At 49.8% G+C, this 140849-nt stretch overlaps 4 protein-coding genes, 1 long non-coding RNA gene, 3 other non-coding genes and 2 pseudogenes across 11 annotated transcripts in view; 4 read left to right on the top strand and 6 right to left on the bottom strand.

The window, feature by feature from the left end:
* Window positions 1-33955, bottom strand: part of AACS (acetoacetyl-CoA synthetase) — a 52168-nt gene extending 18213 nt beyond the window's left edge. For all 3 annotated transcript variants that reach the window (XM_061169201.1, XM_061169203.1, XM_061169202.1), the window contains exons 1-9: window positions 33678-33955; window positions 29063-29166; window positions 27041-27161; window positions 25964-26077; window positions 21348-21445; window positions 13044-13158; window positions 12779-12860; window positions 8659-8806; window positions 3793-3873 (exon numbers count right to left, since the gene is read on the bottom strand). In XM_061169201.1, coding sequence (XP_061025184.1) covers window positions 3793-3873; window positions 8659-8806; window positions 12779-12860; window positions 13044-13158; window positions 21348-21445; window positions 25964-26077; window positions 27041-27161; window positions 29063-29166; window positions 33678-33810 — 996 coding nt within the window. In that variant the 5' untranslated portion in view covers window positions 33811-33955. The remainder of the gene's footprint in view (window positions 1-3792; window positions 3874-8658; window positions 8807-12778; window positions 12861-13043; window positions 13159-21347; window positions 21446-25963; window positions 26078-27040; window positions 27162-29062; window positions 29167-33677) is intronic.
* A 24036-nt stretch (window positions 33956-57991) lies between these two features.
* On the bottom strand, window positions 57992-79765 carry BRI3BP (BRI3 binding protein). Its single transcript, XM_061169937.1, has 3 exons — window positions 79415-79765; window positions 67576-67678; window positions 57992-63027 (listed from the first exon to the last, which is right to left on the bottom strand). Exons 1-3 carry the CDS (start codon window positions 79622-79624, stop codon window positions 62606-62608), a joined length of 735 nt encoding a protein of 244 aa, XP_061025920.1. The 5' UTR covers window positions 79625-79765; the 3' UTR covers window positions 57992-62605.
* A 2709-nt stretch (window positions 79766-82474) lies between these two features.
* On the top strand, window positions 82475-111535 carry DHX37 (DEAH-box helicase 37). Of its 2 annotated transcripts, none has more exons than XM_061169536.1 (27): window positions 82475-82660; window positions 86418-86587; window positions 89144-89256; window positions 90847-91192; window positions 93295-93443; window positions 94617-94709; window positions 96462-96558; window positions 97451-97564; window positions 99498-99599; window positions 99823-99937; window positions 100560-100655; window positions 100860-100942; window positions 101657-101813; window positions 102273-102349; window positions 102671-102903; window positions 104743-104854; window positions 106218-106324; window positions 106478-106666; window positions 107085-107209; window positions 107304-107420; window positions 108693-108865; window positions 109216-109330; window positions 109456-109593; window positions 109793-109887; window positions 109980-110053; window positions 110706-110803; window positions 110957-111535. In XM_061169536.1, exons 1-27 carry the CDS (start codon window positions 82555-82557, stop codon window positions 111040-111042), a joined length of 3480 nt encoding a protein of 1159 aa, XP_061025519.1. In that variant the 5' UTR covers window positions 82475-82554; the 3' UTR covers window positions 111043-111535. The 2 variants fall into 2 exon arrangements, with proteins under 2 accessions (XP_061025519.1, XP_061025518.1); XM_061169535.1 differs by having other exon boundaries at window positions 90844-91192.
* A 1871-nt stretch (window positions 111536-113406) lies between these two features.
* Window positions 113407-113478, bottom strand: TRNAA-UGC (transfer RNA alanine (anticodon UGC)). Its single transcript has one exon. It is a non-coding gene; the product is annotated as a tRNA-Ala (tRNA).
* A 2313-nt stretch (window positions 113479-115791) lies between these two features.
* On the top strand, window positions 115792-115864 carry TRNAF-GAA (transfer RNA phenylalanine (anticodon GAA)). The gene has a single exon. It is a non-coding gene; the product is annotated as a tRNA-Phe (tRNA).
* Window positions 115865-119118: 3254 nt separating this feature from the next.
* Window positions 119119-121995, bottom strand: LOC133075852 (uncharacterized). The gene is made up of 3 exons (XR_009697412.1): window positions 121782-121995; window positions 120325-120392; window positions 119119-119284 (listed from the first exon to the last, which is right to left on the bottom strand). It is a non-coding gene; the product is annotated as an uncharacterized LOC133075852 (long non-coding RNA).
* On the top strand, window positions 119428-119499 carry TRNAA-UGC (transfer RNA alanine (anticodon UGC)). The gene has a single exon. It is a non-coding gene; the product is annotated as a tRNA-Ala (tRNA).
* A 3864-nt stretch (window positions 121996-125859) lies between the features above and the next one.
* Window positions 125860-128265, top strand: UBC (ubiquitin C). Its single transcript, XM_061169503.1, has 2 exons — window positions 125860-125968; window positions 126819-128265. The coding sequence occupies exon 2, from the start codon at window positions 126822-126824 to the stop codon at window positions 128193-128195; it is 1374 nt and encodes a 457-aa protein (XP_061025486.1). The 5' UTR covers window positions 125860-125968; window positions 126819-126821; the 3' UTR covers window positions 128196-128265.
* Window positions 128266-133220: 4955 nt separating this feature from the next.
* Window positions 133221-134210, bottom strand: LOC133075197 (large ribosomal subunit protein uL11-like; annotated as a pseudogene).
* Window positions 133689-133799, bottom strand: LOC133076022 (U6atac minor spliceosomal RNA; annotated as a pseudogene).
* Window positions 134211-140849: the final 6639 nt, after the last annotated feature.

Genomic DNA, 140849 nt, shown 5'->3' with positions numbered 1-140849 from the left:
CAACAGTTTACGGCAAAAGGGGCGTCCCTGGTGGCGCAGAGGCTGAGAACCCGCCTGCCAGTGCAGGGGACACGGGTTCGAGCCCTGGTCCGGGAGGATCCCACGTGCCGCGGAGCAGCTAAGCCCGTGCGCCACCACTACTGAGCCCGCGCGCCACAACTACTGAGCCCGCGTGCCACAACTACTGAAGCCCGCGCGCCTAGAGCCCGTGCTCCGCAACGAGAAGCCACCGCAATGAGAAGCCCGCGCACCGCAGCAAAGAGCAGCCCCCGCTCGCCGCAACTAGAGAAAGCCCACGCGCAGCCACAAAGACCCAATGAAGCCAAAATCAAAATAAAAATTAAAAGAGTTTATGGCAGGGATCAACGCACACGTGTGCACTACGACATGTCGGAGAATGTTTCCTGCAGCCTCACTGGTGACAACAAGGGACCGAAGGCAACAGAGATGCCCGTTGCGTGGTGCACACATGCAGGGAACCCTGGGCGCTGGAGCAGGCAACCCAGGTCGGACGTGGGAAACAGCGCCTGGCACCCAGCAAGCACTCAGGAGTCGGCCACTGTGCAGCCGTCAAAAAGAATGAGGCCTGGCTTCGTGCGGAACAGTCTCGCAGACAGACCGTAAAGTGGCAGAGCCAGCCCGGCAGAGGGTGTGCAGCGCCCCATTCGTATACAGAACCCCCAGCCCCACCCCTGGGCCTGCAAAGGGGCCCGAGGGGCAGGGGAGTGAGCGGGGCGGATGTCTGGGCCCTGGAAGACGCCAACCTCTCACCAAGTTCCCATGTGCTGCGTGAAATGCTTACCACGTGCAAGTAGAGCATTTTTTTTTTAATTAAAAAAAATTTCACATTCTGTTTTACTTGGTGTGTTTAGCCTTTTGCTCTTATTACATACTGAATCCTTCCTCAGTTTCCATATCCCTCCAGTAGGTACTTGTTTTTAAAAATTACATACTTTTTTGTTTTTTTGTAAACTTAAGATAACTTTATGCTTGTTTGACTTTGGTTTTACTTTATTTTGATTAAAATGGCATTATTTCATTAAAAAAAAAAAAAATTTCACAGCCAAAGAGTGCTCATAGCCCCACTGACAATGGCACCCCCATCCACGCTGGGAGAATTTGTAGGCGATTCCAGCCTAAAGCAATATAGCGACAGAACAAGGGAGCAGGAATCTCTGTCCAGAGGGCAAAACAACCCAATTCCACCCCGTAAGAGGGCAGCAGGATGCCCACCCATGAGCCTGGAGCAGATGCGGCCCAGTGTCCCGGGTCACCCGGTGTCCCCAAGTCAGAATCCCACCACCAGGGACCAGGCAGCCACGTGAGGTGGCACCCAAGTGGCAGTTAAGAATCCCCAGACAGGTCACAACAGTGTGAGTGACGCGGGTAAGAGCGCGATGACCAACCTATGCTCCCCCTTTGGCACCACGGAAACGGCAAAGGGAACCAGGGGTCACACAAAAACCTCCATTTAGTTGAGTTGCGTTTTTTTTTTTTAAGGGTTTTAACATCCTAAGTTGAGTTTCTTCTAACAAGGAATCTTTTTTACTTTTCTTGTTTTTTTGGCCTCACAGCACGGCTTGCGGGATCTTAGTTCCCCAACCAGGGATTGAACCCGGGCCCTCGGCAGTGAAGGTGTGGAGTCCTAACCACTGGACCGCCAGGGAGTTCCCAAGGAATTATTGTAATAGGCAGCACTGAATCCTGGCCACCTCAGGGTCCAGCTGTTAAAGTGAGCCAGTAAGTGACAGCACAGGCCTGGCTGGGGCCGGCTGGGGGCACCCGAGGCTGCTGCTGGCGCCTGGCATCCTCCACCGAAAAACGCAACAGCCCCGTCCTTCGTGGGCAGGATGCTTCCCAGAAAAGTGAACTGCCTTTGAGAGAATTGCTCTGGATCCTTGAGTCCTTCCATTGTGCCCTCGGTGCAAAACCCTGTGTTTTGGAATCCCCGTGTCCCAGGGAGGCAGCTAAGTTGGACGTCAGCGGAGCTGTAGCTGCCCCGGGGGTGGGGTTCTGCAATTCAAAACGCTGCTCCATTAACGGCCCAGGGCTGGGCTTCCTGTGTGAAAGGGCCGGAGCCTGGCGGGGGCCCAGCACCACTCACTGTTCCACGATGGGGGAGGGGGATGGAAGGAAAGCCTGCAGCTGAAAGAAACCCAAATCATTTGGCCCAAAGCCCTGGATTTGCGACTGGGCACACGGGGAGACGGGGCGACAGGGCGACCTGCCCCTGGTCGCACGTCAGCGCTCCCTCCCGTGTCCGCGTCGGGTCCTGGGGCTCCGGCACCAGGGAAGCAGCAGGGCCTGGGCCTCGGCCTCCCAGGTTAGGAATGCCTCAGCATTCTGCTTCCATGGAGACGCAGAGCGGAACTGTCATCCAGGAAAGGGAGCTAAATCACTCTGGAGCCTCTTGATATTTGCGGCCTTGGAAAAAGCTGATTTTGAGTTTTCTTCCCTTGGGATAAACAGCACTTCCTTCCGCTTGTTAACCTCTCACCTTCCAGGGTTCAGCAGGGTCAGGAACACCCCCAGCGCCTTGAGCTCAAGCTTTGGTTTGATGACGCCCGCCCCACGCTAAACCACGTGAAGGGCTGGAAGCAGGGCCACCTCCTTCCTGGGGGCAGGACAGCGGGCCTCCCGCCGGCGCTGCAGTACAGCGGCGGCTCTTGTCTGGCCGCGCAGCCGCCGGCAGGCCCCGCCTGGTCTCGCGCCTGGATCCCCAGCCATGGAAGTAACTGGCCAAGCCACCCTGCACGCCCTTCCTCTCGCTGCTGTAAACATCGGCCACAAACCCAGTGGCCTAAATGTACTGTCTGAGAGTTCTGAGGGTCGGGTGTCCAAAATCAGGTGTCAGCGGGGCTGGGAGTTCCTTCTGGAGGCTCCAGGGGAGGGTCTTTCTTTGCCTTTTCCAGCTTCACGGGGCCCCCGCGTTCCTCGGCTCATGGTCCCACCACGCTCCGGCCTCTGCTCTGTCGTCCTCCCCCTCTGGCTCCACCGCTCCTGCCTCCCTCGTGTAAGGACGCTGGTGATCACCCTGGGCCCCGGATAATGCAGGACACTCTCCCGGGCTCCGGAGCCGCCGCAGCCGAATCACATCTGCAGAGCCCCTTTGCCGCATCAGGTGACACGCACAGGCTCCGGGAGTGAGGACATGGCACCTTTGGGGCCATTATTCTGCCTCTCAGCACGCCGCCCCACGGCCTTCCAGTAAATTCCTTTTCCGCCTCAACTGGTCAGAGCCCCTTTACTATTGCACACGACCAAGAACTGACCGTCCTCGTGGCATCTCTGGTAAGTTCCTGTCGCCCTGGTTGAGCCGCAGATTTCCGTCATGTGACACTCATCCCCACCTCTACAGGCTCAAGAGACTGAATTAACAGTCTCCTTGGTTTCTCTAGATTTCCCCAGGGTTCCAGGGCTCCCAGCGGCAACCGAGGTCAACACAGCGGGACGGGCCAAGCTGGTGCTCGACCTTGGTGCCGAGATTCAAGTGGGCAGCCGCCGGGAGGGAGAGAAAGAGAGCAAGAGAGAAGGATCCCGCAGAAGGGGCTGCTCGTGCACGCAGCCCGGGGTCTGGCGCACGCTGCCCGGGGTCTCGCGCACGCGGCCTGGGGTCTGGCGCACGCTGCCTGCGGCTCGAGCTGCGCTTCTGGCTACTGACATGTGCAAAGGTGGAGAGGCAAAAAGAAGAGTAAAGATGAAGGCCTCCCTACCTGAATGAACCAAAGCCCGTCCTGGGAGGGGCGCGGAGGAGGGGGAGGGCACCCATCTCAGCACAGCACCCGCACTCACCGTGGTGTAATACAGGATGATGTCACTGCTGGTCATGTTGCCGTGAAGAATGTGTTCCTTCAGGTGCTGGATGAGGGTTCCCTGGGGAGAAGCGGGGGAATGCCGTGTGAACCGGGCTGCTTCCTCCGAGGGCACAGAGGCATGCGCAGCCCAGACGCTCGGCCCTGGGGCAGGAGAGGTGAAGGAAGAGGCAGAGGTCTGAGCGTCCTCGCCGTGATGAGCAGTGCTCCCGTCCCTCTGCCACCTGACCCCTGAGACTCGCCGGGGACACCAGAGGAAAGCCTGATCCAACCCCGCCGGCCTGCAGGCTCTGGGCGCCAGGTGATCAGGGGCACAGGGGACCCACCAACCTCAGGCAAAGAGGAGTGAAGATCACGGAGCGGAGAGTCACAAAGATGAGGGCAAAAGGCTGGATGCAGGGACACCTGCACCTCCAGACCAGGGCACTAGAGGCCAGCCTTGCTCCCTCGTGGTGGACGGGGAAGGGTGGATGCCTGAGCAAGAATGTCCCCGGGGTGCACAGCCGCTGCTGGGTCTGCAGCTCCGAGAGCCTTGGATCAGAGCTCAGGGACTCCTTGGCCGAGGGGTAGCTCGAGACCCTGCTTTCAGCTCAAACGCCCAGTCAGACCCCTCTCTCCCAACCCCAACATGTGATCTATTATTTTTTATTTTAATGTTTACTGGGCAGTATATTCGCTTGGACCGAAACTCGAAAGCATACACCATGACAAGCCCCCCGCCCCCTTCTGCAACCAGTAACCCTATACGTTTCCCATGTATATTTCCAAGTATGTTTCTTGCCTACCTGCATGTATTTATTTATGCTGGTTTTTTATTTGGACGCACTGTCCTGCAGTTTGCTTTTTCCATTTATCAATACAGGGAGCTCCCCTCATGGTTTTTTGTACAGCTGTATAGTATTCCACTGCCCAGACCCCGCTTGTTCCAAATGACTCTGTGTCGTCTGTGGCTCACAGGGAGGACTGGAAGCTTCCCAGCCCCAAGCACAATGCAGAGAGCAGAGCAAGGGGACCCTGAACCAGCTGTTTCATCTCTCGGTTTTCCCATCCTTTCAATGTATCTCACACAAGATCCTAAGGCTAGATCAGGGACGCGGCCCCTCCGAAGCCCCTGAAAAGACCTGACCACTGCGCTCAGTGTGGCCACAGACGGGAGGTGCTGGCTGACGGCAACGGTGGCCTTGGTTGTTTAGGAACTACCAGGACCCACGTATTACAACCAGCCTTGATGACCCTCACTGTACCCAAGGGGAATAAAAAACAAGCCAGTAGGAGATGATCCCTTTCAAAGCTCAACAGAAACAATCCTACCCAACAAATTCTCTAACTCAAGAGCCAGCACTCCTATTCCCGAGTCTGTCCTGGATGGCACCCCGTCACCAGGCCCGCAGCGGGGACGCCTGCCCTGGGGGCGGAACCACACGGGGGTGGGAGAGACAGCGGTAGAAAGGCTGCTGGGAGGGAGAGCCCCTTCTGAGGGTTCCCCAAGGCCCCCCTGGGTCTGTGCGCGGGAGCCAAGAGCCCGGTGGCTTCACCGTGCGTGCACTGCGGGGTCAGGGACAGCATGCCCGCGCCCACCCAGGACAGTCACGGGCTTCCGCGGGAAGTCCCTCAACGCACACCGCTCTCGCTCAGAGTCGGCGGGCGACCACGTGGGGACAACAAACATGTCAGAAACCCTTTCGATGAACACTAAGTGTTCACGTGGCAAATCCACAGAAAGGACGGGGAGCTCCTGGATTACAGGAACCCGCGGCAAATCCCCCTCCCATTTCCCTTTTCACTTAGATTGGCCTTTACTGCACCTTCGCCTGTACCGTCTGCCTCTGTCAGCCCGGCCTATTCATAACCCGCCACGCACTCACCGGCTCAGTACCCTCACTCTCTCGATGGCACAAAACTCTCCTTTGCTTCTCTCCGTATGAACCTTAACGAGTCGCGTCAACAGCGCGTCCCTTAATTTCTAAATATTTATGGCAAGTCTGAATGCTTTCCCTGAGCGTCAGGAAGTAGAAGCAGCGTGGTTTCTGGATCTCAAGCAAGAAGAGTAATTTAAAAGAAGGAAGAGGGAAGCTGTTTTCTGGGCTCTTTTGTGGGCTTAGAAAACACAAAACAGCAAACAAGGATCACAACCTCCCAACCCAACCCTGCCCCTGCTGCCAGCCCCAGGGGCGCTGTCGGCAGTCCCACCGTGCTGTTTTCAAGTTTCCTCTCAAGATAACTCTTGAAAACAGGCAAGATGCTCAGTCACTTCTCTGGAGATGCAAGAGCCCAGCGAAGCCAGAATTAATATAATTTTTCCTGACTTTTCCATATTCTAAATATACCAAGCACGATGATTTTATGAGCAAACTACATTTTATCTAATACATTTTTATGTTCCACTCCTAAAAAAGGGACATTCACTAGGCAAAGAGCACTAAAAATAAAAGTACAGTTGGGCATTTCAGTTTTTCCTAAAATGTGCTGTTTTCGCACACACACACCCCCAACGCCCTCGCCTGCAAGGTTTCTAAAAACACTCTGCGGCCGGATATCGGGCCTCCGACCAGGCACACCAGGGCTCCCCCTCCAGGCAAAGCACGAGGCCAGCAGGCACACCTTAGGCCCTGAACACGCCCGACTCAGTGTGATAAAGCAGGATGGTGCGCAACAAGAACTCGCTCCTACAGAGAGGCCGCTCGGCTCGGTCAGCGTTGCTTCCAGAAATCAAGCCTTTGGCCCCCGGTGTCCCCTCCCTGCCACTCCGTGGTTCCGGAGAAGTCACCCACTGCTTGTGAACAGGCTCGTGTGTACCTGGCGGTTATAATTCCTAACCTGCCATCGGATCTCCCCTGGATCCAAATCCAGGTAATGACAAAGTTGTGTTAACTCCTTTCCACGTTCTGATGAAAACACTGTGTAAAGAGCTGTATAAGGCGTTAGAGTGATTCTACGGCAGGGGTTCAAACAGCTTCTAGATGTTCTAGCAGAGAACAGCTGTAAAAGCTAAATGAGCTGGAATAAGAGAAATTTTATATTTCACGTTCAAATACCGCCCCGTGGCCAAGCGATAGCTAGAAGGCTGTTTGGCAATGTGAGGTTTCTCCACTCAGATAAGCCTTGGGCCTCCACGAGGGGAGGAGGCTAAAACGAGGCCTTAGGGTGGGCGCGCGTCCACCGCGATGGGTGTCCTTACGAAGAGAGGAAGATTAGACCCCAAAGAGATGCCGCGAATGCGCGTGCCGAGAGGAAAGAGCACGTGAGGACACAGCGAGAAGGCGGCCCCTGCGAGCCGATGACAGAGGCTCCGGGGGAACCAACCCTGCCCACACTCCAGTCTTGGACACCCAGCCTCCAGAGCCGCAAGGAAGTAAATCTTCGTTGTTTAAGACCCCCCAGTCCGTGCTATTTTGCTACAGCAGCCCGAGCTGACTGACACAGCACAGTAAGTCCTCCCTCGGTTAACCGCACTTTATAACATAACCCGGCGGCTTTCAAACTTTTTGACCCCAGCCCACGGTCAGACAGAAGTTTTGCGACGCCGCCCGGCAGGTGCACCGTCCATACCCGCGCTTACATGACAGTTTTGAGAAACCACACCAACACCTCTCATGACCCTTGATGCGCTGATATTTTCTATTCTCACGTAACCTGTTTCCTTCTGTTTAAAATGCCGGCAGATGGCCAAAAAAAAAACATGAAAAGATGTTCACCATCACTAATTAGAGAAATGCAAATCAAAACTACAACGAGGTTATCACCTCACATGGTCATAATGGTGATCACCACAAAATCTACAAACAATAAATGCTGGAGAGGGCGTGGAGAAAAGGGAACCCTTCTGCACTGTTGGTGGGAATGTAAATTAATACAGCCACTGTAGAGAACAGTATGGACGTTCCTTAAAAAACTAAAAATAGAACTACCATACGACCCAGCAATCCCACTACTGGGCATATACCCTGAGAAAACCATAATTCAAAAAGACACATGCACCCCAATGTTCACTGCAGCACTATTTACAATAGCCAGGACATGGAAGCAACCTAAATGCCCATCGATAGACGAACGGATAAAGAAGATGTGGTACATATACACAATAGAATATTACTAGGCCATAAAAAGGAATGATTGGGTCATTTGTAGAGACGTGGATGGACCTAAAGACTGTCATACAGAGTGAAGTAAGGCACAAAGAGAAAAACAAATATCGTATATTAACGCACATATGTGGAATCTAGAAAAATAGTATAGATGATCTTGTTCGCAAAGCAGAAATAGAGACACAGACATAGAGAACAAATGTATGGACACCAAGGGGGAAAGGGGGGGGTGGGAGGAATTGGGAGATTGGGACTGACACACATACACTATTGATACTATGTATAAAATAGATAACTGATGAGAACCTACTGTAAAGCACAGGGAACTCTACTCAGTGCACTGTGGTGACCTAAATGCGAAGGAAATCCAAAAGAGAGGGGATATATGCATAGCTGATTCACATTGCTGTACAGCAGAAACTAACACAACATTGTAAAGCAACTCTACTCCAAGAAAAATTAATTAAAAAATAAATAAATAAAATAAAATGTGGGCAGGGCCCATCTGTTGGACTCACAATACCCTAAGGGGTCATGGCGTGCAGCATGACTGTCACCGGCTCGCCCGGCGCAGGCCTTGCCCTGGTGGCGCTGTGGAGTCCCGGTACCCCGTGGCGACGGGGCCACAGCAGCTGGGGCAGCAGCCCCCCACCGCCCGGCTCGAGGCCGGATCTCGGCGCAGCACCCCACCTGGAGAGCGGGGACGGGGTGCCGCCCTAGCCAGCAGGAAGCCCCCAGGCAGGGACGGGGTGCAGACCTACCCCGGCCGAGTGCACCATGCACTTGGGCGCTCCGGTCGTGCCCGACGAAAACATGATGAAGAGCGGGTGGCTGAAGGGCAGCTGCTCAAACTCCAGCTGGGGGGCTTGCGCACCTTGCCCGGTGGCCAGGAAGTCCTCCAGGAACACGCTGTGGGCAAAAAGGCGCAAGAGACAAACGGTGAAGGTTCTAGAACGCCTGGTGGGGCGGGGGTGTGGAAATCTGTCGAGTCCTCCCGTTCGTCCCCCTCCACGTCTACCTGGGTGATGACCTAGATTCCAGGGACCTGCCTTGTCTGGAAGCTTCCCAAGAGAGAAGGGAGAAGTCGGGGCATGGATTCATGCTAATTGAATAAAAAGTAACTGAGTGAAAATTTCCGGTTGCTTTTTCTTTTTTTTAACATTTATTTATTTATTTTGGCTGCTCCGGGTCTTAGTTGCGGCAGGCATGCGGGATCTAGTTCCCCGACCAGGAATCAAACCCGGGCCCCCTGCATTGGGAGCTCGGAGTCTTACCCACTGGACCACCAGGGAAGTCCCGAAAATTTCCGGTTGCTTTATTAGCACCGCTGATGGGGCCAAGGGCTGTCTCTCCAGAGGATCTAAGCGCTTTAATAAACACTGTGGAGAAGGATCTCTTGCAACTAACACATTGGCTGTTTGTATGCAGACTCTGCGGAGGGGGTCTGAAGTGATGCTCAAGTCCTCGGAGCCCAGGAGCACCTCCTGTTTGCTACTAACTGTCTGATTAGCAGATGCCTGGTTTCCCCAGGTTCCCCAAAGGCAAGCTGGAGTCCAGGGAGCCTGAATCCTTCCCCTTCCCCCCAGGAGAAGGGAGGGGAGGAGGTGCCGGGTTGTAAGCTCTTCTGACACCTGAAGGGCACAGCCAGAAAGTGGTGCCAAGGTCCCAACTCGAGAGTTTCTGTGACAGAAAACCTGCGGGGCAATTGTTCTCACTATTTTCCTGTATCCTGAGGTTTACAATGGCCAGATGCAAATATCTGTCCAGGAACAAATAGAATTAAGCCCAGCTATCGGCTCCAGCCTAAACAGCCTGCCCCTACCCTGCCCCCAAAGCTGCCGTAAAGCGCCACTGCATGTCACCAAGAACCGCCGAAGGGGCTGTTTTCTGAGCAGAAACAGGGTAGCGGTTGCCACAAAGCCACCTTGGGAGAGACGTGGTTTCTCTATTCTGAGATCGGCGGAAACATCGATTCCAAAACCCCGGTCCTGTTCCTCCACTGGTTTAGAAGGGAGAAGAAAGGGAAAAAATCGAAACTACCATTTTGTCAAATGGAACTTTCTTTCAAGGAAGGGGGAGAAGTCAGTTAAACTCGGCCTGCAGCAAATTGCCAAGGAGAATTACTCTGAAATACAAACGGATGCACACGAAAGTGAAGAAGTGTGCTGTCTTGCATGGAAAGGCACCCTTAAAGATGAGGATGTGGGACTTCCCTGGTGGTCCAGTGGGTAAGACTCCGCACTCCCAATGCAGGGGGCCTGCGTTCGATCCCTGGTCGGGGAACTAGATCCCGCATGCATGCCGCAACTGAAAGATCCCAAATGCCTCAACGAAGATCCCACACACTGCATCTAAGACCCAGCACAGCCAAAATAAATAAATAAATACATAAAAAAAAAAAGATGAGGATGTCTCCTGGGGGAGGTGCGGCCATTTGAAACGGGCACCCCAAATAATTCTGAGCGGTAAACAAGCAGACCCTTCCTCTCCAGAGTGTCAGGAAGATTATTCACTATGGAACCTTCCAGCCAATGAAAGCCCCATTCCGCCTCCACCTCCCATCCAAATCCCATTTACACAAAGGGCCCAATCGAATCGGATGCTCCACACAGAGAAAAACGTTTTCTTTCCATCGGTCTATAAATCACAGTAAATAGCGATTACTTCTGTTGCTTCTTCTAAAAAGGAAAAGCCCAAAGGGCAGGCCCCCCACAGAGGCGCAGATGTGCTTTCGGTTTATCTGCGGCACCCAGCAATCAAAGGCTGGAGAGCGCTGGGGGCCTGCTTCCCGGGGGGACGGGGGCTGTGGAGCTCTCCGCACTGCCCGAAGTTAAACAAAGTGATTAATGTTACTTCTGGATGCTCTCATTTTCTATCAATCACCAATAAACACATTCAGAAAAATAAACGCGGGCCACCGCGGGGCCAGCAAACCGTCCTGTTTTCCTCCTGGCCTTTGTGCATACGGCCCCATCAATAAAACCAGGGGAGCTATATTCACGGCGGGGGTGTAATTTATCAAGGTCGGCAGGGTTCCCACAGTCTAGGGGACAGTCCAAGCCCCCGGGCCTGCCTGTAAGGACCTGCACATCCTGACCCGGATGCTCCAGAGGACACAGCCCACTCTGGCCTGCAGCTGTCACCTGCCCATAATGACAGACGACGTTACTGAGAGCTAGCTTCATGCACACTGCTAAGCCTGCGAGGAAGGTAGTTATCCCCGTTCTACAGTCGGGGAAAACAAGGGACAGAGAGGTTGATCACTGGCCCAGGGCCACACAGCTGAGATCTGACCCGAGCAGTGTGGCTCGAGACCATGGCCTTAAGGGAACAGTCACTTTGCTGCAGCTCCCTTCAGCCTCTGGAACCCTGGTACTGCAGCTGTCCCCAGACCCTGCTCACCTCTCAAGGTCCCTCAGGTGTCACCTCCCCCAGGCCCCAAAGAGAAGCAACCACGCCCTTCTCTCACCTCCTGGGCACTTCCTGTCCCCCAACTCAGTGAGCATGGCTGTGTCTGCTGGGCCGAGTGGTCACAGCTCCCCCTTCCTGCAGGTGTGTCTTGTCCCCCCAGCTCGACTGGAAACTTGGGGAACAGCACATGAGCTTTAGCCCTCTCAGTGCCCCCGAGAGGGCACCTGCAGAGAACCGCTCAGCCACGCGTCCACCCCGGCTGCCTGAATAGCAAGGCCTCCTCCCCCCTCCCTCCCCCCAAAGGCACACACAGGATCCCCACCCGCGGCTCTGCCGCTGCTTCTCATGGGGCCTGAGGCCACTCAGAGACTCCTGCCTGCAGCCCAGACGCCAGGCTAAATGGACAGGTTTACCTGCACAGGTAAACACGCCTGATCTCAGAACTCTCTCCTCTATGATGGCTTAAAGAGAGATGAAAGGTGTATAACAACAAGAACTTTGGGAAGAATCTCAACTTGGACCAAATCATAATCCATTTTCTTAACTTCTGTGCAGAATTAAGGTGCTCACCATTCTATTCCACGTCAAGGCCTGTGGTCTATTGGCTTATAAATGTCAGAAAAGCAGAGGAAGATGCCATTAGCAATGGCAACAAAAAATAGGTTTTAGGGCTTCCCTGGTGGCGCAGTGGTTGAGAATCTGCCTGCTAATGCAGAGGACACGGGTTCAAGCCCTCGTCTGGGAAGATCCCACATGCCGCGGAGCAACTGGGCCCGTGAGCCACAATTACTGAGCCCGCGCGTCTGGAGCCTGAGCTCCGCAACGAGAGAGGCCGCGACAGTGAGAGGCCCGCGCACCGCGATGAAGAGTGGCCCCCCACTTGCCACAACTAGAGAAAGCCCTCGCACAGAAATGAAGACCCAACACAGCCAAAAATAAATAAATTAATTAATTAATTTTTTAAAAAAATAGGTTTTAAAATGAAAAAAATAAAAAACCATATTATGTATGTGTATACCTTTGTGTGGATGCATGTGTGTATACATACATGCATACAAAGATACATACATATGAACCACATACACAGAGGTGTACGTGTGTGTGCGCACATACGCACATCCACACACACATGCACCTGTGGATACACATTAGTCGCCGTTCAGCACTGCTGTGGCCAATCCAGGGAGCCAGCCCGGCCCCATCCAAGCCCACCACTTCCAAGGGGCACGAGACAGGATGAGTTAGGATGCCTGGGACAGTCTCTGTTCTGCCACTAAGTTACCACGTGGCCCCAAGGGATTCCCCCTGGGGCCCTCGGGTCCCCAGCTACAGAAGGACGATTTCTAACTAAGACATCTTGCACCTCTAAAACACTCCAACTCCAGGTGCAAAGATCCACAGAACCTGCAGCCCGGTGGGACTCTGAGTGGGTTTCACATGCAACCAGTGACCAGCAGGCGGCTGGCTTACCTATTCGGAATCTTGGAAATGTCTATCTTCTCTCTGGAGGAAACGTAAGGAATCACCACCACTTTTTTCAGGTCTGCGAGTCCTGAAAGCAGCGGGGAGGAGAAAACACAAGCTTACAGGACACAACATCCCTAGTCGCTAATCTTTTTCTTTTTTGCTGAAACGTAACACAACCTAGGACTGAGACTGCTCCGTTGTTGCAGGGCTCTTGGGACCCCGGGGGGCTCTCACCCCCGCCCCCTGCCCCCCACGCCAGCCCACGCACCTTTAACGACCTGCTGCAGCTTGTCTATGTGGTCGTGCTCTTTGCCATTGTACACGACGGCCTCCACGGAGAAGATGAGCTTTGGCTGAATCTGAGAAAACCGGTCCAGAACGCCCTAGAGTGGAAGGAAAGAGTCGTCATTGTTCATCCAAAAGGCAAAATCCTCCAGCAGCCAACGGGACGGCTGCATCTCCAGGGAAAGAAAAAGCAGCGTGCCCAGCGCACTAGCCACGTCCCTGCGTCCCCGTCACCCAGGGGCCAAGAAAGACAGCCAAGCAAACGGGACAGGCACCCGAGCCAGCATCATCACTTCAAAGAAAGCATCGGTACAAAGAAACACCGGACGGACTTACAGACATACACTGAGTCTATCAAATGGGAAAACACAGGGTGAGTATTTGCACGACCACAGAGATCCCCCTTTTTGCAGCAAGAGCCTCCCAACACAGCGCCTCTGGCATATGTAAGTGAAGACTCACCTTCCCAGAAGGCAGCTCTGTATGCAAAGTGGTGCCATATTTAGGCCCTCCTTTAATCTTCAATCAAAGAGGTACCTGAATCCCCCGAATGATACTTCTTGCCAAGCAAATGCACGAACTGACAAATGTGTACACTCGTAAACAAGCCCCATGAGAAAAAGCAGGCTCTCCACGCCCAGCTGTCTGTCTCTCCACACATGGAATCACCGTCCCGCCGAGCACACCCCTCTCCCTGAGAGAAGGCGCACCCCCCCCGCCCCGTGCACATGCGGCACTTGTTTCTGGAACTGCTGCGAACTGCCGCACGCAACCTCACGATGCACTGATACGACCTGCGTGTGACACCGAGGGTGACAGGTACAGGCCCTCTCGGATGGACTCCCCTCCCGCTCCCCTCCCAGCCTGCCAAGTGCAGACCGTGGTGGAGCCATTTCCATCCACAAGAACAGCACCTGGAAGGCATCACCCAGATGGCACTCCTAATCCCTCAGTCCAATGCAGCGGCTCAAGGTCAATGCCTGGGCTACTCCAAGGGCACCAGCAGTGATGCCAGAACCTCCGTGTGAGGACCGGATGGGCAGGGTCTCCACCCTGGCTGCAGGTTAGAGCCACCTGTGGCGTGACGATTAATTAAACTCATTAGGTAACTAATTAACTGGCCTGGAGTGGGCCAGGCACCGCTTCTCAGAGCTCCCAGGAGTCAGCAAAGCACATGCCTAAGACAAGGGGAGGCCAGGGCCCCTCGGAGGGGTCCTGGCGACAACAGCATCACTCGGGGCCCCAGACCTACTGAACTGGAAGGTCTGGAGGTGGCCCAGCAATCTGTGTTTTCACAAGCGCTTCGGGCGATTCTAATGCACAATAAAATTTGAGACTCTCTGGGCTAAAGGTTCAAGGACTGATTCTATTTTCAATGCCGTCGGATTTTCAAGACCAGAAGCTGAATTAACAGAGAAGAGCTGCGGGCGGAGAGGGGGAGGAAGGATTTGTTTATTCCATCTACTGTGCCAGGCAACCAAACAGAGTTCTTTCTCCTTGGAACATATAATCTTTCCGGAGCAGGGGGGGGCCGAGGTGGGGGGGGGGGCGGGGGGGGGTTGAAGCAAAGCAATTATAAATGTTTTTGTTTCCAGTTTCTAATTGTTTTCAGTGAACTATACCCATGGTTTAGGTAGCCAGGAAAATGAAAAGAAGGAAGGCAAGAAGGGAGGGAGGGAGGGAAGGAAGGAGGGAGGGGGGAAAGGAAGGAATTAAAGCCATAAGGGAAAATTAATGATGGACTTGATCAATAAAACCAAAATCTTTCTTCCAAAAAGATCAATAAAATAAGCCTCTTGACAAATCTGACCAAGAAGACAGATATTTCTAGCTAACACTTACATAGTACTTATTACATATCAGGCACTGTCCAAGGCACTTTATTAATATTCACTCACTTAATGCTCTGACATAGAATTATTATTCCCATATTCCAGATGGATAAACTGAGGCATACAACCATACAAAATCGAAAACCACACTTTACTACAGAAAGAGGGAATAATAAATGACAAAGCACTATGTTCAATTTTGTTAATAAATTCATGAAAGCCAGATGAAGTGGATGATTCCCGAAGAAGATATAAATTTATCAAAAATGATTCAAGAAGCAGCAGAACACCTGAAGAGACAATAACCACGGGAGAAAAAGCAGTCAAAAGTCTACCCCCCCTTCTTTTTTCTTTTTTTATTGGCTGCGCTGGGTCTTCATTGCTGCGCGCAGGCTCCCTCTAGTTGTGGCGGGCGGGCTTCTCATCATGGTGGCTTCTCTTGTTGCGGTGCACGGGCTCTAGGTGCTCGGGCTTCAGTAGCTGTGGCTCGCGGGCTCTAGAGCGCAGGCTCAGTAGTTGTGGTGCACGGGCTTAGATGCTCCGCGGCATGTGGGATCTTCCCGGACCAGGGCTCGAACCCGTGTTCCTTGCACTGGCAGGCGGATTCCTAACCACTGTGCCACCAGGGAAGTCCCCAAAGGTCACCTCTTAACACAGACACCAGGGAGGTACAGAACTGCAGGCAAGTGCCACCAAATCCTCACACACTAGGACATTCCTTTTCTATAAACCATTACAGAAGACAGAAAGAGACAGAGAACACACAAACCGAAAAAGAGATTAGACCAATGTAATTTACTACACTAACAGATTAAAGGGGAAAAATCTTTTGATTATCTTAAAAGCTTTCAATAAAATGCAACACGCTTTCCTCCCAAAAAGCTTTAATAAGCTGGAAACTTCCTCACTGACAAATGGTGTCTCGCAGAAATCTATGGCAAACACATCACTCTTGATGGTAAAGATAAGAGTCCTGGTGGGAATTCCCTGGAGGTCCAGCGATTAAGGACTCTGGGTGCTTCCACTGCAGGGGGCACGGATTCGATCCCTGATCAGGAATTAAGATCTCATATGCCACAGTGCAGCCACAAAAAAAAAGAAAGAGTCCTGGTAAAGAACAGACACTAGCTTCCGTGCGCGGACTTCCACGTTCTCCTGGCGCCCCCGTCTAGCAAGGAGCCTGGAGCTGGCAGGAGGGAACCAAACAGCGCACGATAGGAAGGGCTACGAAAAAAGCCGGTGAGAACCGCCAGGAGAACCATTAGAACCGGGTTCGGCAAGGTGGCCATGTACAAACTCGACACAGCAAAATAAACAGTATGCCTGGACCCCAGGATTCTAAGACGGACAGAGAGTCCGCGCTTTAGCTGGGAGGAACGTTTTTGCCAATAAAAACCCCTACATGCACTGAGCGCTCGCTCACGTGCGCCTCTCCAGCTGGTGACGGGCACTCACACATCTGAGGTCAGGCCCCAAGGAGCGGGCGGGGCTGTGATCGCCCCCACATCCTTGGTGAGACAGGACCAGGGTAAGTCATTTGCCCAAAGCTTCACAACCTGCCGGTGGCAGAGCTGGAATTACAGCCTGCTCGGTGTGCCACGGGGGCTGATGCTCTTAACCACAGCGCTGACTCCACAAAGGAAAGACTAGCCCTGGGGACGGGGAACCAAAGGGCGGCAGAAGAGAGCCAGGACTGGGGTCCCCGAACACTGAATCGGGAGGAGGATGCGAGAACCACCGCCAGCGCATCCCAGGAAGACCCCGGAGAGCACCTCTGCTCAGGGGCATCAAGGGGAGCAGCCTCGGCAGCCAGGCGGGAGGGGGAGGCCGTTCCGATCAGAGGGCACCAAGAGAAGAACCCCGGGCAGGGGGAGCTGGCCCAGGGAACGGAAAGAATTTCTAGAAAGCCTGGAGCCAGGGAGGAGCTGGATGAGGCCAGACTGGAGAGCCCTGGAAGGCGGCAGAGATTTCTCCATGACACCCAGCGTCCCTCCTGGTGGGCTAGCCCACACAGGTGGGAGGACCAGAAAGCAGTGACCTGGGGCTCAGACATCACAGAGGTGGCCCTTCCTCACAGGGAGAGAGAACAGACAGCAAAGACGACAAGTGTTTCACAACCAGAGGTCAGAACTTGGCACCATGGAAAGACTCTGGAGACCCCACGACACGGTGGCAATGTTCCTGGCGGGTCAAGAGCCGGTCAGGATCTCTGAGCGTCAGAAACCAGCTGCTGGCCTGCTCTGGTCCAAGAGAGGGCTGCTCAGTCGAGAACCGCTTTCACGTCACGATGAAATGAACACACCTGTGATTGTGCAGCTGACCCAAATACGACGCTTAGCAACCAGTCAGGCCCTGAAACCAAGAGCCCAGCCGATGCGGGATCACGTGGACAGCCACCCAGTGCGAGAACAGCTGTCCTATTTATGTGCACAAACGCACACGTGTGCACGTGTACACACACACACGCGTGCAGCGACCTGAAAGGGCTCTGGGAGGGGGAGGGCTCCAGGCTGCCCTCTGAGATGTGTGGATATCAGAGGTCGGACTCCCCCGATGTCTGTGAAAAAGCCCCCCACTCAAAGGTAAACAGTGAAACACAGAAAAAAACAAACGTCAAAGCACACAGAACCTGGAGGTCTTGGTGAGGCTGGCAGGTTGGGGACCCAAAGAACAAGCAGCCCCGCACCTGGAGATGCCTACGAGCCCAATGCGGGCGGGAAATCCAAGCAAATAGGGTGGGAGACGTGGGAGAGGTGGAGGAAGGGGCACACGGTGAGGAGAGGGGCAGGGGCAGGGCAGACGCAGAGCCAAGGGGCTTCAAGAGAAGTGAGGAATGGTCCCCAGCATCCTGGAGCAAAGGCGGTGTCCCCACCCCTCCCTGGAGCAGCCTGCACAGACAGGCACACGGCCCGCCAACAGACGGGGTCCTTTCATCACCAGCCTGGCAAGGCGAGGGGAGGTCACCACCGCATTTGTGGGCAGGTGAATCCACATGTATGGAGACCCTGCCCCCATACCTGTAAACTGCCTGGTAACCATCCCACACGCGTGTGCCACGGGGCTAGAACTTACTTCACAGTCAGTAATGATGTGACCCCATTGTAAAAGAACCAAATAATTAAAATCAGGATTTGCAAGAGTGGCAATTTTCCCTTTATTATAGAGAAAATTCTTCAGTGATTTGCAGCAAACAATTCAAAGTAGGAAAAACATTCGTGTTTCACCGCAAATTTCAGAAACATACCCTTTACTGAAACCGGGAGACCATCTAAAGTATAAAATGGTGATGTCGGAAATTAAGAACACGAGCCTCTTTCTTTTTTTTTCTTTTTGGCTGCATGGCATGCAGGGTCTCAGTTCCCCGACCTGGCGTCGAATCCCTGCCCCCTGCAGTGGAAGTTCAGAGTCCCAACCACTGGACCGCCAGGGAAGTCCCAGGAGCCTCTTTCTAAAGCAGAGATTTGCAAACCACTGAAGAGGACCGTCCTGGGCCCCCGGGACCCCTCTGTCCCGCCCCAGGCCGCACCTCGTCATTAACTCTAGATGCTTCCCTGCAGGTTTTAGCTACTGGAAAAGAACAGAGAAGACATCTGAGGCTCTGGAGTCATTGCTTTGTCCCAGGTCCTTAGCACACAGGTACCGGTGCCCACGTGAGCAAGCGCTGTGTCTCGTGACCCGGACCAGGGCTTCCTGGCCAGGAGGGCTCACCCTTGGGAGCTGGCAGGTGGTGCCAGCAGCCGGGGGCCCTGCACCAGGCTGATACATTAACTGTCATTCACTGCTCAACAATCACTCCAAAGGACCGTGCACATGGCTACCTGCCTCTGGCTCTACACCAGGGTCCCAGCAAAATGAGGACCGCTTCCCAGAACTCAGGGCAGAGCGAAGCATCTTAGCAGAACGGCGTTTGGCCCTGTCACTTTCTGACCGAATAGAGGGCTCTCCTGCGGCTCAGGCCATCACGCCCACAAAGATCTCCCGCAAGCAACTGTGCTGAAGGTCGTGGCCGGGGCGGAGCCAGGCTGCCGCCTAGTGCGCATGTGCTTCCAGCGAGAGCCGCCACCCCGGAAAACACGAACCAGCCTCAAACCAGGGAAGGAACGCCAGGGATGCCACTCCAGAGCCACCCGCTGGCTGCATCCTCTACACAACAGGACCAGGGACCAGAGTCAGCCAGAGTGGCCTGCGGTGGTGACATTTTGCACAAGACAGACCCACAAGGATGGGCGCAGGGTCAAGGCCAGCTGCTGATGCTACAGGCAAGCAGGAGGTGGCTGGGCTCCAGCCCGTCCCCTGAGCCTCCCGCCCTGCACCAGGTGGCTCAGACCCACCATCCGAGGCCAACCCAGGAGCTCTGCTCTCTGTGAAGCCCTCGGGCAGGGGCTTCGTTCGGGCCGTAGAAGGCCACGCCCACGCCCCCACGCTGCACAATGCTTCTCCAACATCACAACTGCTTACAAGTTCCAATTCACTCGAAAACGCCCACTCCCTACTCATTAGGAACAGCTGACATTCACTGAGCTTGGGGGGTAGGTCGAGCGCTGTCCCAACCCTAGATGGGTGTCAATGGTGCTGTCCTCACAAGCCCTCCTACGGTGTGTCCCCGAGGACACAGAGACAGGAAGCGGCAGAGGCGGATTCAAACCCAGGCAAGAGCCTGCCTGCTGGTAACCTCCACGCCACATGCCTTCTCCAGCCCCGAGGCTCCTTCACCGCTTCCCGGCAGCACAGCTCAAGGTCTGCTGAGGGATCCGAGGGCAACAGTGCCCAGGGAGCGGGTCCCAACCCTCCAGGGCCCCCCGAGGACGGCCTGGCCCCAAGCAGCTCACACGGCCTCACAGAGGGCCTTGGGGACCAAGAGGCCCCCTGGAGCTCTGGGCTCAGGTCAGTCCTGGCTGCCCTGGGTGGTCCGGGGTGGAGGCGATCTGGGAGAGGCCCAGCAAAGCCTCAGGAGGCACAACCACGGCCACCAGCAGTGAGGTCTGGGGTGACCACCCCCTCCCCGAACTCAGCAGGGGCCAGTCCTCATCCCACGGGGCCAGGGCCGGCCTCAGCCAATCGCCTCACTGCTCCAGGCCTCTGTGTCGCAGAAGCACGTCTGTCCCTCCTCTGCACGGTGTGCGGGGAGATGAGAAATACCTTGAGAGACCTCCCTGGTGGTCCAGCAGTTAAGACTTCGCGTTCCCAATGCAGGGGGCCCAGGTTCGATTCCTGGTCAGGGAACTAGATCCCGCATGCCGCAACTAAAAAGATCGCGCGTGCCACAACGAAGATCCCGCGTGCCGCAACTAAGACCCGGTGCAGCCAAATAAATAAATAAATATTTTAAAAAAGCAAAGAAATACTTTGAAAACCTTTTCCAGAAGAGCAAGCCTCAAGGCAGAGGTTGAGTATCAAGCTCACACCCAAAATGCCCAGCCTGTGGACAAGGCACGTGGACTGCAGAGCCCAGAGCTGGAACAGCGCCGTCCCTGCACCTGTGTCCTAAGTGTATCAATCCTCCCGCGTCAATCACAGGCCCACGCAGTCTATGCTCGTATCATGAGACTCTCTCTTCCTGATGCCCCTGCTTTGCACGTGAGGATAAATAACTCACCCAGGGATGCACGGCCAGCAAAGCCAGGCCAGCCCTTAGCCCCTGGGCTGCACTGACCGGTGCCCAGCACAGGGGCCACGCCCAGAGCAGAGGAAGAACGGTCAGGGACGTGGATGCCCGGCATGTCCTCTAACGGGCCTGGCCTCGTGGCTCCTGAGGGTCCCTCATCCCCAAGGTTCTGCAACCAGGAAAGGTCCCTGATCAGGAAGTGGGGGGTCCCAGCAAGTCCTACTCTGCCGCTTCTTCCTTCCCCATGGTGGGGCTCTGTGTGTGCTTCCTGCCCCTACCTGGGCCACTCCGCAGCTGGCGCACCCTGGTCCCTGGTGCCCTTGGGGTCTACGGGGATAAAGAGGCCCGCCACCCTCCCGCACAGAGCACAAAGCTCAGCCCCAAAGTAAGAGATCAGAAATGGCAATTATGGAGCAAATTTTCCGTAAGCCAATCTTCCACGAGCAAATCTGCAGAGGATAAACATCAGAAAACCTCACGTGGTCATGAAGTCACAGGAGCCGTGACCGGGCATCTCCTGCTGGATACTCACAACACCGCCTGTCGCGTGTCACACACACTAACGCAGCCAATACACACGGCTGGGCGAGAGGAATATTGGAAAGGAAGGAAGGATCGTTTACTTTTAGACTTAAAGAGAGATTCAGCTACTTCTGGCTCCTTCTCTCCTGCTGATCTCCAGGCACCAGCCAGGGAGACGGGAGGCCATAGTGACACCGTTTCCTCCCAGCCTTGCCAGTCCTGTCCCGTGGCTGCCCACACCCCGACCCAAGATGTCATGGGGAAATCACACGGAATGTTCCCCTGCGGGGGCCGCACACCCAGGGCACTTGAGGGGACCCCGACTCACGTTCACGCCGAAGTCTGGGGACGTGGAGCTCCAGATGGCGCCAATGCTCGTGGCCGCCAGCATGGCCTCCACGGCGTGCACACTGTTGGGTAAATAACCTGTGGAGGGGATACAGGGAGAAAGCCTGGTTCAGGGTCTGAGGATGCCGCGGACTTCCAAAAGCACCTCCCAGAGTCACGGTGGGAGTGGGGAGAGGGGCTGGCTGTGAGCGGCTCACAGAGCAGGGCCAGGCCCAACCCACCCGCCTTGACATCTCCTGCTCGGATGACCCAATCGCTGCCGCCAGCCTGACCACTTCCCGTCATCACCCCCTCCAACGCATTCTGATCAGGGATCCCTGCACGATGCCGGCCTCTTCTCGCTCCGCTCCGCCTCCCACTCTGGGCTCAGTCACAACAGCCTCCCTTCAGTTCTAAGCTCCCCCTGCCTCAGGGCCTTTGCACAAGCTGCCTGCGTTGCCTGGACACTTCCACCCACGCCAACCTTCCCTACTCATCCTTCAGCTCTGAAGGCAAACGGAACCCCCTCAGGGAAGCCTTCTCCAAGGCCACCCCATGAACTCAGGTCCCCTGGCCAGTCGCCCACAAAGCACACCGTATTTCTCCCTCACCAGATCTAGCATAATAATCACCTAAGTATAATCATCGTAACTGGCAACTGCGTATCTGGTTCTCCCATGAGGGCAGGGACGTTGCCTGTCTTGCTCCCTGCTTTACCAAATGCCTTTTGGTATGCCCTGCCGATCAAGGTCCGCAGATATTGGTCTACTGGCCGGCTGGTGGGTGGATGTTTGGATGGAGGGAGGGAAGGAGAGGCTGCAGGGGAATGAAGACTGAGCAGAGCAGTCAAGACATATACAATCCTGCAAGGGACTCAGCCCTCCATCTAGCAGGAAGCTGAGCTTTTTTTTTTTTTTGGCCACACCACGCGGCCTGCGGGATCCTAGTTCCCCGACCAGGGATCGAACCCGGGCCCCCTGCAGTGGAAGAGCAGAGTCTTAACCACTGGACCTCCAGGGAAGTCCTCTGGGCTTTTATGATAATAGAGGCAGAGACTCTTTATGGACGAGAAGACTACGATCAATTAAACAGATCGTCCTAAATGCTCCAGAGGAAAGGATTTGTGCACGAGGCACCAGGGAGCGGAAGGTCCAGGGCCTCCCCTGAGCACGGCTCCCTGGGTGACACAAAAGCCCTCTGGGCTCCAGCACCCCGTGGTGCCCGGGACGGCTCTCCCGCTGCCCCTCCTCCCATGGTTCTGAACTGCCTACTTGACCACAGCGGTGGGTACTTCGTTTCTTTGGGTTCACTGCATCTCCCCTGCTGGGTGTCCCATGGGGCAGGGGTCGTGCATTGCTCACACGGCCCCCGGGCTCCGCCCAGCCCTGGCACACAGCAGGCCCGCTGACGGACGTCAGCTGCCGAGAAGAGACTTGGCTGTGAGCGTACTAAGGTGTCTCCACGGTGCCATCGCCCCAAGCAGGGCGGGACTCACCACCCAGGGAGGCTGGGTGACCTGCTGGCTGTGGGGCCTGACACGCAGCCGGGAGATGCCCGCTTCACAGACGAGGAACGGCGCCCTGAGCAGCTGTAGCTGCATCTCTGAAGGCCTCCAAGCATCGCCCCATTCAATCCCCCTCTGCACTCTTCCCTAGCGCTCTCATCTGGGAAACACAGTCCCCTGTCCTAGTAACTGTGATCAGGTCAAATTAGAATCCAAGATGTGACACTCAAGAAGGGGGGTGTCACCAAGCACCAGCCTGATTCTGAGGAGTCAAGGGCAACGGAGCAGGCGTCCCTCAAGTAAGCACGGCCAAGCGGGAGCCCCAGCATATCCTGCTCTCCGTTTCTCCTTCTCAAGAAACGTTTGCTTCAAAGGGAGATTTTTAAAAATGAAAATTGGAGGGAAGAAAAATTACTGGATGGTAGACGAACATTTCGAATTCCTTTTCTAGACAAATTAAACTGGACCAAGAAGAACCCAAGATACTGAGGTTTCAACCGCAAAAATGCCTGCTCTGACCCAGCACTCTCATGCAGTCATCCAATAAACACTCATTATACACCTACTATGCGCCAGGTACCCGCGGACTGAGATGCAGCAGTGAACAGAAGACAAAGCCCCATCCTCTGGTACTGGAGGACAGACATGCACACACACACACACACACACACACACACACAAATAATCCTGTGATTTCAAGGAGGCAGTAAGGTGACAAAGGAAAATAAAGCGGGGTGCAGAGAGAGTGGTGATGGATTTTTCCACAGGACAGCACGGACGGCTTCTGAGCAGAGACCTCAATGAACCAGGGTAAACCCTTGGATCTGTAGGAGAACACTGCATCCAGGGCTGAGACAGGCGATAATGTGGCACATCCCTTACACATCCTTTATTATTCATTCCTCTCCAGTCAAGTAACAAAGCGAGAGGTTGCTCCATGCCCAGCTCCATCATCTGAGAAGGAGACTCGGGGTCTGGCCCCTTCACATGGTTTACACAGGGTAAGGCTGCCCTCTTTGCAAACACACGCCAAGCGCCCACTTGCAGTGAGTCCCCCGGGAGAGGCACAGTCACGCCAACAAGCCCGGTGGCTTCTCCTGCTGACGTCCCGGCCTGCAGCCCTGGTCCCATGGCCCCCGGAGGTGGGGAGGGCAGCCCAGCAGCCAGACCCCCAGGCCTCGTGGGTTTTAGAGCCAAACAAAGGAGACTGATGCTCAAATAATCACAAAACCAAACAGATGACTACCAATGATGCATCCTTTGAAGAATGAAAACAAGATGCCGACAGACAGAGGGTCCAACAGGAGGGCCTGGCTCAGGGGCAACCAGGGGGCTTCCCTGAGTGAGGCCATCTGGGGACAGAGCTGGGGGCAGGTGGGGCGGTGGCCGGCTTCCCAACAAAGGCTCTGCCGGACACTCGTAGGACAGGGGCCAGGAGGGGAGCGCGGAGGCGGGAAGGAAGCGAGCGCGCGGGGCCGCCGACCCGGCTCCAGGTTCTCGTTCCCACCCTGGAGGCAGCGGGGGTCAGCGAGCCTCCAAGCACGGGACGGACACCAGCAATGCCACTGGGGTTGGTGCCACGAGTGAAGTCATGTGGCCAGAGGACAGAGAAGCCCTCTTCTTTGGTTTAAGAATAAGATCTGATGCCTGATCCCGGAAGGAGCAATTTAAACTCTGACCCCAGCACTGCAGCAAAAAGCACACAGAACCCCAGCCGGACCCAGACTGGGAACCGCCCCGGACACATCCGTCATTGTCACCAGCCCCTTCCGGGGTGCGTGTGGATGGGCAGGGGCAAGAAAGCCCACCTAATTTCTCTGCCCACGAGAGACTCTGCATAACAAGCCTCTCAGCCTCTCTGCTGCCCAGTTTAAAGATGCAGAAACTCGAGGTCCAGGGAGGAGAAAGTCCTCATCCAAACTCACAGGCCCAAAGGTAGCGCCAGGCACCGAGGGAAGGTCTCCTGACTCCAGGGAGTGGATGCTGCTAAACAAATCCTCACCAGGAAGAACTAAGTGGGAGAAGCCGCACTGAGCGAGGAGGCCCAGGTGGGGATCCCAAGGAACAGTGTGGCCTAGGGCCACCAGCCAGGCACCAGGAAACTCGGGCCCAGGCGCACGCTGCTATATCGCGGCACCAAATAATTACAATCCATCGTTCAACAGATGTGTGATGAAGCGTCCTGGCTGTCAAATTTCATGCCTCACTAACTCTCAGGGAATTTCCTGGCAGTCGAGTGGTTAGGACTCTGCGCTTTCACTGCCGAGGGCCCAGGTTCAATCCCTGGTCGGGGAACTAAGATCCCACAAGTGGCTCGGCCAAAAAAAAGTAACTCTATTTATTATCTCCAGAGGCTGAGCATATCCACATACTTTCAGTTAACGACCTTATGGACTGAAATTGTCTATAGTGTTTAAATCAACACCCTTTTAATAAAATCCTTTCCAAATTAAAAAAAAAAAAATGGTTAGTTTACTTTTCTCTTCTGGGCCTCAGTTTTTCATCTGGGAAACAGGCAGGCTGGTGGCACCTGCCCTAGCGTCTGTGGGTCAGAGGAAATCAGTCTAGTGAGTCTCTCCACTGATAAAACTCCCTCTGCTGGGTTTTGGGGATTAGGAATGAGTCTACAATCGTGTCAGCACAGACGGCGAAAATCACAGAATGGAAACCAGCCCTCAGGAATTCCTCAAGAAAGCATCGAGTTGGAGGTGGGCAGGCCCAGAAACTGCAGCAGTTTTTCCCGACCTTGGAAGGGGTCCTGGCTCTGTCATCAAGGACCTGATGAACTTTCTGGTTTGTGTTTAGTTTAAGGTCCACATTTCATTAAAAAAAAATAATAACTAATGCATTAAAAAATTATTATTAATAATAATAGTAGACGTCTGTGAGCACTGGCTCAGGAGGACATGCCCACGTGGAGGCCGGGAGCCGGGGACCCTCACAGCCCAGCTCACTGTGGCTGGGCCGCACTTGCAACGATCGTCCCTCTTCATCTGGTTTGTGCCGCACGTGTACACACGCGAAGCCGTGTGCGTGCAATCTGACCCGACGCCACCTCCTTCCTTCCAAGCCACCCCCCTGCCCCCACTGTGACAGGCACCAGAAGTACCCACCGATGACCCGGTCTCCTCTCCTCACGCCCATCTTCCTCATCGCCGCGGCGTACAAAGCCACCTGTCGCCGCAGCTCTTCAAAACTCACCTTCTCGATCTCCTCCCTGCCTTCCCCTGGGAAGAGAAAAAGGACAGGTCATCCTCGGACCGTCCTAAAAAGAGAGGTTCTGAGTCACAGACATGGATGAAAACTCACACCTGTTCAAACACAGGTTAGAGATACGCGCTCAGGAGACGCTACACAGGTGCAGGGGACGTAAACCAGATGCAGGTTTACCTGACGTTCCGGAACAGAAAGGCTTGGGAAAGGGCGTCCTTGAGACGCACGCCCAGAATTTGCCATTTAAAGATTCTTTTTTTACTATTGGGAATGTTTTTATTAAGTGAAGAATCCTTTGATTTGGTTGTGATTTTTTTTTTTTTAATTAATTTATTTTTGGCTGTGTTGGGTCTTCGTTTCTGTGCGAGGGCTTTCTCTAGTTGTGGCAAGCGGGGGCCACTCTTCATCGCGGTGTGGCGGCCACTCTTCATCGCGGTGCGCAGGCCTCTCACTGTCGCGGCCTCTCTTGCTGCGGAGCACAGGCTCCAGACACGCAGGCTCAGTAGTTGTGGCTCACGGGCCCAGTTGCTCTGCGGCATGTGGGATCTTCCCAGACCAGGGCTCGAACCCGTGTCCCCTGCATTGGCAGGCAGATTCTCAACCACTGCGCCACCAGGGAAGCCCTGGTTGTGATTTTTTTAATATAATTTTCCAAGGGCTGGGGGAGAAGGAGGGGAAATCAGTGTTTACTGGAAAAGTTCCACTAAACACTTTGGAAAGTTGTTTCAGTGAAAAAGTTCCAGGGATCTACTGCACAACAATGTGAATATACTTAACACCACTGAATTGTACATTTAAAAATGGCTAAGATGGTAAAGTTAGTATTTTGTGTTTTTCACCATAAAAAAAAAAAAAAAAAGGTGCCGAGCTATTGTTTGGAAATCATACGCTGCAGGTTCTGAGTGCTTCGGAGCCTCTCTGAACACGTGGCCCCGTCACACTACGAGAGGAAAATCCGAGTAGCTGTCGGGACTCACGTGCCACGTAAAGGGCCACTCTGTCATTTTCCCCATGTTGCAGGAGGTTTTCCGCATAGTTGAGGCGACTGCCTTTGAACCACTCAGGGACGTCCGCAATCCCTTTGGACGTGTCCACGACCTACAGAGGACGACAGCAAACCGAGACACGCATGTGTGTGAGAGCAACACCAGATACCTAGAAGCGATTCCGCGTCACAGGAGGCCAGCTAACTCGCCGGCCCAAGGCATCACTAGATCGCTGTATAGACTGAACGCTGACCTGGCCCAAAGGCTTGAAACTGAAAACAGAAATGAATGCGATATTGTGTACCTGACAGTTGCTAAGAGTAGATCTTAATTATTCTCACCACAAAAAAAAAAAGAAAAAGAAAAAGGTAAGAGAAAGAAAAAGAAAAAGGTAACTGTGTGAGGTGACGGATGTGTCAGTTATCTTGGTACTCATTCCACAAGGCACATGTATATCAAATCATTCACGTGTACACTTGAAATAGATACAATTATATGTATCAGGACTTCCCTGGTGCTGCAGTGGTTAAGACTCCGTGCTCCCTATGCAGGGGGCCCGGGTTCAATCCCTGGTCGGAGAACTAGATCCCACACGCATGCCGCAACTAAGAGTTTGCATGCCGCAACTAAGGAGCACGCCTGCCGTTACTAAGGACCCAGCGCAAACAAATAAAAAAAAAAATTATATGTATCAATTCCTCACTAAAGTTAAAAAAAAATTAATGCCAAGGGAAAACACCACCCCACTAATTTAGTCTGTTAATTATTAAGCACCTACTTTATGAGCGATGCTGATGAGAGAAGGACAGACAGACACGGCAGCTGCCGCATGTTCCAGGGCTGACCAGAGCATGGAAACCAGGAGATCAAAGTGCACGGCCCACCGGACACCCCGCCACAGTTTTTAGGAATCTGGATCCGTGCCTCCTCCCTCAGGGCTGGAACCTTGGTTTCTTCTCCAGGTGAACCTTTCAGAATGGCTCACCCCATAATCAAACCAAACACACAACAGACTTCTTATTCCCTGGATATTTATTGAGGGAATAAATAAAAATCTCTAAAATCCAGGTAAATAACAAAACTACTGATAGTTTAAAAAACAATTACAGGGGGCTTCCCTGGTGGCGCAGTGGTTGAGAATCCTCCTGCCAATGCAGGAGACACGGGTTCGAGCCCTGGTCCGGGAACATCCCACATGCCGCGGAGCAACTAAGCCCTTGCACCACAACTACTGAATCTGAGCTCTAGAGCCCGTACAACTACTGAGCCCGCGTGCCACAGCTACTGAGCCCGCGTGCCACAACTACTGAAGCCCGCATGCCTAGAGCCCGTGCTCTGCAACAAGAGAAGCCACCGCAATGAGAAGCCCGTGCACTGCAACAAAGAGTAGCCCCCGCTCGCCGCAACTAGAGAAAGCCCGTGCGCAGCAATGAAGACCCAACACAGCCAAAAATAAATAAATAAATAAATTTAAAAAAGAAAAAACAATTACAGTATGGGGACTTCCCTGGTGGTCCAGTGGTTAGGACTCCACACTTCCACGGCGGGGGGCCCAGGTTCCATCCCTGGTCGGGGAACTAAGATCCCGCATGCTGCACAGTGCAGCCAAAAATAAATAAATAAAACAAATAAATTTTTAAAATGTGAATGTATGGAACATCACTGGACTGTACACTTTAAAATGGATAAAATGGTAAATTTTGTGTTATGTGTATTTTACCGCAATTCTAAAAAATTTTAATAAAATAAAAATACAGCGATGCCCTACTCTTTGGATCACTCAGATTCCCAGGCCAAGGCCTGGGTCCACACGCATCGGGGGGTCCGGAGCCTGCAGAGTCCCCATGAGGTCCGTGACCCCAACACAATTTCCTGCCAACTCTCTAGGGCAATGACTTTTTCCCGCTGATGTGGGGATTTAAAAGAAGATATGATTTAGTCTTCCTCAAAATTAACACTTCATTTTGGATCAGAACCACGAAAAGATAACGTGTAAGCAAAATCTCTACTTACCTCATCATACGTGCGTGAGAAGACAATTCCACTGAATTTCCAGAACTCTGCCCAGAAGTCCGAATATGACTCAACTGACCAATGATATAAGTCATCGTAATTTTCTGAAACAAAAAAGAAAGGAAAAAAAGGCACATAACTCCGACAAATCTTAGGAGGAAAGTCTTGGTTCAGTGATAAGATGGATACACCTGAGGAGTTATGTGTGACTGAGGGGTTCAAAGGCACCTGATGAGAGAGGGTCTTGGGAGCGCAGGGCATCTTAGTTTCTGTTAAAGCAAACCCACCACCGCTAGTCCCCAAATGAACAAAAGTCACGAGGCGGTGATTTTATACCTTAACCAGCATGCCTAAAACCATGGACTCTGGACCCAGAAGGCCAGGGTTCAAATCCTGGCTTGGCCATTTATTAGCTGTGAGGCCTCAGGCAATCTATGTAAGTGCTTTTTAAGTCACCTTGGTCCTCACAAATTGCCAAGAGCTCCAGCACCAAAACCTCCTCTGGGCTGACACAAGAGATGGAGCAGGGCCTCCCCTGAAGACCTGGAAAGCCCATCATCACACAGGGCGCCACCACCGCATCCGGGAGGGCGGAGGATGTAACCAGCCTGCCGACCCGGGGAGCGAGCAGTCACCCCGGCATCTCAGCATCGCGAGGACCCCAGCGGATGGCGGAGAAGCGGGTGGGCTTTGAGCGGACACTTTCCCACCGTCCACGACTCAGCCAAGGGATCGACACGATTCTCCAGCCGAGCAGGGGCTCCTGGGGCTTCTGCCCACACGTGTCCCCCGCCATCCCCCCCCAGCTCAGAGGCTGCGATCTGGAAGCCCGGGGGACGGACCACAGGCACGTTTAGTTCAGTCTACGCGATGCTCAGGAACTGAACGGGCTGACGTTAAATTCAGTTTCCAAATGAAGTGCGAGATTTCTGGCTTCTCCTGAGAAGACAGGACATCTGGCCATGGAAGCCGGCCAACGAGTGTCACCTCCTGGTATTTACATCCCTGTGTCGTTCCCTCCCCCGGCTGAGCCAGACTGTTAAGGAAATGACCGAGTGCACCTTGTGAGGCCGGGTCATAAGGTCCTAAGGACACTGCAGCTTCCGCCTTGATCACTTGCTCTGCAGGAAGCCGGTGGCCATGTTGTGAGGACACTCAAGCAGTCCTAGGCGGCGTGAAACGGAGGCCTCCCGCACACGACCAGCACTGACTCACTGCCACGTGAGCCGGCCCCTGGGAAGCGGGCCTCCAGCCCCAGCCCACGGGTGGATGCAGCCGCGGGAGATCCAGAGCCAGAACCACCAGATAAGCCACTCCCGGAAGCCTGGCCCGCAGAAACTGAGAAATACTAAACATTTACCGTTGTTTCATGTCACCAGGTCTTGGGGTGATTTGCAATGCAGCAATAGGCAGCTAATGCCCTGTCACTCCACACGGTGACAATCAGCTCAAGCAGGTAATAGCTGCCCCACCTGGCCCTTCACACACATGCGAGAGGCAACCTAACACAGCAGTGACGAGCACTGAGCCCAGCTCCACTGCTCACAGCTGCGAGATCTCACCCAAGACTTTGAGCTTCCACTTTCTCAGCTGGGAAATGAGATCAAAGCCGCAGCTCCTTGGCCAGGTTACTGAGGATTAAGTTAGTTAATCCGCGTCAAGTTCCCGAATGGGGCCTGGCGTGCAGGAAGTGCTCACTAACTATTAGCTGTTATTAATACCCCTGTCACCTGCCGGATCCCTGCAGGCATCCGAGTTTGTAAGCCTCGCTTGCCACTTCACCTGCTTCCTCCTCTCCAGCTGTGAGAATTCTGACCAGCCTACACCTTCAAGTCTCAGCTCAAGATCCTGCCAGCGCTCTTCAACAGCATCCTGATAGACCCAGCGCTCAGAAGGCGGACAGCACGCACCCCTACACCCGCGGCTCAGCGCTGCTACCCCTGCACGAGCCTTCTCCCCGCAAGTACACCTGAGCTGCTGGAGAACAGAGACCAAGCCTTCTATTCGTTGGCCAGCTCTGTCCCAGATGCTGGCACGCAGAGGCGAGCTGCAGTTTGTGGTATAAAGACACTTGAGGACTTCCCTGGCGGTCCAGTGGTTAAGACTCCGCGCTTCCACTGCAGGGGGCACAGGCTCGATCCCTGGTCAGGGAACTAAGATCCCGCATGCTGCTCAGCCAAAAAAAAAAAAAAAAAAAAAAAAAAAAATGCTCACAAATAAATGAACAGGCAAGACAGGCTGAAAGTCCAAATTACATGCACTTGGAGAGCAGAGGAATGGAGAAAACAGTCAGAGAGAATAATCAGAGAGAATGCAGCATTTGAGTTGGCTCTTAAAGCAAAGACCAAAACGTCCAGGGCCAAGCCCACGGAAAGGAGAGAAGCACGGTGGGTTAACCATCAGGCGTGGGAGAGGAGGAAAAGTAAAAAACCAAGGTCTAAACCACTCCCAGACCAAGAGAGGAGCCCCACGCAGCTCAGCTGATGCCGTCATGTGAGGACACAGACCCAGCATCACGGGCCTTTGGGTTTTCAAAAGAAGTTGCAAATCTTACTTTTCCTATGCGGTCTTTCAGCGTGTGAGCCGCCCGAACTAAGTCTGCAGGCCTGACGTGGCCCGCAGGCCACCAGTCCCAGCCTTGAAGGGCAGAGAGGAGCTGGGCAGGCAGACTGGGAGCTACTGGTGCCTCTGCCAGTGTCTACTCAGCAAACCCCACAGGCCAGGTGCGGGCGGGCGCTCGGCCCGATCATCTGTCACCCAGTGATACGGGTCTTCTCGTTACGCCCATTTTACAGGTGAGGAAACCAAGGCTCGGGAGATCGGGTGACTTCCTTCTGATCACACAGCTAGGAAGTGGTGGAGCCACTTCAAAATCCCGGCAGTCAGATTACAGCGCAGTCTCACGCACCTCACAGGACTGCCCTTCTGTGAAATCATTCTGTAAAGCAGCAGGGGGAACAGCTGGCAGAGGAAAGAGAGACGGAACCAAGGCACGGTAACACGGAAGAAGAATGCAGTTCCACTCCTGGCTCTTCTTAGGAATCAAGTCGGTCCCCCAGGGAATTCCCTGGCGGTCCAGTGGTTAGGACTCCGCGCTTTCACTGCCGAGTGCCTGGGTTAAATCCCTGGTCGGGGAACTAAGATGCCACAAGCCGCGCAGCGCGGCAAAAAAAAAAAAAAGTCTATCCCCCAATCCAACACACATTACCAACTACTACCTGAAAGAAGGCCCGGCGAGTAATAAGCCACACCTGTCTACAGGGGCTCGCTGCCCAGGGAGCAAGAGGGCGGGAGAGGGATGCAGCTGGGCTAGCCAAGGGACGGGGCTCCGTGGAAGCTATGACACCCACCGTGCTGTGGAGGACTTGCAAGCTGCCAGGCGGCAGGGTTTGCAAATCCACGGTCAACAAGGAGTCACTGTAAGCCCTGGAGCCCAGGCGTGACAAAGTCAGACGTGTGCATCAAGACTGCTCTGGCAAAGCCCGCAAGCAGGCGGTACTGAAGCGCAGAGGGAGGAGAAGCAGGAAGCAGGAAAACCTACCAGTTCAGGGAAGAGGAAACAAGGGCCCCAGGGGAGATGCTGACACTGGGCTGGAAAGGGGACGATGTAAGAAGTCAGACGACCCACGTCTCCATTTCTGTGAGGCTCCCTGAGAACTGTGATGCCACCAACAGTAACACAGGAGTCCCTGCGGACAGCGGAGGGGGCCAGAAGAGGAGGGAAAGGGCCATAATGAGTTGAAAACCCCTGAGGCGGGGAGGGTGCAGAAGGTAGGTGGACCAGCCAGGCAGATGCGGGGGAAAGCGTCTCATCCAGAAAAGAGCCTCCTCGCCCAGGTCCACACCCAGCCAGGTGGCTCCTGAGGCCAGGGCGGCAGCTGGAAGGGGGGCCCTTGACTAGGTTCGGTTTGGGGCTGGGAGTGTAAATATGTGAGGGGACGGAGTTCGGCCCCAATCCCAGAGGCAGGCTCCTACCTGACCATCCTTCTCCCCAGTGCCCAGAATCCATGCTGGCCTCTAGCAGGGTCAGCCTGGGGGGGGGGGGGGATGAGGGGGCAGCACGAGGTACTATTGGCCGACGAGTGACTCCCCACCAACAGAAGGGAAGAGCTAAAAGTCAGAAAGGCCCTGGGTCGGGGAGGAAGCCCCCAAGGCTGGAGGGCAAGACCCCAGGGAGCACACCTCACAGGTAGGAACGCCTAGCAAGGGACCCCTCAGTCCACAGGGGTTCCAAGACCAGATGGGGAACCCTCTCCGGGAGATGGATGCTGCAGTGAAGAGGAGACCGGCTCCCTGAAAGCAGAGGAGGTGACAACCCGCACAGACAAGGGGGCAAAACCGCACAGTCAGAAGATGTCCCACCCCTGGGGAGGGGCCCCCCGTCCAGTGGCTCGTCCAACCCCCAGAGGAGAGAAACTGGAAATCAGGAGACCGTTCCAACAACTAGAAGGGACCCTGACACCAACGCCCCGGAAAAGGGGGCGCCCGGGACCCCAGGAGGAGGGTCCCTCTGTCAGGTGGTCCCTCGGACCCCCAAGGGGGAAGCCCGATTTCTGGAAGCTCCTGGCCCCGGGAGGTGGCCGGGGAGCCCCCGGGACGCGCGCCCCGCACTCACCCAGCGCCAGGCCGTAGGCGGTGCCCACGACCGCCCGGAAGCGGTCCATCCGCGTGTTCTTCTTGCTGTCAGGCTCCCACATCACCTGGCACTCCAGGATCTCCTCCCGCCCAGCCCGCGGCTCCTTGGACATGGCTGCGACGGGGACGACCGGCGGGAAGGCCGGGGCTGCGCGGGGATGGGGACCGGGCCACGGGCGGCGGCGGAGGCCGGGGCGCGTGACACGAGGCCGAGCGAAGCGGCCGACGTGGAGCAACTGCAAGAGGAGATGCAGCCCTAACTGTACTCTCAGCAAGCCCCGCCCCCGAAGGCCCCGCCTACCGGAGGCCCTGCCCCGCCCCGAGTGTAACCCTCCGCGGGCGCCGCGCCTCGCAAAGGAGTGCTGCCGCCGCCGGGACTAGAGCCTGAGCCCGCCGACCGGGAGGGGCTGCGCAGGCGCGTTGGGCCCGGGCTCCCCGACCTCACCTGGAGAGCGAAGGGGTTAAAGCAGCGCTGGAGGGCAAGAGCCAGAGGCCGCAGGCTCGTTCATGTGTTCATTCATTCCCGATTGATTTATTCTTCCTGCCCTTATTTACCGAGCGCCTGCTGAGTACCGGTCACTGTGCGGGCTTTGCAGATACAGCACAGAGCGAAGCAAAATTCCTGCCCTCTGTCAACAAGAGATAAGGGGTGAGGGACAGGTGTGGGGAGAAGCAGAGTCAATCAACAAATATTATATATTATATATATGTCATACATAGTATAATATATACAATAAAAAACAGTATACCAATGAGTATCATAATATACATAATAGAGTAATATGTAGATGATCACTCATATAATAAAGGGTAATAAGTGCTATGAAAAATCAGGGGAGGGTAGAAAACATGGGAGGAGTGTTTCTATTTAAAAAAGGTTGTCAGGAAGTGAGAGAGTGGCATGGACATATATACACTACCAAACGTAAAATAGATAGCTAGTGGGAAGCATCCGCATAGCACAGGGAGATCAGCTCGGTGGTTTGTGACCCCTAGAGGGGTGGGATAGGGAGGGTGGGAGGGAGGGAGACGCAAGAGGGAAGAGATATGGGAACATATGTATATGTATAACTGATTCACTTTGTTATAAAGCAGAAACTAACACACCATTGTAAAGCAATTATACTCCAATAAAGATATTAAAAAAAAAAAAAAGTTGTCAGGGAAGGTCCCATTAAAAAGGGTACTTCTATCAATAACTTGAAGAAGGAGTGAGCTATTTAGTATCTGGGAGAAAAGTTTCCAGGCAGAGGGAACAGCAGGTGCTGGGGTCCTGAGGTAGGAGAGTGTTGGACGTGGTTAGTGAACTAGCAGGGAGGCCAGATGGGGAACCTAGAGTAGAAAACAAGGTCAATAAAGAGAGACCTAGAGTAGAAAACAAGGTCAATAAAGGAAGAGGTGGAAGCTCAGGTGGGTCCTGGAGACCGGTGAGGACTTTGGTTTTAGAAAGAAACGACAAAGAAACATAGATTCTAACTTAAGACAGGGTGCTTCCAGAATATCCCCCTCCCCTGACCTCCAAGTTCTGGACCAATTCTAGCTCCGTCTGCAAGTCATCTCCTTTGTGAAAGCATGAGTCCATCTCAACCCAGAAGAAGACTCATCTGCGAGGGATTCATGTATATATGTTCATCCCTCTAACACTGGAATGCACATTCCACGGGAGCAAAAACCCTGTCTAACTGGTCACCACAAGGTCCCCAGAGCCCGATCCATAGTAGGAACTCAAGAAACATTCATTCATTCAGAAATGCCCAGTGAGTAAATCCTGTGGGCTAGCAAGGGCGGGGGGCAGGGGGTGTAAGGAGTTCCACGGTGTAAAGCATAGACCCAGCCCTCATGGGGCATGGAATTCCAGAGTTTCACCAGTGGGCTGACAATTTCTCTTGGAACAGGAGGAGGGCTGGACTTATACACCTGACAGCCGCTTGGTTCATTCTTAATTCCTTCACCTCGGCGCCCCCCAACCAGGCACAGCACCTATAGGAGAACCCAAGGAGAAGTAAGCTATAGTCAAAATAACTGGCTAAGCCGAGGTCTCCTGGGGTCCCAGGCTCGGCCGATGTTCTTTCTGCTTGCCCCACGTTAGCCACCAATGTTTCCGTTGAACTCAATGGTCTTGAAATGGGTTTGTCCACATACGCCTCTAAAAATAATTTTGAAAAATTGTGTTCTCGCTTGCATAATTTCTAGTGGACATTTAACATTTTTCATCATAAATACAAATATTAAATTTTGAAAACTTAAAAATTAACAGGCTATTTGTCATCACCCCTTGACACTCTCAGGCATCACCCCTTGACACTCTCACCCTTTTCAGGCCCCTCCTCACTACCCCATATCCTTCTTAGCAAGCTCAGAGAGGAGGAAAGGAAGAGATGCAAGAAAGTTCTTCCCGTTTAAAATGAAACAGAGTTGGGGAGGGATAAATTAGGAGTTTGGGATTAACATATACAGACTACTATATATAAAATAGATAACCAACAAGGACGTACTGTATAGCACAAGGAACTCTACTCAATATTCGATAATAACCTATATGGGAAAAGAATCTGAAAAAGAATGGATAGATGTATATGTACAACAATCATGTTGCTGCACACCTGAAACTGACACAACATTGTAAATCAACTCTACTCCAATAGAAAATAAAAATTAAATTAAAAATAAATAAATAAAATGCGAACAGAGCTGAAAGGACTTTCCTTTACCAAGAACCTTAAACTGTCTGTGGGTGACCTCCCTTGGGTCTCTACAATTCCCATCTTCCCCATGTACCAGTAGCTTATTTATTTATTTTTGTTAATTCTTGGCTCTGCTTTCTTTTTAATATTTATTTATTTTTATTTATTTATTTGTTTGTGCCAGGTCTTAGTTGCGGCACATGGGATCGTCGTTGTAGCAGGGGACTCTGAGTGGCGGCTTGCGGGATCTAGTTCCCCAACCGGGGATTGAACCCGGGCCCCCTGCATGGGGAGCGCGGAGTCTTAACCACTGGACCGCCAGGGAAGTCCCACCAGTTGCTTATTTTTGGTTTAAGGATTCAGATGGATACTATTTAGACACCACACGCCTGATCTGTAATTCCCCAGGGTATGCTAGCTGCTTCCAAAAAAAATGTTAAAGGATATAGAAATTTGCCAGAGCAAATGCACTTACATTGTTATCAGAGGGCTGACCTCCCAGTCACTTCTTTGGAATCTCCCCTCCACGTATAAGGTCCCCTATGTTCCTTTTTATTTCTCCCACTGTCGAATGCATTAAGTTAGATTTTCCATGTTTCAAAGTCCTCACTATCATACACTTGACGGTTAACCAATAGAGTGAATTATGCATCCATATTGAGTCCTCTGGAATATGTTGAAGCAGTTTCATGTGAAAGGCATGAGTATTTGCAAATACCAAGGAATTTTTTTTTTTAAGGCCCAAACTGAGGGTCTAGAAGAGGAGCGGCACCCACACTTGACCTAGAAGCCAAGATTAAAACAGGTTTCGACAACATGAATTTCCTGTTTCTCTTCTCTCTTTCACTTCCCACCCCGAGAGGCCTCTGTTCACTCTGGTACTTTCATCACGCATGTGCGCTGGGCTAGACCACCTGATCTGAAGCCATGAGTAATATGAAGCCATCAGTAATAACTAGGGAGGGTCAGATCCCCAGGCCAAGACCCCTCTGTCACCGCTCCTGTGTCTCAGGGGTCCACGACGACAGGGAAGACAAGAACTGAAGATTCTCCACCTAAATAAAGCATCCAGCCCAGTGCTGATCTTCGGGAAGAACCTCCCAGTCGGAAGGCATAGCAAGTGCAAAGGCCCTGAGTCCAATGGTAGTGACCATGCAGGACCTTGGAAGGCCACGGGGTCAGGACTTCAGGTTTTATTCAAAGTGTGATGAGAAGCCATCTGGAAAGTGTTGAGCAGGGGAGTGATGTGACCTACATTTCCAAAGGATTATTCTAGCTGCTATGTGGTAACAGAGGGAATGGGATTGGGTTTGAGGGGGTGGGATGGAGTGCAAGCAGAGACCTGTTAGGGGGATATTGCTGGACAGGTGGAGATGCTGAAAGGAGGAGATTGTATATATGTATCATAGATAGGAACACTGCAAACAAGATTACAGCATCTTTCCACATCTGCTCCATGGATTCCATTGCATGACTATCCCATCATTTACTTATCCCTATTCATATGTATGTGATATATATATGATATAATGTGAATATATACAGGTATCATATATATCTGATATGTATATGATATATGATACCTATCTATAGGTCTATATACCTATATATAAATATAAGCTTCTATAGGTACACATCTTTATTTTATTATTATTATTATTTTTGACCACATTGGGTCTTCGTTGCTATGCGTGGGCTTGCTCTCCTGGCAGCGAGAGGGGACTACTCTTCGTTGTGGTGCGCGGGCTTCTCATTGCGGTGGCTTCTCTTGTTGCGGAGCACGAGCTTTAGGCATGCGGGCTCAGTAGTTGTGGCTCACGGGCTTAATTGCTCCGCAGCGTGTGGGATCTTTCCAGACCAGGGCTTGAACCCATGTCCCCTGCATTGGCAGGCAGATTCTTAACCACTGCCCCACCAGGGACGTCCCCACATCTTTAAATGTCTATATATAGAGAGAGATAGTTTGGAAGGTAAAACAAGCAGTCCTTGGAGCCCAGACAAGATGAAAGTAAGTTGCAGCAGAAAACTGATTTCCCCCAAGTCCTAACTAAAGGAGTCATGAAGTGGGACTCAAGGAAGAACAGAGAAGACCTCCTGAGGCAAGAAGCTGGCATATTTTCATTTCCAGCAGCTAGTGCCCAAGAGGTTCTCCCGGGCTGCTCCAGAAGAAAGAGGAAAGGGTTATTCCAATCAGGGACTCAGCCAAGTTCCCTGAGTTTACCAGGTCAAAGGGTTGTTTGAAAATTTGTTTTTCTGGCCTCCATGGTGTGGTTGCCTCAACCCGCCCCGCCCACCCATGGGGATGTGGAAATCGGGAGGATGGTACCCAGGCCAGATGTGCCTGAACTGATGGCCCAAAGTTCAACCTCTCCACCTCCTCTCCAGACCCAAGGGGAGAGCGGAGGAGAAGATGTGGCCACAGCCCAAGGTCCTCACCAGGAATAGGGGTAAATAAATAGTGAGAGAGTCACCCGATGGAATCCATGGAGCAGATGTCGAAAGACGCTGTAATCTTGTCTGCTGTGTTCCTTTTTTTTGGCCGCGCTGTGTGGCATGCTAGATCTTAGCTCCCTGACCGGGATCAAACCTGTGCCCCCTGCAAGGGAAGGGCGGAGTCTTAACCACTCAACCACCAGGGAAGTCCCTGTGTTCCTATTTTTTATAAGGGGAATGTATTCGGTTATTCCTTGCAGTGTTAAAGCTTATTATCTTGGCTCACCTGTCCATGCTCTGGCTCCCCCTTAGAATGTCAGCTCCACGAGATCTGGGTCTCTGTCAGTTTTGTTTCATAGCCTAGAGCAGAGCCTGGCGCCCCAAGGATGCTCCGTAAAGATATGCAGAATAAATAAATAAAGGATGACAGTGTATGTAAATACTTCCAAATGTCCATCCATGCTCAGAGGCCCCCACTTCAAGCCTTCTCTTTCCTGGAGCCTAGAAAGAACGATTTCCATGGGCACGGTTTGGACATGGAACTCAATCACTCAACAAATTGTTTTTGATGGATACAAAAGCCTAGAATGGCTCAGAGGCTACAGGAGGGAACAAGACAATCACAGCACGGCCTTTCCCCACATACACAAGAGCTTATGAATCAGGGACAGACAGAACAAGATAGAACCCTCAAGGTTAACACTCAAGGTCCTCTGGCTGGATGCTCCTCAATAGACCGAATAAGAATAGATTCATGAAGCATATTTTCTATATTCAAGGAAAAATCAGAAGACTATATTCTTACTCACCAAATCTAATTCAAGAAGATGAAGCCATAAAACCTATTGTGTTTTGTTTGGTTGTTTGTTTAAGGATCTTGATTACTTTTTTATTATTTACGAATTTTCATGACAATTTTCCATTCCCAGAATATTAAATCTGCATGCAAAGAATGATTATTTGCTATGATTAATGATTTTAAAAACAATGCATTTGTAGTTATTAAGAACTTTCATACCTGTTCCAAAATATTTTTTATTAACTGCATTATAGCTGGATTAAGTCACTGTTTTGAAAGTGACCACAGCGATTGTGAATGAGGTCAGATGAAGCACAAATTCTTTAAAAACCAGTAATATTATTTCACAGTGATGATCTCGGAGAGGCAGCAGTGAGTGGTGGCGTGAAGCGAGATCTTAATTCCCTGCCCGGGACTTGAAGCTGGGGAGCCTGGATGAAAACTAGGGATCCCAGCCACCACACCCCCTGGCTCTTGCCCCCAGTGAAAAATGCATTTCTCACGGAGGCAAAACTGTAAAAACAGGTACAAAGTTTATTATTAGAGACACAGCACAGCAACAAGTGGGAGAGCACACAGAGAAACAGTTTGTTTGGTTCAGACAGAAGCAGGGCAGAGATGCACACCCGGGAGGAAGGGTGTGGGCTTCCCCCCAATGAGGAGGAGCCCAGTAAAGAGGCAGTTAAGTCATGCATATAGGGCAGTTCTTCCAGGTCTCTGTTCACCTCTGGCCAATTATCTGGTATCTTTCTCCACACCTGCCCTGCCCTAGGACCCTCCCTAACATGCGTGTGCAACTTCTTTCCAACATGGATTACAGCCCAGACGCCTATGCGACGGCCTTAGCATCACCTATTATGGGGTGGTGTCCCCTCCTTTTTGACCCCCAAGGGGCCTTCCTGCACATGTGCAATGTCTCCCTTGCCCCAAGGATCGGAGATGTATGACCTCTTGATCTTTTAACAGGAGTTAGTCCCACTCTGTTCCTGCCATAAAAATGTCCAATGTCCAGTTATTTACCCTATTTCTATTGCTCGTTTTTATATCGAGGTGGAGATCTCTAATTATAGACAGGAGTCCGGTCATAAATATGTAGTCCTGGAGCCTGTTTGTCTCTTGCTTCAGCAAATGTAAACAGGGGGCTGGTAATGAATGTCTGGCCTGGAGCCCATCGTCTTCTCCCCGCAGGAAGTGTGAACAGGAGGCCAGTTGTAAATGTCTAGCCTGGAGCCCATCTATCTCCTGCCTCAGTGTGATCTCCTATGAAAGTGCCAAATAAGTACTTTTCTCATGATTTCATTCAGAACTGAAAGCTTTCATGGATATGTTGAATTTGACATACATTTTGATGAAGGGCAAATACATATAAAAGAAATGAAAGGTGGGTGAATATTTTCTGTGGCATACGGAGGCATGAGCTGAGGCATGGGAAAATGCAAGGCTCATTTGGTTAGAAAAAGCATGAGTAGGAGAATGGGATGAAATTTTATCAGTGGCTTTCACATAAAACCTGTTTTTTGATAAATTGGTAAATCTGGCCAATTCTGCTAACCCAGTGAATTGCTTATTTGGCACATTGGCATTTGGCAAATTGGTTTTGGATGAATTGGACCACTTCTGGGATCACCTGACATAGACATTTGTTATCAGTTCAACTGTCATCCCCTCCCTTAGGCCTTCCCCGGCCAGCCAACAATTAGATACACCTTCCTTCCCCCTCTCCAAGCTACAAGTATTTCGCTCTGCTTCCTTCATAGTCTAAGGCTAAATCATTCTGATTATTAATTTCTTTACTTTTTTCTATTCTGTCTTCTCCCACTGCCATGAAATTCCATGAAAGCAGGGCCTCTTCTCCTTGTGGTGGCACATGGCAGGCAGGAAATATGTGTCACATGAATGCAAATGTCCCCTACAGCTCACTGATCTCTACCACTTGATAAATGGAATATTTCCTGCCATATCAATAAACAAAGGATGTCACAGTCATCAATGACTGCAACCCTTCAACGTGAGCCCATGAGCCCTGAGGAAACTCAGGATGTGAAAATACAGGATACTGGCCCCAGAGCTGAGGTGCATCTCAAAGGAATGATTTCAGTGAGCCCAGACTCTTGCATCTTCCCATACATAGAAAAGCGCTAAATCCCTTAACTTGAGATGTCTGGTTTTCTTTAATTAACAAGAATCTTTTGACCTTCCCGGCTACCCGCCCTTTGTTGCAAAACTCCTGTATATCCTGGCTCCCCCCTGGCCTCCTCGAAGCAGGTTCTCAGAGCTATCTGAGACGCTGTCTCCCGGGCTGCAGTCCTCATTTTGCCCCAAATAAAACTTAACTCGCAACTCTTACGTTGTTCATTTTTTGAAGGCAAACACCCAGAGGGCACAGGCCACTTTCTTGTGCTTTCTGTACGACACTCAGCCACTCAAGATCACCCACAACTCGGTGATACACTATGTACTGGGTTTTAAGACAGCCGGACTCCTTATTAGCTAAGTGCTTCCGGTGAAAGAGGTGTTCCTGCAAGCAGAGGTCTCATTTAATCCTACAGATTTAAACCAGCCATACAAGTCATCTAAGGCTTGCCATGGTTTCCTCTCTATATTGTTTTTAACAGGGCAAGAAACGGTGACCAGATGAGGTGACTTGCCACCCTCTGGCTTGATTTGGCTTCTTATGTATTTGCAAAGTTCATTCTTCAGAAGCCAGGCTCCCTGAAGGGCTGTATTTCCTGAAAAATTGTCTCTAGTGCAGTCAGGGGGCACAAATGGTGAAGGAGGGGATAGATGGTGTAATAAGATGCAGAGAAATCTTATTTACACACACACACACACACAGCTTCCCCCACCCCCATTTCATTGTAGGTGGTTACAATTCGAAATACTGCCCCGACTCTCCACCCTAATGGCCGTTTTTTTCACCCACCGCGCTAATCACCATCTGAAACTAAGTCCTTGGTGTGCCTCCAGGGCAGCACTTGGTTCTTGCCCATCGGCTGCTGGGACAAAGTAGCAGCTCAATAAATACTTATGGGGAAATGAAAGCTACTGAGGGTTCAGAATTTGGCTGTCTGTATTATAAATCTCTATTGGGCATTTCTTTTGGAAATTTCGGGCAATTGAAATCTTTCTTTTATTTTTATTAGCGTTCTTGTACTTATTGTGTGCATTTGTACTCGAGATTCTTTTGTTTTTGTTCTTTAAACTTTTAGGATGCCACTAAAGAGTCTGAATTTGCTGGAGGGGGTCCTTAGAGGGAGGGAAAGGGCACTCTGGACAAAGCCGCCGGGCTCTGCCCCTTTCTCCTCCAGCTGGCACGACGGCACTCCCTCCGGCCTCTCCCAAGATACCGGACCCCGCCCCGACCCTAACGGAAGCCTAGCCGGGTCCAATCAGCCCAGGCAGGAGCCCGCGCCACGGCGGCGGCGGCGGCGGAGGGATCCGGGCCGCACGGTCGAACCACACTCAGATCGCACACTGATTGGCTGGCAGGGAATTGGCCTCGCATCAGCCCAGGCCGTCGCACCGAGGAACGCGGGACAGAGCGCCACCAATCGCAAGGCGTTGCGGTGCATCGAGGCCGCGCCTCTCAGCCAATCGTAAAGGGCATTCGGAAAAAGCCGTGCCCAATTGGCGCTGGGCCGCGGGGCGGGGTCATCCTTCGACCTCTGAGGCGGAGTGCTGTCACCTTGATAACTCAGTCCGGCCGCGACTGTTTGTCTCCCCCAATCCCAGAATATTCACCGTTGACCTCACTGACTCACAGCCTCGAGCTCGACTTCTGTGGGGCTAAAGGGGGGATTTGCGTCTGAAGTGTCTGGGACATGCTTAGTCTTTCATGTAGATGTTGAGACGTGTATAGTGGGCTCCTAGTATGTGCGAGACTCAATGCACTGGGGGAATCGGAACCCGACAAAGTCCGGTGGGAAGAAAGTGAACAAATTCATCAGATCACTCAAGTTAGCGAGAGGTGCCCGAAGATAATAAAGTCACAGAATAGAGAGTGGCGGGGGTGGAGGTGAGGAGGGAGCTACTTTTGATGTGGGCATGGTCTGAGTTAACCTTTGGGCTCTTTAGAAGTACAGATGTGATCCGTGCCGGAGGCATTTTTCCACCATCCCCTCTACTTGGCTTTGGGGCAAGCAGAGGTGTGGGACCCGCAGACTGGATGCCGCAAACGCAGGTGCCTCCAAGGGGATCTGAAGCTCTCCCTGCCCCAATTGGTCCGACCACACTCATTCCCCCTCCTGAAGACAAAATGGGCTTGAGAAGCTATCAGCTTGCCTCTTTAGGGCAGGATCAGGATATGTCTGTGTTTCGTACACGCACATATCGTAGGTTTCCGAGGTTGTGCTGCGTTGGAGTGAGGTCTGAGGAGCTGAGGGATCTTGCAAAGGTGACTGTGATGGGATCCCATGACACGACTAAGCGATGCAGGCATTTCAAGGCAGCCCTGTGTCTTGTTGGAGACTTAGATCTTCACTTCCTTGCAGAATGTCCCACCTCCCCCAGGACAAAACCTTAGAAAAATGACTGCTTTTCCTTACAGGAATTCAATCTTTCAACATTTATGGAGCATTTCTTCTCTAAATAGTAATACACTACCTACCCAAACTCAGAGGCTGAGAAAGAGGACGAAGCCACTTACATTCTTTTGCATATAGGATAAAAAAAAAGTGAAGAAATGCTGGAACTGGGTTATGAGTTAAATGTCTCTTTTTTTCTTTTTGCCATCCAGCTTGTGGGATCTCACTTCGCTGACCAGGGATTGAACCCATGCGAGGGCAGTGAAAGCACTGAATCTTAACCACTAGACCACCAGGGAACTCCCAGAAATGCCTATTTTAAATGTTTATATTTAATAAAGTAATGCGTTCAATTAATGCTAATTATTTTAATACAATGTTGGAATATATACACAGTGCAATGCTTTGTGCTATTCGGGGGAAATTTTTAGGATTTATTAAAGATTTTGATTATTATGTACTTACAACAGAGGGTGTGTTTAAAGTCGTGTGATGAAAATGGTATACTTGCAAAACAGTGAATCTGTGACTATAGAAATAATCACCCTTAGAGATAAGTTCACAGGCTAACTTGAGACTTTTGTGAAGGTGGGAGCCAGAGCCAAATTAAAATAAATATATACATGTGACTGAAAATACTGAAGTAGAAGAAGGAGGAAAGTGACACTCCAGTCATATAACTCTAGAAATAAAAAGATAATTTAACCTGAGTTCATAGCTTCTAGCTCTGGTAAGGCCCATAATGATCTGTTTCCTTTTCTGTTATTTTCTCCAGTTCTGTTCTTTGTCTTTTTTTTTTTTCATTTTTTGGCCATGCCGCGCCGCTTGCAGGATCTCAGTTCCCCGACCAGGGATTGAACCCAGGCCCTTGGCAGTGAAAGCGTCCAGTCCTAACCGCTGGACCACTGGGGAATTCCCATCCAGTTCTGTTCTTTGAAACATTTTCTAAACATACACATATGTATAGAATATGTATGTATAGCTTATATTTGCATTCTCAGATTTCTAAAATCAGCTCTTTTTAGTGGTGGTATTATTTTCTGACCAGCCTTAGAAACAGAGACTTGCAATCATTGAAATAAAACACTTCCAGAAGAATTTTGACACAGAAAAACAGATATAAGAGAGGAGAGAATTCATTGTCATAATGCAAGGCAAACTGTAGGCACTCAATATGTATTTATTCACAGATGCATTTTTACCCATAATCTGATAGGGGCCTTTTTGACTTTTGTCTAGACCTGAACAGGATTCATCATTTCATCCTTTCTTTAGATTCCTTTTCTTTCTCCAATTGGTTGACACCTAAATGCTGATTTCATTCTCTTTTATAAGATAACTTCTGTTGGGTTTTTTAAATAAATTTATTTATTTTTTTTATTTTTGGCTGCGTTGGGTCTTCATTGCTGCATGCAGGCTTTCTCTAGTTGTGGTGAGCGGGGGCTACTCTTCGTTGCGGTGCGTGGGCTTCTCATTGCGGTGGCTTCTCTTGTTGCGGAGCATGGGCTCTAGGTGCATGGGCTTCAGTAGTTGTGGCGCGTGGGCTTCAGTAGTTGTGGCTCGAGGGCTCAGTAGTTCTGGCTCACGGGCTCTAGAGCGCAGGCTCAGTAGTGGTGGCGCATGGGCTTAGTTGCTCCGTGGCATGTGGGATCTTCCCAGACCAGGGATCGAACCCGTGTCCCCTGCATTGGCAGGTGGATTCTTAACCACTGCCCACCAGGGCAGCCCTATGAGATAACTTCTTTGCAGAGGTTTCTCTTCCTAATTTTGTTGATTTTTTTTTTCCACGCCATGTGGCATGTGGGATCTTTGTTCCCAGACCAGGGATCAAACCCACACCCCATGTAGTGGAACTGTGGAGTCTTAACCATTGGACCGCCAGGGAAGTCCCTAATTCTGCTAATTTTTGATTTCATGGCCTGTAATTTACATTTTCCCAATGCTTACATTTTATGATTTAATCAACATCCAATTCACAGCAGCCTACCAATGTTGAAGTCAAGTATAGATTTAAGAATGAGAAAAAAAAATCTGACTTCAGCAGTAATTGGCATTACGTCTTTAGTGACTGTAAGGATAGAAGTCATAGCTGGCTATGGGTGAGTGTTTTGAATATGAAATCCAGTTGTTGAAACTTTTAAGTTATAAGATGCTGTTTCCCTCCTCTACCTGCTGCTAAATTATAAGACCTAATGCAAACATGATCAAGGCGTGTTCCAGACATGTAAACTTGCCTGTTGTGAGAAAGTAATCTTCAAAAAGTGTTTGGAACCTGTCGGTCATGGCAGAATGTCCAGTGGTTCCACAGGACAAGAAAATAGAGCGCTGAATACGTAGCATACTCTTGAGACTCTGGAGGAGGTGCTGAGCTGTGGGCATAGCTGCAGACACTCAGCCAGCGCCAGGACATGGGCCCGCACACCTTTGCCACAGAACACACTAAATCTTAGTGCATATACACCACTGAAGAATATCCCCAAATCCCTGGGTCCCGAATGAAATTGGCCTGCCTTAAGGAGCCCTGGGATTAAATACTACCACTCTTATTTCACTCTGGTTAATAATGCTAAGCCTCATTGTGTTACAACTGGAATAGATGGGACAAATGACATGTTTGGGGGAAAAAGAAAAGCAAGCTTATCCATTAGACCAGGGGTCCCCAACCCCTGGGCCGCGGACCGGTACTGGTCCTCGGGCTGTTAGGAACTGGGCCGCACAGCAGGAGGTGAGCGGAGAGCCAGCGAAGCTTCATCTGCAGCTCCCCACCGGTCCCCATGGCTCGCATTACCACCTGAACCATCCCTCCACCCCCTTGCCTTTTGTGGAAAAACTGTCTTCGATAAAACCGGTCCCTGGTGACAAAAAGGTTGGGGACCGCTGCATTAGACTAAAGATGTAAATGCACCTTTTTGTTCGATCACCATAGATTGGTTTCCGATTTTCTGCACCAAGGGAAAGATGGGTAAAATGAAATTAACAGCCTAGTTCCTAGAAGGCTATCGGCAAAACTAAACACTCAATAACATTATATTGTGTTATGTCATATAACAGTGTTATATCGTGTTATATAATAATGTTACATAGTTTTATATTTGCACTAAGTGCAACCACTTGCATAAAAATCACAGAAACACAATGGGCACTTAAGGTAAATAAGTCAATTTAGGAAGTGCAGCCATTGATCAGAACAAATTTACCAATATCCTTAATAAAGGAATAAAGGAATGGTTAAAGAAATTGTGGTATATCCATAAAATGGGGTACTATCAGCCAAAGAATGGTACAGCAAACTGAGGTATATGTACAAAGAAACAAAAACACAAAAAAAACGGGGTCCAGAAAAGTGTGTATAATATACTATTATTTGTTAAATAATGGTATATGCATACCTACTACTGCAGGCATTGGTCATCCCTAGCAGGAGTCATAAGAAACTGATGAAGGGGTCGCCTTGGGGAGGAGAATGTGGTGGTCGGGGGCAGGGCAGGAGCAAGACCTGGTGTTCACCCAACACCCTTTTTTCCTCTGAACTGTGTACTATGTGATCACTTATCTTTGCCAGCAGGTCTCGAACTTTTTGGTTTCAGGACTGCTATAGATGGAATGTCTGTGTTCCCCCAAATTCACATATTGAAACCCAACCCCCAATGTGATTGTATTTGGCGATGAAGCCTTTGGGAGGTGAATTGGTCATGCACGTGGAGCCCTCATTAATGGGATTAATGCCCTTACAAGAAAAACTAGCTCTCTTTTTCTGCCATGTGAAGACACAGAGAGAGGACAGCTGTCTCTGAAGCAGGAAACGGGTCCTCACCAGACACCAAATCCGAGGTTGCCTTGATCTTGGACTTCCCAGCCTCCAGAACGTGAGAAATAAATGTTTAAGCCACCCAACTGATGGTATTTTCATTATAGAAGCCCAGACAGACTAAGGTGAGGAAATTTATATATTCTTTGACTTACTGAAGACCCCAAAAGCTTTTGTTTCTGTGGCTTATCAATTAGAATTAGAATCTATCAATTAGAATTAACAGTCAAGTTAGAAATAATATGTGTATATATATATATTCATTTAAAAGTAATAAAAAGTTCATTATATGGTACCATAAACAACATATTTTTGGAAAAATAACTATACTTTGCAAAACAAAACAAAATTAGTGAGCAGAGTGGCATCGTTTTCTGTTTTTACAAATCTCTAATATCTCACTTAACGAAAACAGCTGAATCCTCATCTCGGATGCAGCGGTCCGTCTATTATGATATCACACGTCTTGTAGCCTCTGGAAAACTCCACTGTACATTTGTGAGAAAATGAGAGTGAAAAATGCAAACAACTTACGACTAATAGTATTGTATGTAATTAGAACCCAGACCACACTCTGAGAACCGCAGGCCTAGGCCAATGAATGAATAAAGGAATAAATGAGTGAACACTTCTTCCCCCTCCACCCCCCACCCAGCCGCACCACGCAGCTTCTGGGATCGACCCCGGGCCCCCTGCTTTGGGAGCATGGAGTCTTAACCACTGGACCACCAGGGAAGTCCCTTCTTTTTTTTGTTTTTTGTTTTTTTTGTTTTGAGTGAACATTTTTAAGCGTCCAAGTCTTCCTCCATGTGAGAAAAAAAAAAATGTGTGTCTATATATATACATATATATGTATCTATACATATACACACACATCTACATATATACACATGCTTGTGGGATAACATTCAAATGATTTTACGTAATTCACACAGGGTGTTCTAAGCAATATAAGGAAAGGATTTAAAAACTAAGCCAAGGCAAGGGAAAAGCAACAAATAACATACAAGGGAATCCCCATAAGGTTAACAGCTGATTTTTCAGCAGAACCTCTGCAAGCCAGAAGGGAGTGGCAGGACATATCTAAAGTGCTGAAAGGGAAAAACCTACAACCAACATTACTCTACCCAACAAGGATCTCATTCAGATTCAATGGAGAAATTAAAACCTTTACAGATAAGCAAAAGTTAAGATAATTCAGCACCAGCAAACCAGCTTTACAACAAATGCTAAAGGAACTTCTCTAGGCAGGAAACACAAGAGAAGGAAAAGACCTACAAAAACAAACCCAAAACAATTAAGAAAATGGTAATAGGAACATACATATCGATAATTACCTTAAATGTAAATGCATTAAATGCTCCAACCAAAAGACATAGACTGGCTGAAAGGATACAAAAACAAGACCTGTACAAATGCTGTCTACAAGAGACCCACTTCAGACCTAGGGATACATACAGACTGAAAGTGAGGGGAAGGAAAAAGATATTTCATGCAAATGGAAATCAAAAGAAAGCTGGAGTAGCAATTCTCATATCAGACAAAATAGACTTTAAAATAAAGACTATTACAAGAGACAAAGAAGGACACTACATAATGATCAAGGGATCAATCCAAGAAGAAGATATAACAATTGTAGATATTTATGCACCCAACATAGGAGCACCTCAATACATAAGGCAAATGCTAACAACTATAAAAGGGGAAATTGACAGTAACACAATCATAGTAGGGGACTTTAACACCCCACTTTCACCAATGGACAGATCATCCAAAATGAAAATAAATAAGGAAACACAAGCTTTAAATGACACATTAAACAAGATGGACTTAATTGATATTTATAGGACATTCCATCCAAAAACAACAGAATACACTTTCTTCTCAAGTGCTCATGGAACATTCTCCAGGATAGATCATATCTTGGGTCACAAATCAAGCCTTGGTAAATTTAAGAACATTGAAATCTTATCAAGTATCTTTTCCGACCACAACGCTATGAGACTACATATCAATTACAGGGAAAAAAACTTAAAAATACACACACATGGCAGCTAAACAATACGTTACTAAATAACCAAGAGATCACTGAAGAAATCAAAGAGGAAATCAAAAAATACCAGAAACAAATGACAATGAAAACAGGACGACCCAAAACCTATGGGATGCAGCAAAAGCAGTTCTAAGAGGGAAGTTTATAGCAATACAATCCTACCTCAAGAAACAAGAAAAATCTCAAATAAAGAACCTAACCTTACACCTAAAGCAATTAGAGAAAGAAGAACAAAAAAACCCCAAAGTTAGCGGAAGGAAAGAAATCATAAAGATCAGATCAGAAATAAATGAAAAAGAAATGAAGGAAACAATAGCAAAGATCAATAAAACTAAAAGCTGGTTCTTTGATAAACAAAATTGGTAAACCATTAGCCAGACTCATCAAGAAAAAAGGGAGAAGATTCAAATCAACAGAATTAGAAATGAAAAAGGAGAAGTAACAACTGACACTACAGAAATACAAAGGATCATGAGAGATTACTACAAGCAACTCTATGCCAATAAAATGGACAACCTGGAAGAAATGGACAAATTCTTAGAAAAGCACAACCTTCCAAGACTGAACCAGGAAGAAATAGAAAATATAAACAGACAAATCACAAGCACTGAAATTGAAACTGTGATTAAAAATCTTCCAACAAACAAAAGCCCAGGACCAGATGGCTTCACAGGCAAACTCTATTAAACATTTAGAAAAGAGCTAACACCTATCCTTCTCAAACTCTTCCAAAATATAGCAGAGGGAGGAACACTCCCAAACTCATTCTACGAGGCCACCATCACCCTGATACCAAAACCAGACAAAGACGTCACAAAAAAAGAAAACTACAGGCCAATATCTCTGATGAACACAGATGCAAAAATCCTCAACAAAATACTAGCAAACAGAATCCAAAAGCACATTAAAAGGATCATACACCATAATCAATTGGGGTTTATCCCAGGAATGCAAGGATTCTTCAACATATGCAAATCAATCAATGTGATACACCATATTAACAAATTGAAGAAGAAAAACCATGTGACCATCTCAATAGATGCAGAAAAAGCTTTTGACAAAATTCAACACCCATTTATGATAAAAACTCTCCAGAAAGGAGGCATAGAGGGAACCTACCTCAACATAATAAAGGCCCTATATGACAAACCCACAGCCAACATCGTTCTCAATGGTGAAAAACTGAAACCATTTCCACTAAGATCAGGAACAAGACAAGGTTGCTCACTCTCACCACTATTATTCAACATAGTTTTGGAAGTTTTAGCCACAGCAATCAGAGACGAAAAGAAATAAAAGGAATCCAAATCAGAAAAGAAGTAAAACTGTCACTGTTTGCAGATGACATGATACTATACATAGAGAATCCGAAAGATGCTACCAGAAAACTACTAGAGCTAATCAATGAATTTGGTAGAGTAGCAGGATACAAAATTAATGCACAGAAATCTCTTATATTCCTATACGCTAATGATGAAAAATCTGAAAGAGAAATTAAGGAAACACTCCCATGTACCACTGCAACAAAAAGAATAAAATACCTAGGAATAAACCTACCTAAGGAGACAAAAGACCTGTATGCAGAAAACTATAAGACACTGATGAAAGAAATTAAAGATGATACAAACAGATGGAGAGATATATTATGTTCTTGGATTGGAAGAATCAACATTGTGAAAATGACTCTACTACCCAAAGCAATCTACAGATTCAATACAATCCCTATCAAACTACCAATGGCATTTTTCACAGAACTAGAACAAAAAATTTCACAATTTGTATGGAAACACAAAAGACCTCGAATAGCCAAAGCAATCTTGAGAAAGAAAAACGGAGCTGGAGGAATCAGGCTCCAGGACTTCAGACTATATAACAAAGCTACAGTAATCAAGACAGTATGGTACTGGCACAAAAACAGAAATAGATCAATGGAACAGGATAAAGCCCAGAGATAAACCCATGCGCATATGGTCACCTTATGTTTGATAAAGGAGGCAAGAGTATACAATGGAGAAAAGAAAGCCTCTTCAATAAGTGGTGCTGGGAAAACTGGACAGCTACATGTAAAAGAATGAAATTAGAACACTCCCTAACACCATACACAAAAATAAACTCAAAATGGATTAAAGACCTAAATGTAAGGTCAGACAATATAAAACTCTTAAAGGAAAATATAGGAAGAACACTCTATGACATAAATCACAGCAAGATCCTTTTTGACCCAGCTCCTAGAGAAATGGAAATAAAAACAAAAATAAACAAATGGGATCTAATGAAACTTAAAAGCTTTTGCACAGCAAAGGAAACCATAAAAAAGACAAAAAGACAACCCTCAGAATGGGAGAAAATATTTGCAAACGAAGCATCTGACAAAGGATTAATCTCCAAAACATACAAGCAGCTCATGAAGCTCAATATCAAAAAAACAAACAACCCAATCCAAAAATGGGCAGAAGATCTAAATAGACATTTCTCCAAAGAAGATACACAGATTGCCAACAAACACATGAAAAGATGCTCAACATCACTAATCATTAGAGAAATGCAAATCAAAACTACAATGAGGTATCACCTCACACCATTCAGAATGGCCGTCATCAAAAAATCTACAAACAGTAAATGCTGGAGAGGGTGTGGAGAAAAGGGAACCCTCTTGCACTGTTGGTGGGAATGTAAATTGATACAGCCACTATGGAGAACAGTATGGAGGTTCCTTAAAAAACTAAAAATAGAACTACCACATGACCCAGCAATCCCACTACTGGGCATATACCCTGAGAAAAAACCATAATTCAAAAAGAGTCATGTATCACAATGTTCATTGCAGCTCTATTTACAATAGCCAGGACATGGAAGCAACCCAAGTGTCCATCGACAGATGAATGGATAAAGGAGATGTGGCACATATATACAATGGAATATTACTCAGCCATAAAAAGAAATGAAATTGAGTTATTTGTAGTGAGGTGGATGGACCTAGAGTCTGTCATACAGAGTGAAGTAAGTCAGAAAGAGAAAAACAAATACCGTATGCTAACACATATATATGGAATCTAAAAAACAAACAAAATGGTCATGAAGAACCTAGGGGCAAGACGGGAATAAAGATGCAGACCTACTAGAGAATGGACTTGAGGACACGAGGAGGGGGAAGGGTAAGCTGGGACGAAGTGAGAGAGTGGCATGGACATATATACACTACCAAATGTAAACTAGATAGCTAGTGGGAAGCAGCCGCATAGCACAGGGAGATTAGCTCGGTGCTTTGTGTCCACCTAAAGGGGTGGGATAGGGAGGGTGGGAGGGAGACGCAAGAGGGAGGGGATATGGGGATATATGTATGTGTATAGCTGATTCACCTTGTTATACAGCAGAAACTAACACACCATTGTAAAGCAATTATACTCCAATAACAATGTTAAAAAACAACAACAACTAAGCCAAGGCAACTCTGCAGTCTTTCGAAATCTAAGTTGATGGGAGTACACTTGGTACCCTGATTTTGTCCGATTCATGAGGCAAGAACTATTTCACTCCACCGGACCAAGATCCTAAATCCTAGTAATATAACCTCTTGGAATAGGATGACCTGAGACCCCTGAAAGCCAAAAAGTGTCCAGAAAAAATCAATCCAAACTGAGATTCTCCTGAATGTCTAAAAAGCTGTGAAGGTACATTAAGCTCCTACTTTTCCGGCATGGCTGCAGATTGGTTTAATGGAGGGAGAATGACCAAATGCATGCATTTATACGTTCTCCAACTGTCAGGAGAAAAGCTTGTTATATGTAAACTTTGATGATACAGAGGACACACTCTATGCCTCCACACACTCCATCCAGTGGAAAACTGGATGTGGCGTCTGCAGTGCTGCGTTTCAGTCCTGGCTCCCCACACTTCTTTTTTTTTTTTTTTTTTTAATTTTATTGGAGCATAGTTGATTTACAATGTTGTGTTAATTTCAGGTGTACAGCAAAGCGAATCAGATATATGTATTTCTCCACTGTATCGTCAACATGAATCAGTTATACATATATCCACTCTTTTTTAGATTCTTTTTCCATATAGGTTATTACAGAATGTTGAGTAGAGTTCCCTGTGCTCTACAGTAGGTCCTTGTTGGTTATCTGTCTTATGTCTAGTAGTGTGTCTATGTTCATCCCAAGCTCCTAATTTATCTGACCTCCCCACCACATTTCCCCTTTGGTAACCATAAGTTAGTTTTCGAAATCTGTGAGTCTGTTTCTGCTTTGTAAATAAGTTCATTTATATCATTTTTTTTTAAAAATTAGATTTCCCGTGAGTGATATCATATGAGATTTGTCTTTCTTTATCTGACTTAACTTCACTTAGTATGATAATCTCTAGGTCCATCCATGTTGCTGCAAATGGCATCATTTCGTTCTTTTTTTTATGGCTGAGTAATATTCTCCCCACACTTCTTATTAGCTGTGCCATTTTGTCCAAGGAGCTTAACCTCTCTGAGCTACATACGAAACAAGAATTTGTTGTAAGTCTTAAATTTTCTCAAAAAATGGTAAACTGTGAAACAACAAAAACTATCTATCATTACTCCCAGCTGCCACTCTTCAGCATAGAGAAGATGGTAGTTATTTGAGCTTTCTGATTGTCATCTTTTATAGTCATTGTTTTGGTGACTAATGAATATCTTTACTGATACAAGTTTGGAAAAAACCCTCAACAGCCACAACTTCACCAGGAGAGAGCCCATAAAGGGTATAAGGATTTCTGCCATTCGATGTGGGGCAGTATTCCTCAACGTCTGAGCCTGGGTTTTCTCGTTTGTATTACAGAGATAATCCCTTCTTGGCAAAGAGAGTGGGTAGCTTCAACAAGCCAGGGCAGGTAGAGCAGAGCTGACACACAGAAGGCTCTGTTTATGAGAATTACTGCTGTCACTTACAGGGGCCATGTAACCACCATCCCTCTCCTCCTGCTACCTTTCTTTTTTTGGGGGGGGCCACGTGTGAGGCTGTGAGGCTTGCAGAATCTTAGTTCCCTGACCAGGGATGGAACCCACGCCCTCGGCAGTGAGAGTGTGGAGTCCTAACCACTGGACTGCCGGGGCAGTCCCTCCTGTTACCTTTCATGTCAACCTGTGGGATCCTTGGTCTTAAAACTCATCTAAGGGAAAACTATTGAACACTCTGACCACCAAATGCGTGGAGTTTTCCCTCACATTAAGTATTCCTGACACCAACTACCAGAAGTTAGTGCAGACCCCACGGGTTAAAGGGTCAGTCCCACAAGACTGCCCCCCCCCAACTTCAGATGCGGATCAAAAGTAGGTGGGTCCCCAGGTTGCCCACACTTCTGTCCAACCTGGCTACGAATCAGAGTTTCCATGACACCCTCCTCAGGTTCAATAATTCGCTAGAATGGCTCAGAGTACTTGGGGAAACAGCTTTATTTACTATTACTAGTTTATTATGGAGGATGTGACAAAGGATAAAGATGAACAGCCAGCGGTAGATAGGGCGAGATCTGGAAGGCTCCCAAGTATAGGAGCTCTTGTCCAAGTGGAGATGGGGGTGTGCCATCCTCCTGGTACAAGGATGCCTTCCCCAACCTGGAAGCTAGGGGCTGGGGAGCTGAAAATTCCAATCCCCTAATTGCACTGTTGGTTCTTCTGGCAGCCAGCCCCCATCCTGGGGCCCACCGAGAGCCACCTCATTAGCATAAACTCCAGTAAGGTTGAAGGGGCGTGTTATGAATAGCAAAAGATGCCCCTTTCGCCCCCATCACTCAGGAAACTCCAAGGATTTTAGGAGCTCTGTGTCAGGAACCAGGAATGAAGACCAAATACATATTTCTTATTATATCATAAAATCACATCATCGCTCCCTAGGACCCCCCCGCCCCGCATTTCTCTAATTCCAGCTCGATAACTGGACATCCTCCAGCCTCATCTTTATCTGATGCTCTGGTCATTCCGCAATGGTGTGAAGGACAGAGGACCACTGTCAAGCTGGAACTGATTAACCTGAGGGTTATCAGGGTAGATTATCCTAGGATGAGACAATTTCTAGGCCCAGACTCAAGTATACTTTGTACTGTACAGATGAATTACTGTCCTGAGTTACAAGATTCATTTGTTTCCCAACAAATATGCATTGAGCCCCTGCTGGGCATAAAGATCCCTAAAGTCACACTTCTTCCCTCCCCAGGGGCCACATAAGCCCGCAGAGCCAGCCATTACCACTACTATGCTTCAATGTAATAAGCACCTGAGTGATTGAAGTTGGCCCTGTTCCAGCGCTGTTTATATAATTCAATGAGGTCTGGTAAAAATATAACGAAAGCCACAAATGCAAACCACATGTGTAATTTAAAATTTCCTAGTAGGGACTTCCCTGGCGGTCCAGTGGCTAAGACTCCGCACTTCCACTGCAGGGGGTGCCGGTTCTATCCCTGGTCTGGGAACTAAGATCCCACATACTGTGCGGCAGGGCCAAAAAAAAATAAGTAAATAAAATTTCCTAGTAGCCACATTTTATCATTTTTATTTTATTATTATTTTAAAAATATTTTTATTGGAGTATAGTTGATGCACAATGCCGTGCTAGTTTCAGGTGCACAGCTAAGTGAATCAGCCATACACATACTCATATCCATCCTTTTTCAGATTCTTTTCCCATATAGGTTATTACAGAATATTGAGTAGAGTTCCCTGTGCTATACGGTAGGTCCTTATTAGTTATCTATTTTATTTTTTGGCCACCGCCGCAAGGCATGTGGGATCTCAGTTCCCCAACCAGGGACTGAACCCTGGCCACAGCAGTGAAAGCACCAAATCCTAACCACTCCCTATCTATTTTATATATAGTAGTATGTATACTTTAATCCCAATCTACTAATTTATCACTTCCCACCCCCGTTTCCCCTTTGGTAACCATAAGTTTGATTTCGAGATCTGTGAGTCTGTTTCTGTTTTGTAAATAAGTTCATCTGTATAATTTTTTATTAGATTCCACATGTAAGTGATATGAATCATATATTTCTCTTTCTCTGACTTACTTCATTTAGTATGATAATCTCTAGGTCCATCCATGTAGCTGCAAATGGCATTATTTCATTCTTTTTTATGGCTGAGTAATATTCCATGGTATATATGTACCACATCTTCTTTATCCATTCATCTGTCGATGGACATTAAGGTTGTTTCCATGTCTTGGCTATTGCAAGTAGCGCTGCTAAGAACATTGGGGTACGTGGATATTTCTTTTTTTTTAACGTACTCTTGCAAAATGATTAATCAGATGTATTTAACTCACTCAAATGGGCAATGCTGTCATTTCTCCTTCCGGTCCCCACTTTCTCACCCAGCACTGATGCTGTGACTCACTGCTGCATTGTCCTCCATGGTGTGAGGTCCCTGCTTTTGACCTGTTCGCTCTCCCAGTGCTGGGCCAGCCAGGGGGCCTCCAGATAACGTCACCATGACTGGCCTCAAACTGTCCCCTGGAGACCCCTGTGAGATTTTCTTTGCAATATAAATATTCCCAGGAGCAATACTCTCAGGTCATAAGTGTACTTAACGTCTCTGTTCTCCTTTTACATTTGTTCCTGAATGTCTGCTAAGGCTAGGAAACAATTTTTAGTACCCACAAAAGCACTCCAGTTCAGGGTGGGGTGGAGGGGTGTACATCAGTTGCTATACCCTGCTAGGATTGCCTGAATTAGCAAATAAAAATATACAATGCCCAGCTGAATTTCAGATAAGCAACAACTCTTTTTTGTTTTCCTTTGGTGTGTGTCCCAAATATTGCATGGGACATATTTACACTAAACAAGCATTTGTTGTTTATCTGAAACTCAGATTTAACTGGGTGTCCTGTATTTTATGTGGCAACACTACCTCCAATCAAACAATTAAATTCAAGATTGTATGACTCTCCTTGGACTGGGGAACAGAATCATGGAATCAGCATCACAGGTCAAGATTGGGAAAACTCCACAAATGCTTGGTTGGAAGTAATGAAATATATTTAGGAAGTCTGTACAACAAAATTACCATAAACATTTATTAAGCTGTAATTTTCACAATATTTTAATTCTGTTCTGAAATCGGTCTACAAATATCTCTACATAACACCAAAGCCAGTGATTTAATAAATAAGAGGGATGTACGGATCGCCCTGCCAAAAAAATAAGCCTTATACATTTATGTCTATTTATGATATTTGTAGAATCAGTTTCCCAAGGCTCATGAAACTAAAGTGCGCACACACCACATACGCACACACACACCCCACTATATTAAAATCAAGTGGATTTATAGTATCAAATTAAATGCTACGTAAAATTTATAACCAGATACACAAAATACAAATTTGACTCATGAAGACACTGTGGATGATGGGTACCATACCTCACAAATATGATTTCCAGTTAAGAGGGAAATAATTGCTTCGCTGGATTTTAAGTGAGAGCTAATCACCACCACAAGAAATCAATTTAATTATAGTATTCAAATATTTAACACACATGCGGATATTAAACTGACACTACAATAAAACCTTTAAATATGCAAAAAGACATTAGAACATATGGTTCATAACAACATTAGCTGCCACAGATCTTCAGTAGACGGTGCAAAGGACAATCAGCTTTTTATGCCACCACCAGGGAAAAACTGGTCCTGGGATATCTCCTGCATATCAAGGAATCAATGAAGAGTAGAGCACAGAATTGAGTACGCTGGACAAGGTTTGTTTATCCCAGATACTATACATCATATTGATGGTTATCCAATACTAATTTTAAGGGTACTGTGTTAGATCCTGCAAAAATATATACTTCTATTATTCACAAGTGAGGAGGAAAGGTTCAACTACTTAAATGGCCATAAACAAAAATGATGATGTATTATTTTAAAAAGTTGGGGGAGCAGGTTGACACCTTTAGGGCCTTAAAGAATTCCTTTTATTTTTTTTGGCCACGCCGAGCAGCTTGCAGGATCTTAGTTCCCCAACCAGGGATTGAACCTGGGCCACGGCAGTGAAAGCACTGAGTCTTAACCACTGGACCGCCAGGGAATTCCCAGGAATTCCTTTTAAAGTGAGCTAGCTGGATGGGAGAGCTGGTTTTTTGATTAAATCAGCCAATTCAAAACCCATCAGGGAGAAGTGCTCTGGTGTCACATTGTAAGGCAGGTATCATTCCTCAAAAGCATCTTAAGAAGCAGCCGGAAGCATGGAGATGAAGCAAAGCAGGATTCCCACTAGTGAGAAGGTGTCTTTGCCATGTTTTAGATTCTGCACTGGACATCTGACATGTTATTCCTACCCAGAAGGCTGCTGAATCACAGGGCCAGACTAACGACCAAAGTGATTTTCATCTTCCCTGCAAGCCAGCCCTCGTGGGTGTGCAAAAGTCCTATAACCCTCCCAAGCACTGATCCCATCCTGCATGTTCACCCTTAGTTCCAACAGGTGATGTCCCCAACTAGCAACTTCCCACCACAGTCAGAAGAGCATAGACCCAGTTCCCCTCCATCTGCTTCCTGACCCTGCGTGTTATCAGGCTTCCTGTGGTCCCACGTGGCATGGTATGCTTGTCGTCTCCAGGAAACTGTGGGTATTAAAAACCTTCTTTCAACGGCACTAACCTCTCTCCATGCTGTCACTCGGTCACCTTCATAAGTTAAGACCCCTGGCATAATTCACAAGGCTAGCTTTCAGGAAATTCTGTTGTTACACTTTGCTACCAGAAATGATACGGGGTACAAAAACAAAAACGAGCAAACCAAAAAACCCAGAAGGCAGGTAATGCTGATTGGTACTGGAAAATATATTTACAGAAGGCTGACGTGCCACTCAAGCATCTTTGCTAGGATGTCATGGAAGAGATTGCTCCAAACGCTACCTCCAAACATCCACAGAAATCCAGCAATCTGGAGATAGCTGGTCCTTTTTCTTTTCTGGACTATTTTCTGTTCTTGGTATTTACTGTGATACTGAAGCACTGGGAAATTAACATTGATGAACTTGAAGATATCTAAAAAACTGAGTCTTAACTAAAACAGAGATCCACAGTAGTTTTGGTCAGGATGTTTTCATATCACGTTGAATGATGTGTTACACTAATATATTCTACAGCCCTGAAGATATAAAAAAGGTTTCTCTTCAAGGTATGAGATATGGTACAAAAATACATTTCTCCATGTACAAAAGAGAGAAAAAAGGAAGAGATGAGGGGGCGTGGGGGAGGCCAGATACCCTACAAGCTTCCATGGAATGGAGAAAGAAAAAAAAAAAACCCAAACTATTTGAGGTTAAGAACACACCCAAGCAAAAGTCAAATTTACGCATTAAAAAGCAGGCGTTATTCAGATCGAACATCCATGATTTCTACCAGAATTTCAAGGACTGTTCTACCCTGAAGTGATACTTCTAGTGAACTAATTAACTATTTAACTTTTGTTAAAAGTAAAGACATCATTCCTTTGAGTGTATTGAACTATAAAACTGGCTTCATAGCCTACACTTAGCCAATTTGGAAAACAAGGTGCATATTCTCGACAGCAATTTCCAGTTGATGCTGTGGCCTGAGTCCACCAGCACCTAGACACGTGAGCCTTCCTCGATCTACTAGAAGTTAACATGGTTTTCCTGCCTGGATCTCAATACAGCACAGTGCCCGTCAGGTTTCCATGTGTGAGGGTGGGTGAGAGAACAGAGTGGATGTTATACCCAGACCAGTAATTTAAGACTTCAAAGCTTTGTGCAGAGAATGTCAATTTCCCTTCTGGCTAACAGGAGCAAAGCAGATACCTAAACGTGCCAAATACACAGAAGCCAAATGCACAAAAGGAAGGAAGGCAAAGATGACCTCCCTGGAGTTCTTCATACCCTGTGCTAAAACATACCCTGTGCTAAATATCTAACTGACAAAACTGCAACGGTTTCAATGCAGAAAACACGGGGGTCAAATGCCCACGGGTAAAGATTTGCCCAAGCAAATTCTAGAGAACATGCATGTGTTTCAGGAAGCGAACTGAATGCGGGAGAGTTTGGGTCCCATTATCGTGCACCTTAAAAACAGAAGTTTCATAAACATCCTCAGAAAACGTTTGCTTCCGTTTTCCAGGTACTTGTAACCCCAAGTAAAACGTCACAGAAAAGCGGCACATGAGGAGTTGACAGGCAGCTGAGTTTTCCCCAAAATGATACCTGGACCAAAAGGTCTTGGTTCTACCTGGTCTGACAGGGGTCTCTGCAAACCTGCATAGAGGGGTTCCTGTGAGGGGGCTCTAGGGCACGACGCAGGTGGGCAAGGAAAGACAGTCATGACCCCTGGCAGCAAAACCTGGGGAATTCTTTCCTTGCTCTCCTGTGCTTGTTGGTACCCAGAAAGGGGCATCTCCACTAGTCCCTGATTCAAGCCTTGCAAAGCCCCCTTTGTCCAGGACCCCACAGCTGCCTGCCCCGCACATACCTCTCTCTGCCCCTAGGGACCACCTAAAAATGAGGTCACCCCAGACTCCAGGCAAAAAGCACCTAACACATGTACTGTAAAAATTTCAGGAAAAATAATTCAGGTCTTCTCCAAGTCTGGCTTATTCCTGCTTATTGTTCCTGAGAATGCTTTATAAGCAGCAACAGACTTGAAAATGTTATTAGCTGCTATGGTTGGTTTTCCTTCTAAGGTCCTGAGTCACCCAAAACCAAGATGAAACAAATAAACAAAAAACCCTAGAGAGTGTATCTTTCCTGTATCAACCTAGCTGGCAAATGGTGAAATTAGGACATCAAATAGATTCCTGAATGAGCTTACCCAGGCAGCTCCCGGCAGCAAACCCCAAAGACATTTCTTTGCCTGGTCCTTGAATTTCCCTTTACAAAATGTTGAGGTTAAAATACATCAAAGTACAGAAGGGGGAAAAAAAATCTTAGGTTTTCTACAAATAATGATTTCTTCATTTAGAAATAGGATTGAAGGGGGCTTGGCTGGGGTCACTAGGATCCAAAAGATGTTTAGTTTCATCCTTGAAACCCAATGGCCCACATTCAGAAGCGACAACATTCATCGAATCGACATCAACGAAAAACAACATGAAATGAAGGTCACAGCTTTGGAACCTGAAAAGAATGCACACAGACCTCACCCACCAATCCCTACGCTGCAAAAACAAATGCTTGCCTTGAAACTCTTCCAAAAGGTCGAATTAGCAATGTCTTCCCCTCCATGTAAAGTTTTAAGTTTATTAAAACTTAACTCGATCTGCCTGTGTTAAAAAACCTTACAAAAGGTGTATTTAAATGCTTGAAAAAATTAACTTTATGCTCTATGCACAGATAAACTTCTCTTCCTGTACAGCTAATATGGTTATATCCTTTGTTTAAAAAAGATTTTTTTCCACTAATGACACTTGGTGGGTAGTTCTACATCAACGATCTTGTCCCATTCTTCCCGGAAGATGTCCTAAGAGTTGACACGTGGCCGAAAACACCCTCGCAAAGCGCCACTCTCTTGCTCAGACATGTTTATTAAGATTGTTTGGGGTTTGGCGTTCTTTTTTTTCTTCTTCTCTTTTGTTTCCGGAGAGAGGGCGCTGGGAGGAGGGGACCCGGCCGGCTGGCTGGTTGTCACTTGCCGTTGGAGCGGTCAAGACTCTCCAGCACTCGGTTGAGACGGATGTTGAGCAGCCTGACCTGGTTCTCCAGCTGTTCCAGCTTCTCCTCCACGCTGGGGCCACTGGGGCTGCTGCGCCAGTAGAAGCCCATGGGCCCGGTCATGAAGTAGATGGCCACCACGAAGCACAGGGGCAGCACGGCGTTCTCGGGCTCGCCCTCGTACTTGTGCAAGATGTACACGCACGACATGGAGAACAGGATGACCCGCACCACCCAGAAGAAGCGGCCGAACACCACGTGCAGGACGCTGAAGGTGAAGCCCAGGGTCAGAGACAAGAACCAGTAGGCCAGGAGGACGACGCCCACCAGCAGGAGGGCACGTGTGGGGCTGTTGGCCACCGAGCTCGGATTGAAGTACTGGGACAGGTTCGAGACTGCAGGACAGAACAGAGGGACAGCGGCCGGTTACACGGGGTCAGGGGGTTCTCTGCAAGCTGGGGGTGGGCAGCTCAGCTCACTGGCTGCGCCTCTGCTACATCCCAAGGAACTAAAGTCGGCTGCCTCATTAGCCTTTATACTAAGTCCTGGGAAAAGACAGGGCAACGCTGTCATATCGCGGGTTTGAAACACCTTTCAGGTGGGGCAGAGCCTGAAAACTGGCCTTCAATTTCCTTCCTTCCTGTCTTCCATAGTAACAAATGCCCAGTGTTAGGCTGGGCACACGGCTGCCTAGGATAAGGGCGTTTCCCAGCCTCCCTTGCAGCTACATAACTAAGCTTTGGTCAAGGAGAGGTAAGCAGAAATGTTTTGGGGTGGCTTCCTAGAAGTAGTGGGAATATGCCCTTTACCTCTTCTTCTTCTGCCTGCTGGAATGTGGATGTGATGGCTGGAATAGGAGCAGCTGTCTTGTGTCATGAGGGAAGGGAGGTCAACTATTGGGGAGCAATAATATGGAAGGGGCCTCAGACCCGAGGAGAATGTGCTACAAAGCCACCTACCTGCCTAACCACCTACCTGTGAACTTTCACATAAGAGAAATAAGCTTCCATCTTGTTTAAGCTGCTGTTATTTGGGGTCTCTGTTACTCACAGTCAAACCTAATTGTAACTGGTACCCACACATGAAGTTCCATCTATCTATCCTATAAGTGCAAATTTGTACCTTTTGACCATCTTCCTCCAATTCCCCTGCCTCCCACTTGCTGTCTCTGGCAACCACAAATCTGATCTCTCATTTTATGAGTTTTTTTTTTTTTAATTCCACATATAAGTGAGATCCTACAGTATTTGCCTTTCTCTGACTTATTTCACTAAGCTTAATGCCCTCCAGGTCCATCCACGTTGTTTCAAACGGCAGGATTTCCTTCGTTTTATGGTTGAATAATACTCCATTGTATATATACACACACCAAAATTTCTTTTTTTTTTTAAATTTTATTTATTTTTGGCTGCGTTGGGTCTTCACTGCTGCGCATGGGCTTTCTCTAGTTGCGGTTCCTCACACAGGAGCGAGTGGGGGCTCCTCTTCGTTGTGGTGCAGGGCTTCTCATTGCGGTGGCTTCTCTTGTTGTGGGGCACGGGCTCCAGGCGCGTGGGCTTCAGCAGTTGTGGCTCGCGGCTTCTAGAGCGCAGGCTCAGTAGTTGTGGTGCACGGGCTTAGTTGCTCGGCGGCATGTGGGATCTTCCCGGACCAGGGATCGAACCCGTGTCCCCTCAACTGGCAGACAGATTCTTAACCACTGTGCCACCAGGGAAGCCCACACCAAAACTCCTTTATCCATTCATCTGTCAATGAACACTTAGGTTGTTCCCACGTCTTGGCTATTGTAAATAGTGCTGCAATGAACATGGGGGTGTAGTTATCTCTGTGACAGGGTGTTTTTGTTTCCTTCAGATATATTCACAGAAGTGGAATTGCTGGATCATATGGTAGGTCTATTTTTATTTTTTCTTTTTTTTTGGCCACGCTGCATGTCTTCTGGGATATTAGTTCCCAGACCAGGGACTGAACCCGTGCGCTCGGCAGTGAACGTGTGAAGTCCTAACCACTGGACCGCCAGGGAATTCCCTATTTTTAGTTTTTTGAGGAACCTCCACACTGTTTTCCATAGTGGCTGCACGAATTTACATTCCCACCAACAGTGTACAAGGGTTCCAATTTCTCCACATCCTCACCAACATTTGTTATCTCTTATCTTTTTGATAATAGCCATGCTAATAGGCATGAGGTAATCAATATCTCATTGTGGTTTTGATTTGTATTTCCCTAATGACTAGTAATGTTGTACCACTAGTAATGTAGCATTGATACATTTTCTTGTACCTGTTGGCCATTCATACATCTTTTTTAAAAAATTAATTAATTAATTAATTTTTGGCTGCGTTGGGTCTTTGTTGCTGCGCCCGGGCTTTCTCTAGTTGCGGCGAGCGGGGGCTACTCTTTGTTGCGGTGCGCGGGCTTCTCATTGCGGTGGCTTCTCTTGTTGCACAGCACGGGCTCTAGGCGTACGGGCTTCAGTAGTTGTGGCACGCAGGCTCAGTAGTTGTGGCTCACGGGCTCTAGAGCGCAGGCTCAGTAGTTGTGGCGCACGGGTTTAGCTGCTCTGCGGCATGTGGGATCCTCCCGGACCAGGGCTCGAACCCGTGTCCCCTGCATTGGCAGGCGGATTCTTAACCACTGCGCCACCAGGGAAGTCCCGGCAGGCAGATTCTTAACCACTGCACCACCAGGGAAGCCCAGGCCTCCAATTCTTATTAACGATGGGCCCCTTTGTGCCAGGGCAGAGCCAGGGCCAAGGCTGCAGCCTGGAGGAGGTGGGCAAGACCCCACTCACGGGATCTCAGAAGGGAGATGCGTAACACATACACACGGGAGGGAGATGTTACAGCTGAGGGTGAGAACTGCGGACAAGGTTCCTCCCACAGGGTAGTCAGGAGGGGCCTCTTGAAGGAGGTGTCACGTACCAGAGACCCAAGCATGGGGAAGATGGGAGCAGGCAAAGGGCCGGGAGGATCACCCCCAGCAGGGAACACCTGGAGGGACTGGAAAGTGTCAAAGACCCCAGCGTGTCCCAGAACAGGGCGGGGGCTGGGCAGATCCCTGCTGCTTGCAGTGTCCTGGGTGGGAACCTGGTCGATTCCAAGTGCAGCAAGAAGTCACTGGGCAGCTTTAAGGAGAGTGACTTGACCTGACTTCTTTGTTTTGTTTTTTTTTTAAATCACTACTATAAAAGTAGTAATAAAAAAAAATTGCTCTGGCTGATTTGTTGAGAAGGGACCCTAGTTAGGAGCTGTGCAGGGAAGAGTTCACCCAGCAGGCCTGAGGCCACTCTTTAGAAACACCTGCTGGCAAGGTGGGCCCTTGGCTGGCATCCGGGAACTTGGATTTCTGGAGTGTGAGGTTGTGATGCATAATAAGAAACATGTATTTGGTGTCCATCCCCATTTCTGGCATAGACTCCTAAGACCCTTGGCATTTCCTAAGTGACAAGTGCAATACAAGTGTCTTGATAATTCATAGCCCCTTTCACCCACACCTGCGCTTGTTAATCAGGTGATTCTGGAAAGCCTCTCAGGATGTAGGCTGGTTGCCAGCGGAACCAACCAGATGATTAGAGGGTTGGGCCCTCTAACCTCCAGGAGGGGCTGAAGGTTGAATCCGTCACCAATAGCCAATGAGACAACAGAACTCAGAACGTGGAAGCTCCGAGTCCCTGCCCACCAACCATGCATCTCCTTCACCTGGCTGTTCCTGAGTTATATCCTTTCATAATAAACCAGTAATCTAGTGAGTGAGTAAATAGGTTTCCTGAGTTCTGCGAGCAGCTCTAGCAAATTAATTGAACCCACGGTGGGGGGGGTCGTGGGAACCTCTGATCTATACTAGTCTGTCAGAAGCATGGGTGACAACCCGGACCTGTGACTGGTGTCTGAAGTGGGGCCGACTGTGGGACTGAGCCCTGACCTGTGGCATCAGATGCTACCTCCAAGGAGATAGGGTTAGAATTGAGTTCAACTTGGGGGCACGTGGTCAGCGTCCTGGAGAGCTGAGTGAATTGCACATACATTGCAGTGAGGGCTCCCTCCTCTCCCCAAGAACAGGGGCTCCCTGGCTTGGAGGTTTTTACAATCAGTGTGGTTCATGCTGACACCTGCTTTCCTTCGGGGAGTCAGGAATTTGGAAGGTGCAGGCAGAGGGCGCCTACATGAGCAGCCGCCAATAAACACCCTAGAGGCTGAGCCTCTATTGGGCGTCCCTGGTAGAGGACACCTCACTCGGGGAATAAAGGGTGTCCTGTGTGACTCCCCTGGGAGAGGGCTCTGGGGGCCTGTGCCTGGTTCCCCCAGACTTCACCCCGTGAGCCTTTTCCCTTTGTTGACTGTGCTTTGTGTCCTTCACTGTAATACACCACAGCTGTGAGTACGACCACATGCTGGGTCCTGGGAGTCCTCCTGGAGATGCACGGAACCTGGGGATGGTCTAGGGGACCCCGACACAGACTGCTGCAGGCTTCCTGGAGAGAGACAGCAGCCTGGACCAGGGCTGTGAGCTTGAATTCAAAGGGTTCCAGCAGCTGCCTTCCAATTCCTGGACCAGGGCAGCAACCCCCTGGGGGGGTCACACATCGCTCCTTCAGCCCTTCTGATGATTGTGTGAGCGCCGCATTCCCTGTACTAAATCCCTTTCTGTCTAAGTAACTGGAGTAGTTGGTTACGGACCCCAACAACCTAGAGACTCCACCTCCAGTCCCCGAGGTTTGCCTGGGGGCAGACAAGTTGGCACTGCCCACCTGCACCTTATCCTAAATAGCATTTGGGAATCTCAGCTATTTACGCACACAACGATGACAATAAAAAAGGTTCTCTTGTATCCTCACTGCCCCCCTAGTTTTCTCTTGTGCCACCCGCCCTGGGTACCACTCCCATAATTTGACAAGCACCAGAATGAAACAGTGCCTTCAAATGAATGCCCCCCACACCTACCGTCAAGTCCAAGGACGTCCAAGAGCTCCGCCCAGACTTTCCACAGGGTTTCCACAAACATGTCCACTCCCAGCACGAACCTCTCGGTCAGCCTCGTCAGGAACTGCAGAAACGAGAGAGAGATCATTACCGACCCGGCCAAAGCTCCCTCCTTCCTAGTCCGGCCAAGCTTACACTTGGACGAGAAAACACAGCTGGCCGATGATGAAGGCCACCCCAGGACTGACTGAGTAGCCCAGGGGACTGACAGAGCTCGGGACTAACTGTCCAGGTGCCAAGAACCAAGCGAATCTAGACAAATCTCCCTCCTACGGGGGGAGGGATGCATCGGGGGAGCCGGGAGCTCTCTGCAAAGCTGCTCACTCCAACTCCAATTCCTCCCGGAGCCCTTCTAGGCCGACTCTTTTGTCAAAGTCTTTGCCTGATTTCTCATTTTTAAACAGTGGGGCGTGCTGCAACCAACCTATTTCACCCGGAGGCCGGGACGCTGCCGCATGGGAGCAACTCTGAAGGGCGAGAACTTCCTGTGGTTCTCATACTCGAGTCCCATCAGCATCTCCCTAGCGTGTGCAAACAGTAGAGACCCACGTCCATCCCAGCTTTAAGGACCCGGGGCTACTGAAGCTCTCCGAGGATGAATATGAGCTGCAGCTTCATTTCACTGTATTTAAAAAAAATATTTATTTATCTTTTTGGCTGCGTTGGGTCTTAGTTGCGACACGTGGAATCTTTCGCTGTGGTGCCCGGGCTTAGTTGCCCCCACGGCCTGTGGGATCGAACCGGAGTCCCCTGCATTGCAAGACAGATTCTTAACCACTGGACCACCAGGGAAGTCCCATTTTGCTCTATTTTTTAAAAAATAAGTGATATTCTCGGACTTCCCTGGCAGTCCAACGGTTAGGACTCCTCGCTTTCACTGCTGAGGGCCCGGGTTCAATCCCTGGTCAGTGGACTAACATCCCGCATGCCGTGCAGTGCGGCCAAATATAAAAAAAAGTGATATTCTATACACATGGTATAAAGTCTCACTCCCCGCAACCCAAACCCCCTTCCGGTGGCAGCGCTGTTACCACTCGCTTGCGGATCCTCTCTTAGATGCGCCAGGTGAAGAATGGCACAAATATTTCCCCCATAAACGGCAGCATATGTGTACAGTTCTGCCGTGTTTCTCATGGAACACTCTGCCTTGATTATTCAACTTCAGGCAGGACAGAGCAGCCTCATCCTTTGCAAAGATGGCACACCTGCAGCTGCTTACCCAATCCCCTATGGATGGGCACCTAGGTTATTCCCAGCTTCCCAGGGAGATCAGAGTGTTGCAAGGCTCACGTGTGGAGGTTAAATGCCTTGAAGTGAATTGGTTACAGCGTTTAAAATTGGATATCCTGGTTGGAGCCATCCACCAGGATAGGGGAAAGAGGAGTAGTGTTGAATCAGTGGCCAGGAGAGCAAAGGATGCTAGTAACCTCCGTGCTACTGCTGTCACTTGGCTGAGAGCATGCGGGGTTGGGAGCTTAACTGCCTGGGTTCAAGTCCCAGGCCTGCCCCTTATTTGCTGGGTGGCCACGGGTAGATTATATGTGTGTTATATACCAGGGCTCCAGCTGACAAGTGAAGTTATTAATAGTACCCATCTCAGCTGGTTGTTGTGAGCGTTAAATGAGATTTGTGTGAAATGCTTTGATGCACCCAACAGAGGTTCCAAATGTCTACTGACATCCGATTTTTTTTTTTTAATTTTATTATTTATTTATTTATTTAGGCTGCGCTGGGTCTTAGTTGAGGCATGCGGACTCTTCAGTTGCGGCGTGCATGCGGGGTCTAGCTCCCTGACCAGGGATTGAACCCAGGCCCCCTCCATTGGGAGCGCGGAGTCTTACCCACTGGACCACCAGGGAAGTCCCCGATCTTCTAACAGAAGCTCTGGCCCCAAGACCCTTCTGCGAGGACATCACCCTTTTAGCCTTAAATTTCCTAGCTGCAAGCACCAAAGGGATTTGTATATTTAAAGACCACGTGGCCATCAGCTGATGAATGAATAAGCCTGGCATATCCACACAATGGGATATTATTCGGCCATAAAAACGAATGAAGTACTGACACATGCTTCGACAAGGATGAAACTTGAAAACCTTACACTAAGGACAAGAAGCCAGATGCAAAAGACCCTAAATTGTGATTCCATGTATAGGAAATATTCAGAACACGCAAATCCATAGAGACAGAAAGTAAATTAGCAGTTGCTAGGGGTTAGGGAGAGAGGTTGATAGCTAAAGGATTTCTCTTTGAGTGGATGAAAATGTTCCACTGTTGACTGTGGTGATGGTTACACAACCCTGTGAAGATACGAAAATTATATGTGAAGGATATACTTTAAGTGGATGAAATGTATGGTATGTGAATTATACCTCAATAAGCTGCTATTTAAAAACTGGAAGGGTACTAACATAACACTGTAAATCAACTGTACTCCTATCTAAAAAAAGGTTTTTTTTAAACTGGAAGAGTAAAAAAAAAAAATAATGGAAGGGTTGACGTAAAAAAAAAAAAAAAGGAGGAAGTATGTGTGTCTGAGAGAAGAGAGGGTCACGGTCCCTCTCTTTGGTAGGCGTGGGTGGGTGAGGGGATTTCGGAGAATGTATCCTCACCTGGAGAGAAGGCACACTGGTGTTGCTTTAGTTATAATTCTTTTTTGGTTAGAGATTTACTGACATATCATTTACATACATACCATAAAGTTCCCATTTTGAAAAGGCACGATTCACAGCTTTTTTTTTAGAAATTCCCCATAATCTAACGTTAGGACATTTTCATCACCCCAAAAGGAGTCTTGTCCCCATCAGCAGTCGTCACTCCCCATTGCCTCCCACCCCACAACCTAGGCAACCACTAATCTCCTTTCCATCTCCATGGATTTGCCTTTCCTGGACTTTCCATACCAGTGGAATCAGGCAATCCGTGACCTTTTGTGCCTGGCTCCTTGCACTCAAAATAACATTGTCAAGGTTCACCCGTGTCGCAGCATGAATCGGTACTTAATTCCTCTTTCTTGCCAAAGAGCGTTCCCTTTCAGGGATCTACCGCGTTTTGTTCCTCCTGTCGTAATACTTTAAAGTACGCGTGATTTGTACACGTCTGCCAATAGGTAGCAACTTGTACATTTTGTTCAAGTGGAGGAAAGAGGAAAGAGCTCCACACCAAAAGCTATCGGGCTTTTCAAGGGCACCAGCTCTCCTAGAAAGGGTGTGAGGAAGTACTTATTTGGGGAGGAAGAGACAACAGTTGCTGCTGCTGTGACCCTCTCTGTGCCTCCACTTTCTCAGCTGTAAAATGGGACTAAGATGAGACAGCCATAAGAACCTGTAAAGGCCTCAGGACATGGGAGCTGCTTAGGTTGCTTGTGTCAGACCCGAGGATTTGCTGGGTGGCAACCCAGCGCTCCCAGCAAGGACGGAGGTCCGGCCCTCTCTCCAAACGGAGCCATCCCCTTCCCACCTAACAAACGTCTTCAAGCAGGTGCTCAGAAACCCACAGGCCCAACCAGGGTCTGGCCTTGCTCAGAGGAAAGTCAGGCCCACCCTGGGGACTGGCCGGGGCAAGAGAGGGTGTTGCAGGGACAGACCCATCGTGGGCCTTTTGGACTGAGCGGTGGGAACCACACTCGCTCTCTGCCCCGGGGGGCTGGCACCACTCACTGTGGCTTCCGCTTGGGCAATGTGACTCCCTTGTCTGTGGGAAGACACAGGAGCCCTCAGGGGGTGCTGCGGGCTGCACTGTGTTCCTCCAAATTCAGCGAGGGTGAAATGGGATCAATATGAGGGATCCTGATCCAACAGGACTGGTGGCCTTACAAGAAGAGATGGGGACATAGACACACACAGAGGAAAGACCACGTGAGGACCACAGGGAGAAGCCGGCCATCTGCCAGCCAAGGAGAGAGGCCTCAGGAGAAACCAACCCTGCCAGCACCTCGATCTCAGGTTTCCAGCCTCCAGAACTTCCAGACGACACATTTCTGTGTGAGCTGCCCAGGCTGTGGTCCTTCCTCATGGCAGCCCTGCAGACTAAGACGGGGGTTCAGCGGAGCCCAGAGACTGAAGCAGTTCACAGAAATCAGGTGAAAAGCTGAACCTACAGCACAGGTTGTAAGTTTTCTACAACCTATAAAATATGGGCAATATCTTATAATAACTATCAATGGAGTATAACCTGTAAGAATTGTGAATCACTATGTTGTACCCCTGAAATTTATATGATATTGTACAATTTGTATAATATTGTACATCAAGTATACCTCAATAAAAATTTTAATAATAAATAAAAAATTTAATAAAATTAAAACAAAACAAAACAAAACTTGGGAGTTCCGTGGTGGCCTAGTGGTTAGGATTCTGTGCTTTCACTGCAGAAGCCCAGGCTCAATCCCTGGTTGGGGAACTAGGGAACTAAGATCCCACATGTGCGCAGCAAGGCCAAAAAAATAAATAAATAAAAATGAAGAGAGAAAGACAGAGAGACTTAAAAGACATATCAGTGAAATGCAAGTGTAGACTTTGTTTGGATCCCAATTCAAACAAAGCAGTTTTGTGTAAAGACGTTTTGAGTCGATCAGGGAAATTGGAAAATGGACTTGGGTTGGTTATTAAAGAATTGTCGGGGCTTCCCTGGTGGCGCAGTGGTTAAGAATCCGCCTGCCAAAGCAGGGAACATGGGTTTGAGCCCTGGTCCCGGAAGTTCCCACATGCCACGGAGCAACTAAGCCTGTGCGCCACAACTACTGAGCCTGCGCTCTAGACCTTGCGAGCCACAACTACTGAAGCCTGCAGGCCTAGAGCCCGTGCTCCGCAACAAGAGAAGCCACCGCAATGAGAAGCCCGCGCACCGCAACGAAGAGTAGCCCCCGCTCGCCGCAACTAGAGAAAAATCCGCACAGCAACGAAGACCCAATGCAGCCAATAAATAAATAAATAAATAATTTTTAAAAATAAATAAATTAAAAAAAAAAAAGAATTGTCATGAGCTGTGACGATGGTACTATGGCTACGATCTTTGCAAAATGTTCACCTGTTAAAGACGCAGACCAAAGTATTCAAAAGTAAACCATTATGTTTTGGATTAGCTTTAAAATACTATGCCAGGCTTCAAAAACTTTTTCGATGGGGAGAGCAATGTAACAAAAATGGCAAAACTGAGTGACGGGTACAGGGGTTCATTATACATTTCTTTCTCCCTTTGTGTCTGTTGGACAAGTTTCAGGATGAAAAGTTAAAACGAGGGAGATTCAGGTGAACCAACTCAAGAGGCCTATGGCTATGGGAGAAAACACGATTACTCCAGCTCAGGCTTTCATCATCCTCCTCCTAAATCTGGAGGACGTCCCGCATCCTAAGCTCTCCTCACCCCTATCACCCCCAGGCACGTGCAAACTGGCTCCCAGGAAATCAGGCTGTAAGGACACATGTGTCTTCATGAGCAAGGTAGAGAAGGGGCGAGTTTCTGCAGTTCAGAGGTTGCCCAAGAATCTGAGGAACACAATGAGAGACAAAGGTTACGTGAACTGAAGGTGCTGGAACACACGTGCAGACCACCTGCACGAATGAATTACAAAGGGGAAAAGGCACCTCCAGGATGGAAGGCCTCAACTGAAGATCAAAGTCATGGGACAAGCCAACACCCTGTGCCCTGATCTGCTGCCCCAGCAAGGACACAAGACCCTCACCTAGAATTCCTGCTGGAATTGTAATTCCTCGATCTAACCCTGAGGATGCAATCAGGTAAGATGCATCATGCGACAATTCAAAAGTCAACTGGCCTGTCCCAACCCCACGGAGATACCATGTCAGCCCCACTAAAGTGGCTACACTAAAAGAGACAGACAACTATCAACAGATGAATGGAGAAAGATGTGGTTCACGCACACACACCACCCACACACACATACCCCAGAATACTACTCGGCCATAAAAAAGAATGAAATTTTGCCATTTGCAACAGCTTGGATGGACCTGGAGCGTACTACGCTTAGTGAAATAAGTCAGACAGAGAAAGACAAAAACTGGGGCTTCCCTGGAGGGCCAGTGGTTGAGACTCCGCGCTTCCTGCCAAGCAGAAATAGAGACATAGATGTAGAGAACAAATGTATGGATACCAAGTGGGAAAGGGGTGGGGTGGGAGGAACTGGGATTGACACATATACACTATTGATACTATCTACAAAACAGACAACTGATGGGAACATACTGTATAGCACAGGGAACTCTACTTAATGCACTGTAGTGTCCTAAATGGAGGGGATATGTGTATATGTATGGCTGATTCATTTTGCTGTGCAGTAGAAGCTAATACAACATTGTAAAGCAACTATACTCCAATAAAAATTAATTATTAAAAAAAAAAAAAAGACTCCGTGCTTCCACTGCAGGGGGCGCAAGTTCGATCCCTGGTCCAGGAACTAAATCCTGCACGCCAGGCGGCTAAAAAGTTAAAACGCAAGAAAGAAAGAAGGAAAGACAAATACTGTATGATAACTCTTATATGTGGAATCTTATATGTGAATCTAATTCACAACAGTGAATATAACAAAAAAGAAGAAGACTCACAGATACAGAGAACAAACTAGCAGTTACCAGTGGGGAGAGGGAAGGGGGGAGGGGCAAGATAGGGGTAGGGGTTTAAGAGGTACAAACTACTGTGTATAAAATATATAAGTTACAAGGATATACTGTACAGCGCAGGGAATACAGCCAATATTCTAAAATAACTATAAATGAAGTATAGTCCAAAAAGATATTGAATCACTATGTTGTACACCTGAAACTAATATAATATTGCAAATCAACTATATTTCAATTAAAAAATAAATTAAATAAAATGTATCCAAGGGGTGGGGGGAAGACAAGAACATGTGTTGGCGAGGATGGGGAGAAAGGAATCCTCATACACTGCCAGTGGGAACGTAAAACGGTACAGCTGCACAGAGGTTCCTTGAAATGTGAGAGCTGCCATATGACCCAGCAATTCCACTCCTAGGTACATACTCCAAAATACAGAAGACATATATTCACATAAAAACTGGCACATGAATATTCAGAGCAGCACTATTCATAGAAGCCAAAAAGTGGGAACAACCCAAATGACCATCAACTGATAAATGGATAAATAAAAAGCCATAAGAAGGTATGAAATACTGACACAGGCTACAAAAGGGATGAACCTTAAAAACATGATGCTGAGTGAGAAAGAAGTTAGATGCAAAAGACCACACTGTATGATTCCATTTATAGGAAATGCGCAGAATAGGCAAATCCATAAAGACAAAGAAGATGATGGGTTGTCAGGGGCTGGGGAAGGTGGGGTGACTGCTAATGAATATAGGGTTTCTTTGGAGGGGGGATGAAAATGTTCTAGAATTGATTGTGGTGATGGTTGCACAACCTGTGAATATAATAAAAATCACTGAACTTTCAATGAATGAATTGTATAGTATCTGAATTACAGCTCAATAAAGCTATTAAAAAAAAAAAAGACATAAATGTCAATGTCATAAAAGCCCCCCTTACCCCCAAATGGGTGAAGGGACTTTGACAGACTAAAGGGAACTAAAGAGACATGAAAACCAAATGCGATGAGCAATCGTTGATTGGGTGCTGGATTTTTTTTAAAAAGCTATAAAGGAAATGCAAATATGGGCTGTATATTACAAAATATTATTGTACTAAATTTAAGTTTTGGGGTGGAGGGGCCATGGTATTATGGTTTTGTAGGAGAAAGTGTCATGATGTCTGCAATTTACTTTCAAAAAAAGTGTGTGTATGTGTATGCTTGTAGTGAAAAAGAAACAGTTTGGGGGGGGAAAATGGTGAACCCAGGTGGAGTTTCAATTCTTTCAGCTTTTCAAAATAAAAAGGAAATATTATTTTGATTGTGGTGATGTTTTCAGGGGTATATCCATATGTCAAAATTTACCAACGTGTACACTTTTGTCCCACTTTAAATATGTGCAGTCTATGTCGATTACACCTCAATAAAGCTGTTAAAATGTTGGTGGGGAAAAAAAAAAGACTGGTAAGTGTCAAAGTTACTCTGCTCAAAATATTATCTTACAAAGCAAAAGAATGTAAGCCTCGGGGCTTCCCTGGTGGTGCAGTGGTTGAGAATCTGCCTGCCAATGCAGGGGACACGGGTTCAAGCCCTGGTCTGGGAAGACCCCACATGCCGCGGAGCAACTGGGCCCGTGAGCCATAACTACTGAGCCTGCGCGTCTGGAGCCTGTGCTCCGCAACAAGAGAGGCCACGATAGTGAGAGGCCCGCGCACCGCGATGAAGAGTGGTCCCCGCTTCCCGCAACTAGAGAAGCCCTCACACAGAAACGAAGACCCAACACAGCCAAAAATAAATAAATAAATAAATAAATAAATAAATAAAAAGAATGTGAGCCTCTTAAAAAAAAAAAAAAAGACCAACAGTTCAATAATGGCAAAGGAAAACAAAAAGCAGTCCCCAGAATAGAAGACGCCAATGGATTCTGGAAAAGTGAAAAGACCATCTATCTCACAGTAAAATAATAAAACCAAAAAGTTTACTGACACTTCGTTGGAGAGGGTTTGGGAAGCAGCCCTCGCACGTATGATGGGAGTACAACTGGAAAACAATTCAGTAATATCTCTCAGTACTAAAAAAGTATATGAACTGGAACTGTGGATAAAGGACACGGCAATCAAAACTAATTTATGCTGTCAGAGTCAGGAGAGGGGTTGTCTTGGGGCAGGGGAATTGCGACCATCCATTTCTAGATCTACATGCTGGTCACATGGGCGTGTTTGGTGTGTGACAATTCATTATGCTGTATAACTTATCCAGAAAAGTGCACCAATTATATTTCAATTAAAAATTTTAAAACGCACAGATCCTTTGGCTCAGCAATTACATTTCTAACAATTTACAGATGAACTTGTCTAAGTGCACTCCAAAAAATTTATATAGAAGGGCCTTGACTGCAGCCAGGATTCAAGTGGCAAAAGACAGGAAACTAACAAAACACTGACCACCAAGAGTAGGTTGAATGACGGTACTTCCTTACACTAAATTACACCAGGCGAATCCTTCTTACATAAATATCTTCTACCATTTACTAAATGCTTATTAAGTGCCTGGTATTGTACAACCTGACTAATCACATTCAACCCTCCAATTTACCTCCTTTGCACAAATGAGACACACAGAGGTCAAGCAACCGGCCCAAGGTCACAGAGCTAGTGAGACACAGAGCTGGGATTCGAACCCATGTCTGTTGGAGAGCAAGGCCCATGCTCCAAACCAGAAGAAGGTCAGGGGTTAATTTTAGACAAGTCCTAGATAGAACATGGAGTGTTTCATTAAACGCCCTCAAACTTCACAACCCACTAAGCAGGTCTGGCTCGCTGAAAACTACGGTCGCTAGCAGATCCAGTTTTCTTTTAATTAAGATTAACAAAACAATCTCCCCCAAGCCTGGCAGGTCTAGGCTACACTAGGCAGGAAATATCAGGGCAGCCTCATTCTAGATGTCACAATGATTAGGGGAATCAGGAAGGGTCATGATGCCGGAAGACCGGTGAGGGTACCAGTGTGGACCCCAGACCCACAGTGCCTGGGTTCAAATCCTGGCTCTTCCACCCAGTCTGACCTGAAGCCAGTCACTTCACCACTCTGTGCCTCAGTTTCCCTATGTGTAAAATGGAAACATTAATAGTACCTACCTCATAGGCCTGTTCTAAGGATTAAGTGAGTTACTCTACCTATAAAAGGACTTAGAACATGGACCACTTATTTGCTAGAAGGGATGCTGCCCAGTTCATGAATTGCTGAATAAAACCAATTAGATCTTTTTTAAAAAGGCGCATTTGGGGACTTCCCTGGCGGTCCAGTGGTTAAGACTCTGTGCTTCCACTGCAGGGGGCTCAGGTACAATCCCTGGTTGATCCCTGGTTGGGGAACTAAGATCCTGCATGCCGCTTGGCCAAAAAAAAGGAAAAAAGGTGCATCCTAAACAAATAACAAATTAGTATTATTGTCATCTCAATTGAAGGCACAAATCTTCATTTACCACAAAACTGCAGTTCTGACCTCGAGATTCTCGGATTCTTTGCCAGAATACAGCTGTCTTATTGGCACCAACCCACATTTAAACTCTTAAGTATCTATTTTGTATTTCACGTCCGTGGACCTTATATTCTCAGATAGGACCGTCGGCCAAGACATGGGTTACGTGTGCTTATCCTCCTCAAAAAAAGTCAGACTTCTTTTTGCTGTAAAAGAAATGATTTCTGCCTTCAAATGGCTCAGGCACATGGCAGGAGGGAGGTGCAGATTCACCCTTTACACTCAGGCAGACTGGATGGCCACCTTTCCGTACTCAGGTGTTTTTGTTTTCTCCCTCCGTGGCCACCTACAAAGAGATCCCGCCAGAACCCACAACCTCTACGGAGGCTCAGAACACCCATAGGAGATGGTGGTCAGAAGTTAGTTTTCCCAACAGATTAACTTGTATTTCATCTCACCCCATTAGAATATCCAGCCAATCTGATTTGGGCTTGAATGTTCTTTTCTTTCTCCTCCACCTCAAGCACCAGAAAACTTTTTTTAAACCCTGAAAGCCCTTTCAGCGGGCTACGCAATGTTGATTTGCGCCTTGGCCAGGATATAACTAACAACGGTACCTCACACCGATTCTGCCATTACTCTGGGCCAAGAAGGTACCAACGATTCATAATTACAAACTCATAACCAAGAGGATATTATCATTAGCCCCATTTAAGGAATAAAGAAACGGAGGCTCAAAAAAGTGAAGCCACTTGCCCAAAGCCATCCAGTAGAAGCTGGAACTTAAACCCAAACTTCTCTCCGCTCCAAAACCCCAGGACTGGCGCAGAGCAAAGGAATTAAGAGGACGAACAGTAAGGGCTGTACTCAAGGAACCGCCTGACCACAGGTAACTGTCCCCCTATTCACTTCCCCTTTCTCGGTGGACTTTTACCCCGAATGGCTCACCCGGCTACCGAGGGCAGAGCAGGGAGAAAGAACTCCCTGCGCTTCTCCGGAGCGCTCAACACCATCCCCAGGGGTCTGAGGCTCCTCAACAGGTCCAAAGTAAACAAAACGCTCCAAGTGGAAGGCCCAGCACACAGTAGGTGCTTAAAAAGGTTGTTACGGTGCCAGCTTGCCAAAGCAACAGAGCAGACTGCATTACTCCCATTCTTAAAAAATAATTAAAAAAATAAAAAGTAAAAAGCCGAAATATCTTCAAAGCAGAAGAAGGAGGGCCTCAGGTGCTCAGGGGAAGCGGGTCGGGTGCAAGGCTACAGGAAATTCGGGGTTGCTGGGGAGAGCGCAGCAGCGTGGGGAGAGGGCGCGGGCGCTGGCGGGCAGGGCGCCCCCCCGCCCCCCCCCCACCCCCGGGCAGCCGCCACGGTGCCTGGCTCACAGTAGGCGCTCATTCAAACGTGTTCAATGAATGAATGAGAGGCGCGGCGGCGTCAGCGCCGCCCAGCGGAGGCCCGGGCCGCGCACCCCCGGGGGCAAGGTCCAAGGAGAAGTACCGCATGGCACAGAGGGCGCCCCGAGGCCCTGTGCCGGAACCGGCCCCCAGACCCGACGCTGGCTGGGCAGGGCCTGGGCCGCAGGCGGAAGACCCCGGGGCTCAGGCCCGGCTCCCCCGCCCCAGACCCGGGCCCCCCTCTTCCCGCGCCCCGGCCGGCCTGCAGCCCCGGAGGCCGCGCACGGCCCAGGCGGGCCCCGGGCGCCAGGTGCGCGGCGGCTGCGGCAAGGTGACCGCGGGCGCGGGCGCGGGCGCGGCGCCCACCTTCTGAGCGGCGCGCACGTTGTCCTCGCCGAACAGGCTGCTGACGCTCTGCGAGAAGGTGTTGACCGTGCGGCGGTAGCTGTTCTTCTCGGTGCCGCCGCGGCCCCGCGCCCCTTGCACGCCCGGGGCCAGCAGCCCGAACAGCAGCAGCAGCAGCAGCAGCAGGAACCCAGTCTGGGCCCGGGGTCCGCCCGAAGCGCGCGCGCCCATCCTGGGGCCGGTGGGATGCGGGGTCCGGGAGAAGGGTGAGAGCCGCACGGTGAGACGCCGCGGCTCCGGCGGAGACCCCGTTGGCGCGCTCGGTGGCCGAGCTCCACACCTCTGCCCGCGCCGCCGCCGCCGCCGCCGCCGCCGCCGCGCCACCTGCCCCGCCCCGCGCGCAAAGGCTCGAAGGCCCTGCCCACGCCGCGCTCCGCCCCCGGACGCGGGACCCGCTGGCGACCTGGCTGGAGCGCGAGAGGCGGCTGTGAAGTTGATGTTCTCCCCGCCCCCACCCCCACCCCCCGGAAGTCTTCCCTGACCTGGTGGGGCTTTAACCTTTTCTTTTTTTTTAAATAATTTTTATTTTTAACTTTTCTATAAATAGCAACCCAAGCTTGTAAAAGTGGAAACAGCCCCAACAAGGACATTGACTGCAATTGATTGGAAAATATGAACTGTATACATTTTATATATCGCTGAATTTCTAATGACACCCCAAAAGTGGCCACCGTTGCCGATGGCATGGGCACGAGCTGATTCATTCATTCTGAAAGGTTTAAAAGAAAAGCATTAAGCATCCCTCCTAACCTTCTTCAGAGAACTCTCTTTCAGAGTCACAAAATAGTCGAGGACCGAAAGTTCTTTTTAGGAAAGTCCCGCTAGTAAATGAGGAGGGAGTGAAAGAGATTAGAAAATTAGAAATTAGAAAATCCGTTTGCACTCCTTAATGAAATGACGGGTCCAGGCCACGATCATCAAGACACTAAATCCAAAAGGTGGCAGGTCGGTGGGGAACTTAAAAAAGGAGGGGCCAGGTGGTCAGGACCTGGACCCGCCAGTCTTAGTGACAGAAGTACCAGCGCCACCTATGATGGATTCTTGCCAAACACTTTGGACCCTAACTTGATGTGGCCTCCACATCTAACCAACAGTTTACAGGAAATATGGGGGATGGAGGAAAAAAATTAGAAGCAGCAGAAGCAATCAGCTAAAGCCAGAATGTGGAGCATTCAACAGGATTAACGACCCAGTTTCCTCAATAAGTAAATGACATAAAAAATGAAGGCAGGGGAGATTTACTGGTTTTAAAAGACTTAAGAGCTATTATAACCAAATACAACGCAAGGGCCTTGTTTGCATCCTAAATCAAACAAACCATGTCTAACCAGACATTTTTTGAGACAACCAGGAAAATAAAACTTAACTTTTGTCAACCCAAAGAGTGAAAAATTGCCTCTTTTTGAACTTACATTTTTCTAGATTCCTGGTGAGGTTTTCATATATTCACTGGCCTTATATTTCTTCTTTTTTTTAAAGTAAATTTTTTTTATATTGAAGTATAGCATACAAACAGAAAAACACACAAATCATAAGGTGCCTCTCCATGAATTTAAACGACACACAAGGTGACCAGCACCCAGGTTGAGAAAAGGAACATTACCAGCTTTGCAAAAAGGCTCCCTTTGCCCTCTCCCATTCACTATGCCCCCTCCAAAATTTAGGGGATTCATTTTGCCTGTTTTTGAACTTTATGTGAATTGGATCATAAAGTATGATCTTTTGTGATTGGCTTCTTTTCAACATTATATTAATGAGATCCATGCTGTTGTGTATTTGCCTTTTCTCCTTTTGCTTTATAGAATGTTCTTTATAACTTCTGGAGATAATACTTTGGTATATAATATTTTAGAAGAAAATATAAGAGAATGTTCTATTACCTACCTAATAATTTGAAGATGAACACACTTTTTATTTACTTAAATAAACATATTTAAAGAAGAAACTGTAGATCACTATCATCCTAAGCAATAAAACCCATGAAAACACAGGTTTGATTTGCTCATTATAACTTTTTCCCCCCAGATCCTTTTTAATTAATTAAAAGCATGTTCATATGTATACCATCTAAATCCTCTCACACATCACCTGTGTGTTCATGGGGTTTTTTTTTTTTTTCCACACACACACACTGTATTTTATTTTTACAAGAGATAAATAAACTGACACCAAGCATTGTAAATGGATGACCACAACAAAAGGGGGGTTTGTTATTGCTTTTGCTTTTGCTTTTCGGGGGAAGAGGGAAGCTTATCCACATTAATCACACTCTTCATTCATTCATTCATTCCAATCAACAACAATTTATTGCTTACCTGCTCTGCAGCCAGATCTTGTTCTGGGTTATTCAAATGTTTTTCCTGGGGCAGTAACTTTAAATAAGTCTTAAAAATAACTTTATCCTTTCTAAAATTCTAAAATAACGCCTAGTGCCTTCACTTTTTTTGTGGTATAATTTAAATGTTTGCCCTTAACCAATTAATGCTTTTAACAGAAAAAAGGAGACACAATATAGATGTCCTAGTCGCAAGATAATTACAGGATTCAGAAAATACATTATTTCCCAGTGCGCTACACACAATGGGATGTGGTCATGAGAATTCAAAGTTGTCTAATAGATGCCTTCTTTTAGTTCTACCTGTCACTGTAATGGAAATATTTAGGGCCTTTTTATTACACAACTGTTTCTTGTAGGAATATCAGAAAATGCAGATAAGCAAAAAAAAGAGGGAAGAAGATTGTATTGGGGCAGGGTTATATTTTTAAAAGTGACAGAACACTCCCATTACCAAATAGCCAAATCAATACTGGTATTTAGAGACTCAGACCACACCTCTGTGAGAACAGTCCTGGGCTTAAACTGAGCCCTCCGTAGCCCCGCCCCCTCCTCTAACTTGGTCCCGCCTCCGCCGCCGGCCGGCCCCGGCTTTCAGCGTGGCACCGCCTTCAGCCTCGCCCCCAGGTACTCCGTTAGTTTCAGCTCTCGCGAGAGCGCAGCCCGGAAATTTTCCGGCCGGAACGCTCGGTGGGAGCGCACGTGGGTTGGGCTTCGTAGTGCGCTGGACGTAGGACCTCCAGGAGCAGAACAGGAGCCGGGCGCCATGGGGAAGCTGCGCCGGAGGTACAACATCAAGGGGCGTCAGCAGGCGGCCCCCGGCCCCTCGAAGGGCCCTCCCGAGCCTCCCGCTGTGCGGCTGGAACTGGAGGGTAAGTAAGGCGCCCCCGGACGAGGGCAGGGATTCGGGGGAGGGACCAACCAGGGCCTCGGGGCCAGGGCTGGCCAATGGGGGCCGAAGGGCTTCCGGACTATGCCCTGCCTCCGCGACGCGGGCGGGAGACACGGAGAGACAGCCCCCCCCAGATGATACAAAGGAAGGGGGAATAGTGACAGTTTCGTTTTAACTGAATTTGGAACAATACCTGGAGTTTCTTTCCAGTGGGGTCCAGCCCTAGTATAGCTATAGGGGGAGTTTGGGCAAGGAATTACAAGGTAATTCCATCCATTCTGATGGCTTCGATTATAACCTCCCTACCAGCGACCCCTAAGTTTGTATTTTTCAGCCCAGACCTGTCTGCTTAGCTCCAGGCTGCTTAACATTTCTGCCCAGACTCCTCCGTTTTGTTAGGAATGGCTATCATGTGCCAGGCACTATTCTAGGAGAGTAACAGAAGAGGAGATTAAGGAAAAAAATCCCTGCCCTGCAGAGTTCAGATGCTCCTGGGAAGAGACAAGCAAAGATAAACACAAAGTACATAGGACGTTTTGCATACATTCATACTAAAGAGATAAAGCACAAGAGGTTTGGGCAGGTTGCAGTGTTTCATGGCGGGATGGGGGGGGGAAGGCCCCACTGAGAAAGCATTGAATCCTTTGTTAAGACCTGAAGGCAGTCAGAATGGCTGAGTGGAGATGAAATTTAAAATGGGGTCAGGATCTTGTAGGGCCTGGTGGGTCATGGTGAGGATGGTGGCCCTGCAGAGTTGAGAGCAGAGGAGGGACACAGGGTGGTCTTAGGTTTCTTTTGTTTTTGTTTTTTAATAAATTTATTTTATTTATTTATTTTTGGCTGCGTTGGGTCTTCGTTGCTGCAAACGGGCTTTCTCTAGTTGCTGCGAGCGGGGGCTACTCTTCGTTGTGGTGCGTGGGCTTCTCATTGTGGTGGCTTCGCTTGTTGCAAAGCATGGGCTCTAGGCATGCAGGCTTCAGTAGTTGCAGCACGCGGGCTCAGTAGTTGTGGCTCGCGGGCTCTAGAGCACAGGCTCAGTAGTTGTGGCGTACGGGCTTAGTTGCTCCGCGGCACGTGGAAGATCTTCCCGGACCAGGGCTTGAACCTGTGTCCCCTGCATTGGCAGGCAGATTCTCAACCACTGCGCCACCAGGGAAGCCCAGGGCTTAGGTTTTAACAGCATCACTTTGCTGTGTTGAGGAAAAGCAGTAGAGGGCAGAGAATCTGGGCGATCTGATAGGAGGCTGCTGAGTACATTGACTCTGGCAGGAGTTGATGCTTGGACCAGGGAGGCAGCAGTAGAGGTGGTGAGAGGTGGTTGGATTCAAGATGTATTTGGAAGATGGAGCTTTGTTCTGGCTGTGCGCAAGAACAAAGGACATGTCAAGAACGAATCCGCAGGCGTGCGGCTGGAGGCTGGAGAAAGCAGGCATGGGCAGCTTGCGGGGAGGCCAGCAGCTTGGCTTTGGATATGAGTGGTTTGGGGGGCCTGTCAGATATCCAAGTAGAAGGGTCAGCAGGCAGCTGCTGAATCGGACGCTTGAGAGAGGCAAGTCCAGGGGAGATAGCAGTTTGGAATCATCTGTGTATAGATGATATTTATTTGAAGTCTGAAGACCAGACTGGCTCGCTGAGGCAACGAGTCCGGTCCAGTGAGGTGGGAGGAGAACCCTGGGAGAGTGTGGTTGTCCGGGGACCAAGAGGAAGACCCACCGTCTGTGTCAGATGTGGCCGTGGGATCAGGCAGGGAGAGAAAGAACCGTGGATGTAACACTGGGGAGGCCATTGGCGACCATGATGGGTCCAGTTTCGGGGGAGAGTTGGGCTGAAGTGATTGAGTGGGTTCAGCTGTCTTGCAGGCCCCTGAGACTGAACACATTTCAAAGTTGGACTCATCCAGCTGCTTGTATAGCATCCCTGAGGTCCAAGCAGATTTAGGCGTTAGGGAAGAGTGAGTCTAGATTCAGGAGGTGGAGGGAGGGAGAGAGAGCCGGGGCCGCTGGGGAAGCCTGCTTCCCTCGACCCACTAATCGGCCTCTTCTTCCACACTCTCCTCTTGGACCCGGAAGGCAGTGAGGTTATAGGAAAGATTGTCAGAGTGGGAATCTGGAGTCCGAATTCCCTCCTCGGAAGTTGCAGGGATAAGCTGGGAGTTGAAGCAAATCGCCTGACATCTCTGTGCCTCAGTGTTCTCAGCTGTCAAATGGGTCCAGCAGTAACAGTCATCCTACCTGATCTCAGAGTCATGGAGGTGGTATTTTGGGAGAATATGTTTGTGACTGAAACGAGAATGCTTTGAAAAGTAAAGACAAGCTGTAGAGATGTGACGTTGTCCTGTGATGGGTGTCATCCATTGTAACAGCAGTGACAGCTCAGGAAGTGAGATGGCACCTCTAAGAGGGCAGAAGACCCCTGGACTGACAGTTGGGTGAAAGCAGAGGGACCTGAGGTCTATTAGACTCAAAGATTTGGGGAAAGTTGTTTCTCACCCCAGAACAAGACATCTCTGTCTATCCCTGCCTTTCTCAGGGGCCAGAGGGATCTTACAAGACTATAAAGCAGGTTACCTTCTTCAGAGAGCTTTCCCCGATCCAATATCATCACCCTTTTTCTTATTTTTATTTTTAGCACATCTCCCCCGCCCCCTTTTCTTCTATAGCACAGTGGTTCTCAAATTTTTTGCACCAAGAACCCTTTCACATTCCTAAAAATTGAGGACCCCAGAGTGCTTTTGTTAGTGTGGGTCGTGTCTGTCGATATTTACCGTACTAGAAATTAAAACCGAGAGATTTTGAAACACAAGCGCGTACAAGCACACACTCCTTTAGCTGTCACCACGTCACACGATTTGGAGCCTTTGGAAAATGCTGCTGTACACTCTTTTCTTTTTTTCCCCCTGCTTTTAATTCTGTTTGAGACCTGCAGAATGGATGGCTTGTATTGCTTAAAATAGTCTCATTCTTCTTACTGAGGAGCACACAACCTCTCCTACACTTGGTAACGTCATAAAGATGTACAAAGCCTGAGCAGTTAATGAAAGTCAGACACTGCTCGTACGGGGACTCCAGCGTTGGGCGCGAGGCAGAAATAGGTGCTCCCCAAGCCCCCTCCTCCCCATGGTGCTGCCGTAGGTTTGAGTTGAAGAGTGATAAGGGAGCTGGATTTTGGTCTGAAACGTATACTTTCAAACTCCGACGTTTTTTTTTTTTTTTTGGCCACGCCACGCGGCTTTCGGGATCTTAGTTCCCCGACCAGGGATTGAACCCGTGCCCCTGGCGGTGGAAACGCGGAGTCCTAACCACTGGACCGCCAGGGAAGTCCCAAACGCCACCATTTAAAAATAGATGTGACGCAAGCTTGGGACTCAGTCCACTGTACACGCGTGAGAGAGCGTCTTTCAGAGTTATTGTAAAGATGGTTTTGATCCCACAGTCCCGCTGAACTCAGGGCGCCGCTGGGAGGGAGGCACTGTTGCAGCCTGTTCCCTCCTTGCTGCGCCCCCATCCCTGTCCCCGCAACGCGAGGACGGCTGACCCGTGGCGGGTGCTGGGTGGACCGGTGGAATGAAGGTGTGACGGGCCTGCGCCCCCGTTCCTATGTGGGTGCTCGGGTGGCTCTCACTGTGGGCAGGAGGGTCAGCCCAGAGGAAAACGGCGTTAATGCAGCATCTTGAGACTTGTGGGCATCCGCGCTCTCCGTCCTCCAGGGCTGTGGGTCAGGCGAGCGTGTCTTTTCAGATAAGGGCACGTTGAAAGGAGTCGATGCAAGCAACGCGCTCGTCCTGCCCGGCAAGAAGAAGAAGAAGACCAAAGCCCCTCCCCTGTCCAAGAAGGAGAAGAAGCCCCTGACCAAGAAAGAGCGGAAGACGCTGCAGAGAATCTTAGACCAGAAGGAGAAGAAGCGCCAGGTATGCACACTCTGTCTGCGCGGCGAGGGATGGGTCGGGGTGTCTGTGACCCCCGACGTGATCCCTGTGGCTGGACTGTCGGATAGAACTTTCCAGAAGGGGGGACGAGTTCTGTGTCTGCAGTGTCCAGTACAGTGGTCAGCAGCCACACGTGGCTGTTGAGCGCTTGAGATGTGGCCAGTGTGGCCGAGGAATTGGATTTTTAATGTGATTTAGTTTTAATTAACTTAAATGCAAATAGCCACGTGTGACTAGTGCCCGGTATGGGACACACAGATCCAGAACCTTTCCAGTCCTTGGGGGACGTGCTACTTGGGTGTCTGTCAGTCTGGGACGGGTCCAGCTTTGTGGAGGCCACATGTTTGTTGAACCAGGAGTTGGTCGATCAACGTGCTCACTTTTTATTTTCCCCCCTCATTCATTTTGTTGTTTATTTTTTAACTTCATTCTGGAGAATTTTAACCTTTTTTGCTTAATATGTTTTTAAGGAGAAAATTTTGTAATGACAAATTCAAACATATATAAAGGTAGAGATAATAGTGTCATGGGCTCTAGTGTACCTGTCACCAGCTCCAACAGTTGTCAGGCTCATGGTCAACCTTGGTCATGTCCACGGCCGGTCACTTTCCCACCCCCTGGGTCAGAGCCCAGGCAGCATCAATCTGTACTAGTTTCTGTGGCTGCCTTGACAAGTGACCACAAACTGGGTGGCTTACAACAATGGAGATGTGTTCTCTCACTGATCTGGAAGCCAGAAGTCTGAAATCGAGGTGTCAGCAGGGCTGTGCCCCTTCTGAAGTTTCCAGGGGACGGTCCTACCTGGCCTCTTCCAGCTCCTGTGGCTCCAGGTTTCCTCGGCTCATGGCCACGTTGCTCCAGTCTCTGCCTCTGTCTTTATGTGGCCTGCTCCCCTGTGTGTCCCTCCTCTGTGTATCTCTGATAAGGACACTTGTCTTTTTCTTTTTCTTTTTTTTAAAAAATGTTTTGACTGCACCATGTGGCATGCAGGATCTTAGTTCCCGACCAGGGATGGAACCTGTGCCGCCTGCAGTGGAAGCGCAGGGTCTTAACCACTGGACCGCCAGGGAAGTCCCAGGGACACTTGTCTTTGAATTTAGGACTCACCTGGATAATTCAGGATTTCATCTTGAGATCCTTAAGCTAATTACCCTTAACTTAAAAAGGCCCTTTTTCTGAATAAGATCCCATTCTGGGACATGGATATATCTTTTCAGAGGGCCACCATTCAACCCATATACATATCCCTGCATATTTCAGTTTGCATCTCTAAAATAAGGACCGTTTCAAATTACCACAGTGCCATTAGCATGTCTAAATGTTTTCAAAATACCATTAGATATCCAGTAAATAGTCCAATTTCTAATTGTTTCATAGATGCTCTCCACCCTCATCTCTTGTCTTTCCCCCTTATATTTGTTGGAGAGATTGGTTTGTTTGTCTCAGAGACTTTCCCACGGTCTGGATGAAAAACTTTTTATCTCTGATATAAACATGTTCTTTCACCCTCCGAATTCCCTATAAATTGGTATTTGGGTCTGGGGCAGTGACTCTCCACTGGGACAGTTTTGCCCCCCATCCCCGGGAACATTTGGCCAAGTCTGGACATATTTGGGGTTGTGACGATTTGGGGGATGCTACTGGCACCTGGGGGGTAGAGGTCTGGGATGCTGTTAAGCAGCCTGCAGTGCTCATAACATCAAAAAATTATCTGGCCCCAAATGCCAGTAGTGTGAAGACTGAGAAACCCTGATCTAGAGGCTTCAGGAGATTCTCTCTCGTTAGTCTTTCTGGCAAGGTGACCACACGGCGTGCTGTGTCCACCAGGGGACACACAGGCCTCCCGTTAGCAGCTCTGATGCTTGGTCCCTGGAGCCCTTCATGCAGGGGAGGCTCACCGTCCTGTGAGTGTGTCCTATTTAAATCCTGTGAGCATCTTTTCTTGCTGTTCTGTACGTTGTTTTTTATCGATTATGAAATATGTGTGTGTGTATATGTATATACATATATACATATACACATATAAAAGCAGATATAAAATATCTGTGTAATTTCAAGAATAACAAAATAAACACTCATGAATTGCTCACCCAGGGGAAAGGAACCAACTGGACCCGCCCCCGCTCACTGCTTCATTCAAGGCAGAGTGGGGGCCACTTCCTGTCACACACACAGCTGTTCCTCCCTTGTACTAACTGCCGGGAAGTCTTGCATTATACAAATGGGCCCTACTTTATTTATTCCATCTCCCGTTGATGGGCATCTGGATAGTCGCTGATCTTCCCTTACGACACACCGTGGTGCAAAGAGAGCCTTGTTTATCCAACCCCAGACTCCGTAAGGGGGCGAAAAGCCACCCTAAGCTCACGCGTCTGTCGGCGTTAAGAACTCCGTGAAGGATGGTAATTGCAGTTCGACCTTCGGTTTAAAAAAGATTGTAGGTGTTAGTGATGCTGGAATTTTATCTAGAGTCTCAGCTTCCCTTCTGAAGAGAGAATCGTGATGCCAGATGTGTAACACACGCATTTCCTTCCCCAGAGAGCAGAGATGCTCCAGAAATTGAGCGAAGTCCGGGTTTCGGAAGCTGAAATGAGGCTGTTTTACACCACGTCCAAACTGGGCACTGGGGGCCGCATGTACCGCACCAAAGAGTGAGTCGGCTACCTCCTCCCTGAAGCCCGCCCTTCCCTCCAGGACTCCCGGGGGGCTCAAGGGTCATGGCGTCTTCTGGGGCTATGAGAAAATACATTTGCAGTGACCCGTGTGCTAAAATGCCTCAAATGGGTGGAGGCCTCAGATAATGCGAAATATCCTACAGTACACAGGACGGCAAAGTTCTTACGCCAGGATGCTGGTGTCCTCCTGCAACGCCGAGTCCTGCATTACAGGTCCTTCCAGCTTTTGCAGGGACGAGTAGGCTAGAAGTTGTCATCAAGGAGGTCAAGGATTTGATTTAGCCCATGAGCAGGTTTTGTTTGGTTCATGTAGCGTCATTAGGCATTTGGATCTTTTGCACATGTATGAGTCTCCTAGGGCTGCGGTAACAGGTCACCACAAACTGGGGACCTTGAAACAAGAGGAATTTATTCTTGTGGTTCTGACCGCCAGAAGTCCAAAGTCAAGGTGTTGGCGGGGTTGGTTCCTGCTGGAAGCCAGAGAATCTGTTCCAGCCTCTCCCCCAGCTTCTGGTGGTGCCAGCCATCCTGGGTGCTCCGTGGCTGGAAACACGTCACCGCAGTCTCTGCCTCATCGTCACGTGGCATCCTCTGTGTGTCTTCCATGGCCTGCTGTCTGTGTCTGGGTCTCTGTTTTCTTTTTTCTTTTTCTTTTCTGGCCACGCAGCATGCGGGATCCTAGTTCCCCGACCAGAGATTGAACCCGTGCCCCCTGCATTGGGAGCACGGAGTCTTAACCACTGGACCACCAAGGAAGTCCCCTGGGTCTCTGTTTTCTTATAAGGACACCAGTCATTGGATTTAGGGCCCATCCTAATCTAGTATGACCTCATCTTAATGACATCCTGAAGACCCTGTTTCCAAATAAGGTCACAGTCTGAGCATCTGGGTGGCCATGAATTTTGGGGAGACACTATTCAACAGTCAACATTTAAGAATTAGGAGATTTCACATTAAAATCCAGGGTCCCCCCTGGTCTTGACCAGTTGGATGATGTGGCCGCACCAGCTGGCCTTCCCACAGAGCAGCCAGCGTTAGATGGGGCCCGTGTGCTCCCCCCAGCCCAGGCCCCTGCCCACTGCTCTCACACTTGGCCCTCTCTGCTCATTTCCAGTACTGGCCTGTTAAGCCTTGTGCATTTAACGACTGCTTATCAAGTGCAAACTGCATCTCAGGCTCTCCTGTGGGCCCTAGGAATAGAGCAGGGCACAAAAATTAAATTTCTTCCCTTAAGAAACTCACATTCTAATGGTGGGGAGATGGGCAGTGATCCAGTGAATACATATATATTTAGTGCTGGTGAGCACTAAGCAGAAAAGAGCAGGTAGAAGAGGATGGAGGCGGGTGGGGGAGGTGATTGAGGCTACACGGTAAGGGAAAGATTCCTTACTTGGAATCAAGTAAGGGAGCAGTTGTCTTCTGGGAGCATGGACAGCGGGTGCAAAGGCCCTGTGGCAGAAGGGGGCGTGGCCTTTACGTCCTGGCCTCTGAGGAGCCTGCAGCAACCCAGAGCTGCTTCAGGTTGACTGGCCCGTCCTAGGGTCTGACTTCTGGCTCTCCCAGCAGGAAGCCCGATGACGTGGCAGCCCAGGGTCTGGAGAAGATCAGCAGCCTCAGCGGGGCCCACCGGAAGCGCCACTACCAGGAGGCAGAAGAGGAGGAGTCTGAGTCCTCAGCGGAGTCTGGACCCGAGGAGGCCCCAGCGGATGAGCCGGCAGAGGGCAGTGTAGGGTCGGCCCCAACGCATCTGCCACCAGCTCCGCCCGGGGCCAGGGGCCAGAGCCCAGTGCCCAGCGGTCTGGCCGAGACTCCTGCCCCTCCATCAGCTCCTCCTGCGGCAGCCTCTGCCCTGGCCAGGCCCCCAGCAAAGCCCGCCGTCTTCATCCCCGTGAACCGCTCCCCCGAAATGCAGGTTGGCCTCTCTGGTGTTTGATTAAGAGCTTAGGTGCTCAGGTCAGTGCTGTGAGGGGGCTGAGGGTGCAGAGAGAGGGCCTCCCAGGATCTGAGCAGGTTGCGTGGGCTTCTGTGCCTTGGTTTCCTTGCCTGGAAAAGAGGGATAGCTGTACCCACCTTGCAGGGTTGTTGTAGGGCTGACGAGCGGGTGCCCGGCACGTGGTCGGGGCTGCTGAGGTGGGTGTCCGCTGCCTTTATCATCGTCTGGTCGCCGTCACCTTCAGCCTCTGACCGCAGGTCCTGGTCCAGGCATCCGCTCACTGGGACAAGAGCTTGGGCTCTGGAGTCAGTTGACCTGGAACGGAGTGCTGGTTCCCCCACCTTCCAGCTCATTCTGGGCCTCGTTTTCGTCCGTAGCATGGGGGTACCCGTCTACTCACAGGGACTCCGCCTCTCTACAATTCGTATTCTTGTCTGGTAAAATGAGGGTCTCACTGGGTTGTCATGACAACAAGATTCAGGGAGGTGAAGCCCGAGGCTCATGGAACGCACTTGGGGAGCCGTGAGGCTGGTGATGCCGCAGGGTCTGGCCCATCGCGGGTGGTGGTTCCGTCCACACGTTTCCACGGAGCACGTGCTGTGGGCCAGCACAGGAGGTGGAGCGATATGCGTCTCGGAGCTCTCGGTCCAGCAGGGGAGACTGAGGTCGACCACACGTGGGACAGGAGCCACGGAGGGGAACATCGGGTACCATGAGAGGGGAGCACAGGAGGGCCTGGCCTCATCAGGGAGGCATCCGGGTCGAGAGCTCAGGGACCAGATGAGAACAAGGGGGCCGTCCCACACCGAGAAGTGCATGAGCAAAGGCCTGAGGCAGAGGGTTCCTGGGTCTTAGAGCAGCTGTTTAAAACCACAGATTGGATTGTGGAAATGAGGTGATTTCAGTCACAGGTACGTTTGTGTGCTCATGTATAAGCAGTTAGGGTGAGCTGACCGCTCTGACAGACCCTGAAGTGCCACTGGCTTCATGCCACGAAGGTTTCCTCGTAGGTGATGTCAGAGCCCAGTGCCGTCCGCTGCGAGTCGGGGCGTGAGATTCTGCTCCACACGGTCATTCAGGAACCCGGGCTCCGCCATCCAGTGTCCCTGGTGCCCCCTGGGGTTCATCCCCTGCCTTTCTCTGTGGTTTTTCCACGTGCATGTTTTTAAGCCTAGGTTTGCCTGTTTTTATAAGCGGCCTCACATCATATATATTTTTCAGCACTCTGCTTATTTGTTAGTCGGCATTGTGTTCCTGAGATCTATTTATCCGTGTAGATGTGTGTCACCGAGGTCCGTTTGGGGTTTTTCTTCTTTCACTGCTACAGAGCATTACGTTGCGTGAATAGAGCACAGTTTAAGTACCCTTCTCTGGCTGGACATTTGGGTTGTTTTAGCTTTTTGCTACCATCTTCACTGCTGATTTAAACATTCTTGCCTTTTTCTCAAAGGCACAGGTACAAAAATTTGGGGGTGGGCAGCGTTTACAAACTGGAAGTCACAGCCATTGTGGGGTCATGAGATGGCCAGCACCTTTTTTTTTTTTTTTTTAAACCAATGGAATGGAATAGAGAGAGAGAACAGAATTTTTAAAATTAGCGTGCTAGCATGCTTCACACATAATGAGGGCAAGCAGGGGTTCACGAAACTTCTCCCTCACTATGTAATACTTGTGTGAGCGCGTGCACCCACGTGTGAGTACCTAGGAGAGGAATCGCTGTATCTCACATTCTCGATTTTGGTAAAATTAGCCCCCGGTTGTTTGCCGAAGTGATTGTGCCGTAAGTGTAGGCTCCCACCAGCAGCAGGCAAGAGTTCCTTGTGCCCAGAGGGGCTTCCCTGGACCACGCTGTCCCCGACGACCCAGCCCATGTCTCTGCCCCTCCCCAGCCGTCAGAGCTTCCGTCCTCCAGCGGGCGCACCTGTTCCCCTTGGCTGGATGCCGGCTGCTGCCTTTATAGGAACCACGTCACCCTACGTAGTCTTGCTTTGAGCAAAGCCCCCCATCCCCTCCGCCCTTCTGCAGGGGACAACAACCCCCCACCCCCATTCCGTGAGCGCTGACTTCCCCTCTCTCGCCAGGAAGAGCGGCTGAAGCTCCCGATTCTCTCTGAAGAACAAGTGATCATGGAGGCAGTGGCTGAGCACCCCGTTGTCATCGTGTGCGGCGAGACCGGCAGCGGGAAGACCACCCAGGTGCCCCAGTTTCTCTACGAAGCAGGCTACAGCAGGTGGGGGCTGGCCACGGGGTCCCCCGCAGGTCCCTCAGGTGACAGTGAGACGTGGTCCCCGGAAGTTGTTAGGAGCACGGGCTCCTGGGGATCTAATTCCGGCTCTGCCGTTGACATGCTGTGTGACTTGGGGCAAGCTCCTTAACCTCTCTGGGCCTCAATTTCCTCAGCTGTGACATGGGGTTCATCACTGCACCTACTTCACGGGGTTGTTATGTAGATGAAATGACTGAATTTGTGTAAAACATTTAAGTTGGTCCCTGGTGGGAGGGATGGCGTGCCAACTCCTGTTGGCCCTTCCGACCTGTGTGTGTCAGGGTCCCCAACACCACCCTCGGGTCCAGCAATTTGCTGGGAACACTCCCAGGACCTAGCATGTAGTCGTACTCACGGCTGTGATGTATTACAGTGAAGGACACAAAGCACAGCCAGCAAAGGGAAAGGCTCACGGGGTGAAGTCTGGGGGAACCAGGCACAGGCCCCTAGAGCCCTCTCCCAGGGCGGGGGTCACACAGGACACGCTTCATTGCCTGTGTGAGGTGTCATCAAACAGGGACGCCCAGTAGAGGCTCAGCGCCCAGGGTTCTTACTGGGGGCTGGTCACACAGGCACCCTCTGCCTGGTACCTATCCAATTCTAGACACCCCAAAGGAAAGCAGATGTCAGCATGAGCCACCTTGTTTCTGCAAACAGTTCAGGTGCAGTGAGCCCCTCTTGTCCGTCAGGGAGAGGCGGGAGCCCTCCTGAAATCCAGGATCCCAGACACCAGCCAGGGGCTGCCCTGGAAGCAGAGCTTTGTAGGGAGAGCAGCCTCGGGCCTGCTGGGTCAACTCTTTCCTGCCCAGAATCCACCACCCGTGCCCTGGGTAGGTTCTGTGGAGGCGCGTGTGCTCGGCTGGGTTGGACAAGCCCCCCGGCTGCAGGCTCAGGTCCACCTAGGCCTCGTTCTTGTTGGCGGCTGCCTGGACCCCTTCGCCCCGTGATTATCGGAGCATCTCCTGTAGAATGCCCTGTGGGCCGTTCCCTTTTGCTGTTGTTAAGTGATGCTGCGGTGCCTTGCCTGGTGCCCGTGTCCCGTCACCCCCAGTGAGGGCCGTGTCTGGAGCCGCATGTGACTTCGGGGCAGACGGGTGGGGCGGAGCCCTGCTGATGCCTTGTGTTCTCCTCCCCCAGTGACAACAGCATCATTGGCGTCACGGAGCCCCGCCGAGTGGCCGCCGTGGCCATGTCCCAGCGAGTGGCCAAGGAGATGAATCTGTCGCCGCGGTGAGGGCTCTGCCTCCTGTGGGAGGGTTGGGGGTGGCCCTCCGGCCCCGCCAGACCTGAGCCACGGTGCAGGCCCTCGCTCCCCCAGGGGGCGCCGGGAGGGGGCGCCACGTCTGCATCTAAGCACAGGGCGGTCCCTACATGCCGACGGTAGGACCCTCCTGCCAGGGGCGCCATGGAGCAGGGACAAGCCAGCCAGGCCCTTAGTGAGGGGACAGAGTGGCCCTTACAGGGCCTTGAGGGCAGAGCAGAGCAGCAGGTGGCCAAAGGCAGGCAGGAGGCGGGCAGCGTGGCCGGGTTAATTTACAACTCAAGTTTCCAAAAGGAAAATCCTCTCCCGGCAGTAAGTCTGCAGGGCTTGCCTTGGAAAGCAGTTTGAACGCAGCATAGCCCTGGCCTGAGGATGGCTCGGCGCCGTGTTTATAGCGCAGACGCCTGGGTCTCAGCCCAGACCGTCCAGTTCAGGCTGGAAGGGGTGGCGTGTCCAGTGTGGTCTGAGGCTCAGAAAGCACGGAACTGTAGGGGATACCCCGGCGGTCCAGTGGTTAGGGCTCCGCGCTTCCACTGCCGAGGGCCCGGGTTTGATCCCTGGTCAGGGAACAAAGATCCCACAAGCTGCGCCGCACGGCCGAGGAGAAAGAAAAAAGAAAGCACAGAATTGTATAGAGGCAGAGTGGCTGCCATCCACGCTGTCATCAGGTGTTTACCGAGCAGGACCTGCCATGGGTCAGGCCCGTCCTGGCTCTGGGGACGGGACCCTGCCCCCGCTGGGCCCAGCACGCAAACTGGGGAGCCTTGCTCTGTTCGCATCTTAGGTGGGCGAGGCGCCCCCAGCTTCCCTCCCCCGTGGCAGCCACCACTGCACATTTCCTGTGGATCCTTCTAGACAGTTCTGTGCACAGGCAGGCAGTTCTGTGTGTCTCTGTATTTTTCTCGCTGTCTGGCGTGAATGGTTCATACTGTTCACGCCCTTCTGTATCTTTCTTGTGCCGTTTCAATGCGTATCTTGAAAACTACAGTACATACAAAGCTGCCCCTTTCTTTCATTCTCTTCAGCTTTTTAGTGTGAAATCTTCAAGCGTATACAAAAGTGGAAAGACTAGTATGACGAGCCCCCATGTACCCGAGACCCAGTTTGGAGCAAGTCTCAGATCTCGCATCATCTCAGCCTCAATATTTGACTGTGCGGGTCTGAAAGATCATGAGTCTGGGGGTTTTTTGGGTTGTTTGTTTTTTTGGCCGCGCCCCCAGGCTTGGGGAATCTTAACTCCCTGACCAGGGATCAAGCCCGTGCCCCTGCAGTGGAAGTGCAGAGTCCTAACCACTGGACCACCAGAGAAGTCCCTGTATTTTTTTTTTTTTTTTTTTAAGATAAGGACTCTGAAAACATAACTGCAATACCGTCACCGTCACTAAAGAGTGTATCATAACTCCTGAGTGTGCTCCGGTCCGTGTTCCCATCTCCCGGGTTGTCTCCTAAACAGCTTTTACAGTTGGTTGTTCAAATCGGGCTCCAGCAGGGTCCGTGTGTGTATTTGACTGACGTGCTCTTCACTTGTCCGTGACAGCTCCTGGAGAGGGGAGCGGGGCGGGCCGGTGTCCGGGCCTTGCTTGGGGAGCCGGTGGGCCCTACCCTCGGCCGCCTGCCCAGCGGGGCCAGGCCTGCTCCTCTGCCCACCTTGGAGTGGCCGCACGGCTGCAGCCCCAGGCAGCTGCAGCTCTGGGGGACCGAGCCGTAGCCTGTGCCCACAGGGTCGTCTCCTATCAGATCCGATATGAGGGAAACGTGACCGAAGAGACCAGAATCAAGTTCATGACCGACGGCGTCTTGCTCAAGGAAATCCAGAAGGTTGGTTGCTCATCTGGTGTCACAAAGCAAGGCTGGTAAGCATGGGGGTGGGGGGCTAGGATGTCACCTGGGATGTGAGCAGTGAATGCTGGCAAAGCACTGCGTTTACCACCGTGCCGCTGTGTGACCTTGTGCAAGTTACTTAACCTCTGTGATCCTTGGTTTCTCGATCTGCAAGCTGGTACCTTCCTCCTAATTGCTTTGAAACAAAAATCGTGTGACGCACGAAAGCACCTTAGCACACCACCTCGTAAGTGCTCATTAAACGTGAACTTGTATTTTCATTGTGGTTTGGTTCACAGACTGTGTGTTAGCCAAATGCACACTGCTTCTCTTGGGCTGTATGACGTCCCCCAGGCAGGGGTCACTGGGGAGGGCAGAGGTGACTCCTGCCTCTGCCTTGAGGCCACTGGGACGGTGGCTGTGAGTGTGTTGTGGCGTCCGATGGCCCCTTTCTGTATGGCATGTGCTGAGCTCTCGCCCCTGGTCCCCACCCAACATCCCCTCGTTCCTGTTTCCTGCCTGCCCTCCCCGCCCCACGGGCATCTGCATTTGGTAGCTCAGCTCTAATAGATCGTAGCTGCCTTTTCTCTAGCGATTTCTCTGCCAGGGCCCGGGCCCCGTGCTGTGTACTTTACAGACAGTAATTGTCGTCGAAACTTCACCGTGACCCCGTGAGATGGGTCCCGTTGTCCCATTTGGCAGATGAAGAAAGGGGCTTGGGAGGAGAAGCAACTTGCCCGGGGTCATAGGCCAGGACGCCCCGCAGGCCGAGCGCTCCCGGACCTGTGCCGGCTACCAGAGGGGCTCCTTGAGCAGGCACTTCGGGTGCACAGTGACCCTGGGGAGCTCAGGCCCGGCTGGCTGGCCTCATCCCCGGACCTCCCCGCAGGACTTCCTGCTGCCGAAGTACAAGGTGGTGATCATTGACGAAGCCCACGAGAGGAGCGTGTACACCGACATCCTCGTCGGCCTGCTGTCCCGCATAGCGTGTCTGCGGGCAAAGGTAGGTGAGGGCGCCGGGGAGCCCCGAGGCCCCGGCCACGTCCACTCCCGGGCTGCCGCCGTGAGAGGGTCTCCCGGGACAGGGCCCCCCCAGGCCCAGTGCTGGGCTGCGGGTCTTGGTGTAAACAGACCCTGTGTGATCCCCGCCCTGGGTCCAGCCTCATCCGCTGTGACCCTTCCCTCTGTCCAGAGCAAGAGGCTCAAGCAAGGAGACCGTGGTGGGCCAGGCCCCACTGCAGCCGGCTTTAAGACGCCAGCCAGGTCTTTGGAACCCGCAGCTCTGGTGGGGCCACCCAGCCACGCCCTTACGCTCCGCGTGCTCTGAGATGCTTGCCCTGCGCCCGGCCTGGGGTCTGCCTCTGCCTGCATCTCCGCCACCCCAGATCAGGCCGAGGCGGATGTCAGAGGGATGCTGCCCTGGGGTGGGAGCTCTGTGGAGCAGTCCTGTTCTGGCCCCCGCCAGTCCCGCGAGAGGTTGACACTTTACCACGCCCAGTTCTTAGAAGTGCAGCACCTTTGTCAGATAGACATCAGGTCTGTGTGTGCTGTGTGCCAGGCGCCGAGCACATCGCAGTGAACAGGACAGAGGTTCCTGCCTTTCTGGGGTTTCCATTTTCATGAGGGCAACTGACGTTAAGCAAACTCAGAAAGCCTGTGAGCTGGTGACAGACAAAGCCGGGGAGAGGGGGCAGTACCAGGCAGAAGGTGGAGGGTTGGTAGTGAGAGAAGACTCACTGAGAGGGTGACCTTTGAGTGGGGGGCTGGAGGAAGTGAGGGAGTGAGGAGGGGTACCGGTGGGAGGAGATTCTGAGTATTGAGAACGGCCGGTGCAAAGGCCCTGGGGCAGGTGTTGGCCTGATATCTGGGGGGTTTTTTTTATGACTTTATTTTACGTAATGGATGCACTTACAGTGTACCATTCAGTGGCTTTTAGCATATTCAGAGTTATATCATCACGACGATCAACTTTAAAATATTTTTATCACCCTGAAAAGAAACCCTGTACCCTTTAGCTGTCACCCCCGTCCTCCTACACTCCGCCCATCTCAAGGCATCCATCAGTGTACTTTTTGTCTCTATGGATTTATCTATTCTGGATATTTCACGTAAATGAAATGACACAACATGTGGCCTTTTGTGATTGGCTTCTTTCACTTAGCACATTTTGAAAGTTCATCTCCATTGTAGCCTGTGTCAGTGCTTCATTCCTTTTTATGGCTGAATCATCATGTGTGGAGGGACCACGTTTCATATATCCATTCATCTGTTGGAGGACAGTTGGGCTCTTTCCGCGTTTTGGCTTTCGTGAACGTCCGTGTCCGGGTCTCCGTGTGGACTTGTTTCCTTTCGCTTGGGTCTGTGCCCAGGAGCAGAGCTGCCAGATCCCATTTTGTTTATTTTTGGCTGTGTTGGGTCTTTGTGGGCGGGCTTTCTCTAGCTGCGGCGAGCAGGGCTACTCTTCATTGCGATGCGCAGGCTTCTCACTGCAGTGGCTTCTCTTGTTGCGGAGCATGGGCTCTAGGTGCGAGGGCTTCAGTAGCTGTGGCACGCGGGCTCAGTAGTTGTGGCTCGTGGGCTCTAGAGTGCAGGCTCAGTAGTTGTGGCGCACAGGCTTAGTTGCTCCGCGGCATGTGGGATCTTCCAGGACCAGGGCTCGAACCCATGTCCCCAGCATTGGCAGGCGGATTCTTAACCACTGTGCCACCAGGGAAGTCCCCTCGGGGGGGGATTTTAAGGGCTCCTTTAACAAGCCTCTGCCGCCGACTTCTTCCACTTTTTCTGAGATCTTTGGGAACCAGAAAGAGGATTGACGATTGGGGCGGGGTGGGGCTGGAGGGAGGCCGGGAGGACAGGGCAGGTCTCCCCCAAGGCCCCCCCCCGTCAGTGTTCCTGGCCCCGGGCGGCTGTGGGTCCCCGGGTCTGTCGTCCCCCAGAGGCACTCGCCGCTGAAGCTGCTCATCATGTCGGCCACGCTGCGGGTGGAGGACTTCACCCAGAACCAGCGGCTCTTCGCCCAGCCGCCCCCGGTCATCAAGGTACCGCCCAGGCCGGGGTCTCAGAGCGCCGGGGGAGGCCGGGCCCCTCTGTCAACTGCGACAGAGCGCAGGACGCCTGCTGTGGGGGAGATGGATGGGATCGTAGCACCAAACGAAGACCTTCGTGGTCACAGAGTTCAGGGAAGGGGAGGGCCCGGGCCTGGGCTCAGGTCACCCCTGACCCCCGACCCCCGACCCCGTGCTTCCCTGGGCGTCCTCGTAGGTTGAGTCCCGGCAGTTCCCGGTGACCGTGCATTTTAACAAGCGGACGCCGCTGGAAGACTACAGTGGGGAGTGCTTCCGGAAGGTCTGCAAGATCCACCGCATGCTGCCCGCAGGTGAGGCCCTGGCCAGGAGGAGGCCGGTCCTCCCCTTCCGGACCCGGGGGTGCAGGCAGCGGGGACTCAGGTGGTCACTCGGCCTCGCTGTGCCTCAGTGTCCTCACTGGTCCCAGAGCGCTCACAGCACCTGCCCTGCCATGTTCCGCCCCAAGGATTGCGAGGCTTCAGGGACTTCCTGGGTAGGGGGTGAGGGGGTGGAGGGTGCCTTTTGTCCCCACAGACACAGGGCAGGGGAACAGGTGTGTCCCGCCTGAGTCTCACTCCTGGCCCCCTCACAGTTCTCACCAGCTCCCCGTGGCACGTGCTCCGTTAGTTCCGTTCACCAGGTGACGGACGCTTGGGTTGCTCGCACTTCCGCGGAGTAGAGCTGCTTTCCCCGTCTTCTGGGCTCACACCGGGGGGTGGGACGCCGGCTCCCACAATAACTGTTTAGCTCCTTGTCCCAGCGCCCTCGGTGTGTGGGCAGCTGCCCGTTGCTCGTTTGGACCTCTGCAGCCCTGGTTTGATCAGCACTTCCTTGCGCCCCAGCTCTCAGATCAAGGCCTGGCACACGGTCATGGCCAAGGCAGCGTCTGCTGCGTGAACGAGCGGGTCACGGTGGGGCTGGTTCTCCCCGCAGGCGGCATCCTGGTGTTCCTGACGGGGCAGGCAGAGGTGCACGCGCTGTGCCGCAGGCTGAGGAGAGCCTTCCCGGTCGCCAGGCACAGGCTTCCAGGTAACCCCAAGCTGAAGCCCCTCACCCAAGAGGCTGGGGGCGGTCAGCCTGGGCTTCGGAGCCTCCCCCGAAAGAGCCAGCCCTTTGCCCGCCCTCCCGTCCCCGCAGTCAATGGTGATCAATGCAGTGACCTTACCCTGGACCCTGATGACCTGGCACCAGCCACAAGATGGCTTTCTCCCTAACTTGCTCATCTTTTCCCAGAAAAGGACGATCAGAAAGATTCGGTAGAAGAAATGCGGAGGTTGAAGAAGTCGCAGGCTCGGGCGAGGAAGGCCAAGGCCACGGTACGTAGAGGCCGGAGGGGGCAGCTCAGGCTCTGCAGCCGCCTTGTCTGTGTGGTGGCCGCTAGCCCTGTGTGGCTGCACAGATGTAAATTTAATTAAAGCCAAATAAAATTAAGATTCAACTCCTCAGTCGTGTTAGACATCTTTCAGGTGCCCAGTGGCCACCTGGGGCTGTTGGTGGCCTTGTTGGGCAGCAGGGGGGTCTAGAACCTTCCTGCCGTGGAGGGAGGGGTTGACTGGTGCCGCTCCGGAGGCTGCAGGGTGGGCTGCGACTTAAAACATTCCAGGCTCCCTGTACTGGGGGTCTGGTGGAAGCTTCTGGAAGTCCCAGCCCCGAGCCCTGAGCAGGGCCTGCATAGATGCCCAGGGAGGGCCGGACAAGGGAAAGGGATCCCTTGTGCTTGCTGAAGAGCTGGGGGGGTGGGCCGGCCGGGCGTGGGGGGCATTCATCCCAGGGTGTCTGCACGACGTCACTTCTGCTTTTACAGCGTGCCAGGCAGTGGTCTCAGGGCTGCACGTGTGTTAGCTCGTAGTGTCCTCACGGCAGCCCTTCGAGAAGTCCCGTGATCGTCCCCAACTCTTAGATGAGGACACTGAGGCAGGACGGGGTCTAGTGACCTGCCCAGGGTCACGTGGCCACGGGCTCCGCTCGCAACGCCAGCCTCTACGCAGGGTCCCTCGCAGCCCGCGGTGCTGATGTCTTGTTTACCGTAGACGCTGCCCCAGATCAGTTTGGACAATTACTCGGTGTTGCCAGCGGGCGAAGGTGACGAGGACAGGGAGGCGGAAATGGACGAGGAGGACGAGGAGGACGAGGAGGCCCTGGGCTCCGACCTGGACCTGGACTTAGGGGACGACGGGCCGGATGGAGGTGGGACCCGCCGGGGCCTCTGCTCCCACCGCGAGGGCTTGGGCTTGGGTCGAGCGATGGGCCCTGTCCAGCAACGAGCCCCAGGGGAGCTGGGGTTCCTGCTTGCTCTGCCCCCTGCTGTCTCCTGAGCTCCTGGAACCGCCTGACACAGAGGAGGCTCTCAGGTCTCTGTTGTGCCGGTTGTAATGGGGGCGCCACTCCCGGGCTTGGCTTTGCTGGGTGAACGCAGGCCTTGGGGGTTTGGGGGGGGCAGAATCAAGCCTTTAGGGGTCTCCACACAGGGCCTGGGACTCTTCCAAGGAGGAGAGACTGCAGCGTGGCTGGCTTTGCCGACCCTCTCTGCCGGTGCCCAGGGTTGAGCCCTGGCAGCGGGGCTGCAGGGGGGCCTCTCTGGCAGAGCGGGCAGGGGTGCTGGGCAGCAGGGGAGCGGGGTGCAGCAGGCCTCTGCCTCCCCTGCAGGTGAGCAGCCCGACGCCTCGCCTCCCCTCCACGTGCTCCCTCTCTACTCTTTGCTGGCCCCGGAGAGGCAGGCGCAGGTAACCGTGCGGGGCCTGGGCTGGATGCCCGGTGGGGAGCACCCAAAGGCGTTGAGGTGGGAGCAGGTCAGGCCCCGGTCACCCTCCCCATTAGCTGTCTGATCGGCGCCCCAGACTTTTGAGAGGGTATTGGGATCTCCTACTTGGAGGATGGAAACACTTCCCTCATTTAGTTTGGGAACAGTGGCCCGAGGCGAGGAGAGTCACCTCCAGGCCCTGCCCAGCCTGGCTGACTTCTTCTGACCTCTGACCCACGAATTCTTCCCTGGCTCTGGTGGGACAAAGGTCAGTTTTCTTGTTGCTCCCGTCCCCCCATCCTAGGTCTTCCAAGCTCCCCCAGAGGGGACACGGCTGTGTGTTGTGGCCACCAACGTGGCCGAGACGTCCCTCACCATCCCAGGCATCAAGTACGTGGTGGACTGTGGGAAGGTGAAGACGCGGCACTACGACCGTGTCACCGGCGTGTCCTCCTTCCGCGTCACCTGGGTCTCCCAGGCCTCGGCCGATCAGCGGGCAGGACGCGCGGGCCGCACGGAGCCCGGCCACTGCTACAGGTGGGGCTCCCAGGGGCCCCTCCAGTGACGTTGGGGCCACTGTGCAGTGGTCACCCACCCACGGGCGAGGAAAGGGGGGTCCCGTGTCCTGCTGGCAACCGTCCTTCACACCCCCTTTTCTGTTGGCTTTCAGGCACTTGCGTTATTTCTTTATTCTGCTACTGACGTCAGGCCCTGTGTTTATTAGCAGCTCGATTTTTGTTTTGTTTTATTAGCACCTTTCTTGAGGTAAAGTTCACATACCATAAAACTCACCATTTAAAGTGTGCAGTTCTGTGGGTTTTAGTATATTTTCAGTGTTGTGCAGCCATCACCACTATTAATTTTTAAATGTTCTCTTCACCCCAAAAGAGACCGCGTGTATCAGTTGTACCCATTAATCAGTTTCTCCCTGCATCTGCCTACCACTCCCAACCCACCAGCGCCCAGCAACCGCTCATCTACTTCCTGTCTCTGTGGGCGTGCTCACTCTGGGCATTTCCTGTGAATGGAATCGGACAATATGTGACCTTTCGTGTCTGGCTTCTTTCACTCAGCATCATGTTGTCAAGGTTCATCCACACTGTTGCCTGTGTCGGCGCTTCATTCCTTTTAATGGCTGAGTGACGTGCTATCGCGTGGAGGGACCGCATCACACTGTCCACTCATCTGGGGTTGTCCCTTTGACTCTTGGGTTGCGTCCACATTTTGTCCACTGTGAATAGTGCTGCTGTGAACATTCATGCACAAGTATTTGAACGTCTGTCCCCATGCCTCTCGGGTGTGTACCGAGGAGTAGAATTGCTGGGTTGTACGATGACTCTGTGTTTCACGTTTGGAGGAACGACCAGACGGTTTTCCACGGCGGCTACTCCATTTTATCTATACATTCTCACCAGCAGTGTGTGAAGGTTCTAATTTCTCCACATGCCACCAGCGCTTGTTCTCTTCTACTTTATAAAAATGAAAGTACGAGGTGGTATCTCACAGTGGTCTTGGTTTGCGTTTCTCTAATGACGTTGAGCATCTTTTCATGTGCTTACGGGCCATTTGTACCTGTTCTCTGGAGGGACGTCTATTCAGATCTATCATTTCTTTTTTTCTTTTTATAGTATTTGTTATTTTATTTTACTTACTTACTTGGTTGTGCCAGGTCTTAGTTGCGGCAGGCGGGCTCCATAGGCAGACTCCTTAGTTGTGGCTCGCGGGCTCCATAGTTGCGGCTCGCAGGCTCCATAGTTGTGGCATGCGAACTCTTGGTTGCGGCATGCATGTGGGATCTAGTTCCCTGACCAGGGATCGAACCTGGGCCCCCTGCATTGGGAGCGTGGAGCCTTAACCACTGCGCCACCAGGGAAGTCCCTATCATTTATTTTTCAGTCAGGTTGTTTGTCTTTTGATGGGTGAGTTGTAAGTGTTCTTTGTATAATCCTCGTGTTGGATCCTTGTCAGAGGCATCACTGGCAAATATTTCCTCCCAGTCTGTGTGCTGGGTTTTATTTGTTTGTTTTCAATAGCTGTATGCTGTTCTTTTCAACGTTGCTTTACATGACAAAAGAAAAGAAAATTGAGAAACTATGCCAAGAAAACTCGTAAGCAATAAAGTAGTTAAAACGTCCCGAGTGCCGTGTGCCAGGCAGTTCTAAGCACTCTATGTGAAGATACCTGAAGTATCTTCACTAATCCCAACGGGGCAGCTGCTATGTTCGCCCATTTCACAGGTGAGGAAAGTGAGGCAGGAAGAGGGTAAACACCTCGCCTAGTAAGTGGTGGAGTCAAGCTTCAATGCCAGGTAGTTGGGCTGAGTTTCTTCCTTACTCACTTAACATTTCTTAGTCTCTGGTGCTTCATTTTGCTCAGACTCTATTCATCTGCGGTTTTCGGTGACTTTGAGAAGTTCCCCCCTCCTGAGATCACCCGGAGACCTGTCGAAGACTTGACCCTTCAGATGAAAGCTCTCAGCATTGAAAAGGTCAGTTGCAGCCCTAGCCCTGCCATCACCCCACTGATCTGCCAGGGTACCTGTGTCCAGTCTGATGGGCAAGGGCGACCCCAGCCCCTCGGGGGCTGTTCCTCCTTCCCTGCGGCCCAGGAAGCCCTAGGAGCTGAGCCCTGTGGTGCTTGCCCAGCCCCCTGGCGGTTTCTTGTGGGCCCCCCACCTCCCCAGTGCTTCACCCACTGAGTGTGTCCAGGGGTGCCCGCCTCTGCCCTGCTCCGGGAGGGCTGGTGCGGGCAGAGAGAACCGCCCCCCTCAGCAGTCTCTCCTAGCCCTCCCTTCCCCCCAGCCCCTGACAACCACGAGGCTGCTTTCTTGCTGTCCCTATGGATTTTACATTTTGGATGTTTCATAAAAATGGAATCATATAATATTTGTCCTTTTTTGTCTGGCTTCTTTCACTCAGCATCGTGGTTTGTTTTTTTTTTTAGCCAGTGTAAACTTCATTTATCAGTTCAATACACAGTAAGATAATATAAAAGAGAGGATCATGCTTTTCATTGCTAAAAGTTTTTACATTAGTTATGTTTGGTATTTTATTTTTAGTGTCAAAGAACCTAGCTGACAGTTTAAATCAGAATCAGTTTATTTCAGCAAATATTATAAATCGATACCTGTTTTATATTTCTGTTGTTTGGATAATCCACGGCTGAACTTAGCAGCGTTGTGTTTTAAAGGTTCGCCCACACTGTAGCATGTGTCAGAATTTCGTTCCTTTCTATGGCTGAGTCACATTCCATCGTATGGATGGACCCTGGTTTATCCATCTATCAATGGATATTTGGGTTGTTCCCACCTTTTGGCTGCCGTGCCTAGGGGTGCTGTGAACATTTATGTACAGATATTTATTTGAACGCTTGTTTTGAGTTGGTCACTCTAAGGTGCCACCATCCCCGACCCCGGTCACTCCCTGTCCCCTGGTCATCTCACTGTCTGGGCACATTTTCTCCTGTGATGACGTTTATTCTCGTGTGTACTCACTGGTTGTCTGCGGCCCCTTCTGGCTGAATGAAAGCTCAATGGAGGCTGAATCCTTGTCTTGTTTTTCTCTGTCTCCATCGCCAAGAACAGCCTCTGGCGCACACGAGGTGCTCAGTACATGCTTTTGAGTGAATGGGTGATGTGAATGAATGAAGGAAGAGGGCCTTTGGAGTTCCCCAGCACGTGGACTTTGCGTGTGTCCAGGCCCCCGTGTCCCATGTTCTGAGCGTGAGTGGTGCTCGGAGGGCAGGCGGTAGGAGCCCCGTCCCCCTGCCAGGCCTGGCCTTGCTCTCTCCTCCGGTCCCCTGCTTCCTCCTCCGCATTCACCTGTCTCCTGCCATGTCTCCCTGTGTCCCAGGTCATCAACTTCCCCTTCCCGACGCCCCCCTCCGTGGAGGCCCTCATCGCCGCCGAGGAGCTGCTGATTGCACTGGGTGCCCTGCAGGCGCCCCCAAAAACAGAAAGGTAGGGCAGGAGCTCGGGGGAAGTGGGGAGCCCAGGTCCCGCCCCGTTCTCTGCCCTCTCCCCTCTCCCGAGCTGACCGAGCACCAGGCCTCTTGGTGCCGGAGGCTTCTCGTGGAGCCTTCCCCGCACCCATCACAGACCTCCATCCTCCAGGGTGAAGCAGCTGCAGAGGTCCCGGTGGAGCTGCCCCATCACTGAGCTGGGCAGGACCATGGCCACGTTCCCCGTGGCACCGCGCTACGCCAAGATGCTGGCGCTGAGCAGGCAACACGGCTGCCTGCCGTACGCCATCACCATCGTGGCCGCCATGACCGTCCGGGAGCTGTTTGAGGAGCTGGACAGGTGGGGGCCGGGGGCTGGGCATTCGGGGGCCACCTGCCCTCGGCTGAGCGATGGTGTGGAGCCTGGCCTCCTGGGGCATCACTGACTTGTTGAGTGGTCTTGTGCGAGACCCTCGCCCGCCCTGCGCCTGGCAGTCTTCTGATCTCTACAGATCTGTTTGTTTTTGTTTTTGTTTTTGGCCACGCCGTGCACCTTGTGGGATCTTAGTTCCCTGACCAGGGATCAAACCCGTGCTTCCTGCAGTGGCAGCGCAAGAGTCCTAACCACTGGACCACCAGGGGATTCCCACGATCATGGTCATGTTGATCAGTGACCCCACCAGGCATTTTCTGGGCCCACCCTGAGTAACTGGCGTGTTCCCTGCCTCTGCAGCCGTGCACGGCCAGGGCAACAGCCTGGGTGGTGTGTGTGTTCGCAGGCCAGCCGCCAGCGACGAGGAGCTCGCCAGGCTGAAGGGCAAGCGGGCCCGGGTAGCCCAGATGAAGAGGATCTGGGCGGGGCAGGGAGCCTCTCTGAAACTCGGGGACCTCATGGTGCTGCTGGGTGAGTGCCCTGCGTGGCGTGGAGTGTGGCTGGTGGGGAGGTCACGCGGGGTGGGACGGGGCAGCGAGAATGAGTGACCCCTCCCCATCCACAGGCGCCGTGGGAGCCTGCGAGTATGCGGGCTGCTCTCCCCAGTTCTGCGAGGCCAACGGGCTGCGGTATAGGGCCATGATGGAGATCCGGCGCCTGAGGGCCCAGCTGACCGCTGCGGGTATGGCCCTACGCCCGGCAGAGAACTTGACCCTATTGACGTTTAAAGTTGCTTTTGAGCGACGTCACCCACGTACAGTCGATCTCCGTTATTCACAGATTCCACATTTGCGAATTCACCTATTCGCTAAAATCTATTTTAGTGCTTGCCACTTTGGTGGTCCTTCGAGGACACGCACACGAGCAGGGCAGTGACATGTGCACGCTCTCCCGTCAGGCTGTCTGTCCGACTCATCCTTTCCTTGGTGACATCCCTCTCATCACCCTTTGTCCCGGCTCTGGCCTGGACCAGCTGCTGGCCGCACCTCCTGCCCAGCAGCCTCATGCAGGGGTCCCTGCTCCCGAGTAGGGTCTGGCCCTGGTTTGTTTCTCCAGCAGTGGAAGGGGCCCCTCTTGTTGGAGTCGGGGAGCAGCTGGCGGTTCATCCCCTGCTTTCCGCTCCTGTTGGTCTGAGCGGTGGGGACCGGACCTGTTTGAAGCTACATTAGGGCTGGGCGTGGGTGGCAGGTCTTCTGCGTCCTGTCCCAGTGTTCTGCCTTCTTCCTGTTTCTTTCCTCTTCTCTCTCTTTTTAAGTTAAACAACATAGGTTTCACTGAAGGTTTTGTAGGGAATACAGATTTACATTGCAAACCTCAGGACAGAAAGCCCTGGACTTCCCCGGCGGTCCAGTGGTTAGGACCCCGTGCTTCCACCATAGGGCCATGGGTTTGGTCCCCGGTCGGGGAGCTAAGATCCGCAAGCCCACTCTCCCCACCTGCCTCCCCCATCCTGCTCCTCTCGTTTTTTCCCTGCCGCCTCCTCCCGCCCCAAGCAGCAGGGCCCAAAGCCCCACCTCCTTTCTCCCCACCTGCGAAGTGTTCCAGAGCTTCAGATCCTTCTCATGCAGAGGAAGGACGCCTTGCCCTGCGTCTTGCGCCTGGGCTCAGCAGCGCAGGGCCCTCGAGGGGAGAGGTGGCCTCCACACTTGTCCTGCTCAGAGAGCGTGACTCGTGTGTCACGTCTCCTGGCTGGGCGTGCTCCCTGCGCCAAGGCCGACAGGGAGTCAAGTGCGAGCTCTCGCAACAGCACGGTCCGCCGCCGCCCGCAAGGGAATTGGGGTTTTGTCCCAAGGACGAGGCAGACGTGGGTGTGGGTGGGTATCCTCGGTGGATGGGGGCCGAGATGCGCAGGTCGCTGAGGCCAGAGCTCCGAGCTGAGTGGCTTGGGGCCTTCCAGAAGGCCGGGCGGAGCCAGCCCCCGCCTCGCCTTCCTCATGCCTGGATCTCCCCCCAGTCAACGCCATGTGCCCCGAGGCCGGGCTCTTCGTGGACCCCAAGATGCAGCCGCCTTCTGAGAGCCAGGTGACCTACCTGCGGCAGATCGTGACAGCCGGCCTGGGTGACCACCTGGCCCGCAGGGTCCAGAGTGAGGACCTGCTGGACGACAAGTGGAAGAACGCCTACAAGGTTGGACGCTCTCTGAGTCTCCCCACCCTGTGAATCTGTTTTCTGTCTCTACGGATTTGCTATTCTACACGTTTCACACGAATGGGATCCTACACTGCGTGGCCTTTTGCACTGGCTTCCTTCGCTCAGTGCTGCGCTTTTTGGCGGGTCACGCTGTAGCCCGTGTCAGTACCTCTCAGGGCAGGGTACGCGCTCTGTCGGCAGACACACCCTGCCAGGGTAGCCGTTCGTCGGTTGACGGACGCTCTCCTGCTTTCCTGGCTGAGGGTGTAACGGGATTCAGGGCGTCAGCCTCACCTGGCGCTCACGCATCCCCCAGACTCAACGCCCACCCACCGTCTCTCTCGCAGACCCCCCTCCTCGACGACCCAGTCTTCATCCACCCCAGTTCCGTGCTCTTCAGGGAGCTCCCTGAGTTTGTGGTCTACCAGGAAATTGTGGAGACCACCAAGATGTACATGAAAGGTAGCGCAGCTGGCCAGCCCCTCGCCCGACCCACGTGGCTCTGGTGAGCCGTGTCGCTGGACCCTTGAGGGGAGAACCCATGAGCCTCTCGCCGAGCCCCCATCCCTTCTTTCCCGGGCCACCAGGTGTCTCGACTGTGGAGGTGCAGTGGATCCCGGTCCTGCTGCCTTCTTACTGCCAGTTTGACAAGCCCCTTGAGGAGCCGCCCCCCACCTACTGCCCCGAGAAGGGGCGGATGCTGTGTCACCGGGCCAGCGTGTTCTGTGAGTCGGGGCGACTTCCCGGCGGCCTTGGGCTCCACTGGACACGTGGTCCCGCCTCCCGCGTGCCCTGGGCGGTGTGTGTGTCCTGCACGCTGTCATCCCAGGCTGCGGGCCCCCTTGGCGGGCGGGGAGGGCACTGGCGGGGGAGGGTGGCGTGGGGCTCCATCGTGGCCCCTGCTCACCGGCTCGCGCGCCCCAGATCGCGTCGGCTGGCCACTCCCCGCGGTCCAGGTGGATTTTCCGGAAGGGCTTGACTGCTACAAGCACTTTGCCCGGGTTCTGCTGGAGGGGCAGGTAGGTGGCACAGCTCCCTCGGCCCTTTCCTTGGCACCTCGGGTGGGACGTGAGCCCCAGATCTCTCACCCCATCCTGTGGTCTGTCCCCAGGTCTTCCACAAGCTGGCCTCATACAAGGGCTGTTTGCTGTCCAGCCCCAGCACGATGCTGAAGACGTGGGCCAGGTACAGTCCCTCCCGGGAGCATCGGCTCGGCAGGTGGTGGTGGAGGGAGCTGAGACTAGTGTCCTGGGGCCGCCGTAACAGATCCCCACCCACTGAGGGCCTTAAAACGACAGGAGTCTCTTCTCTCGTGGCACTCCCGGGGACTCGGGGTGAGGCTGTGGGTCCAGGAGCCTCTGCCAGCCAAGTTCTCCAGCCAGCACTTGGTCCTGAGCATCCGCTCTGTGCCGAACGCGTTCTCGTGTTAGGGTCGAGCTGTGATCCTGTCCTGTGGCATGTTCCAGGGTAGGGAGGCTGTCCCCAAACAGAACAACTAGTACAAGTGGCAGGGGTGGCACAGCTACGAAGGGTCAAAGCAGGATGTGGAGGTGAGGCGTTTTCTGCCCGACTGAGCAGGATCAGGGGAGGCAGGGCTGCGAGCCGGGCAGGAGTCTGGAGGAAGGTTCCAGATGGGACGAGCGCCACGTGCGGGAGCAGCCGGGGTGGGCGGGTCGGAGGCAAGTGGTGGGAGGTGATGGAGTCTGGATCCTTCTGTCCGGCCAGCACCCCCAGCCTGATGGAGGGGAGGGGGCTGCCTGCAGTTCCTGGGCAGGCCTGGCAGTGGTGCCAGCGTGTGGGCTTCGTGACGCCCCACGTCCTGCATCCCCACCCGCAGGCTGCAGCCCAGGACAGAGAACCTCCTGAGAGCCCTTGTTGCTGAGAAAGCTGACTGCCGAGACGCCTTGCTGGCTGCTTGGAGGAAAAACCCCAAATGTGAGTCTGACCAGGGAGGGTGCCCCGTGGCGAGGGCATTGCGGGGGAACAGGATGGGCCACCGAGGGAGCCCAGGGTTAGCGGGAGGGTCTGCCCTGCGGCGGGCGGGTGGGCACAGAGCCGCTCTGACCGTCCTCCCTCCCACCCCTGCAGACCTGCTGGCCGAGTACTGCGAGTGGTTCCCGCAGGCCGTGCACGCCAACGTCGAGAAAGCCTGGCCGCCCACTCCTGACCGCTGACCTGGTGCCGGCCTGCGGGGCCGAGGACTGGCCTGCGGACCCAGGGGGCTGGCTGTGGCCGGTGTCCGCCATGGTCACCCTGACCCCAGACTGCGCCCAGGAGGCAGGTGGAGCCCCTGGACACCCTTGGTCATCTTGGCTCGATTCTGGGCACAGCTCGCTGCCACCCTGGGCAGTCCTACGCGGGGTGACTTTTGTAACTCTTTATTACAGGGTGGGTCATGGTTTTATCTCCCATGCTGGTCCTGCTTTAAACGTGCTCTGTGGACGACATTAGTCCCTTGTAGAGCAGCAGGGCTGGCTGGAGGGTGAAGGCGACCACGGGCCCTTCCTCCGCGCCCTGTTCCCTGCGGGTGTGGTGCACCCTGCCCACAGCCAGCGAGGTCCCCCAAGGCTCCCGCCGGCTCCTGTGGAGTGGGCGTCCCCTCCCCAGAGTCAGCTCCCCGCTGGCTACATTGCTGTAATAAACCTTAACTGTGACAGCAGGTGTAAACCGCGTCTACTGAGTTCTTTGGGCCAACCTCTGAACATGGGGGTGGTCCGGGGACGTCCTGCACGTGCGCATGCACACACATACGTGGAAACTAGTTTGGATGGATGCTCGTGAACGTGTTAGTGGTAATCCCGTGGCACAGTGAGCCTGTAGAGGTTGATAATTTTTCTCACTTTTACTTAGGTATTTTTCCTGAATCAGTTTTTGTTAATGTAAACGCATAAATTCAGTAATTCCCTGGTGGGCCACTGCAGGGGGCACGGGTTCGATCCCTGGTTGGGGAACTAAGATCCTGCAAGCCGCGCAGCACAGCCAGAAAATTAAAAAATAAACACAAATTCTGTAATATAAATACATACGTAAGGGTTTCCCTGGTGGCGCAGTGGTTGGGAGTCCGCCTGCCAATGCAGGGGACACGGGTTCGAGCCCTGGTCCGGGAGGATCCCACGTGCCGCGGAGCGGCTAAGCCCGGGCGCCACAACTACTGAGCCTGCGCTCTAGAGCCCGCGAGCCACAACTACTGAAGCCCGTGTGCCACAACTGCTGAGGCCCGCGTGCCTGGAGCCTGTGCTCTGCAACGGGAGAGGCCACCACAATGGGAAGCCTGCGCCCCGCAGCGGGGAGTAGCCCCCGTTTGCTGCAGCTGGAGAGGGCCCGCGTGCAGTGGCGGGGACCCAATGCAGCCAAAAATTAAATAAATGAATAAATAAATAAATTTATTTAAAAAACAATAATAAAACTTTTTAAAAAATCTGTGAGGCAATTTATTAAAAAAAAAATACATACGTAAGACAGAACAACAGAGATACGTGTTTAATATTCCAAAACTATTCACTTTCTCCACAGCCTAGCTACTAACCCTACCGTTCCCCCAAACTAGGCGGTCTCCCCTACCCCACTCCCCCCGCGTTTAAGCCATCTGCAAGGTCTGTTAGTCACCTCCGGGATTTGTCCAGAACCCCCTCGTGTTCCCCACTTCCACTGCTGTGCCATCCCCACCTCCGCTTCCAGCAAGCCTCCAGCAGCTCCTGCTTGGGCCATGGCAGTGGCTTCCTGGCGGGTCTCATGTCCACTCTGCCCGCCTATGGTGGACTCCACGTGGCAGCCAGAGGGAGCTGTTTTAAAACCTAAGTAAATCATGTCATTCCCCTGCAACAGGCCTTCCAGTGTCTTGAAAGATTCAACCCTCTCCTTCCCTCATTCATTAAACATGCACAGGGCTTTTTTCTGTCCCTTCAATGCAGATTCCTCCCCCTACCTCCCTTCAACCTCAGGGCCTTTGCACCTGCCATTTCCTCTTTCTGCAGACAGGCCCCCCTGACACTTTATCTACGGCAGCCTCCACGTCCTCCCCCTTTAGTCTCCATCTCATCACAATTGCTGTATTCATGAAGCTCATTGCTACTTGCTTATTGCTAGTTTCCTAGACTGGAATACTGAGGACAGGAGGGCTGAGAAACCTTGCCTGCTGTATCTGGGGATACAAGGGTACTTGACACAACCTGAGCACACAGTAGGTGCTCAGTGTGTCCACATTTCTTGGCACTAGGCGCTCAGGAGTCACGGAATGAATGGCCAGTTGCAAAACCCTCCTTAGAAAGCCAGTGTTTTCTAACTGCTTGATGACATGAATCACTAGGAGTGTCTGTTTAAAAACGCAGCCCACTGCTGACCTGAGTCCCAATCTCCAGGGGAGGGGACGCGGACATCTGTGATTGAGACCAAGGGCGTTTGACTAGCGCCGCCCCCTCCAACGGAGCTCCCTTCTTAAGCCAGCTGATGCGGGGGATTTGGGTCCGCTTCCCTTCTTTGTCTTCTGGCCGTGTGACTGTGATCCAGAGGGGGAAAAAATAAATTTGTAGGTGAAAACGTGGAGATGCCGGGGATTGAACCCGGGGCCTCATACATGCAAAGCATGCGCTCTACCACTGAGCTACATCCCCAGACCCGCGGAGGTACTGCCTCGAAGTGAGGATATAAGAAGTAGCGACTTCGCTCCTTCACGTTTTTTCCGTTCTGGAGGCTCAGCGCCTTCAGAGACGCAAGTAAGTCTTTCCCGTCCCAGGAAGCCCACCAACCAGGGGCGCCCGGCACTGCGCCCGTGGAGACCAGTGTCCGGAGCAGACGGGTGCGGCAGCCGGAGAATGGTGTTTCTTTATGGGTTTGGCGGGAGAAGGCTTAACAGAGCTGGTCCTCGTTAGTATAGTGGTGAGTATCCCCGCCTGTCACGCGGGAGACCGGGGTTCGATTCCCCGACGGGGAGGTTGCGTGATCGTTTTAACTCATTCCAACACACAAAAAACGACATTTGGGGCATCTTCTCCAAAATGATATGACTATGATTAAACAGATATGCATGGAACCGTGTAAATATAGTTTTCGGAAGATGTCCATTTCTTCAAGAAGATAGTGAAATGGACTGCATACTCAGCCATGAGCACTATAGGCTCCCTTCTATGTAAGAATAAATATACATAGTGAGTATATTCGTGTTTATCTTTCTGATCGGATTACAGCAACAACTAGAGCGAACGTTATATAGCTCCCATCATGCACCAGGCAGTATTCGTAAGCGCTTTACAGGTGTGCACCCATTTAATCCTCACAATAAGCCTAGTAGGGGCGATTTTATCACATCAGACAGATGAAATGCAGGCACTGAGCGTGGATCCAGTAACCTGTCCGAGGTCACGTGAATCAGTCTGGTCTAGACCCTGGTTACCTCTGGGGAGAAGGACTGGGATAAGGTGGGAGTGACTCTGCCTTTCCGTTCGGTAGTTTTCTGGACTGTTTGAATTTCTTTTTTTTTTTCGCTCTCCTTCCCTTCCTTCCTTCATTTCTTCCTTACTCGATTTTTATCAAATGGGTACACTTAGTTTTTCAAGAACTACTACGCGTTCGTGAAAAGCAGCAGTAGGGTCCCCTGCTGTATCCCCTTGCTCCTGAAGGAATTTAGGACATCCCTTTTTGGTGTACTGTTTATTTTGAGCTGTCAGCACCTCACTGGTCTCCTTGCTGCCACTTGAGCCCCTCCTGTGCATTCTCCATACAGCAGTCAAGGGAGACTTTAAGAGGTAAATCATATCACTCACTCCCCAGCACCTTTCCAACACAAAAGAAAGTACAAAGCCTTCACCGTGGCTTTCAAGGCCGGCAAGATCTGGCCTCTGTCCACCTCTTTGTACTTGCCTCCTATCTTCTGTCCCCTCAACCTCTTCACCTCTTCCACGCTGACTTTCTTTCCATTCATATAACTCGCCGGACTCTGTTTCAGCCTCAGGGCCTTTGCATCAGCTGTTGCCTCTGTTCCAGAGGCTCTTCCCCCAGCGGACTCTTCATTCTCCAAGTCTTCTCAGCACTCTCTCCTTCTCTTACTGCCCCCATCCCACGTGTTCCATCCCATCACTACCATTTAATTTGCTTCTTAGCATTCCTATTATGACGAATTATTTTGTTACTGTATTTGTGACTGGGTTACAGGGTCATTAGGTGCTTAGCAAACAGTTATTAAATGACTTCACATCATGAAGGACGTCCACACTTGTTCATCCTGTCTCAGACAACACTCCCCAGCCACCCATCTCCCAAAGGGCAGGGAAGCAGAGAGAGCCGAACCTGGATGCCGACCTGTTGATTTCTTCGTGCCTTGAAGCTGAGCAGCTGCCACAGGTGGGGTGGCCATGCTTGGAGGCCGGATCTGAGTCACTGCCCCAAGGAAAGCCCATACGGCCTCCCACATGCCTTGGCGTGGTCAGCATCCCTGCCATGCCTTGGGCTGCTTGGGGAGCTGCACCCAAGGGGAGACCTTGTTCAGTTGCGCAGAGAAGGGAGCCTGAGAAAGCAGAGCTCTGAGCCAGGTAATATTCGTTCTTTCCTTAATTCAGCAAATATTTTTAAGCACCTATTAGGTGCCAGGCACTGTTGTCGGCCTTAAGCGATACAGCAGTGACAGAGGCTGATGAGTTCCCTGCCCGTCGTGGGTCTGTCATTCTAGCCGGGGGGACAGATAATGGACAAGGAAAACAATACCTAAGCTAACAGTAAACAATAAAGGGCTGGGGTCGCGTAGGGAGGCGTGATCAGGGAAGGCTTCTCGGAGGCAGTGGCTTTGAAGGACGAGAAGGGGCGGGTGCGGGGCGAGCCTGGCAGGCATGCGTTCCCGCCGACCCTGGTTCCTCAGCAGCAGATCCCCAGGTCGAGGACCCAGGGCCATTAGACGACGAGGAGGACAGAAGCGCAGATTAGAGGCGGCAGGAGCCGAAATAGCTCAGTTGGGAGAGCGTTAGACTGAAGATCTAAAGGTCCCTGGTTCGATCCCGGGTTTCGGCAGCGTAACTTTTCTTCCCATGTGTCCGGGGAAAACAAAAAAGACGAAATGATTCTTTCAAATGAATAAAGGGGTTTCATTTTCTTTGTTTAAAACATCTCTGAGCAGTATCGAAGGGAAGCCAGAGGGTATGGGAACCTCCTCACAACTCCCCAACTGGAAAAATCCGACAAGACCAAGAAGTTCCCGAACTCCGTTTCTTTCTCTTCATAGACACTTAACCTCTGTTAGATGTCTGTTGGTTAATTTTTGCTGTTTATTAATTTTTGCTCTCTGAACCCTCACGGCTAAATCATGGACCAGGGAGAAAAAGTACTCTTTAAGATGGAATTAAATAAAGTGGGATTTTTCCTTCTTTTGTAGGAAAAGGTGAAATATCTAACCTTTTGGAACACATGACTAGTTAGGGAACGCTGAACGTACCTTTAAGGGCAGAGCCGAAGGGACGGCCGCAGAGCTAGTCCTCGTTAGTATAGTGGTGAGTATCCCCGCCTGTCACGCGGGAGACCGGGGTTCGATTCCCCGACGGGGAGGCGACCTCTTTTCGAGCTTCAGTATATTTTCATTTCTCTTCCAAACGAATAACTTTCATAAAAATTCCTTACTCTTTGGAAGAATCAACCTGGCAGGCAAGCGAGATTTGCACCGTCGGTTGTCTATCATCCGCTTGGTCGCAATCACGGACGAGCGTCCTCACGTCACATGGTTACAAGAAAGAAAAAGACAAAGTTCTCACGTTGAAGTGGAATTTTCCATTTTCTGCATGCCACAACGCCGCTGTCAAGTGTTTGGTTTATATAATGATCTCCCAGAATAAAACTGTCAACTCCTAAGTCCAGGAAATGTTCATTCTGCTGCAAATATTTCATCTTCTCATGTCTTGCGCCGGCCCAGAGGTTAGCCCTCAGAAAATGTCTATGGATTTGAGATGGGAGGTAGGGTGAGTCTAAACAGGACCGTTTTTTTTGGTTTTACTTCAGTTGCAGACTCAGCTTCCTGAATATGGCTATCATCCTTCCCGGGCTCCTAGTCTTCATTCATTTATTTGTCTGTTCATTTATTTGTTTTCACATTAATTCCATAAATATTTACTGAGTACTTATTATGTGCCAGGCACTGTTCAAGGCTCAGGGGATAGAGCAGGAAACAAAACAGGCAAGGCTCTGCCCTACTGAGCTTAGGACCAAGGCATGGACACAGGCAATAAGCAAATTGTATAAACACAGGTTCTGAGAGTGATAAATGCTATGGAGAAAAACAAAACAAATCGAAGTGATGCGATAGTGAATGCATGGGATTCACAGGTCCCTTCATTTAAAAAAAAAATTTTTTTTTTAATTAAAAAAAAAATCTTGGCCATACCGCGCAGCACGCAGGAGGATCTTATTTCCCTAACCAGGGATCGAACCCGCAGCCCCTGCAGTAGAAGGGCAGAGTCTTAACCACTGGACCACCAGGGACAGCCCCATAGGTCCCTTTAGAGAGGTGGCCAGGAAGGCCTTTCTGAGGACCCCGGCAATGAAACGAAGCCAGTCATGAGGAGATCTGGGGAACAGCTTTCCAGACAGCGGAATGGCAAGTGCAAAGGCCCTGAAGTGCATAGCAGCCTGGTCGCCTGAGGAACAGCTAGGAGGCAGGTGTGGCTAGAGTGCCCGTAGAGAGGAGCAGAGGAGTAAGGAAGGGAAGTTAGGGGGCGTCAACAGAGGCCAGATCACCGAGGGCCTTAAAGGCCAGAGTTAGGAGCATGGATTTGATTCTAAGTTTTACACAGAAAGCAAACATAATCGGGTTTGTTTGGAGCAGAACAATCGGGGCACCTGCTGAACTGACTACAACCCCTCAGCTCGCTCCCGAACCACGTCCAAAATACCACCACCTATGTTGCCATCCTTCTTCCGTTCTGTGGCTAAGGTCGCTCTCATGGCCGCCCTCTTGAGCTACAACAATAAGGACAGAGGATGGCTTTCAACGGAGCCCCATTCCGCAACTCACCCCATCGCCCTCCTGCTCTTTTCCTGTTTCACCAAAACAGTATCAGCAAAGCGTCAGTTCACACATGGGGTGAATATGAGAAGTAGTAGCCCTTCGCTGGAGTTCATATAATAACAGCATTTTTAACAATGAGAACTGCCATTTCAGAGCACGGGCCTCGTACCAGGCACTGTTCTACACCTTCTCTGTGTAACTCATTCAATGGTCACAATCACCCTGTGAAGCAGTTACTATTCAAATCTCCATTTCACAGATGAGGCCCAGAGAGGTGAGGTAATGAAATCACAGCTGCTGGGTCCAGTGTCCCCGGCACCAGCTCATTTGGGACTTTACTATGAAGGGTTTCAGGTACTGGCAGGCTGTAAGGGAGATGATTAGCTAAGGACTGAGGTGGCAGTGTATTTTTGGGTGCATTCTCCACATCATAGTAAAGTGACTCTATTTCTTGCCAGGAAATCTCAGGTGCTGGTGGAAAGAGGCGTAGCCTCACTTTTCGGTGTTCTCCTTGTCTCTCACCGAACCAGTGAGTGGCACCTTGATGACTTGAAGGACACTCCATACGCACTGTGACTTCTCTCCCCTTGGAGAGCACTCTGGACAAGAGGTGCTAATTGACAGCTAAGGAATGGCTCTTTTCAGTGAGCTATCACAGAGAGATTCCTTCCTTCCTCAGCGTTTTAGTGGGGGTGGATGTTTTTTTTTAGTTTGCTCTTTTTTTTTTTTTTGAATATATCTTTTTTTTTTGAATATATCTTTTTTTAATTGAAGTGTTGTGTTAGTTTCAAGTGTATATATGTATATATTCTTTTTCAGATTCTTTTCCACTGAGGGCTCATGTTAACATTCAGAGCTATTCTTTTTTTTTTTTTTTTTTTGTCTGCGTTGGGTCTTCGTTGCGGTGCACGGGCTTCTCATTGCGGTGGCTTCTCTTGTTCCGGAGCTCGGGGTCTAGGCGCGCAGGCTTCAGCAGCTGCGGCTTGCAGGCTCAGTAGTTGTGGCTCGCGGGCTCTAGAGCGCAGGCTCAGTAGTTGTGGTGCACGGGCTTAGTTGCTCCGCAGCATGTGGGATCTTCCCGGGCCAGGGCTCAAACCCATATCCCCTGCATTGGCAGGCGGATTCTTAACCACTGCGCCACCAGGGAAGTCCCAATATTCAGAGTTCTTGTTGGAGAAAAATAAAAATAAAAATAAAAGGTCTGCAAACCTCACAGTCACCAAAGGTTGGCATGGTTTTAAAGACCAGGAAACCGGAGATTTCTGGGTGGAGGTGCAATGAGGGCAATGTCCTTATTTATTGGAAAGAAACTCTTTTATTTTTTGTTCCTTCTTTTCTGTCTGTGAGGAGCAACATTCAAGAATAGGTCTGTCTCCCTTTGCTCCTTGGTTCCGGTATCAGCTGGAATTTCAGCTGCAGAGCTATGAAGGACGGGTCTAGTTGGGAAACATAAAACGATTTATTTTGATTTGCTTTAAACTTTAACACCCATTTAAGTATACAACATTTTAATTTAGGGGGAAAAAATCTAAAGAATAGACTATAGCAGAGAATTTCAGAAAGCAAGACAAAAGGGGAGGGGGATGTAGCTCAGCGGTAGAGCGTATGCTTTGCATGTATGAGGCCCCGGGTTCGACCCCCGGCATCTCCAATACACCTCTTCTGATTTTTTTTTTTTTTCTTTTTCCAAATTTCTGCCCCTGTTCATCATACAAACACCATGAACGTGATTATAACAGGTATTACTCCTCCGGTCACTACTTGGAAGTGGGATTTTCACAATAGGTGGGATCTGCCCTTCCTGAAGTCCCTAACACTCCAAATGTAATTTTGTTAGAAGAGGCAAAGGGAAGCAGTTACAAGAAACATGTAAAGGCAAAACCTGACATGATGACTGAAACCACGGCAAAAGTGAGAATGATCATTTAGGGAATTTCCCCTACACTTCCTGGCATTGTGACTGCAGTAAAAGGCCTGGAGGCCGGTGACTCATTCCCGGCCATCAGACGGCAAGCGTGGACGTCGTTCAAAGGTCTGAGCGTCTGTGCGGGCCCTTGCCCTTTATCTGTGCTCTCAATAACTCCCTCTGAAAATGGCTCCATTTTCAGAGGGAGCCACCCAAAAGGAAACCAGCAGACACAGCAGGCGGGATTGTGCTTCCTGCTTCCTCAGTGACAGGCCACGTCTGAACGCATGAATGGCTGTGGCGCACATACTGTTTAAACCTATGTTTATACACTGTACTTTATCATTAAAAATAAAAGCTATTTTATTAAAAGAAGGGGTCCTGTTGCACTCTGGGTTCGGTGGTTCTTCGTCTGCAGAAATAACGAATTCCTCATCCATCAAATCCTGTCTCTCATTTGATTTGCCCTCATGTTTTAAATCATAAAAACATCTCATCTTAGAGCTGGAGGGATCGGACTCTGCACAGCCTTCGTTTTTTGCGATGAAACAAATTCATGAAATGACTCACCCAGTTGGGGAGTGGAGTACTGGTGACAGCTTCTCTTTGTAATGAACTTCCGTGAAGGTTATTTCTCCCTAAATGTCAACAAGGTTTTAAGAGAACAAAACGTTGAGGTTATCTCTAAAGTTATCAGGCCTCACATGAAACGAATCATATGATTCTGTTTTACTTTGTATCTTATGCTTAAATATTTCTAATAGCACAATGACAAGGAAAAAAAACACCATAAGGAAAAAAGAACAAGGTGTGCTGGGAAATGGAGCTTTCTAGAAAAGATGTCATAACTCTTTGAAAAAAATGTTTCCCAATGATTAGATTTGATTTTACAATTAAAAAAATCAAAGTCCATTATATGAGGTACCAAAGGTAGTCACATTCTTGCGACTTCCCGGCGGTCTAGTGGTTAAGCCTCCGTGTTCCCACTGCAGGGGGACCCAGGTTCGATCCTGGTCTAAGATCTAAAATAAAAAAACTAGTCAAATTCATAGAAACAGAAAGAATGATGGTTGCCAAGGGCTGGGGGTGAAGGGTTAGTGTTTAATGGGTACAGAGTTTCAGTCTTGCAAGATGAAGAGTGGAGACGGATGGCAGTGATGGCTGCACAACAGAGTGAAAGTTGAAAGATAGCAGAACATGCCCCTGACGTTATTTTGAGCTATTGGCGCTTGAAAAACAGCAAATGCAAAGCGAGGCTTTCACTGAACTCCCCTTCTCCGCGCAAAGACAGATCCTTCAAAAGGAAGTCCATGGTCCTAGATCCCCTCCCCAGGAGTTTCACCAAGCAGGGAAGATTGGCTTTTGACACAGGAGAGACTAAAAGTTGATACCAAACTGTGTCACAAGCTATCATATCTCTATCCATTCTTCTATTCTCCCAGTAAAAATCATTTACTCTCCCTTAAGAGGACTTTCCCTGTTAAGATGGTATTTAAGCCTAAATTCTAAAGTCACATCTTTGAGTGACACATTTTCCCTCCGGGGTATCTCCCATATATTCAAGACGTGTGCATGTTAATAAATTATTGTGCTTTGTTTTGTTTTGTTCCTCTTGTTAATCTTTCATTACAGGCATCTCAGCTAAGAACTCAGAAGGGTAAAAGGAAATTTATTTTTCCTCCCCTACAATATACTTAACACTACTGAACTGTACACTAAAAAATGGTTGAGATGATATATTTTGTGTGTATTTTGCCACAATTTAAAGACAACAAATTAAAACACAAACAAAGACCCAGTAAGTTAACTAACTTCTTAACGTTCCTATACTAGGCAAAATTGGGCACTGGAACTTCGGTCTGATTTTCTGACTGGTGGGGGATGAAATGGGTTATTTTGAAGCCGGAGCAGTTTGTTTTCTGCCACACAATGCAAATACACAAATGTAAGCAGGAAAAGGAACAGAGCCTCTAGGGCTTCTTTTTCTTCTTCTTCTTTTTTTCTCCCCCCCCTAAGCCGCAGATTACCTTGACTTCCTTTTATGGTTATGTAACTGATGACAACACAAGGCAAACCTTTCCCATCCAGCTCTCCGATTTCACCCTTTCCCTTGGGAGGAAAATGTTTGCTGGTCGTTATGCGAACATTCTCATGATACTGAGTTAAGCCCCATACAAGGTTGTGTGACCTTCAGGGTAGCGGAGTCCTTTGGGGGAAGGAGGAAAGGCAGGCGGACCAGCAGGCACCAGTCCAGCCCCCTGCAGCCCAACACCCAGGCCCTTTGTGAGCTCAGCTCATCACGTGCTCACGCTTGCCCACCAATCCCGCCTTGTTGCTGGGTCTCTGTCACTCTTCCATTGGTGCCCGCTCTGAAGCAATCCCTTCTGGGGCGCCTGCAAACGATGGGTCAGTGGATGAAGGAGCTGAAAATGGATCCAGTGACTCAAGTGGCTTCTGGCACGTTCTAGCACATTGCATTCTAGGTCAGGGGATTTTAGGAGCGTGACTTGATACCCGATTCCTGAATCCAAGTGGGACATTTAGACTTTGGGAGCCCTTCTCAGCAAATAGAAAAGCAGTTGTAACAACAGCAACAAAAATCCTCTGTACAGCAGGGTTTATCAACCCGATGGATTACTGACATTGGGGACGGGGTAATTCTCTATTATGGGGGACCGTCCATTGAAGGATGTTTAGCAGCACCCCTGGCCTTTATCACTAGATGCTAGTGGCACCCCTCACCCCCAATACCACAGTATGACAGCCAAAAATGTCTCCTGGGAATTCCCTGGCAGTCCAGTGGTTACGACTCGGTGCTTTCACTGCTGTGGCCTGGGTTCAATCCCTGGTCAGGGAACTAAGATCCCGAGAGCGGAGAGGGGGCCAAAAAAAAAAAAAGTCTCCAGACATGGCCAAATGTCCACCGATGGGCCAAATCACTCGTGGCTGAGAACCACTGCTCCAGATAAACAGCAGCCACCTGTCTTTGGGGAGGTCATTTTTCCCTCCCCTCCCCCTCACCTCAATGCCCTTGGACAAATGTTTATTTCTATTTGCTTCAACCGAACCCACAGTTAGACTTAAGTTAGGGACCGCAGGGGTGGTACAGAGAATTTTTCTGCTAGAGACAACACAGTGTTCTCAGCTCATAAGAATGTTGTTTTCTCTTTGAAGGTAACTCCGGGCCCATTCCCCACCCTTTGAGCCTCTCTTCTCCCTCCTCTCCCCCTCTTTCTCCTTCTTTCCCTCCCTTGCCTCTGAAATCAGGCCTGTTTTTCTCTGTACCTTTTGGACCATGAAAAAAACTATGTCACAAAGCTCATGACTCAGCCTTGAAACAACAGGAATCACAAGGCTTGCAGGAAAGGAACAGCCAAAAGCAAACAGGGTGTGGTTTGAAGCCAGGTCTGGTCACCTGAGAAAGAACCTCAGCTTTTTGTTCCTCTGAAAACTTCTTTCTGAAATTTAGGGAGAAAAAAACTTTATAAAGAGCCTTGCTGTTCTGTTCCTTTAAACCCCCTTTCCAGAAAGTTAGAAATAACCTTCACGGAGGTCTGTATTGGAAGTCACTGTGAAACGGCAGAAATGCGTCTCGGGGTGGGAGGCTCTGAGGAGCTCCAGTTCTTTATGTCTCAGCGCAGAAAGAATTCAGGGAGAGGCAAAGCGATAGATAAGGAGTGATTTATTAGAATAGGACGCTTGCGAGGTTTCCAAGCCGGTGGGCGAGAGGGGGCTGCTCCCCGAGAACTTAGCGGGCTACAGTTTTAGAATCCAACAAAAAGTGGGGAGGGGGAAAGACCACCTTCTTCCTCATTCTTTTTTTTTTTTTATTAAGTTTTTTTTTTTTTTTAATCAGTCATCAATTTTATACATATCAGTGTACACATCCCCACCGCGGTTTTCCCCCCTTGGTGTCCATACGTTTATTCTCTACATCTGTGTCTCAACTTCTGCCCTGCCTCATTCTTGAGTAGATGTTAAGCTTCCATCATCAGTTCCTCCTCCATGTCAGGCAGGGGGTTTTCTTGTCCCTCCATCGTCAAGTCAGGACTGTCATGGCACAGTGGAAATGAGCTAAAAGGTGGTAACATATATTAAAAACGGTAAATCATCTCAGGTTTCAGTATAATGTCACCCTTTCCTTATATGTTTGTTTTCAGTATGCCCAGAGGAACGTGTCCTAGCAATCATTAAGTTACTGAGCTCACTGGGCAGGATGTGGGTCTCCTTCCAGCGCTGTTTGTTTCGGGCCATGTCTCCTGCTTCTGTTGCATGGGGTTTTTTTGCTAAGCAAGCCTGCTGGTTTTGTGGTTAAGTAAACCTGCTTTCTTGAGTGAACGACCCCTTAACTTACATACTTTTTTCTCTGCTTACAATCCCCTAGTGGGATTAACTATAATATTTAATCACCAACTTTGTCTCTTTACTCTGTCCCTGTCAACTGGGGTCTCCTGCTAACCTGAAAAATGACATTTTATTTTTATTATTCATTCTAATTTCCCAGTAATAAATTCATTCTGAAAAATGTTAGAAATGATAGAGGTTAAAGTCTATTTTGAAAATTGCTCAGACCTTCTTCATAAGTACATACACAGGTTACCAAAGAAAATATATAGCAGTTTTGTTCTGATTCACGTTTTAAGTATAATGTTTAAGTAATATAATGTTCATAATTTCAAGCAGGAATGTAGTCTTTTCCTAATGGCAGAACATGTTTTAGTCAGTTGCCCCTTTTTCTATATATATTTTTTTGAAAGCTTTAAGGGTAAAAATTAAAAACACCCTCCCCTCATTTGTACAAATAGGGAATATTTCTAGAAGAGTCCAGAAAGAACGGTGGCTGGGGAACTGAAGGCATGAGGAAGATTTTCCACTGTAAACTTCAAAAACATCTGTTGGCATCATGTTCATATATTTCAAAATACTTTAAAAATCTGCTGGAGAAATGACATAGAGATCATAAAATAGATTGTCATAAAAAAAGGAAAAAGAGCTAACTGACGATCTTTTTCTCTTCTTTTACCCAAAGGGAATCTGCCTAGAGAGTTAAATTTTATATTTGGGATATTAATTTTTTTTCCCCCAGGAATAAACAGAACTTAGATTCAATAAGTATCTTCTTAAAATCTCGGGCTTAAATAGGTTTGATTTCTGATTTCTGAACTCAGCTAAATGTCAACAGAATTCAAATTCCAACGCCTCCCTGTTGATAATCAAGCACAAACCAGGAAGGCTGAAGAGCAATCTGGAAAGTTCTGTCAGCTTTCAAGTCCAGCGCAAAGAGTTTTACACAGCTGTGTGGAATTTCTGCTTTTCTTTTCAAAACTCAATGTAGACCTGCCATAGGCATTTCTCCCTTGGAAACTGAGTTTTCACTCCTGTGTTCTGAGGAATTCCTGAGGCTCCTGACGACCCGTCTGAGGCGGGCTTGAGGCCGCGGCCCCGGGATTTGTCGAGTCATTCGTCTTGTCCCGGTGCCCGCCCGGTGGGGGATGGGCGCGGCCGCCACAAGTTTGGGGGCTGGACCCCCAGGGAGGCCTCGCGACGGGCTGAGGATGAGGGGGAAGTTCAGGGCAACAGAAACACTACCATTATCTAAATGAGACTCACAATAAACACCCCTCTTTACTCGCGGGGGGGAGGGGCAGGGCGGGGTGTGCGCTGGGGGAGCGGGACCCCGACTCGGCGTGAGGCGCTCGGCCGGACGCCTGTCCGCCTAGGGCGGGTCTCGGGAACGGCGGGGCCCGTCCGGGCCGGGGGGAGGGGGCCTCGAGGCCGGGGTGGGGCGGAGACAGCCCGCTCCGGACGCCTGGACGACTCCACGCCGGGTTTTCACGCCGCCCGCTCCCCATTCTCCCTCCCCTCAAGTCGAGCCCCGGGCAAGTCCGCGGACGCAGCGCTCCACGAGCGGGTTGATCCCTCCGCCCGGCCTCTCGGGACGGCGGCCCGCTCCGCGCCAGATTCGGCCCCAAAGCTCCAGTCTTCACAGGAGACCATTTTATGAGTGGAATTAGTCGAGTCTGGGGTTTCTCTTCAGAGGGCAGGAGGGCTGCGAAAAGTAGTCCCTTCTCGGCGTTTCTGCGGAGGGATCCATCGGGGCGGCGCTACCTGTAACTATATAAGGAAGCGCCGGGGAGGCGGTGTGCAGGCGGTTTCGTGAAGGCTGAGAGCTGACTTGCGGTTCTTCTGTGTTCGCTGCCGCCACCACCACTTGGTGAGTAGGGGTCCCGGGGGTCTCGCGGCCGCGGGGGGCGCGGGGGGCCGACTTGCCCGCTGCGGCAGAGGGGGCAGCCGAGGCCTTCAGTCACCCGGGGCCCGCTAGCAGCAGGGTGGTGCTGAGGGGGAGGAACGCGGCAAAATGGCGGCCGTTCCCCGTCTCTCGGTGGGAGAAGCCGGACTCTGAAGTGGGCTTTGAGGTGGGAGAGAGAAGCTGGGGGGCGGGGGAGGGGACTGCGGCTGGAAAGGAAACGCGAGAGGCCCGTGAGGCCTCCATGGCGGCGGGGCCGAGCTTTTTGGGGAACGGGGTTGGGCGGCGTGTGAGGGAATCGAACATGAGGGCCCGGTTTGACTCGAGCGAGAACTCGGTTTCCCATCCCAGTAAGGGGACGTTAACTGCCGATGCCACGGAGCCGTCGTGCACGCGCGATGGGGGAGGGGACCCGCTCGCCCCCGCGGTTACGAGACGTCATCCCTTCTGTGGGCTCACAAGCGAGGGTGGGGCCGCCTGCCGGTTGTGTGGAGGGAGAGTTTTTCTAGTCTCGGGGCACAGGGTTTGGGCGTGGGGTGGTCGCTGCCCTGTTGGCAGGGGACACACAGCCAGTGAGGGGGGAGGGTAAGTGAGGCCCGCGCATTGACTTGGGTCAGGTTTCCCTGCTTTTCTTTGTTAAGTGCATGAAACGTTGGTTTTGACCTTATTTGTCAAGCTTTCGAGTTTTTGGGCAGGTTAGTCATTTGGCTAGTATATAGTGACGCATAACTTTGTAGCATTAGGTATGTGTTGACGTCTGAATTATCTGTTAAACGCTGGGGTTCTTTTTTGTGTTACTTTTTTTTTGTTCCAACAGACAATGCAGATCTTCGTGAAGACCTTGACCGGTAAGACCATCACCCTGGAGGTGGAGCCCAGTGACACCATCGAGAACGTCAAGGGGAAGATCCAAGAAAAAGAGGGCATCCCCCCAGACCAGCAGAGGTTGATCTTTGCCGGGAAACAGCTGGAAGATGGGCGCACCCTATCTGACTACAACATCCAGAAAGAGTCCACTCTGCATCTGGTCCTCCGCCTCAGAGGTGGGATGCAGATCTTCGTGAAGACCTTGACCGGTAAGACCATCACCCTGGAGGTGGAGCCCAGTGACACCATCGAGAACGTCAAGGCAAAGATCCAAGACAAGGAGGGCATCCCCCCAGACCAGCAGAGGTTGATCTTTGCCGGGAAACAGCTGGAAGATGGGCGCACCCTGTCTGACTACAACATCCAGAAAGAATCCACTCTGCATCTGGTCCTCCGCCTCAGAGGTGGGATGCAGATCTTCGTGAAGACCTTGACCGGTAAGACCATCACCCTGGAGGTGGAGCCCAGTGACACCATCGAGAACGTCAAGGCAAAGATCCAAGACAAGGAGGGCATCCCCCCAGACCAGCAGAGGTTGATCTTTGCCGGGAAACAGCTGGAAGATGGGCGCACCCTATCTGACTACAACATCCAGAAAGAGTCCACTCTGCATCTGGTCCTCCGCCTCAGAGGTGGGATGCAGATCTTCGTGAAGACCTTGACCGGTAAGACCATCACCCTGGAGGTGGAGCCCAGTGACACCATCGAGAACGTCAAGGCAAAGATCCAAGACAAGGAGGGCATCCCCCCAGACCAGCAGAGGTTGATCTTTGCCGGGAAACAGCTGGAAGATGGGCGCACCCTGTCTGATTACAACATCCAGAAAGAATCCACTCTGCACCTGGTCCTGCGCCTCAGAGGTGGGATGCAGATCTTCGTGAAGACCTTGACCGGTAAGACCATCACCCTGGAGGTGGAGCCCAGTGACACCATCGAGAACGTCAAGGCGAAGATCCAAGACAAGGAGGGCATCCCCCCAGACCAGCAGAGGTTGATCTTTGCCGGGAAACAGCTGGAAGATGGGCGCACCCTGTCTGATTACAACATCCAGAAAGAATCCACTCTGCATCTGGTCCTCCGCCTCAGAGGTGGGATGCAGATCTTCGTGAAGACCTTGACCGGTAAGACCATCACCCTGGAGGTGGAGCCCAGTGACACCATCGAGAACGTCAAGGCGAAGATCCAAGACAAGGAGGGCATCCCCCCAGACCAGCAGAGGTTGATCTTTGCCGGGAAGCAGCTGGAAGATGGGCGCACCCTGTCTGACTACAACATCCAGAAAGAATCCACTCTGCACTTGGTCCTGCGCTTGAGGGGAGGTGTCTAAGTTCTTCCTTTTAAGCTTTCGACAAATTTCATTGCACTTTTCTTTCAATAAAGTTGTTGGCATTCTCAAATAGTGTAATTTATTTATTTTTAATAAGTGTTTCCAGAAGATTTTTAATTAGGGGTGGGGTGTGAGGGATCAAAGTTTCGGTCTACCAGATGATTCTGTGGTAACCTGGAGGTAAGAAATGTCAGTAAAAGGTGGCCTTAATATAGAACTGTAGTGGGTGAGTATAAATAAAAACCAGACAAGTTGGAGGTTGCAGTTAGAATTTTCCATGTGGACGCTTAGATGTAGATGTAAACTACTGACTTTAAAAATACTGAGTTTGGGTGTGGTCCCTGAGAGTGGGAGAGTTTCTTGAATACCAGCAGGGAGGAGCTATTAGACGGCAGAAGTGGTGGAAGGGAACCTACAGAAAAATCAGTTTTAGTACATAGCTCTGTTTAAATTCACATTGAGCTGCATAGAAAGTCATTTGACCAGATGTTTCTTTTTAAAAAGGATGTGACAATGTTTTTTTGAACTTTATTTTTTATACAGCAGGTTCTTACTATCTGTTTTATACATATTAGTGTATATATGTCAATCCCAATCTCCCAATTCATCACACCACCACCCCCTGCCACTTTCCCCTCTTGGCGTCCATACGTTTGTTCTCTAGGGTGTGGCAGTTTAATTTTTACTAAAGTCTCATTAGGCGTTACGCTAGAAAGTTTAGGAGTTAGAGAATTAAAGCTATTGTCATCATTTTTGCTAAGACAAAATTGTCAAGATTCCTTAATTTTATGTGACTAGATGAAAGATTTGTATATAGCTAAATCGGTGGGTGAAGCAGTTGGCTCTTGGGTCTTTTACAGTGACATTTACCCAATCAAATGCTACTGGTAAGTATCTTTGTGTGTCATAACTAGAGCCAAAGGTGAAAGTTGCAGGGAAGCTGGTTTAATGTAAGGAGATGGCACTGGTTGGTAGGTACCCCTGAAGTCAGAGACTTATTTGAAGGACTCGAAATAAGGGATTTTTCTCTCCAAAGAGCATCACGCCCGCCAGCTTCTCCCTTCCACTCTTCCACTTTTAGGGTATGCATGTGTAACTTCTGATGCAGAGGAAATTTTACTGCCAGTTCTAGAATATCTAAAGTCAACAGGCTTAAGTCCTCGCTTTAGGGAATCACAACTAGGAAATGCCATTTGAGAAGTTTGTCTTAGGCAAATCTGTTACTTATTGTGGGTTTTCACTTTATTGACATGAGAACATGTATAGTTCACTGGATTTCCATGATTCACCCATGCAAATGAACATACAGGTCAAGAAGCAACATTACAAAAATCCCTGGAACTCCACCAGCACCTGTAACCATGTCCAGTCAATGAATAGTTTTTGTGTAAGTAGTTTTATTGCTCATTAAAAATAAGTGGTCATAGCATAGGGGAAAAACCTCAATAGCATCTTGAAAATGACTGCTCTGCAGGACAGGTTTTGCAAGATTCCTAAGGCCGTGTTAGTGATGAGTGCTTTGTCTTCAAGTGTGAGACGGTCGGTGGCTAGTGATGCTTCAGAACGTGGGGCTGGGTCAGCTCATGGGGGGGACCATGTGTGTGACACGCAGAAGGATCTTGGCATTAGAGCATAAAGCTGTGTGGGCGTCCTAGGGGTGGGGATGCTCAATGGAGAACTTCCTGAGGAACAGGTGGCTCCTTCCTGTCAAGTTTAATGAAAGGAGTTGCTAATTACAGGTGTAAACACTAGAAAAGATTTGAAAAACAATTACAAACATTAAAACCAGTGATGGTACAGACAAAATATATATTAAATACTAAAACATGCATAAGATATAGTACAAACATTAAAATCAATGATGAAGTGAAAGTTCCACATAAGCTTACTCCCAGGAAAATGAGTATTATTTGCCTCTTACTGTTTCTAATTGCAATGTATACATACATTGTGTTTTATAAAGTCAAAGGTAGCCCACCTAAGTTCCTAAGTAGTTAACCATATTCCTTCCCAGTGATAACTGATTTTAAAGTTTGGTATTCCTTTGGGCTTTCCTCCTGTGTAGTAAATACATATAGTTGTATACATAAATACAAATAGGACCATTCACAAGATAGTGTTTCTCAGCTTTTTTTTTTTTAAACTAGGTAATTATGGACATCTTTCCATGCCAGCATATTAAGATCTCCATCATTCTTTTTAATACTCTAGCTAGTATTTCATTGTATAGATGACCTGTGACTTATTTAACCTGTCCACCAACATTTGATTCTAGGTTTTTGCTGTTACAATCCTGCTGTAAAGTACATCGTTATACACATATCTGTCATATACTAGTATTTTGAAAGGATAACAAAACTACAAGATTTCTATTTAATAAGGTTCTTGGGGATAATTTTAAAAATCAGCCTTAAAACATTTTTATAAATAATGATTACTGTATTTGTTACTGTCTCATATTTTCCTACTTTTATTTTTTTGAGTAGATGATACTTTAATGTGTTTCAGACATATAAAAAGTTTAAAACAGTATATAATGAAAAGTCTTCAATTTTGTATCCCAGCCACTTGGTTCTCCACCTCCCCCAGTATGTGCTTTCAGAGTTTCTCTATGCATGTAGAAGCAACTACTAATTATTAATTCCCCTTTATGCAAAAGGTAGCATACTGGCTTGCAGTCTGTCCTGCACCATGCTTTTTCACTTTATGTCTTTTATAGTTTTGACAGAGTTCTAATATCCTTTCATTCTGTATAAAGGAAAAATACCTTTCATGTAATTTTCTCAAGAATAAAGACCACGAGAGCAACACAATCCCTAGTGAACATTTACAGGACCCTTTACCCAACAAATACAAGCATGACAGGAAAAATAGTGATATAGTGATGAACGAGAAGCGTTTCTATCATCAAGGGATTCTGAGTCTAGTTAAAGAACAGAGATGCTAGACTTGCTCAGTTTCGTTGAATGATCTTAAAGCACCCCAAAGTTTGGTTTCACACGTGAGTTAATACTATGTAAGGATTCATTTACATAGATGTGATTGTGTGAATCTTGAATAAACCAGAAGAAAAATGCATGGCTCATATTTGTTTAGTGTTCCTTTTTATGTTTTGTCTGAAAGCACAACGAAGTCCTCGTCAAGTTATAAATATGGTCCTCAGAGAGGTATGCTGTTTAGAGATTGGCAAGCGCTTTTTAACTCAAGGATGTCAGCCTTAGTGTGCAGTGCTATCTCTGCCGGAAGAGGGAGCTACTGGAACAGACTTTGGTTTAGTCATGAAGCCTGCAGCGCCACCAAGCGGTGTGGTTGACTAGGCAATTTGTGCTTTTACTTTTCTATTTCTCACAGTGGGTTGTTTACTCATTAGTAAAAGTTAATTTGCTGTCCTCCCAAATGCCTTTTACTTTATCCTGTTTCTGCCGGTCCTGAAGCCATCTCCTTTTTTTTTTTTTAATTTATTTTTTGGCTGCGTTGGGTCTTCGTTGCTGCATGCAGGTTTTTCTCTAGTTGCTGCGAGCGGGGCTACTCTTCATTGAGGTGCGCAGGCTTCTCGTTGCGGTGGCTTCTCTTGTGGAGCACAGGCTCTAGGCGCACGGGCTTCAGTAGTTGTGGCACGCGGGCTCAGTAGTTGTGGCACGCGGGCTCAGTAGTTGTGGGTCGCGGGCTGTAGAGTGCAGGCTCAGTAGTGGTGACGCACGGGCTTAGTTGCTCCGCAGCATGTGGGATGTTCCCGGACCAGGGATGGAACCCATCCCTGGTTCGATTGCACTGGCAGGTGGATTCTTAACTGCTGCGCCACCAGGGAAGCCCCAAGCCATCTCCTTTTCCATTCCAGCTGGAATAACTCCATAGCATCTAATGTAGCTATTATTCAACATAGATGCTCTGTTTCTTACAGTATCTCATCAGATCTAACCCCTCAAAATGCCCTTCTGCCTGCTTCTCTTATCTGCTGACCACTTTCTTTTTCCCCATATGCTCCCTGACATTTTCTACTTCCTTGTTTCACTCCAGCTGCTCCTCTTTCTAAAATACCACCTTTCCCCGATGTCTGACTTTAAAAAAAAACAAGTCTATAGCCTTGGCTGCAGTAAGGAAAGAGCTGGGTTCCTGGGACAGCACAGAGAGGTTATATCGCAGCCCAGAGAAGGCGTGTATAGGATGGCAAGAGGTCACTGGCAGAATTTCCTGAGGCAGGAGGCTGGCTGAGCAGCAGGGAACTATCAGCACAGATTTGTGGAAAGTGGAAGCATTCCTCAGAAACCCCCAAAAATACCACGGAAGGGAAACTGGTAAGTGGGCTTCCTAGAGGCGGTCACACACAATGCAGAACAGGTGGGTCATATGGGCTTTAAAGGAAATGCTGACTCCTCCACACTGGCTCATACAGACACTGGGTCACAGCTCCCTGCCCCCTCCTCCCTATTGGTCATTCCCCTGGCATAGTCCAACCTGATGGGCTTCACTAGAGTTTTCAAAGGCCCCCCCCCACGGAAATGCTTGAGATTGTAAAAAATACATTGTATCCAATATATGAAAATTACAAGATTGAATTTAAATATTTTAGAATCTTCAAAAGGTAACACGTAAACTGGCACAGACTTCAACGCTGACATAGGGACTTGTATTTAAATGGGGGTACTTTTTAATGCAAGATATAATATGAAATGCTTTATATTTGGCTGTAGCATCCAAAGTAAAAATGTCTAGGGCCTACATGGGTCTTAAAATGGCCCTGTTCTTTTCTTTCATTTAAAAAGAAATTGAAAACAGATTAGACATTTTTTTTTCAAATGTTTCCCTGCCAAAAGAGAATTTTGAAAGTTTTTGGAATAAATCATCCCAAGAATGTCAGTATAGCTGATTTATGTTTTGATCCAGGATCCAGTAAAGATTCATGCTTTGCCTTGGTTATTATATCTCCTTTATGTTTCTCTCTCTCTCTTTTTTTTTTTTTGGTTTGGTTGTGAAATGATTCTTTATTTACGTGCTCCTTTATTGAAACACTTCCCTTTCTAGTTTTTAACTAACTGGGCATTGCATGGCACCACTGTTGATGTCATCTTTCATGTCGTGACGGTGGTGGCCATCAGCACAACACCTCACAGACCGGGCAGTCCTCAGTGTCTCTTGATGGTTCCAAGAGAATTCTCTAACCAAGGACCGGTGCTGCATCTGTCGGGCAATGTTGACAATCTTGTCAAAGTGATACTCCCACTGTGCTTAATGTTTGTCTGCTTCTTTCCGTCTCTTGGCCGTTCCTTGAGGACTTTGATGATCAGCGCAGAGGCAAAACGTACCACCTCAGCCTGAGCCTGTTGGTTCTGAATGGTCAGTTTCACTGTCATCCTCAGATGCCTCCAGTCACTGGTTGCCTTGGCGATGTCATCACCAACGTTTTTTGGAGACGGGCCTAGGGGGCAGATCTCAGGGGTCAGGGCAGATGTGGCACTGAATTCCCCACCAGTGTACCTCAGGCACACGACTTTGAGAAACCGTGGGTAGGTGGCTGTACTTTAACCATATCTGTGTTGTCAGGCCTGAGGGCCTCTTCTATCCTAGTCCAGGGGAGAGCTAACCTTCTCTCCCTTCGCGCAACACCCCTCCTCTGTCTCTCTTGTTTTTTGGCCTGTGGGATCTTAGTTCCCTGACCAGGGATTGAACCCAGGACCTCAGCAGTGAGAGGCAAAGTCCTAACCACTAGACTGCCAGGGAATTCCCCACACCCTCTCTTTCTCTTAATCTAGAACAACCCTATGCCTTTTGTATTTCCTAGGACACTGACTTTGAAGAACCAGGCCAGCTGATTTAACAAATGTCTCCCATTCTGGATTTGTCTGATCGTTTCCTCATGTGTGTGTGCCATTTTGAAAAATATATATAATATAACACATTTATTGTCTCCCAATTTGCACTCCACCTGTCTGTCCCTTCATCTTTCCGTCTCAGCTAATATCTCCTCCGTGTCTTCCTGTTCCAGCCAAAGCCTTTACCTCTCTTTCTTTCACCCATCCAGTCCAATTCATCAGCAAATCCCATCCACTCAGCCTCTAAAACATAGCCAGACTCTTGTGGCTCTTTCTCCAGGCCAACACCCTGATCCGAGGCACTGATTTCTTTCGTCTTAACCCCCCAACTGGTCTCTGCTCCCACTTGGGCCCTGGATGATCCACCCTCCTGCCAGTAGGGTGGGATGTGCAGATTTCCAGAAAGCTGATGGCTTGAGCCTATGTCCCTCATTCCTCATTTCTGACTCTCTCTTTGGGCAAATACAACAATCAGGAGGGTGTGAAGGGCATGGGGAGGGAGATGAGGCCCAGGGGACCCCCAGAAGGTGACAGTGTGTCAGCACATAGACCGCCGGCCCTCGTGTCCGGGTCTTCCTGCTTGCTGGTTTGCCATCCCAATTAGTTATTGAAAACAAGAAGCCCTCCCCTGCTTAAAAATCCCCAAAGACCAGCCATCCTATCTCTTGGCCTCCTTGCTGCTGTTCTGCCCCTATTCATTCTCCCTTAGCTGCACAGTTTTCTTTAAGGCTTAGGAACAGCCTGAGGCTTTTCCTGCTTCAGGGCCTTTGCACTCACCTCTGCCTGGAATGCCCTCCCCTAGATCTTCCCATCAGAGGACCCACCTCCTCTCTCAGGTCTCAACTCCAACCTCCCTTCCATGACCACCATTTTAAACTAGTCCACTGGCTCTCAACTAGTCTCATCCCATGATCCACTCCTAGGTCCTTCATAGCGCTTCTCAGTATCTGGAATTTTCTGACTGGTTGGATACTTGTCTACTGTTAGTTCCCCTACCTGTTAGCATACGGATAACTCAGTCCTCATCATGCACGGCACTCACTTCAATCCGAAACTTCTTCGTTGTCCTTTTTTTTTTTTTAATTTTTTTGGCTGCTCTGCCTGGCATGTGGGATCTTAGTTCCCCAACCAGGGATCGAACCTGTGCCCCTTGCACTGGAAGCTCAGAGTCTTAACCACTGGACCGCCAGGGAAGTCCCAATCCGAAACTTCTTAACGACTCTGAGACCAAGGCATGGTGAACGTCCAGATTTTATTGATGCAGAAACTGAGGCACAGAGAGGTACAGGGAGGGCACCAGGCAGTCTGGCCCCAGTTCCACACTCTTTTTTTTTTTTTTAATGTTATAGAATATATATTTGTATAGATTTTTATTTATTTTTTTGTATTTTTAATTTTTTAATACAATTTTAAAGGTTACCTCCCATTTACAGTTACTACAAAGTATTGGCTCTATCCCCTGCGTTGTACGGTACATCCTTGCATCTACCTTACACCCAGTGGTTTGTACCTCCCACCTCCTCCCTACTGATAGCCACTAGTTTGTTCTCTGTATCTGTGAGTGGACTTCTTTTGTATGATATTCACTGGTTTGTTGTATTTTTTAGATTCCACATTTAAGTGATATCATACAGTATTTGCCTTTTTCTATCTGACTTATTTCACTTAGCATAATGACTTCCAAGTCCATCCATGTTGCTGCAAATGGCAACATTTTGTTCTTTTTTTATGGCTGAGTAGTATTCCATTGTATATATGTACCACATCTTCTTTATCCATTCATCTCTGGATGGACACTAAAGTTGCTTCCATATCTTGGCCATTGTAAACAAGGCTGCTAGGAACACTGGGGTGCATGTATCTTTTTGAATCAGTGTTTTTGCTTTTTCTGGTTATATATCCAAGAGTGGGATTGCCCAGCTCCACGGTCTTAACCACTATGCTCTCAGATCCCTGTGGAAGCACCACGAAAATTGGGTTTTTTTCTGTTTTATTGCTCTGACTGCAGCTCTCGGTGCTTGGAACCCAAAGCGTCTGATTCAGGCTCCGATTCCAAGAAGAAGCCTTTTATCTTCTTGCTGGGCTGGGTGGTAGAGCCATCACAGCAAGCCCAGGGCCTCAGGAATGGTCTGTCGTGTCACACATTTAGGAGCGGCAGGATGAACGGCTTCAGGGAAGTCTCAAGGATGACTCATTGGCGTGGATAAAAGAGACAAGGCCAAGTTGTTAGAAGTTCATAGCTCGATTCCAAGAAGCTAACCACACATGGCTATTTACATTTAAATTAATTAAAATTAAATAAAATGTGTTCATCCATTGCACTGGCCACATGTTAAGAGTCTAGTAGTGGGGGAATTCCCTGGTGGTCTGGTGGTTAGCATTCGGCCCTTTCATTGCTGTGGCCCGGGTTCAATCCCTGGTCGGGGAACTAAGATCTGGCAAGCTGTGTGGCGAGGCCAAAATTAAAAAAAAAAAAAGTTTAGTAGAAACATGTGACTAGTGGACATGTTTCCCTCATGGCAGAAAGTTCTATTGGATGGTGCTCGTGTAGGTGGACCATCACTTAGTTAAGCATCCTTCTACTGTTGGCTATTCATGTTGCTTCCAATATTTTTCTGCTATAATCAGTGGAACAAGATTATTCTTTTTTTTAATAAGGTTTTCTTTTTTCTTTTTTAATTATTTATTTATTTATTTATTTATGGCTGTGTTGGATCTTCGTTTCTGTGCGAGGGCTTTCTCCAGTTGCGGCAAGTGGAGGCCACTCTTCATCGCGGTGCGCGGGCCTCTCACTATCGCGGCCTCTCTTGTTGCGGAGCACAGGCTCCAGACGCGCAGGCTCAGTAGTTGTGGCTCACGGGCCTAGCCACTCCGCGGCATGCCGGATCTTCCCAGACCAGGGCTCGAACCCGTGTCCCCTGCATTGGCAGACAGATTCTCAACCACTGCGCCACCAGGGAAGCCCCCTCTTTTTTTTTTAATAAGGTTTTATTTTGTTTTGTTTTGGCTTCACTGCGCGGTTTGTGGGATGCTAGCTCCCCGACCAGGGATTGAACCCAGGCCCTCGGCAGTGAGAGCTCAGAGTCCTAACCACTGGACTGCCAGGGAATTCCCTATATGGCTATTCTTACACATAGATCTTTGCCCACGTGTGCATGTATATCTGATAGATACGCTTCTCAAGGGAACTTGTGGGTCAAAGGGCACATGCTTTTTAAATTTGGACGGACTTTGCCAAGTCCCCCTCCAAAGAGGTTACACAAATTTACACTCTGCCAACAATAATCAACAGCCCCTGTTTCCCCACACCCTGGCCAGCACTGGGGCTTCTCAAACTTTGATCTTTGCTTGTCCGCTAGGTGAATAATGGTATCTTACAATAGTTTTAATTTGAAAATTATTTTAAGTTTCGCCTAACCTCATACATTATTTCACCGACAAAAGCACTTTCAATATGAAAAACATTTCTCCAAGTTCTTTGTATCTTAGTTGGGGACTTTGTCCTTCAGGGCAGCGTCTACTGTTTATATTGATTGCCTCACCCGTCACTGGTGTTGAACTGTGTGCTGCTAATTATTAGCTATGGTGGATTCAGAAGGAAGGGTAGAATTGGATATGGAACGCCCAAAGCTACAACAAATTATAAAAGGGCCCGGCTGTCACTTAAAAGAAAAGTATGATGTTTCTCATAAGAGACTCCATTATCAGGTACAGATTGTTCATTTAACTGCACAGGTAAGGGGCTGTCACCTAGTCCTTTTCCTCATGAGTAATTGACTTTTTGCTCTCGGAATGCAAATCTGCAGTGGCAGATACACAGGACTGTTGACTTTTAACCTGTGTAACATTTAAAGATAATTTTGGTACACCCATGTTTGGAGCAGCACTATTCCATAGCCAAAAATGTGGAAAGAATCCAAACGTCTATCAACGGATGAACGGATAAACAAAATGTGGTGTATCTATACATTAGGATAGTATTCAGCCATGAAAAGGAAGGGAATTCTGACACAGGCTGCAACATGGATGATCTTGAGGACATTATGCTAAGTGAGGTCAGCCAGTCACAAAAGGGCAAATAACGTAGGATTTCAGTTATATGAGGTCCCTAGAGAAGTCAAATTCATGGAGACAGAAAGTAGAATGGGGGTTGCTGCCAGGGGCTGGGGGAGGGAGATGGGGAGTTGTTGTTTAAGTGGGACAGAGTTTCAGTTGGGGAACATGGAAAAGTTCTGGAGATGGTTGGTGGTGATGGTGGCACAACAATGTGAATGTACTTAATGCCACGGAACTGTACACTTGGAAGATGGTTAAAATGATTAAAGAAAAACAGTGCACACATGGAAAAGTGTTTAGGAAATAGGTGGAGAAACAGAAAATAGTCATAGAGGCTCCCATTTGGGAACTTCTTCTATTAGGGATTGAACCTGCGCCCCCTGCAGTGGAAGCACAGAGTCTTAACCACTGGACTGCCAGGGAGTTCCCAGTTATGTGTCTTTTTATTTTTTTATTTCTTTATTTAAAAAAAATGTATTTATTTATTTTTGGCTGCGTTGGGTCTTTGCTGCTGCGCGCGTGCTTTCTCTAGTTGTGGTGAGCGGGGGCTACTCTTCATTGCAGTGCACGGGTTTCTCTTGTTGCGGAGCACAGGCTCTAGGTGCGTGGGCTTCAGTAGTTGTGGCACGCAGGCTCAGTAGTTGTGGCGCACGGGCTTAGTTACTCCACGGCATGTGGGATCTTCCCAGACCAGGGCTCAAACCCGTGTCCCTTGCATTGGCAGGAGGATTCTTAACCACTGAGCCACAAGGGAAGCCCTCTTATGTGTCTTTTTAAAATCACAATTTAAAATGTTTAAAAAGTATTTTTAAAAAACAAGCGCACCAAATATGTCATAATATTAAGGTTCAATAGAGCCGGATGCTGAATATGTTATTCCCTATCCTTTCATGAATGTTTAAAATATTCCACAATCAGGAAAAAATTCTGAAAGTAGTTCTTTAGCGTATATGGGCAAAAAAAAACTGTGATGTAGAATCTTTTTAGATTTTATGCAAATCTTTAGACTTTAAAAGCAGCAATAAGGCTTTGATTATCTTTTTAAAATTATAAATTTATTTATTTACTTATTTATTTATTTGGCTGCATTGGGTCTTCACTGCTGTGCACAGGCTTTCTCTAGTTGCGCGAGCGGCGAGCGGGGGCTGCTCTTCGTTGCAGTGCGCAGGCTTCTCATTGCGGTGGCTTCTCTTGTTGCGGAGCATGGGCTGTAGGCGCGCGGGCTCAGTAGTCGTGGCTCGCGGGCTCTAGAGCGCAGGCTCAGTGGTTGTGGCGCACGGGCTTAGTTGCTCTGCAGCATGTGGGATCTTCCCAGACCAGGGCTCGAACCCGTGTTCCCTGCACTGGCAGGCAGACTCTTAACCACTGTGCCACCAGGGAAGTCCCATATCTTTTTAAAATTAAAAAAATACCTAATACATATACACGATTAAAAAAAATTCAACAGTATTGCTTTGATTATCTATTGCTGCTTCATAAACCATTCCGAACTTAGTGGTGGAAAACCACTATGATCTATTATGCTGATCTCCCAGGGTTCTGGGGTGAGTGGGCTCAGCAAGGTAGTCGCTGCAGGGATCTCTCATGTGCTTGGGGTCAGAAATGGCTGGAGGAGTCAGGGAGGCTTCCTCCCTCACTCGTTTGGCATCGGGAGCTGGTTTTGGCTGGGACCTCAGTGGGGGCTCTTGCCAGAACTCTACACAGAGCAACTTCATGTGGTCAGAGGTTCCTCCCAGCATGGCGGCTGGTTTCCAAGAGCCAGCAGCCCTTGAGAGCCAGACGAACACTGCATCACTTCTGCCACCTTCTGTGCATTAGAAGCAAGTACAGCTAGAAGGTACAACTTCAAGGTCATGTTATTAAAAAGGAACCTGGTTGTCCTCCACTCACTTTCCCTCTGCCCTTGGGCTTGAATGGGGACAGGGTGCCAGTGAGCCAGCTCTGACCCTCGTGGGCGGGGTAAGTGTGTGGCAGAGCAGCGAGACAGCTGCCAAAACATTCAAGGGGAAGAGAATTAGTTTCTACCTTTTTGTTCTGGTTTTTGCTTTCTTCCCCCCCCACAATGTGGTTAAAAAACACATAACGTATAATGTACCATCTTAACCATTTTTAAGTATGCAGTTCAGTAGTGTGAACTATATGCACATCATTGTACAACATATGCCCAGAACTTCTGCATCTTGCAAAACTAAAAGTCACTGAATAACAACTTCCCACCCCACTCCACCCAGCCTCTGGCAACCAGAATTCTACTTTCTGTCTCTATGAGTTTGACTACTCTGGGTACCTCATATAAGTGAAATCATACAGTATTTGTCTTTTTTGTGACTGGCTTATTTCACTTAGCATAATCTCGTCAAGGTTCATCCATGTTGTACCATGTGACCAGATTTCCTTCCTAATTTTTAAGGCTGAATAATATTCCATTGTATGTGTATACTACATTTTGTTTATCCATCCATCAGTGGACTCTTGGATTGCTTCGACCTCTTGGCTGTCATTAATAATGCTGCTATTTGCAGGGATGTGCAAATATCTCTTTGAGATCCTGCTCTGAATTCTTTTGGGTATATACTCAGAGATGGAATTGGTAGATCATATGGTAGTTCTATTTTAATTTTTTGAGGAATTGCCATACTGTTTTCCATAATGGCTGCACCATTTTACATTCCCACCAACAGTGCCCAAAGGTTCCAATTTCTTCACATCCTTCCCAACACATGTTATTTTCTGTTTTGTTTGTTTGTTTGTTCATTTTGTTTTGATAGTAGCCATCCTAATGTGTGTA

Source organism: Eubalaena glacialis, chromosome 15 (assembly GCF_028564815.1).
Source record: "Eubalaena glacialis isolate mEubGla1 chromosome 15, mEubGla1.1.hap2.+ XY, whole genome shotgun sequence".
Lineage (NCBI taxonomy): Eukaryota > Metazoa > Chordata > Mammalia > Artiodactyla > Balaenidae > Eubalaena > Eubalaena glacialis.
The sequence above is the reverse complement of the archived record's forward strand: the minus strand, read 5'-3'. Positions and strand labels throughout refer to the sequence as shown.

Excerpts from the sequence above, each read along its gene's own strand:
- BRI3BP (XM_061169937.1), bottom strand. The coding sequence starts at position 79,624 with ATGGGCGCGCGCGCTTCGGGCGGACCCCGGGCCCAGACTGGGTTCCTG. Across the intron at positions 67,679-79,414 it reads ACGTGCGCGCCGCTCAGAAG|TTCCTGACGAGGCTGACCGA; the intron begins GTGGGCGCCGCG and ends TCGTTTCTGCAG. Across the intron at positions 63,028-67,575 it reads GGACGTCCTTGGACTTGACG|TCTCGAACCTGTCCCAGTAC; the intron begins GTAGGTGTGGGG and ends TCTGTCCTGCAG.
- DHX37 (XM_061169535.1), top strand. The coding sequence starts at position 82,555 with ATGGGGAAGCTGCGCCGGAGGTACAACATCAAGGGGCGTCAGCAGGCG. Across the intron at positions 89,257-90,843 it reads CGCATGTACCGCACCAAAGA|CAGGAAGCCCGATGACGTGG; the intron begins GTGAGTCGGCTA and ends TGGCTCTCCCAG. Across the intron at positions 106,325-106,477 it reads GCGCCCCCAAAAACAGAAAG|GGTGAAGCAGCTGCAGAGGT; the intron begins GTAGGGCAGGAG and ends TCCATCCTCCAG.
- UBC (XM_061169503.1), top strand. The coding sequence starts at position 126,822 with ATGCAGATCTTCGTGAAGACCTTGACCGGTAAGACCATCACCCTGGAG.